The 127,924-nt window shown below is 42.0% G+C and overlaps 1 protein-coding gene and 2 long non-coding RNA genes across 3 annotated transcripts; 1 reads left to right on the forward strand and 2 right to left on the reverse strand.

Moving 5' to 3' along the window:
- The first annotated feature begins 204 nt into the window (after positions 1 to 204).
- On the forward strand, positions 205 to 106,616 carry lamc3 (laminin, gamma 3). The gene is made up of 28 exons (XM_061077365.1): positions 205 to 592; positions 9,161 to 9,465; positions 24,219 to 24,349; positions 26,168 to 26,334; positions 38,367 to 38,555; positions 39,503 to 39,620; positions 43,941 to 44,039; positions 44,840 to 44,976; positions 45,893 to 46,012; positions 55,620 to 55,818; positions 65,024 to 65,127; positions 67,814 to 68,041; positions 79,459 to 79,647; positions 79,908 to 80,153; positions 81,365 to 81,518; positions 81,611 to 81,753; positions 81,919 to 82,097; positions 90,485 to 90,665; positions 97,756 to 97,988; positions 99,454 to 99,530; positions 99,822 to 99,956; positions 102,503 to 102,722; positions 103,195 to 103,341; positions 104,007 to 104,109; positions 104,589 to 104,791; positions 105,480 to 105,620; positions 105,720 to 105,819; positions 106,354 to 106,616. Exons 1-28 carry the CDS (start codon positions 205 to 207, stop codon positions 106,614 to 106,616), a joined length of 4,899 nt encoding a protein of 1,632 aa, XP_060933348.1.
- On the reverse strand, positions 85,401 to 85,950 carry LOC133007802 (uncharacterized). The gene is made up of 2 exons (XR_009680179.1): positions 85,806 to 85,950; positions 85,401 to 85,607 (listed from the first exon to the last, which is right to left on the reverse strand). It is a non-coding gene; the product is annotated as an uncharacterized LOC133007802 (long non-coding RNA).
- Positions 85,945 to 88,241, reverse strand: LOC133007813 (uncharacterized). Its single transcript, XR_009680181.1, has 3 exons — positions 87,634 to 88,241; positions 87,030 to 87,212; positions 85,945 to 85,964 (listed from the first exon to the last, which is right to left on the reverse strand). It is a non-coding gene; the product is annotated as an uncharacterized LOC133007813 (long non-coding RNA).
- Positions 106,617 to 127,924: the final 21,308 nt, after the last annotated feature.

Consider the following 127,924-nt stretch of genomic DNA (forward strand, 5'->3'; position numbering starts at 1 on the left):
AGGGAGAACACATGTTGGACACTTAACAAGAGGCAGGACATGCAGGCAGAGTAGAGGAACAAAGCTCTGTGCAGACTGGACCGATTTTCTCTGTCGTTGGAGTATTTCTATCAAATCTGGGCCTGCATGTCTTCACATCTCTGTGTCAAAGTACATGAGAGTGTCTGTGTGAAGTGTGAATGGGATTTTTAAGTGTTCACAGACATGGATACATCCTCTGCTGCAAGACCCCTACTCCCGGCCCTCCTGCTCTCTCTTCACCTCCACTGCCACCTCCTTGTCTGGGCGGCGATGGACTCCTGCTACGATGAGGACGGCCTGCCCAGCCGCTGCCTGCCCAAGTTCGAGAACGTGGCCTTCAATCACAGCGTGGAGGCGTCCAACGCGTGCGGCTCCCCCCCTGAGGACTACTGCATGCAGACCGGCTCCACGCGCTCCTGCCACCGCTGCGACGCATTGGACCCGGAGCTGAGCCACAACTCCAGCCTCCTGACGGACTTCTACAGGAACGAGGAGCCGACGTGGTGGCAGAGCCAGTCCATGTTCTATGGGATCCAGCACCCGAATTCTGTCAACCTCACCCTCCACCTGGGTAAGAGCATCCCACGCTTGGTCTGACCCCACCCCCCTCGACCCCAGAACACCTCAACTTGCACTGTAGATCGATGTGTATCTCACACTTATATGTTTTTAGCTCAGGGTTCCATGGTGGTTTCTTTATACAATATAACATATAATGTCCTGCTTTATTTCAAAGTGCCTGGGAGCGTTTGATTTGCACATCATTTCCTGTGTCTAGGAATAGAATATTAATGTCTTCTCAAAGCAAACGGTTTCCAAGGTAGCTGCATTTGAGTGTCATTAGTTTGTTATTTTGGAATTCATTGTTTCATGCATTGCAAGAGTATTGATGGGGAAACCTTTAATACAAAGCAGATGTCCTTAACAACACATTATGGGTATTATTCACTCGCAGCTCTGAGCTGTCTTCATAAAAGAAAAAAGAAAGCTCCTCGGCCCAGACAAGGATTATGTGTGCGTGCATAGCCACAAGGGCATGTCTGAGAATGTATATAGATTTAAAGTGGATAAAGAAGAAACACTGAGTGAAGGCCCACGTTTAATTTCATTCAGCCCAAATATTGATGATGAAACCATCCAAAACTGTCTGGAAAATACAATTTAATCTCAAGAGGCTTTTTTAAAAGGTATGATTTGGGCCCTAACGTGACTGGAATAAAGTCACTACACACAGAAACCTATCGCGAATCGGCCCCGGCCATAAATTCAACCTATACCTCATCATTTCAGCTTGAAATCAACATCATATCACAGTACAGATTCAACACTAATCTTTTACTACAAGCTCAATTCATTGTTCTCATTTCATGAATCATAAGGTTTTACTACATCTGGCTGAGAAAGAAACAGGAGGTGCTAAATATCTCCGGTCGTAAACAGGTGATCCTGCAGGAATTAGTCATTGTAAAGAGAAGAGAGGCTTGAAATGTTCGTCAGAAATTTGGAATACAAAAACTACAGTAGCTTTCCAGAGTGGTGAATTTAATTTTTGTCTTTGTTAAGCCAGGAACTGGTCAGCAGGTCGGCTGTCACTTGAAATCATGCCCATGATCCATTCACTTCAATGAAAGTTGTCAGAGAACTTTGAGACACATTATATTTCAAGCTGAATTCATTATTTGGAGCTTTTAAAATGTCGTCAAATATCTGTAGTTATTACAGCTAATGCCAAAGTCAATTCAACCAAAAGAGAAAAAAGTACAGCCACAGAGAAACAGCACTTGAAAAGCTTGAACAAGTCAAATATATGCAAGTTAAACATTTGCATCACTCTTTCATATTAAAGCTGTTAAGATCCGTCCATTTATCTATGCAGCTTATCCTTTAAGGGTTTCAAGGGAGGCAGTAGCCAATCGACGCTGCAGAAAAAACCTAATCAGACACAAGTAATACAGAATACCAATAATTTAGCCGATATGAGCTTTTTACAGATATGAGTATCAGCGTTTATGTTTGCTGATATGTGGCGATATCAAAACTTTTATTTTACTGAACAAACAATGCAGAAAAGACACATTTATTTTTATATTTTCTATGAATTTTTCTTAGGTTATATATATATATATATATATACCTATCATTGTTACTAGGTTCATGGTCAAACTGTAAAATATATAACCTTAATTACATGTGTCTTCCGAATTGTTGCAGTTTTTAATATATAAGCCAATATAACAAGACTCTTTTGTTATCCAATATCATTATCAGCATTAGCCCCCAAAAATCCAAGTGGGGCTCCCCCATGCCTCCAATTTCTTAAGATCACATAAGGTAAATGTTTGGATGTTTGGTTTATTTGTGGTAAAATGAGAAACCTACCAGCTGGAACACTTGAACTTCACTTGACAGCCAAAATATAACCGTGCATCCCTTTTCATAACACTGCATTATTTGGATGCCAGCGCAACAACCTTAAGGATTTCCTCCTTCACCCACTCTTTTCCTTTGAGGAAATGCATTCGCCTCACTTTTTGTGCACTGCACACATATTTGCATTTCAAGACGTTCCTCATTTTTTACAAATTTTTATGAGCGCAGCCAGAGCCATTAGCATCATTATCCCATTACCATGCTGCAGAAAACTGCTGAAATAAGTAACAGAGCACATTTGTCACTTTAACTAAATTAAATTGTGGCGATTAATGTTACAAAGAAATTAATACAAATCTTTCTATGAAATTACCTTTCCCACTTCCATTTATTTTGCCAGCTGCGTTTTGGTGCATATGTTTCAATAAGTGAGTGTGCGTGTGTGTGTGTGTGTGTGTGTGTGTGTGTGTGTGTGTGTGTGTGTGTGTGTGTGTGTGTGTGTGTGTGTGTGTGTGTGTGTGTGTTTGTAACAGAGGGTTATATATCGGCGAGGCTATTCACACCAATTTGCGACCCCGTTATAAAACAATTGCTCTGGCCCCTCCTTTATTATCGAACTGAATTTAATTAATAGTTTTTGGGAAAAGTACATTTTGATAAATTGAATTTGTTCTCGGCCTGTATACAGAGGCCTGAGAAAGCAATCCCCTTGCTGTTTACCCTGTCTTGTCTTTGCTTATATTCACAGAGCTCCGATCTGGTTCTGCAAGCAACCATAGGAGAATGTATGCAAACCAAGTGTGTGTGTGTGTGTGTTTGAGTGTCTGAGGCAGAATGTTTCCAATCAAGCAAACTAACAAACACATGAACCTACATAGGCAACAAGTGCTGCTCGACTTAATCTTTTTTAAACATTTAAATACAGTGATCATGTTAACGTGTGAACATCTACTTGTTAGAGCAGAGCTAATCCATAACAGCTGATCAGGTGATAGTGGTCTAGTCATCCCCGATCACGAATGCATTGATAAATTGATCTTCTTTTCTCAAACCTCCAGTGCACACGTGCCACATCACCCGTAGATCAAACTGTTTTCCATCTTGTTTATAAGTTGGATAATAATTCAGGTGAATTGTTAAAAGAGTTGGTGTTATAACCTGCAGTAGCTGTTTTTAGCCGCTAGGGGGCCAGCGCGAACGAGCTGTAAACACCCCACCTGAACATTTTATCAACACGGAGAACTTGTTAGCAAAGACTCACCTGTGATCACCGGTGTTACGAACTACGTCACTATTTGTATCTTCTGACGGAAGTAAGTCAGAGCTGCGTGTTGCTCTGTTCAGTCTCTACCAGCTCCTGAAGGGGGACAGCTGTGTTTATGCTACTAAACAATGCTACATGCTAAAAGCAGTGTTATTGTGAAAACTTGACACAAAGTGCAGCAAACCAAATAAATCCTCTGAGAACTTGCCACGGTTCCTGTTTTCATTGCTCCTCTCTGTGTGGTGCATTCACGCTCTACTCTTTTTTGGTTTTGTTTTGTTTAGTTTTTTAAGTCACTTTTATTTATAAAATGCAAATTTAACAAATAACAATACACAGGGAACAAAACAGACAATCACCAAATACACAGCGCCAGGGGTCCAGATTGGTCCAGCAAATTTGACACAGAATGCAAAGCATTCAGCAAAAAACAAACAAAAGTATTTATACGTACGCAAAGCTCAACTCAAAGAATTTGGAACCTTTTTGGAACCTGGCTAACAATAAAATCGGTAAAATTCGTTTTTCTTGTTCTTTCTCATATGTCGTAAATCCAAATAGTACATCTTTCAGACAAAGCACAAACTTGTCATGTCCGGAGAATTCACAGAGAGCGAGGGGGAGTGTCATATAGATACAAGTATCTCAGTATGAAAGAGAAGTGCCATACACGCAGGAGATCAACTTGGAAAGACGACGAGATTCAAGAGCTCTGGGGCCAACATTGGTGTTGATGTGCTTTAAACAAACATCGAGATGATGCAGCAGAGTTCAATTTTTTGCCTTCTTCATGCTCTGTGGCCACCCCTCCCCTGAATGCTCCAGACATTGTCCTGTTGTTGTTAACACGTCTGACTCGGATGATCTCCTGAAAGGCAAAGTCAGGAGGATATTCCGACCCAATTGTCCGGAGTTCACATCTGAAAACGAATTTACGACTCTGGTTTTGTTTTCTGGTTTGTTGTTGTCATGCCACAGAATGAATCTGTGGTGATCAGGTTTGTTTCCTTTTAACCGACTCCAGGTGTTTGTAAATGGTGAAAATTCTTGCTCGATCTAAGCCTTACTCTTCAAAGCACATTCACATAATGTGCACTATGAGTCGCAGTATCATTAAACTGAACTGAATCTCCTAATGGTGGTGCAACCATTTCATCAGCTTTAGTACCTAAAACCTTTGCTCAGTACTGTACCTGTGTGTGTGTGTGTGTGTGTGTGTGTGTGTGTGTGTGTGTGTGTGTGTGTGTGTGTGTGTGTGTGTGTGTGTGTGTGTGTGTGTGTGTGTGTGTGTGTGTGTGTAGGGCAGCTCTTGCTCAAAACTAGAAATCTTCTTGACAGGTCAGATCTCCTCCCTCCCCCTCTCAGTAGGTGGAGAGTGGGCGCTCCCCATCAAAAAGCTCTGCTTCAAAGCAACCAGAGACAGGGACAAAATGACGACAGAAGTTGGAAATGTCAGAGCTTTGAACGTTGACGGACTGTTATGTCACGTGCTCTGGAAAGCAGGAAGTGCTGCTGTCAAACGCAGGATATCGATTTCCAATAGTGATGTGATGTCTGGCAGTGTTTCTGAGGCTTTGTTGTTCATAATCTTTGGCTACAGCCTTTTTTTTATCCAGGAGAACGTTGCGAGTGGAACCGCTGCAGAGGATTTTTTTTCTTCTTTTTCTTGCATTGTCTGGATGGTTTGTTGTTCTTCAGAAATACCAAACTCCCACAAGTCGGTCTCACTCAGACTGAATTGACCTTTGCCCTTTCGCTCACTTCTCCCCAGACATGTTTTTCTATTCCTCTGGATTATCCTACCTGTGCTCGGCATTCTTAAAATAAGGATGATTATGTTTTCATAACCCGGAATTTTATGTAACAGAAAACCCCTAAATGTTGTATGTGTGCTGTCTTTGTGGTCCACTCCAAAGCTCTGGGATCCATCTGGGTTGCCGGTGTTTTCCTTTGCCTCTCCAAACACAACAAAAGTCCCTGTGAAGGGGGAGACGGGCAAATCCTGGGATGATAAACACAGCACTAGGATGTGGGGACACATATTGCAGCCAGGTCAGCGTGAGTCTGTGGAAGAGGAGGAAGAAGACGGGGGGGGCGGGCTGCTTCGAGGGGAGTAAACAAAACATAATGAGGAAGAAGGAGCGAAGGGAGAGGTGGGGGGGAAAAAGAAAGAAATGCAGGGTGGTTTGCTGGTGGTGAGGAATCGGGGTCAGGGTTTTCCCACAAAGACTTGGTGAGAGATAACACACACACACACACACACACTAACACATTCAACCAGCGCACATTGATGTCTACAGCTGGTTCTCATTGAGCGCCGTCAAAGAGAAGCAACATCCTGTCGCCGAATGTAAAACAATGATAAAAGTCCTGCCACAGTCGGCGTGCCGCGCTCACAGTCCGATCACTGGATCACACGGCTCTTTGTAGGAGAATTCATCTTTTAAAACCTTTGAGACGTAGCGAGATTAGAGAGTATAAATCCACTCGTCTGTGTATTTGCTGATCATGAAAACAAAACACAATTCCCAGCTGGAAGTAAACACATTGTAAATATTGAGTCTACAGTACTCGCAGCACGTTTAGTGTAAGCCTGCCTGGGAATGGGCAGACGAGAGCAGCTGTGTCAAGCTGACATGAGTGACTCAGGAACAGGTCAGACGCTGTTCTCCTGCTGACCCCCCCAGCCCCCAACTCTTAAAGTGTTCTACGTCTAAACAGTCCTTCAATTACTGTGCCTGGGCACTAACCAACGGCTTTGGATCGACTTGTGAGGTCAAACTATTCTGGCTCAGCCCTGTAAAGTCACACGAGGCTGTGTTTTTACTGGTTTTCCTAACTTTTCTTACATTTTTCAGTCCTCCGAGAACTCAAGCTTGGTCTCTGGGTCAAAGGGAGATGTCGTAACTGAAGGGAGAGTAGTTTGCACAGCCTGTTCTCAACCTGCCTGTTAGTCACGGGCCGTTTGCTTGGCCCGTGGAAATGCTGGTTGCAGCAGTTTGATTTCCGAAACTGTATAAGTGACCTGCAGTAAAGGCCGACTGATGCAAGCAGAGCTATTCACCGGCTTCTTCTAAATTCACTGAAGCTTCAATCAGGATGCAGAATCCTGAACTGGAGAATCAGTTGTTGAATTCATGGAATATTAGTCTTTTTCCATGATTATCTAGACTGCCATATTCTGATTTGTCCCGTCAGTTTCACAATGAACCAAACGTTTTTTTACACTTCTCATAATAACACAAGTTGGAGGTTTCAGCGCTATTGGCTGCATTATTTGTCAAATGCTCTCTCGCGTTGTTGCGCTATAGCTAGCTGCTGCGTGTTAGCACATTTGCCCATAAAGTCTGTACCATCCACACAGACAGTCAGACCTCATATTCTTAGCTGCAGATATGGCATGCAATGCAGTTGTGAACTTACCTTTAACTCTTTAGTTTGTGTACATTGACTGGAATTTAACAAATTCTGTGAGAATTACTGAATAGTGAACGGAGCACATGTCCAAATGGCACCAAATTCAATACTGCTCTTCCTTGGGGCCCTACCAATACATGCGCCAATTGTGAAGTTGATGGGATGAACGGTTGTGGAGATATCCGAGCCACAAACAGACAGACAGAGAGCGATTTCTGCAATCGGTTACTTTTGCTTTGTTAAAATCTAACAGCTAAGAAACCTTTCTGCTGTGCCCCTGTAATCCTGATCACTCCTGAAAGACACTGGATCACGGTTCTTTTAATATTGTGCATAAAAAAAACATACAAATATCCTTTGCAATTAGTCTGCAGCTCATCACAGGGGGATATTCAACAAATGTTTCATCTTCTGCCTCTTTTATGTTTCTTTTGCTTCCGCCTCAGCGGGGCTGAGCTCACCTCACGCAGGGAGTAAATGAAAGCTAAATGATCTCTGGGCTCCTATAAGGGAGGATACCATTAGAGTTTGCTGCAGAGACGAGAGAGAGAGTCGACCGTTTCTGACTTGGCAGGGGAAAGCAACAGATGTCATTACGGCTGTACCCGAGGATGTCATCCCTGCATGGAAATGCACAGTGACTGAGACTTAGTATCTAATGATGTAGAGAGAAATCCCCAAGAGTGCAACGAAGAAGATGCCTGTTAGGAGAATTTCTGCATACTTCTGACTCTGGTCTCAATACGGCTTCAGTTCGTGTCTGCTCACTTAATCCCCTCCTCGAGTTGCACAACACTTGGCAAATTCCGAATACGTGTTTGCGCTCGGGAAGTGTAACTGCGAGTGCGGGGGAATAATAAGTCAATGTTCTTTCAAAACCCACATATGGACTCTCACATTTGGAAGCATTTTAAAGACCAAAAAACAAAAAAACATCCATTTAATTGAAGTGTTCTGACTGTGAAATATGCAAAATGCATTTCCCTCTGCTTTAATTTAAAATGTACGTGGACAATCCTGTCTGAAAGTACAATTACATTAGAACTCAGCAAAGGCATTTTAATGTAATGACTGGGTTACTATTCACTTAGATTGCCAATTCCCTTTATGTGGTTGTTAATAAATCTATTAATTCATTCAAAAAATACATAATCCAGCCAATAATGACAATTCCTGCAAAATATAGTTGTTGAACTTAAGTTGTACAGAAATATAATTTTCAAGACACAGGATCGACCTGAGAGACACATGCCTCCACCTTAAAAAAGTACTTTGCAGACATTTCTTCTATTACAATGCAACACCAATTACAGGGCAGTCTGATCTGCTGAATCCCTTATCGCAGGCCCAAATGGAAATCCGGGTATATCTCCTCATTTGGTCGAGGTCCCTCCAAACGAACAGACCCATTTTGAAAGTGAAACCAATTTTCCCTTTTTCACAGATTGAAGTCAAATCGCTGTTTTTAAGGTGGAAATGCAGATATATGAAAAGGTCTGGCTTCTCTTCTTCTAAGATTCTCCTTGTGCCTGTGAACTGCCAAAATCGGAGTTCTAACATTCAGTCAGGGACATATTCAATCCTCCCGGCTGTCCGCATTTTGCATTTTTGAATAACCAATTTTCTGTTGATCAAATCGGCCGCTCTCATATCACACCTCAAATGTTGCATCAGACTTTTTCCCTTTGGTATTTCGCACTCATTGGCCTTTTATATGTTCCCGCTAATATAAGACAAAGTACTTTTTTTTCCTTTCCCTTTGACCTATGTTTCACTTCCGTGATTCATTATGATCTGGATAATAAGAAAATAATCCTGGGGATTCTGCAACTCCTACAGGAATGACATTCTTTTACCCTGCTCCGAGGCATGGGAAATTAAGCCTGTCCCCCATTGTTTTCCTTGCTTCTATAATGCAATTATGTCTGTTTTTTCCCCTGTTTGCTCCAGGGCCTTAAACTATCACCCTACAGAATGAGTCTCTTACATAACCAGCCTTTCATCTAACTGTAGACTGCAATGAATGTGTTTTATACAGTAATCCTTTCGGCGATACAATTCAAATCTTATCGTGTGTGTTCTCCACAGGCAAGGCCTTTGAGATAACCTACTTGCGATTGAAATTCTACACCAGTCGGCCGGAGAGCTTCGCCATCTACAAGCGCACGGAAGAGAGCGGGCCCTGGTTGCCTTACCAATACTACAGCGGATCCTGTGCGAAGACCTACCGGAAGGACGCCAAGGGCTTCATTCGCCCGGGAGACGACGAGAGGACGGCTTTGTGCACGGACGAGTTCAGCGACATCTCCCCTCTCAGTGGAGGAAACGTGGCTTTCTCCACCCTGGAGGGACGACCCAGCTCCTACAACTTTGACCAAAGCGTGGTGTTACAGGTGAGGCAGCATTTTCATATGCATATGAGTCATCACCCCTCCACCCCCTGATTCTGCAGCAAGAACTAACTAACAATCAGTCGTACAAATAGAAAATACAATTTCTTCATTGATCCTGGGGGAAAAAAAAAGTAGTTACTTATTTTGTGTGTGTTACTTTTCAAATTCTCTCTGTGTTTTCCATCAACTTGTGGGTGAATGTGTCTCAGTTTGTGACAGTGTGAAGTTGTATCTAAAGGAATAGTTATTATTAATCACTAGACTTAGGGGCTGATCTCATCGCAAACATTCATTGCACATTATTTCACTGCTGCACAACATACAACAGCCTATGCTCCTGGTCAAAAACCTAAAGTTTGGCTCACGGAACCCCCTCCTCTCCTCTCCCCAGCATTTTTACACAAACAAACATAAGGTTGCAGCACAGATATGCATGCCTCTGAGCCTTTTTTCAAGGCGGCTGAATCTAATGTTATGTTTAGCTCTGATTAACATTGATGAAGTCTTGAGAGGGCTGTGCCGAATTAATGGCAGCCTCTCGAGGGCAAGTCTGGGAGGGACGGGCGCAGTAGAGCAAGACTAAAAATGTAAATAAAGCCCTTAATGCAGCCACCTCCTTTTCCTTTGACAGGGCTCTGAGTGCGCACGCATGCATTTGTCCAAGGATGTGCTCCTCATCTTCTGAAAAATCTTCGCCAACTTCTTATTAATTACTGAGCACTGCACTGCCCTGTGTTTGTGTGTGTGTGTATATATATACAGTATCTGCCATGAGGGAAAAGGATGTATTTCCAGGTTGCATCATTGCTTGCAGCGACTTGTAATGGACCAAATGTACAGTAAATGGAATCTTGTCATGACAAATTAAATAAGTGAGGTTATTAGAGCAGGGATCCCACAGATCCATCCGCTGCAGGAAGATACATCATGATGCTGAATGAATTAATCATAAGAAATATTCAGATGAAACATGTGCATATGCTTCCAGAATAAGCAGATCAGGATATAAATGTATGATCGTGCAAAGGATGTCTCGTTTCCTCTGGTTTTCAGTCTCAGACCAAAATCTATACCGATCATTTGTCCATTGCTGATGTCGCATTTTCTTAGGTTCTGCCAAAGTTGTAGGAGAATGATTGTTTGTTAATTGTACTAATTTGTTTTGCCAAGTATAATGAGCGGAAAATGGAGTTGCAATCAGGGCTATGTTTGGAGTTTGTGTACCACACAAACCCTGTAGTGGTTAGAGTACTATTTAATGTCAGCATGTTATCTAACAGGGCTGTAACACAAGAGATTATATAATATATAGGTACAACATAATCAATCAAAAACGCTGTCAATCATAGATGAGCTAAAGGCAATAATAATACAAGTCTAAGAAATCCCACATAAATGACCCCAGCATGGAGTGACATGATGAACAAACCTCATTCAGAATTGTATCCATCATTTCATAGTCACACATCTTCCCCTCCACCACAGGATGTGGGCAACCAGCAACAACAAAAACTCCTACCTTCATCTGTTACAGTAATCTCCCATTAGTTCAGTGGGAGGTTTGTGTTGTGTTGATCTATCTATATATACATACTATGGTTGATCCTTCTAAAGTCATGCCCCAGTCCTGCCATGAGCTAAACGCTCTTTAAGACAATAATAATGATATCACCTTCCTCTATCTGACCTTTCTCCTCACATGTAGTATAGAGGTATGTCTGGGAAATGCATGAGCGCCACCTCCATAAGGGAAGCTGTCCTCCTCCACATCATTAAATACGAAGAGTAAGGATGTCTTTGGAGGATGTGTGGAGGATTTGCAGTGCAAGCCTGCATAACCGTAACCAGCTCCCAGCCCTATAGGAAAAAAATACATCTTTCTTCACTCTAAGAATGAGGGAATTTTTTTGAGAATGTTCATCGCTCAGCCTCCCAGTGTATTTCCTGTTTATTGAATAAGACTGTTATAAATCAATTTAAAGACAATTTGTCTATAGAAAAGTCAAAACACCGATATTTCTCCCCAGCTCTCTCCGGAAACTGCTCTGCGAAACGCGTCGTGTCTCAAATCTCTGAAAACGGAAACTGCTGAAGCCTGACTCTAGCAGAGAATTGGCGTTTTGTTCCCCAATGCTGCTGCTTCCCAGTAATGTCTCATCCATTCCCCCCATATAAATATATAAAATTTGTAAATAAAAGCAGCTATATTTAGGTAAGATTAAAAACATGAAGTTATATCATGTTAAATCTTCAAACAGTTACTTTATATTTGTAGGCATAAAGCCTATGTCAGCTGATTCTAACTGCTTGTTAAAGATGAGTATATATATGTTGTGACACCCTCATCGTGTTAATCACACTATTAAAGCTCCTTTTAATTATTGTTTTAAAGGGTAAACAGTGTGATGCAGCTGACAAGTCGTTGACGCTACATATGGTATCTCAGTCTGCACAAATGCCTTAACCCCCCCCCCCCCCCCCCCCACACCTCTCACTCACCAGGCACGGCACTGAGAGTGGGTGACATATCTTCAACCTCCGACAGAGTAGAACGAGGCAGCCTTCCTCGAGAGCGGTCCCATTTTTAAACAGGGGAAGGATGGAGGGAAGACAGAAGTGGTGAAGCCACATCAGCTCTCAAGCATATGCTAAGCTGCGCTGAGCAGCAGGATAAAGACATTTCCTCCTCGGCTCTGCTATATGCGAGGTCCCCGTGCATCTGCAGCGTGTGAAAATAGAAATAAAGTGCACTATTGGATTAGCTTCGGCGCCGCTATGGGCTGGGCACATTGTGTGGCAGGCTGCTGTCAGTAAGACGACATGCAGCCGCGTGAAAGAGGAATCTGCACGCTGGACTGGATTTGCCTCCTGAGCTTCAAGTCCAGAGATTCAGCTCTATCTGTCTTGCAAGGACAACAAAGGGAGTGAATTAAAATAAGTGTGAATTAAAGGAAAAAAATATATTTCTGTGGCTTAGCAATAGCCACTCACACACACACACAGACTCTCTGAAAGTTTCCACTTGGATCTTCTCTCATCCACCCCATTATTCCCTGATTCATCCCTTTTCTTCCCGCTCAGTGTGTATTACTTTGCTTCACCTCCTGCTCTGCTAGTTCTACATTTTACTTTTTGCTGGAGAGCAGTTTTAAAGTGCTTACAGGAAAAGTTCGAGCCGCGGAGCTTTCCTCCCATTTAGAGATTATTAAACTGTTCCTTTCTGATTAATCCCTTCACACTCGCCCTCTGCCACTGTGCCACTCCGTCCCCTGTATCTCTCTGTTATATAAATGTGGAATCTGGCAGGCTGGGACAATGGCAAGCAGAAGTCTTGGTTTGTCACAACGTATCGGATCGACCTGAGTTCTGCTGGAAATTTTGAGAAGTGAGCAGTGTTTTGTAGTCGGTAACACATACTCCCTGGGTTTACAGAGCAGTTTTTTCTCACCACAGAAAGATTATGTGGGATTAAGGAATTAAGAAAATTTTGTTAGGGAGGCATGGCGAGAAGAAGGTTGAGTCAATAGTGTGATAAGAAGAAGAGCATTGAGTCCGGGGTGGACACTTGCCTTAATCTCTAATGACATGGATCCTGTTGCAAATCATGGAAGGAAAAAAAATGAAAAAGGTATTGTTTGAGATCAACCTTAACATGAGTTAAACCCGAAGTTATCTCACTGCTTATGTTCACTTGTTTGTTCATGTGAGTTTTATGCGTCTTGATCTGTTAATTAAACGGACGGTGTTAACTAAAGATCTATTCCTTGTTAAGTGAATTCGTATATAGAAAAGCACCTTGTTAATGTGTGAACATGCCATGAACGATCATGACACTGATATAGTGTCTATTTTTAAATACACAGTCGTTCTGCAGATGGCAAATGCCGTCACACTGTTGCCACCACTTTGGAATACGTCATCAACTTTTGGAGAGACATCCAATCATGGTTCACACAGGGTGCAGACAAAGACTTTTAGTAATCACTCGACATTTTTTATTTAAAATATATAAATATCAATAAATAGAGCTCTGTTTAAAATGAAAAATGGGCCTTGGAGGACTACATTTTAATCCGTTACATAAACCCCTTATTGAATCACATTTGAATTTACTAGACCCGGGTTTTTATTTGGATCAATATCAAGTAGTACACACACATCAGTCCGTTAAATATGCCAGATTTTTTTGTTTAAGATAGTGATCAATAGCTTTATATAGCTGCACCAACATTTAATAGGTTCTTCCTCGACCCATGTCCCATCCGCCCAGTTCTAAGGAAATAGATTTAGTAGTTTCTTTCTGAGTGAAAGGGCAATTAAAACATATCCTCCTTGGTGGAAGTAAAAGAAAAAGGTTTTAAATGAACGCCTTCAATCATTTATGTGCAAAGCGGCCTCATAATGCCGAATGTCCAGATATCGTCCAGATCAATTGGCAGATCTTTCGATTTTAAACATGCCTAAATTCCCAGGAATATTGTACCGTCTCATTTAATTGTCACGGTGAGGCCAAGTAAAGACACAAAGTCTGTGCATGGACGTGTGACTGGCCTTAGTTACATTAAAAGCAGGCTACTAATGGCGCTCCTGGCTGTATTTCAGTATGCTTTGGATGTCATCGACCCACTGATTATAAAGCTGCGGGGGATCAATATAAGCCAAGAATACATAGATTGGGTGGCAAATCTCTCAACAGACCTGCCAAACACCCTCTCTCCCTCACTCTACTGCTCCCTCCCAGCCTTCCTCTTAAACAACAAGATGAGAAGGCCCATAATTGACTGTGATCTGTTCTCCCATTAGAATAAAAAGGTGGATCAATTTCACCATTTCTTTCATTAAATCTCTCATCCCCCTTCTATTTTTAAGGGTGATGGGGCGGCTGGGTATCGCGCACAAAGACAAACACACATGAGCCATTCTCTTGATGCACAAGCAGTGCGAGTAGAACGCAAAAGAACATTATTCTTTTTTCTTTTTTTTTCTCCCACATAGTGAATCATAAAAATAATGTTGAGGCATAGTCCTGCTTGAGCTACAAATACTCCAGAAAACAAGAGGAAAACAGGAAACTCAATACAAAGGGTCGGGGATGGGAGTAGTCAAAAATATCATTCCCACAACAGCACTACTTATTGAGTATAAGATGAAGGTGTAAAGCAGATGGAGGAGAGGGGGAAAGGGAGGGAAGAACATGGTGAGCTATTTGTTTTAGACAGTAAACAACACAAATCATGGCACTTTCCCGTTTTACTGTAAATGCTGAATAGTTTTACTTTGTTTTACCAGGAGAACCCATAGAAATGCTGCTTTTCAGGGAATCCTCCCGGGTAAATACTATATATGCCAAATAATAATAATCTTTTTAATGATTAACATTGATGATATACATGTTCTGTTTTAATTCCTAAGGGAAAGCCTGGTGACTAGGGTATCATTTGGAGTTTTGTTCCGATTCCAGTACTAGATCGATACTTAATAAATGGTGCTTTCCAGACCTTCTTTGCGGACGTGTGACCATTATTGCTGGTGGTAGAAGCCCCCCCCCCCCCTGCAGGCTTTCATCTGTCCAGGTGTGGGAGGCAGCCTGATGCAGGGATCTGTAAAGGCCACTGTCTGTGAACTTTGTCAGGGTTTGCACACTGCGGCTTATCTTCAGACGAGAATCTCTGTTGATCACTCACTGAACCTGGTCTCACTCTATCCTGAGGAAGGTGGAGGAGATTGTATACAGTGAGGATGCTGGTGTGGAGGAGGACTTTCTTGTGAACCTTTGCTGCATTGCATCCAAACCTGCAACTAAATGTTTAATGACCATGGTTTTATCTAGCTTCCACTGTTGGCAAGGATCCGACCTGAGCATGTAAACAAGAAGCCCACAGATGTTAATCCCATGACGAATTGTCAAGGCTTCTCTGGTGCTTCAAAGTTCCTAAAAAGTTAAAAGAGCATATATAAAGTCGGGTTTCTGAGGTTTAGACATTTCATTAACTACAAACCTGCAGTGTCCACATCCTGCGCTTGCACTTGCTGACATCTGTCTGTCATTTTTGCTGAGTAGTGGAGAACGGTATCAGCAGCATACATATGGATTCTGTACTCTGTCAGCTGTGTTGGAGGGTCACTTAATGTAAAGTATATGCAGATCTGGAAGGGTTCAAGCACAAGTCCCTGTGGCATGTTGTGGCTGCAGTGGCGCAAGGTAAAACTGAACATACTGACTTATTTCCTGTGAAAAGAATTCAAAACCTTTCAATGTAAGACACGGGCAAAGCTGAGCTATTGTAGCTTCCTGATTTTGTGCTCTATCCTATGGCAGGTAAGGATGCAGAAGCGAAATCCTTTCTCTTTGAGGCTGATTTAATATCTTAAAAGCACCAAAAGCCTTTGTGTGAAATGTGGTTTCTGAATAACATAACTCCAAGAAAAGACATCATGATACTTTAATCATGTCTCAGTCTCAAAAGAGTTTTCTGAATCTCATTCTGTTCGTCCACATATCAAATGCACATCTGCTGTCATCTCTAGATGGGTCTGGCAATTTAGCTAAATAGCACTTTGGCAGCACTCACACTCCCTGAAGAAGTCAGTCATCTTCACATACCTCTTCATTAAGCCAAACCTCGTCTGTATGAATATGATTATATCGCAATATGCATTTGATATTGTCTGACTGGGAGGTTTTTGTATGGCTTATATGGGATGAGGGTAATAAATGGAGCCTGCATGTCACATTTTAGCATCTTTATGACTCTTCTACTTTCAGTGCGCCACATGCCTCACGCTTGCCACATGACACGTGCTCATACATTGCCATTGTTACGAGCTGACCTTTCCTCATGTGGAACTGAGGTAAAGGAGCTGGAGAACACTAATACCCTGCAGTGAGAGGACTTGGATTGAACTCTTTTCATTCCTCAAAGAAGCAAACCGATACGAGAGCTCTCGCACAATGGTGGAGAAGCCGAAACATGTTCAGTGTAGTAACAGTGATCGTGGGATGCTCCTCTATGAAAACACATCAATAAAACATGCTTTAATCTCTGAATTTGTGGAAAAAGCATTGCTCGGTCGGAATGTGTTTTTCATAAAGTTGATGTAATCAGAGTAAACACCCCAAGCTCTGTCTCCTGCTTATTTATTTTTTTCAATTGCCTGTAATAATATTACATTTCTATGAGCACTGATCCAGCTAATGCAGTAATACCAAGCCTGGAGGTACATACCAGGCTGTAGCCGAACATATTCAGACTATCTGACTGTCAGTGTGGGATTTATTTTGACCCGTCTAGATGACCATAGACAACGAAAGCATTTTAGAGTCAACATAGCACCAATGGACAGTTTTGATGTCTAGTTGCACATGCAGTACATTATATAAAAAAAAAAAATGCCCCCGCTCTAAGAAACACATGTTTTCAAATTGCTTTGGTGACAGATAATAATGCGAACGGATCACAGAAGGAATATTTTATCCTCTGAATTCACATTTCAGTTTGGCTTTCCTTGCTGGGAGGCAACGATTGGGCATTTGTGTCAGGGGTTAAAAGCCTACTTTTACATACAGATTGTTAACAGAGCATAACATGATCCCTGTTCCCTCTCTGTGGCATGTCAGTGTGCCATTTCCTCTGCAAATGGCTCATACAGAGCTATGCATATTTCATGAGGCTTAAAACAGGAATTGCATCCTGCCTGTTTTATTAGCATTTTAATCCCTTTGCAGATTTGCCGCTTGTGCCTCAGTCGGAGGAGTGCGTCGTTTCAATATAGAGACTTCACACGCTTCATCCGCTGCTTTTAAAATATATCTCCTTGTCATATTTGAGAGGTCAAAGCAAAATTGCGCTGAAAAAAAAGAAAAAAGACAACGGGTGACACTTAAATCTGCAGGTGCCTCTGTCTGTCATGTGTGCTGTAAATCACTTGCACAAAGTGGTCTGTGTTACACTAGTAATCTTATGTGTCGTTTTTTCATTGGTAAATGATTTGATTTGTGAATAAACAACCGCCACCTCGTAAGGTGGCATTTTGATGTTCTCACCGCAGTAATGGCTTACTTCAAAGGGAGGTCTGTTGTCGAGTTTGTAAAGCTTTCTCTCTTTTTTTTCAATAATCAGGAAGGAGATGAAAGCTGCTGTATGAATTCGAATTTAATTTGTTCAGCCATCCATTAAAGCAGTTTGTCTGTCTCCCCTGCCAGCAGTCCATCCTCTCCCTCCCTCCCTCTCTTTCTCTCTTTCACACACACTCCCTCTCTAGAAATCTGTGTGGCAAATTGGAGCTCCAGCATTGAATGACAATGAGTAAAAGGGGGGAAAATATATATTGAGGGCACAGTGAACTTAAGCAATTATATTAAAAAGTTATTAACTTTGGAATGAGGCACATGGCTCTCTTTCCTGTCACCGCCCGCAGCCAGAGGCTTCAGAGTTCAGGAAAACACAGTGAGACGGAGAGGGGAGAGGGGAAGGAGCCACGCGGGGGGAGAGAGAGAGACAAGATAGATTTGAAAGGTGAGGGTGAAGGTTTATAACGGCCCGGAGCAGAGGTGACCTCTAAAACACCGCTTGATTCCTCAGGAACGTTGCTGTTCGCGAGGTGACGTACACGTGTGAAGCTGCCAATTTGCTCCTGAGACCGTGGTTGTCTTCGGGCGAAGGACTGGCTCGTTGCCACCCTCAACGCCTCAGCCGATACCTAAGTCAGCATCATTGTAGCATTGTGAGTCCAAATTCCAAGGGAGCGTGAATCAAAGTTAATTAAGCTTTTGCTGCGGTTTGCACAAATAATAAGCAATGGGCTGACTACTAATTAACCCTAAGAAACTGCTTCCTTTCAGTGGAGTAAGTGATATTTGGAACTATGTCTGCTTTTCCTTACACAATTAGCACTGTTCTCCCAAGCATAACTAATAACTCTTCCATACGATAATGGTCTCATACTCTTATGATAAATGGAAGAGAGTATTTCCTTTAATGGCGTGGAAGAATCCTGAAATGCTAACAATGCATTTAAATCATTTCATCATCTATGAGTGTGTTAAAGCATGAAAGCCGAGCGGTTGGAAACAATAGCGATGCACCGCCAGTGTCCAGAATGTCCCCTCATTAGTACAGAGGCGTGAGACTCTTGCATTTACACTCTGATCATCAGTATATGCTAATCATTTATTTAATAATTTAACAAAAGGGCAGGTCATGTCCACTATGCCCTTTACTTGTTATAAATTGGTGCAATAACTTGAGGCTTGATCACATTCCGAAGTGGAATAAAGGAAGTTTGTCTAGCTAAGCAAAATACCTAAGAGTGCACAAAAGCGACAATTAATAAAGAAGAGGAGCGGTAAACAGATTAATTATTACGCAAATGAATAATTTGTCATTAAAGGAGATCTAATCCAATCCAACACTAATAAATATGACCTTAAACGAGTAGAGACACAGTTCTCTTGTTGTAAATTGTTTGTCCCAGAATCTATCTGTGATCAAAACCAAAAAGACACCTTTGTGAATACCAACGCTTTGCATAAAGCCATTCCACTTGGACAGGCCCAAAATCAACAGTGTTGACTTTTGGCATATTCAACTCACTTCTTTATTTATTTTTTCAAAGGCTATGTCTGCTTGTATTTCTTAACCATGAGCTAGCAGCGAGGCTCTAGAGACATCAATGTCATTCTGTCAACCCATTATTTTGGCCCAGACTAAAATCTCCCTACAACTTTTGGGTCAATTACTCTGAAATGTATTCAGACAAGAGTCTTATTGATCTTTGTGACCACTTGACTTTTGGTTTTGGCTCAAGGTGAAATGTCTCAACATCTACTCAATTGGTTGCCAAGAATCTTGTTGTAGTCTTTTGTCCCCCACTTACACCAAGGACCAAGGTGATTGTGAGATTTCATCGAGTGCTGTCATCATCTGGTCATGATTTAGGACCGACTCAGATGGCAACAACAGGTTTTACAATGGGTAACGTCGCTGTACATTGAATCCAAATTATTTCAGTTTAATTCGATTTCATTTTATAAAGCACCAAACCGCTACATACATTCATCTTAAGGCACTTTACATAGGACGGTTGAAACCAACAGTTTTCGTAATCAGCAAGTGTTTAGTGACAGTAGAGAAAAGAAACAGGAACTTCCTCTTTAACAGGAAGAAACCTCAAACAGAACGAGACTCAGGGTGGGCAGCCATCTGCCTCTGGTTGGGTTAGAACAGAAATAGGGGATAGAAGGGGGGTGGGGGGTCAGGATGTTTGAATTTAGCCCAAAGCGCTGCTCTGCAAGTACAACCTCAAAGAGATTGGCTGTTTAACTAAACAGAAATTCCAGCATCAATTATGTCTTGTTAACATTCAATGTGTTGTCGGTCTCCCCTCTATTCACACAGGAGTCGTACCTCATCATACTTTCACCACAGCGTTTTAGTCTTTAGTTAGCTAGTCTTTGTGCTTTAGGGGCAAACTTCAGTCATGAATAATATCTATTACTTTACATAGAAAAAAGGTCGACCTGCTGTGAACTGGGTGTTGCACAATTTATACTGTATAAAACCAGTCCACATCACTGGCCTCTTCTCCATTGTCTTCCACAACATGGATGTGGCAGAGGTTAACAATTTAGCAAGCTAGCATTTGAGTAAGGTGATGTAAGAAATATAAAGGACCTAATGTCAGAAAGAAAATGATGAGGCTTTTGGGAATATTATACTTTTTCTCATATGTACTACTGAGTAACAAAGACAAAGTCTCAAGCAAACACGTCACACACGTTTTTAGACAATTCAGAGATGCGAGGTTGTGAATACTGCACATAGAGGGCATCCATATGGACTCCATTTGTGAACACAATAAACAAGACCCCTTTGAAGGCAGCGATTATTCTCATCTCACTGAATTTCAGGAGAGATTTGTTAGATGTAGAAATGTCGAAGTGAAGCATGGATAGTGAGCATTTAGCTGTTGAGTAATCTATTCTGCTTTCTCTTTCTTTGTTCGGACCACTTTTCCTCACCAGGAGGCTAAAGCATAATTTGTTTTTCAACTTTGTCAAACTTGCTGCCCCTCAATTTACTTTGCTTCACATCTCAAACTGCACAGCTCCTCTCATAAACCACGGGAGAAACTCTTGTCATGTCCAGGTAGTGTAACACAAAATGAAGAATGAGCATCTGTTTTCCCTGGCAACAGCAGTGCATCAGGGTCCTTCACCGTGGTCCAAACCCCATTAGCCATTGGAGCCATGTCAAGCAGGGGCAAAGTCGATTAGCAAGAGCCGGAACAACAGCGCACCAGCCAACTGCTCTCGATTCTGCAACTCTGTAGTTACGGTTACTACGAAATAGCAGCTCTATGGGTTTGAATGGGCTGCCAAGGCACACGACTGTGTGGAAATCCTGAAGTGCACTTCAGCCGGAGGGAGAGTGTAAGGCTGGCAAAGGGAGAGAGAAGAAAGTACATATGAGGTAAAGTGAAGGGGCAATTTCAAAAGAAAAAAAAAGGTGGGATGACTTACAGCAGCAAAACTGGCAAGGTTTGTGTTGAAAGATAGACACGAGTTTACCTTGTAAAAGAAAAAAAGGGTTAGAAAAAAATCTTCTCTCCATAAAAAGACCTAGGACATGTCTTGTACCATTTTGCGACAGGTTCAATAACACTGCTTGCTTCCTCGCAACAGTGTCCAACAGCCTCCAAGGTCCGTTTTCTTTCATTCAGTGAATATGATCCATTCAGCTGCGACATAAGTGGGGACTTATTTAAAAGACAGCGAACACAATGGATTCCAATGCTCTGTACACGTGTGGCCGCAACTGCTTGGAAGTTATTTAATTTGATAAACTAATAGTTATCTAATCTTATTTTATATATTTCAATATATATATTATTTGAAGCATTTCCACATACTAATGCAGGCCTTGTCTATATAATTACCATGTTTTGTGTATTAAACACTTATTTAAATGCATATCATCTACCAACCTTGCATATCAGAATCCTCAAACAGCTGTTTACATCTAAATTTCCACATTTTCGTATATATTTTCCATTTTTTTAAATTCTTCTTATAACCTCTAAGGAAAAACATAACCTGTAGATGGCACCGAATTCCAGTAGCCATTCTGCCACCGTCCATGTAAGGGTTAAACTAATCATGAAGACATGCGTAGCAGATTGACACCAGATGTTCCAATAAGGGGCTGTGACCTCTTGATGCCACAGCAGTATGTCTCTCGCAGGCACAGACCACACAGGTGGTCGGAATCCCAAGAACCTCTCCTTGAAAAAGGGAAAGGAAAAAAGACCCCAAGAAGCACCTCCTTTCAAGATAACTCCGTTCTAAACTTTTACTGCACTGCTGCTAAAGCTATTTTAAGCAGTGAGAGATCATGGTGTGTACCTGAGAAGAGAGCCTCAGAGGGCTCAGCGGTGTCATCCTCTTCTTGTTATCGACCAATTAAGCCATATGCCTTACTTGCCGAATAAAGGGTAAAACAGAATTATTTTACACGGTTGTCGTTGTGACACAAATTAATGCGAATGTCATTACATTTGATCCGTGGTCACCAGGGACCATACAGATTATGATAGGGCATTTGAGTATATCAGTTATTTCTGTGCTTATTGGTCTATTAACAATAAATACTGTGAATTCAACTGTTTTTTGATCAACTTCATATTTTCTGGACAGCCACAGTTTTCTGTTCCATTCTCTGCTGTATAGAAATAAATGTACAGAAATCTATGAAATTGTTTTAGTGTTTTTTAACTACATAAGCATTAATAAATGCCATAAGAAAGCATAGCTACCTAGCAGATAATGGAAGCCTATCCCTCCATGCACTATTTCATTGTCAAAATGGTTCCTGCTTAACAGCCATAACCTTTGCAAAAACTTACAAAAAACTATGTGTTTGCTGTCCCAAGCAAGGTGGCTGCCTGATTCAAATCAGCCTAAAATAGCATCAAGAGTTTCTCAGCTCTTTTAGGTGATATTTTAATTTTAATTTAAATTGATTATTTACAGTTCTTTGAAATAATTGCCAACTTTGTTATTCAACATGCGTACAATGGCTGATACCATATATAGCATTCCAACAATTGCTAATTAACACTCAACCAAAATTACAGCTGAGGCTGACAATAGAGTTTTACAATTCACAATCCAAACCACCATGACACTAAGTTGAGCACGTACCTCTGCCAAGGTTCAACAGTCTCCTTATAAACCACATTTAAAATGGTTAAATCTGGATTTTTATATGGATCCAAACCCCATTTAACACCCCCATAGATACATCTTTTTCAATCAATATCATTGCATTATTCCCTGGCAAATCTCACAAATTTAAGGAAATATAAATTTTAATAAAAGAAAAAATAATAAAGTGTCCTAGATTTGCCTCCCCACGCTGACATGTCATGGGGTCTTCCTTTGCCCATGTTCTATCCTTTCATCAAGTCTTTCCATTCAGTAGTTTCTGCAGAGTCTTGCTGACAAGCAAACAATAGGACAGGAGTGAAAACATAACCTCCTTGGTCGAGGTAAATATTGGACAAATTCCAAGTTGTACTTGTTTGCTAGATAAAAAGTTACAGGATCACGTAAGTTATTAGCATTTATCACGAATGGATCATCTAAATCAGTTGGATGCATCATCTCTAGGTAACGGATTCCATTGTCTATACTATAGCTAAGGCTGTATATGGTGTGCTGGTGTAACACTTTCCGAGAGATGACAATATTTATATATGGATTGGCTAATATAGACAAAAGCCAGTCCTACCTGACAGGTCTTATTTGATAGGCTTAAGCTCTACCGCAGACAAAGTGTGGCTCCTGAGAAAATTATGAATGAATGAACTCATCACACATGTTTTTAGTCTGAGGCCCGTCCGCTTAGATCGCCTTCTCCCATTGCCGCACTTCAAAGGCTCCTCTGGGAGAAGCTTCAAAAACGTACGGCATTACAAGCTTCTTTCAGGCCTGCCTCAGAGTCCCAAGCCCGCCAAGAATCTGACAGAAAGTTTCTCTCCAGCTATTTGTTTTAAAATTGCTTCACAGGTAAGAGATTCCTCATGTCATTTTCTCCCTTTACCTGGCCTCACTTTTATCTTCCACCCACTACTGCACTTCCCGTTTGCTTTTCCTCCGTTTGCGTTATCCCTCTTTACTTTCTTCTCCCACTCTTCATCCAGTCTTTACCCTTGCGGTGGGTTCAAACAGGAGCTTGAATCATCTCGGGCAAGGGAGCTTTGCCAAGTGATATCCATTATACTGAATCAATGCTGTGGTGTTGTCTTTTTTCTAATCTTCTTCTTTCATATTTTGTTTTTTTGTCGCCATTTATCCCTTCTTTTTTCTGCCGTTTTCCTGACATCCACTCTACTTACCACACCACACTCATTATCACACCATTACACCTGCTCGCTCTCCTGCCATTACACCATAACCCCTGTCTCCTTTCCTTGATCCACCAACTCTCCATTCCAAATTATTATGTCCTTCCCTCAGCTGACGTCTCACAAACCCTTTGGATCTCTGGTCTCTCTTCTCTAACGCCCAGCTTCTGTTCTTCTTGTTCCTTCTTACCGTCTGCGTCCTTTAGTCTCCAAGAGTGGCACTAGCCGATACACTGCCCCCCTCTGGTTCGCTTTCATTCCATATTTTTTTTTAAGTGGACAACATCAAAAGGTGCTTCTAACAGCCTGCTCACTCTCTTGGTCCTTTCTCTTTTATTTTTTTCCAGGAATGGGTGACCGCCACTGACCTGCTCATCTCTTTGGACAGGATTAACACCTTTGGAGACGAGTTCTTCAAGGACGCTAAAGTGTTACGCTCATACTTCTATGCCATCTCCGATGTCTCTGTGGGGGGCAGGTAAGAGACACTTAAAAATGTGCTTAAGAGGAAACACAAATGCTGTCCCGCATTTCGTGTTTTACATTTAGCTAAACTAAACCCCAAATCCTAAACTAAAGATTGGGGACATTTTTATCTGGGACTTTTTCCATTCAGTTTTATACCTGTCTTTTCCAGATACATTCAGGATGTTGTTGTCCTTTTGACGTTGATAAATGTCATTCTCAGGAAAAATTGCAATTCCTTCAAAAAATATTTGATAGTGTAAATTAGCTGTCACCATAATCTTTAGAAGGACAGCTGTTTTCAAAAAAGATCAAAAAACGCCTTTCCCCCTGTCAGGTTGCCAAGAGGAAGGGTAAACCAAGATAGCTCTCCAACCTCCTTCCAGTTCTTTTAGTTTATAACTCATAGTAATGCGAGAGGACGTGGTGCCAAGGACCCGGCTGCACCTCCGTACTGCAGAAAGAAGTGGAAGATTAAATAGTTGAGATGAAGCCTTCAGAAAGACTATAAACGTGATCTGACACCTGTCATAAACAGTTAGGATCACGGCAGCAGCATGACAAATTACCCATCAATGTCACAACACCTGGGGGAGAGACCCTCATGACAACATGTTAGCTTTGTGCCACTGCTCTCTGTACGTGGACACACGCCTTTACACCTCAGTGCTACACCTCAGCGATTCGACCTGTCCTACACACAGATGATGTGATTTTCACAGAACTTCAATGGAAGGACAACCAAAGTTGAACTTCAATAAAAAAATATTGTTGTGGTGACCATGCACATACATGGAAAAGATGCAGTATGTGCATCTTTTTCTTCTGGTGCATTAGAGGACCTAGCATATTGCTCATCGCTGTTTTGCACAGCACATATGTTGCCCGTACAGTTCAGGTCACCTCCCTCATAACAAATTCAGTTAGAATTATGACTGAGCAGCTCAAGTCTGCTCCGGCAGAGAGATGTGATCTGTGGATCCTGAGCTACAAGGCTGTTGTCATCTCGACGAGCACAGAAATAAGTGGGTCTGAGCCTCAGGCGAGCGTACGTCTGGATCCCGGACAGCTTGCTAAATTTGACGTAACCTGCCACTCAGCGTCCCCGTCCCCTTTCACAGGCACTCGTCAACAACAGCTCTGCAAGGAAACGCTACACACACAGTGCGGCATAGCTGCCCCCGTGGCTCAGGGGACAATATGGGCTTTCTATTAGCGGATACTCTGTATCTTGTATGTATACAATCGAAAGTATAAAAACATACATTAATGGTGTGGCAGCTCTACCAGGTGAGCTTCATGCCGTCCCATGAGGCTGTACACATCTGCAGCGGCACGGTTAGATTCCAGCCTCTATCCCCTTTGCTCCATGTCATCACCCATTCTCTTTGCCCCCCTTTCCCCACCCAAACTCTGTGTCCTATCAAATAAAGCCAATAAAAACTACTTAAAATGGATTGTACACAAAACATATGTTTATGTAAATATGATATATTTAATGCCCACACAGATAGTCATAGAGCTGCTTTAAATAGATATGGCCGTTGTGGTATTTTATTGCACTGGCTGCACAAATGAATAGTGCAGTGGTCAAAGAGGAGTGAAAACCCCACCTCATCTCAGGCCATGTTTGTGCCCATGAAGGATAATAGAAAGTGACAACTCCTTACAGTGGAAATACCTTTTTACGTCATCCTCTCCTCAGCCATCTACTCCATTCTCTGTGTGTATACGTTGAATCAGCAAAGGGAGAGGGAGAAATATGTGTGTGTGTGTGTGTGGGAAACAACTCGCAGCCTTTACATAACTCTCTGTCTACTTTTTCCTTAAGATGTAAGTGTAACGGTCACGCCAGCGAGTGCGTTGATGGGGAACACGGTGGCCTGGTCTGTTCCTGCCAGCATCACACAGTGGGAGCCGACTGCCAGAGATGTCACCCCTTCTACCAGGACAGACCCTGGGCCAGGGCCACTGGGGACTCCGCCAACGAGTGTCTGAGTGAGTAGCCTGTTTCTGGGCCGCTGTCACAAACCCCATCGGGTGCAGCCGTCTGCAAAATCCTCAGGGCAGTGTTAAATTCAAGTGTCAGGCTCTAGTCAGGCTTTCAAAGGTCCACAAATAAAAAAAATCTGTTCACCACCTTCCATCAGTCTCCAGTATATGTAGAAATGTTGATTTCCTCACGTGCAGCTTTTATAATTGCTGCATGAGTGAGGAGATACTGCCTCACCAAAGTGATGGAGTGCAGTCTGTTTGGCAGCCAATTGTTTATTAAAGCTGAACCTTATTGATTTGCATTTTTCTGCGAATTGAATTGTGTTTTATTATGTTGAACTCAGCATCACACAGCATTTAACTATTTTTCTGCCATCAAACCGTAAATATTGCTTTATTGTAAAGCCTATATGAATGTGCAGGCAAGTATTGGTAATGACGGCTCCTTGGAAGATATGTGTTAATTTAAATGTTTGTATAAATAAGCTTTATCTGGTCTGCCTCATCATGCTGCACTTGCATGCTGTCGAGGAGTGATTGTAATTGGCTGAGGGATAAAAACTATAAAAGGAGAGTGGCTCACTCCTTTTTTTCATGAATTCTGTTAAGTAGCAAGCTTGTTTTAATTACTCTTACTCTTGGTTCCAAGCAGATGGCATCTTAAATAGAGTACAGCACCCAACTCAATTAAAAGAGTATATTAATAAATAAACATACGCCCGTATTGAAGAGAGACAGAATGTGAAAGCATAAAAATGAATGCGCAGTGTTATTGCAAATCTCTATCCGGTTATTTGGCACAAAATTATTTTTGCCTCCACCAAACTGTCATATTTCTGTGCTAGGCACCAGAAGAGCAATTACAATATTCCCTTTGTGTTCAGCCAGAACAAAGACATTTTGAATGTAATCAGTAAAAATCTGCATTAGGGAAATTAATTACATTAAATATATCACAATGGTAATGTATACAGTAAAATAAATGAAAACCCTGTATGTGTGTGTAAATATAAAACATAAAAACACAGACAGCGCACACCTCCCCCAAACCAAATACCCTATCTCACCATGTCAAAGCAGTGTTTCTCATTAATTATCTAGATTGTGGATGCCCACAATATTGTAATTTGTCCATCCACAGTTTCATAACTAACCAAGACATGTTTGAACTTCTCATAATAACAAAAGAGAGAGTCTTTGTCCATAATTAATTCATGTCCTGTCAGTTATGGCTGGTTAGACAACACAAAGGTGAGAAGGGTGTTGATTAGTTTTACTCTAACACTAGGATCTCCTCCATCTGTTAATATAAAAGACCCGAAAGTAACTTGCCTTATATGTAACAGAATAAAGATTACAAATAAGTTCAGCATTACAAAACATAATGAGGAAAAATGGGTTTATGTGTTGCAATACAGTTTCTAAATATTACAAATATGCTTTGTTTTGTTGTCTTAAACCTTGGTTCATAATTTTGCACACGCAATTACTTGTTCCCACCTCAAGTTTTTTGCTGCTATGTTTCTGTACCATAGAAAACACGTACACACAGTTATTTTGTTACTTAAATGTGAAACAAGGTCAAGATGGTCTCGCTCCTCTACTTGCTAGTTATGGGAGCGATGTCTTCATACTAACGAATACAGGCCGAGCTGTCAGAGGTCTTTGCTTTGAAACATCTGTGGGCTTGAGGGGGATGAGACATTAGTTGCACCAGAAATCTAAGATGGTCGAGCAGCAGCAGCAGCAGCAGCAGCATATCCAGTGTGAGACGTCTGCTTCGGCCGTGTTAAAACTTTAGATTCCCCTGTAATAAGGTGATGTGGATAAGTTGCATTTTCAGAACACATAAATAAGCCCTAATGGAATAAAAAGAATATGATCTCTGGCTCTGCAGGAACTGAGGATTTTATATTTAGTGCAGCCATTTAATGATTTCACGTTTTTTTTAATTGCTGATGCATTTAGACTGGGGACACTACACTTCTGGATACCATATAGATTTCATTCAGATACAGCACCTGGCTCAGCAGCCAGTTTTGACCTGTAAAAATCCAGGAGCCACAGGAAATAAACAGGGAACCAAGCCGGTCTCATGTTTCACATATTTTGTGTGTTTAATTATTCTGGCCCGTTACCCAGTGGTTAAAGAAAATACTGTAGTTGTATTTGCTATATGGATATGTTAATCTTCTTTCTCATGTTCACACTCTGCTGTCAGTTTGTGCTAGATTAACAATGCACAAATTAAAATAAATCAAACAAAGAAATACATTGTTACACAGTGAGCACACACCTTTACATGATTTTTTTTAGTTCAGGCAATTAAAGTTGTTCACGCCAGCCACGTTACACCATGTGGGTGAGCAGACTTATTTTTCCTGTTGTGCCTGCGTTCACTGTGGAACTTTTCTATTGTAGCAAGTCATTTGCATTAATTTAGTCGCACATTGTTAACAAGTTAACACCTCCTACTCATTTCTCCTTGACATGCAGGGCTCCATCTAATCTCAAACATCAAGAGGTTTGTGATTAGTATTTGTCTAACAAGACTGTTAAGGTACAACATATGTCTGTTTCTTTTCTTGTAACATGACCTTTTGGTATTTGTGTAGCTTTGTAAGAACACTATTATTAACACAGTGTTGAAGGGAAAATGAGTTTCACTGTGGTGTTACTTAGTGTCATGTTATTTCAAGGTACATGGTCAGGACCTGACAGACTTTCAAATTGACCTAGGAATGGCTGTGTAAAACTGAGACTTCACTTGGCTGCAACACATAACATTGTGTTGTATTCATTAATTCCACTAAGTCTGTGAAATCTTCCCTGTCTGTGTGTTGCTTTGTTGGTTGCTTTGTTTTTTTCTGTCAGCAAGATTACACTTAAACAAGTGAATTGATTACCACGGATGCCGTAGGGGTCAGGGAAGAACCCATTCCATTTTGGTGCGCATCCAGGATTTTTTTTTCACTTTCTTTAACATTGTGAGATTTTTCCACATTTCCATCATTCCCTCAGGGGATAATTCATGAAACTTGATGGAAAAATATTGGATATCTATGAAGAAACTGTTAAGGGGAGTGTTGGGCCTTGGCAGAGGTACACACTCTACTGAGTACCAGTACACACAGTTTGAGCTCACATACTTTTCTGTTTGGCCTTCGTCAGGTATACTGCATATATTTAGACATCGTTTAAAACAGTTAAAAATCAATAGTGTCTATTGGGTTTACAGTGTCCTTTATAAATATTTTTTCAGTGAAGATTAGTACATATTTCCCATATCTGCCCTCTCCCTTCTCTTTTCAACCTCCTTCATCCCTATCTCTGTTCGATGTTGAGCTTAAATCTCTTAATGGCCAAACAAATTCTAAAAGGTCCTGCTGCTGTGTCTCTCACTGTCCAGCGTAGCACTGCTCTCTGTATCCATCGCCCCTCTCCACTTGCATCACAGTCAGTTTTAGTAACAAGACTTTCATTGTGAATTATACAACCTGCCAAACTGTTAGTCCAGCTTTGATCTGTGCACTGTGAGGCAGCTGAAACACAGTGGTTTGAGTGAAAAATTCAGTCTTTGGACAATGTCAGGTTTGCTGTGTCCGCCTGTTTCCACTCTTTCTTTTAAACCATTATAACCAGGTGCTGACAGAAAGCTATATAATTAGCTGACAGATATGAGAGGGATATCATTATTTTCAACTAACCTCCTGCAAGAAGCGTTTTATCCATAACGCGGAACTTCTCCCTGACTAAATGGGCATGTCAAGTTAATTGCATACATTTACATCCTCAAGTATCTGTGTGTGGGTGTGCGTATAACATATTATTCTTTCACATAAAGAAAAACAGAAATAATCGAAATTGTAAATGCATGCATTAAAGAAGGTTATATGATATTTATGTACAATATTGTTGTGAGATTCTTTTACTCTATCAGAGTACAGAAACGACGATTGACGACACTCCGACAGCAGAAGCTGACAGAGACATTAAAGTTATGTATATGTGCACTCAGGCAAATAAGCGGCAGTAATTCAATCCACTAATTCACAAACAGATCGACGCCAATTATTGAAGCACAAAGGAGACATTTTGAAAGGTGCAGGTAAGACAAACCACATGCAGTGCAATTATACGGGCTATTTATGATGACTGCTGTCAGTGCTGATAGAAGCCGACAACTTCCAACAAATCTGCCAAGAATGTCAAGTGTCTCTCTCTCAAGCAAACACAGTTATCCTTTAGTGGGGAGAATAAACCGCAACAGACTCGTGGCCTTTGGAGGATTACGAAACCATGAAACCCAACAATTAGAAAATAATTAAGATAAAGCCTGAACTTTAGAAAATATAAACAAAGTGGTATACCCTCAATAAATAACGTATTATCGAGGCTACTCTGGCTCAGGAGGTAGGTGTGTGTGTGTGTGTGTGTGTGTGTGTGTGTGTGTGTGTGTGTGTGTGTGTGTGTGTGTGTGTGTGTGTGTGTGTGTGTGTGTGTGTGTGTGTGTGTGTGTGTGTGTGTGTGTGTGTGTGTGTGTGTGTGTCTGTGTGTGTGTGTGTGTGTGTGTGTGTGTGTGTGTGTGTGTGTGTGTTTGTTGGAGAAATACTCCATATGTACAACAAGTACTGAATGTGACCAGTAGTAGTGCAAAACCCTTTGTGTGATTATTAAGATTGCAGAAGCACTATAGATAAATCTGGTCCGTTTACCACTTATATTCTTGCATTGGTGTCTTTATATTTTTATCCGTGAGTCTTTTTTTATCAGGCTCTGCTCTAACTGCAAGGATTTTGAAAGTTACTGCTCAAATTTTCTCTTTCACAAAATAAACTTGCAGGCAGCACCACGCTACAACTGCTCAGCCTACAAAAGACTAATTTCAGTCCTCTGTTTGTGGCATTGGTTTTTTATCTCCATCTCTGCAGTATATATTTAGTAATTTATATCCGTCTGCAACCGATATGAATCAAGCATCCATGTTCTCTACGAGGGGAGAAATAATAGTGTGGTTTTATAGGTGAAAGACAACATATATCAACCAGAGCGTCCGAATCGGCAGTGAACGATCACAGCAGCTCACACATGTTGAAGTAACCCCACCGGTGTGACCCGTGATGGAGTGTGTCAGTTTAATGTGTCCTGTCCTTCCATATGCTGTGACTCAGTACCGACCTACTTTAAAGATACAGCAAGGTTCCATCATATTATATTACTAAACGCCATCTGACAGCCACTCTGACAGACGGCGCTCCTTCCTTCCCCGTTTTTTTCTTTCCCCAGATTATAAAGAAACATCACGTCTAAATGTTCTGACCTTTCAAAACAGGCACGGGTTTGATTGCTATGAGCGTAATTGAAGAAGTAAATACTAAGCAGACTGTTTCAAAAGCAAAACGCGGAGAAGCTGTGACAATCATGTGTGATTATCCCAACTACCTTACGCTATTATTAATGTCTGAACAGCAGTGACAGGTGGTAAATAGAAGCCTCAGGGGGCCTTTTACTTGAGGTCACTAAATGTTTCAGTGTTTTCATTTCTAATTTCACTATCATTTGAAGTTGTTTGTCTAAATTTGAGCTTGGACTGCTGATTTCTTTTAATTTTTTCTTGCTTTCTGGTTCTTAAATAGTTGTGGTGATATATATGCAAAGGTTTGTGCAGTTTTGCTTGGTGTGTGTGTTCATGTGGTTGTAATGGGATGTCATTCTCCTCAAGATTCTCCCCCCTCCGAGACTGAAATCATTTACAGCCTGAGCAGGTCCCCGCAGGTCTTCGTGATTTCCGTTGTTTGTTTGACGCTGTCGTCGGCTTAGCCCGAGGCTTTTCCAGTGGGTAGACACTTTAAACCTTTTTTTGCCTCTGTTTCAAGTTTGAAGGCTGCAGCTGTCAGTGGGAGACTGTGATCATTTTCTCAGATAGGAATATGATACTGTAGATAAATCCCAATATTTATAATCTAAGCCTCCTGAAAGAAGATATAGAAGTACAGTTTTTTTTTGTGTGTGTTTGCTCTGTGGACTCTACTGTATTAAGCGATTTAGGACAATGCAAAAACATACCGTCCTCTGAACCCAAAGATTTCATCGGGCAAAAGTGCACTCACAATTAACTGTAATACATTTGTATTTTATACATCATCTGAACCGTATTATACTTTATACTTGTGTACTTGTCATATATGGTGGCAGAAACTAATCGCAGCTGACATTGGAGAGACAGACTCCAGCCTGGACACGTCACCAGCTGATCACAACAGAGACAAATAACCATTCACTGTCACATACACACCTCTCTTCAATTTAGAGTCACCACTGTGTGCATCCTATTTAACACAGGATTAATTGTTCATTTGTTATTATTTATTAAACGGGAAAACTCAAGTATTTCAGTCAAATAATTCTGAAAATTATTTAAAGAATGTAAAGAAATAACGGTTTTGACGTTATGTGAAAGTCGTGAGTAGATATGGAACACATTCACCTATTTATTGTGTTTAGCGATATCTCCTGAAGTCAGAATGCTAATAACCTAGCACGGCCCCATCATTGAGAAACAGGCCCTATCTACATGTACAGGATAAATTCAAATTAAATTGATCTTTTTCTTTATCTTTAATCCTCGTTTTAAGTTGCTAAAATCTGAGCTTAACCAAAACTCTGTTCAGGGTAAACATTTTCATAAACAGTTTATATTGTTTTTGTGTTGATAGGAACAACTTTTGAGTTTTTGACTTGTAATGTCATTGTAGTCAGTCTGCCCAAATCGCTAATTACTTTCTTTCAGGGTTATTTTTTGGCCATCAAAAAAAAAATCACTTTAAAATGCTCCACATAGACGTTCTTCTTCCACTTTGATTATGTAAACACACTGGATGAGTAAATTACTTTGATACTCCCACAAACCTGTAAAATGGCAGAGACTGTATTTGTAAATATGTAATGCTGCCAATATGGAAAAGCTTAAAACATTAAAGAGTAGAAAAATATGTAAAATTGCATGCCCCAGTTTTTATATATCACTGTAGACATGTTTCTTTGAGATATCATAACATGAATAATGAGAATTTTACAAAATAAAAAAAATGTAACTTTGCAAATGCTGTTTTTGCAAGTCTTCTTAACAACAGTGATATTTTAACCAAAATATCTGATAAATCTGTGAGGTAGGTAGAGAATTGTCTTTAGCTCTACACTAAAGGCCGTGCAGGTTTATGTGCAGCATAGTCTCTTACCGAATGGTTCTTATCACTGCTGACGTTCTATCCTCCTGGCTGCTGTGACATCTCATTCATCTGGCAAATTAGATGTAAAAGTGAGAAATCATTGGGCCTGCAGGGGTTGCATTTTCTGTTTGCAGTGTGTTTCCGCAACAGCACTGAGACACTTTTCATGTGAAGGGCAAAAGACAACAAGAAGATTGGGTTGCATCACCTCTAACGGGCACTCGTAGGTTTTGTACTGAGGTCTGCTTGCTTCCTTGTGGAAACTAGTTCAGCTTAAGTGGAAACTACTGATGCTACGCTGAGGTCTGGCTGCCAAGGACAGTGCCAACTTTATGGATTCTCTGAGGGTCCACCAGCTCACTGACCTTAAATCAACCTTATTTTCATTTATTTCGATTTAAATTCTCATGACATTGGGTTGTCTATTCTGGCCTCCAAGTTGTGTGCTATTGTGTCGATATATAGTTGTATAGTAAAGACAAAGGAGGAGGAGGAGGAGTGGAAGAATACGAGTAAGACAGTCTCTGAAGGCATGCAAAGTATTCCCACACTTGAGAAAGATTTTCCTCCGCTTGGTCGAGAGCGATGTGTGTCTCTGCCTTATTTCAAATGTTTACTCCAGAGAGGAGATGCCGTCCTGACATGAGCTAAACAAGGCACGGGATTGGCTGGCTTCCTGACCCCAACTCAGAAGATGTTGCCTAAGATAGAATATAATTGATTTAATCGATTAGTTGTTGCAGCCCTAGTGTCAATACACATGCGCCCTGGGCTACAAAGGACAGCTGACTCAGCTGAGGACTCCTAACCTACCACAGTGTTATAATGAACCAAAATATTACCACACTTCCCAGTGTTCCCTACCTTGATTTATTTGTGTCGGCCTGGTGCAAATTAACATTGACAGCCATGTATATATTTCAAATGGGTAGAATCCTGTTTCATTGTATAGCTGTGAACAGCGCGTCCTTTTGCTCAGCTCCTCATTGCCCCTCTCTCCCTCCCTCTCTCTGTTTCTCACACAACCATACACATTGTCAGTTGGATGTGGTCGGGGACTCATCTCTAATGCCAGCTGTGGACTGACGTTAGTAGAGCTGTCGACTTGTGGTCACATCACTCTGATACACGTTAATACCAAGTATGAACAGAGCTTGTCTGACGAAGCCTCGAGCAGCAATGTGAGGGTAACGTTCGCACCTAAATGGACACGATAATGAAATGAAATGTCCTTAGAAGCCCTCCGCAAAAGTCTTAAGTACTACAGGATCGACCTCTAGAGAGAGGTCCGTGCCACTTGCTGAGAGTCCATCCCTTTTCCTGCTGGAAGTTTTTCTCTAGCGGACTTATACACTTAAAGTTAGGTTGGTCAGAATCTGTAGTGAAGGTTGATTTAAATATTTTAAGACGGATCCTGACCTTGATCTTCTCTCTTGTCTGACACAAGATAATTCATTTTTGACTATTCAGATGATAGTGCTGTGACAGGTTATCATCCTTAACACCTACCCTGCCTCCTACATTATGAATTACCTCCATCAAAGAGGTTATATTTTGATTATTCATTTGTTTGTGTGTTTGTATGCGGAGATTATTCAAAAACAATGAATTCGATTTCTATGAAACCCGGTGTGAGGATGCAGTGTGGGTCAGCCATTCAATTTTGCTCCAGATCTAAATAAGGAGGTGTTTCCTGGGTTATTATTTTTTTTAACTTTCTTTAACATTGCAAGACACAGTGTTTCTTCAACATGTATGTATAATGCATGTATCTTAATGAGGCCCAATTAGGGAATTGATATCTCTTGAGTGTGTGTGAAACGGTGCAGCTAATGAATTTAAGGAGACTGTTGGGCTTTGGTGGAGCTTTACCCAATGTTTTTCTAGTTGATTTGCTTAATACTTGATAAACAGCAGCATCGTTTTTGAGAGGAGGAAGTGTCGCCTGATTGAAATACACAGAAGGTCAGAGGAATGTGTTTGGAGTGGATAGAGGACATAAAGTGCAAAAACAAACCTGAAAACCTCAGTTCATCACCAACATAACATTCGGAGGTATTTGTATTATATACCTTTATATATCTTTGTGCTTCAGGCTTTAAATTACGTTTTTTCAACTACTTCTGAGATCCTTTTAAAGAAGACAGTTTTCTGCTCCTTGAAACAGAAAACCTTCAATGCATTATTCTGGCGATGACGTTAGCTATACAGATGTGCTCCTGGGGTAACAATTGGAATGGCTGATTTCGCAGTGGGAGATGAGAGGGTATAGGCTTATTAATCTGATTTGTCCAGCTCCAGACTGACGTCACTGTGTCGCCCTGTAAAGATCCTGCGTCAGTCGTCCTATAGTCTGAAGCTAAGTCTGCCTCCTTAATTGCACGGAGCTCTCCACAGTGGCAGTGACGCACATGCTGTGTGGTCTCCAGAACAGGATTGATGGAAGCAGCATGTGGAAGTTATGGTTGTGTGTGGGCAGACCAATAAATGTGGGGAAGATGGCCAAGCACGGGCGACCTAAAGCTGTGCAGCGTAGTGGTCTTTGTGTTAAACCTGTTCAGAACAACTTCAAGTGATTAGCTGTTTCTCTTTTCCACCTTTAAACTGTTCTCCTACATTTCTTAGCACTGAAACATGCTTATGATAATGTGTGTAAGGATATAGTGTATTTTTGTTGAAGTAAGGAGGTTGATATGGCTAATTGGACATATGGATTAAAAGCTGGTAATGTAATTTCCAATATTTTAATAAAATACACACATAAAACATTTTTTAGATTGTTTTTTTTTGTTACACAAAATCAAATCAAATACAAATAGTGAAAATAAGAATAAAAGCTTAGAGTGATCAGAGCCAGGTTTTTAGTTTGTCTGACAGCTAATAATAATAAATAATCGGTAAATCTATAGCTACATAGTTACATACAAGGTGCTTCAAGGTGGTATAGGATGATAAACCACAATACAAAACTAAACAACATTTCTCCACTTTAATTCTTAAACCGATTACATAAAACATAATTGTTGAGCACCAGACTCTCATACATTTCCCCAGAATCTCTAGCAACGTACCTCCAGAATCACATTTTCAGAGATGTTGGCAGAGTCAACATGAATTTCTACCACTAAAGTGAATTCAACAGAGGCTCCAGCACTTGTTGGCAGTGCTGATACCGGGCTAACAGCTAGCCTGACCGTCAGTGGCAGCACAACCATAGCATCTCTGATAAAGATATGAGCGGACGGGAGCTGGAAAGCAGAGTGGGCTGGTGGTATTTGTGCACTAGTTGCCTGCCAGTGCCAATCAGACCTGAGTCGTGCGGCGGCGCCTTTCTATGTGGGGTGTCAGGTTTGTCAGATTCTGTTGCCCCATGGGCAGAGGGATTGCAGATGCGATAACACGGGATTCAGCATTTGTCAAATGATGCGTGGTGTGTTCCAAGGACGACCCAGAGCAGAGCAGAGCAGAGCAGAGCAGAGCAGAGGCTGGCTTCTACAGCTTATTCTCACTTTATTCATCAGACCTACAATTTCAGGACGTATGCTTTTAGCTGCACCGATCCATATTTTATACTAACAATAGGATGTAATGGTGTGTAATGTGTCAGGAGTTGCCTGAAACCACACAAATCTGCTGCTCTCCTCATCTCTACTTAGCTGTTTTGCATCTTTTAGCTCATGGTTTTAGAGCTTTTATCAGTGAAAAGGGCTCTGAAAAGACAAATTGCTTGAAAAAAAGAATTCTAATTCGTTTTCACCTGTTGAAAAATTAAGTCGATTATGTTGCGGGAAAAGTTTTATTACACAATTTGCTACACTTCTTTCTTTAATCACACCTAAAATCCAAATGAAACATGAGCCAAATCTGTCACATTCTCTATTTAGCACAAAGAGTAACAAACAATCCGCTCATGGGTTGGAGAGGGTTGATGGTTCGATCCCCAGCTCTTGTAAACAGCGTGTCCTTTGGTAAAATACTGAATCCTAATTTGCAGGCAGTGAGTAATAGATTGGAAATAGATTTCTAATGACTGGGTGAGTGTGGCTTCTGAACTAAAGCACTTTGAGTGGTCTATAAGATTGGTTGGCATATAAGTAGGCACGTGTTTGCTAACACGCTGGCCATAAAGGGTGTCCAATTATAATGGAGGCATGTTTTAGACTTTGTCAACTCGTGTTTAATTAGAATTCCAATCTGAGCAAAATTGGTCAAAGTCAAGTGAAACTCAGAACTCGTGTTTGATCTCTTTCAAGTTCTTCACTAATCCCAAATTTGTAGATTTAGTTTTTTAAGCAACTAGCTTAGTCATCGTTCAAATCGGGTGTACCTGCTCAGACTCCTTATTAAAAGGGAAGAAATAATAATTTACCGATGCCAGCTTGATTCATAATAAAATGGGCAATTTACACCTAAATCCCCCCTCAGGGTAACGGGTAAACTGAGGAGGGATTTGATGTGAGGGGCATGAGAGCTGGGACGGTGTGTTATCAGCTGAGTAATTTGCTCTTGTATAAACATGAATTACTGTTATCTAAGTGCCCCCTGACAGCCGATTGGCTCCTCATTAGGCCTGTGCGAAATGAGGTTAGCAACGAGCCTCTAAATTATGATCCAATCCCAGAACACATAATCTCTCACACATGTATCCCCCCTCCCCTTGTCTCTCCCCTTTTGTCTATTTCGATCTTTCTCTCTTTCAACCTTGCTGCCTCCTCGCTGCTGGCTTCTTCCCCCTGTGGATGCTCTCTCCACGTCCTTCGCGTCTCTCCCTCTTCTTGCTTCTTGTCCTTTCCCGCTCGCACGCAGAGTGCAACTGCAGCGGGAGAACAGTCCGGTGTGTGTTTGACATGGAGCAGTACCGCAGCACCGGCAGTGGGGGGCGCTGTGCGAGCTGCAGAGACAACACCGACGGGCCCCACTGCGAGCGCTGCAGAGAGCACCACCACAGGGAGTCCTCTGAAGAGCCCTGCCTTCCCTGCAGCTGTGATGTCGACGGTAAGCTGCAGGAACAAAAGACGGGATTGTTTCAAAGAACAATGAAAGAAACCCCAATTATAATCCACGCCAACATCATTACTCACGACTGTTTTTTTTCCTGGGATGAGTATAATAATTATGGTTAAACTGGGATGCTGTGTGGGCACAATAAGGCCGCCATAAGTGAGATTTAGCTACAGGCAAAAAAGGACGGAAAAGGATTAATTGTTGCAGCTTTTGAAGTCAAATGCTCATTAAAAACATTACTTTAATATTTAGCCCAACTCGTGGACAACTCAACCACCAAACCTTCCCTCAGAGTAGAATCCTTTCTAATTCATAATTTATACAATCTCCTCTCATGTCTGGCTCATCCCATCAGATTTATCTCTTTAGCTTCCCCCAAAAAGGACCATTAAAGAAATCCATGACTCGCCTCGGCCCCGCTGTTGTAAATTGATCCAGTCGAGTCACAGAGCGTTATCGGCGGAGAGGCCCGGTGTTCGTTAAACACAGTCTAATTTTAGGCGAGAGGGACATTAGATGTTTGTGCCCCTAATTACACCGTCCTCAGGGTGAAGAGGGGAGAACCAGCGGGAGAGACAAACAAATGTATTTGTTCTGGTTCCCTCTGTGTTTCCTGAATAGTATAAGGTGTTTGCCCAGTGCTGTTGGAGTCCTTTATATTGCAACCGTACGACCGTACGACTGTACGGTTGCAAGGTTGTATTCAGATCTACCAAGCTCCCCTCTGTGGTTTCTGGAAAAGGAATCCAGTAACAGGTTTTCAGTTTTCCCTGCCATGACAAATTATTAATGAATGTATTGATCCATTTTTATGTGAGATGGATTCTGAAGTTTAAAAATTGTCTTCATTGCCATCTTTTCCCCTTTGACCCCTTTCAATTCTCTTTTTTTTTTTTTTTTTATTTCTTCGTGCACTATTCATCGGCTGTCCCCTTCAGGCTCAGTGAGTCTGCAGTGTGATGTAGGAGGAAGGTGTGCGTGTCGAGTCGGCGTGGCAGGGGAGAAGTGTGACACGTGTCGAGCCGGCTTTCACTCGCTGGGTCCCGGTGGCTGCAGGTGAGCAACACACATAGTCCTAAACACAGACGCACGCACATATCGACACACATGATGCCTTTAAAAAAAGGCAAATGCAATGAGAGGGAACTGAAGATGTTGCAAAGAACTTCCAGACTTTGTTCAATAAATCTCCCCTGTTTTGCAGGAGGACTCTCATTTCTCTAAGTGACACCACTGTGAATTAGCGACCCTCTTATCATTGTGTACCAGGATGTGCAAAATACTGTATCAAACTATTCCCACTGCCCACACTGGTCTATTTTTTACACACGTCAACATGAACTAAGGGGGAAGTAACATTTTCAAATTGAAGATTTAAGATAACATTTAAGTCGAACTCAGAACACATTTTATTCATTCAGTCTTTTAATCTGTAAAATGCTGATATATAATTGTATTCTGCCTCTTCTGGTCTGTGTGCAAATATATAAAACTCCTCACTACAGTATTGCTGCTTACAGACACGCACTGAGTTCGAGAATAAATACATTTCTCTTGAGGGGCTGTATAGGAAAATGCCAATGTCCAAGTCAGTTGCTGTGGATATTCTGGAGTTTTTTCTGCCTGCTCCCTGGTAAATATATGGATAATGTCCCAATGGTTCCATATGAGAAAACAGCAGGAGATTATTGGGAAGCTTCACCGAGAGCGAGACGGCGTGTTGATGACGTTTCCAACAAGCAACAGAAAGAAATGAAATCGAAAAAAGTGATATACTAATATCTAAGGATGAAAAGGTGGTACGATGCACGGAGAAGACACTGTAGAAGATGTCAACTGGGAAAGACTATTAGATCCCATCGCTTTCAGTGATAAGAGCTGATTCTGTTGATGTGATGTAAACAAAAACACGTGATCCCTCCGCAGAATGAACACGGTCTGTCCTGCCTCTGGCACGCTGTGTTATATTTATTTTTCTTTCATCCAGATGGTATGATGAGACTGTTACATAAATACCTAGTCTGAATTTCATGAGAAAAACTTGATATATGTGATTATTTCTCAGATTTAATTAGCTATCTACAAATAAACAAACATGTTCATTCTATACAAATATTATTAAGTATAAAGCTTAATATACAAATTTCCCACCATGGATCCATGTCTATGTGTAATATGAGAGGTTTGGCTTGTAGTGTTAAACCCACAGAGATTTAACATCTGACTCTGCAGTCCCCCTTCAAACAGCCTGAGCTTTTCACTGTCTTTCATCTGATTGTGTTGTTTTTATGGCCCCGCAGCTTTATTGTGTTGGTTCGCTCTCCCTGCTCTCATTACACCCTACAGGTTAGAGGCAGGCTGATGAAAGTCAGCTGCTAGCTGGCAAACATTGTGGAGCCCTCAGCGTGGAGGAGCCAGATACTTGCCTCAGGAGTTGGTTGAAAACAAAACAGAGCTACAGAGAGGATAGATATTGTCGCCAAAACTTTGGTTTTGCCATTTATTTATATATATATTTACAAAAAAAATTATATAGTGATTATATAACCAAAAACTGGTTATCTGAGCTTCAAGAAATAATACCTAAATATCTTATCCAATGTCCAAAACAAATACATTTATACATCAAACCAATGTTCTCTATATGCATGTGTTTTGCATTGTTGAGATTTAGTAAACCAGCTGGACCAACAGGAGAGGAAGATCTGGCGTTTGAAGATCCCTTAGAAGCAAACCAGAGACCGATGAGGTTTACTCCATCTGTTGTCATGGTGACTGGATACCGCCTCGGCGACTTCAGAAACTTAACGGAACAGCTTTAAAGGGATAGTTCACTGAAAAATAAAATTCCCTCATTATCCACTCACCCCTATGCCGATGGATTACATCTGAAGAAACGTCGCAATTGTCTTCAATTGCATTCGATGCGACCTCAACGCTTTTATGCCCTGAGACTCCAGTGTTTTGTGGACACAAACACTTCACCTACCCCTCCATCGGCATTGTGGCGAGTGGATAATGAGCGAATTTTCATTTCATGGTTACAGCAGGCAATCAAACATAGCACGGAATATGCATGTGAGGTGAGGTGGTCAGAATAAATCAAAGTTAAAAGCCAGAAACAACAAATGGTAATCACAGAGGCATGAAACACACTCGAGTGGGGCCTTAGACGAGAGACAAGGGCGACTGACAGCAGAATCAAACAGGAAATATCACACAAATGGAAAACAGGACATAGCAGTGTGTTGTCAATAAATGCTAATTATTCACGGAAAGTAGTTTTTTTTCTCTCGCAGAGACAAACTAATCACTAACACCAAGTGACCAGATTGATGGCTGATTGTAAATGTTCTCCATTCGGCGAGCTGGCACCCTGGATAAGAACAAAACAGTGCATTGTTTGGAATGCAGTTTTTTCTGTATCTGTGCTTCGCTCTGATTTTAATCGTTTCATTACGCTAAGCTCAGGCGGTTCAATTCCTTGCAAGATAAGCAAAGTCGCTTTCATTCCTAAAATATGAGAGCGTTTTACACACAAACACTCAGTCTGGTTATTTTTCTACGTCCATTGTGGCAGTTTGTATATGCAGTGACCTGCCGCATCCATTTTGAGGATGAAAAGCACATTCTAACTTTCTGACCTGAGGGCTCTTTCGCTAAGTATGTGCACATACAAGCCTGCAGTTATATGCCCATTATAGTGCATATATGTGTGTCTGAGTGTGTGTGTGAGAAGTATGATGCAGTATTTGTATTCATATACCATCCCAGCTCTCCCTGACCCCCTGCACCCGCTGAGGGAATACTAAGTAGAGATGGTGTTGAATCGCATATCAATGACTGTTTGGTGATAATATTATTTCTACCACCACCTAACTGTGGACACGGTGACAACAGGCAGTGGGACTGACAGACAAACAGACGTTAAGCTTTCGCTTTGAAAACCAGTGATAAACTGTCCTGATATTTATTCTCATGACTTTAGACCCACTGCAATAAATATTTATACATGAATCTAATCACGAGGTTGAACGTGAAAGGGGTCGCTCAATGTGATGAACCGCAGACGATTACCAGTCTCTGCCGCTTCCCTCAGCTCAGCTTTTTTAGCATCTCTCTAATTGTTCAGATTTTACAGCTCCTGAGGTTCACTCTCACGGCTTTCATCAATGTTGTTCCGGCTGCAACAGGGTCCCTCTTTTAGCTCTAAAATCGTATTGTACACTTCCTATCAAGCCCCAACAAACTGATAATGCGAGTGACCTGCTTGTCAACACAGTGGAGCATTAAGATAAAGAGCCAGATACGTTTCTAAGGAGCTGGTGGAGACCAAATCCGATCTAAAATGAGAGTAAACATTTGACTTGAATTTGCCGAGTTGCCAAAAACACATGCGTGGCGACGCTGCTCCGTATCTGATGGATGTGTGAGGAAACGTTAGCTAACATGTCGGCATAGGAGGTGAGAATATGTCGGTGTTTTGTTTACACTTCATTTCCGCTCTTCACACATGGCCGAAAACATCAATAATGCAATCCTCAGTGAGGCTCAAGAAAAATGCAGCTTTATTGAAAATCTTTACGGAATAGCATCCTACTTTTAGCCCTTTTTTAAATATCACAAGGTTGGCAATAACAAGATTATTAATACATAGTTTAATTTTAGATTTGAGCCTTGCATTTAATTATAATTATTCTGGCAATATTATGTATGCATGCACACATGCAACACACATGCACACACCTTTCTTTCATTCATGCAGCAACATCAGGCTGTTGAGTTGTGAATTACTCAGACCAGTGGAGCAGAAACAAGCAGAGACAGCTTGCCCTGGGATAATTGAATTATTTGTAATAGCGCCTCATTAAAAACAGATCCTGTGTTACATTTCCAAACAAAAGTAATCAATCAATGAAGGTGATCAAACCCAGTTTGACACACGATCCAAGACACAGCTGACCCGCACACCTACTCACTTGCTTTTATCAAGGTTGTTGGCACAGCCTTTAAATTTGGTGTGATGGATTGTGCCCTACCAAGCATTTCAGCGTTGATGATTTGTTACATGAACACTTGTTGTGCTTTATGAATGAGCGCAGCCACGGCAACAAGCATGTCTACAGGGTCAGCAAGTCACCGGGGTCGGCCCGGGTTTCAGCCTCAGGACAAGTATCCTTGTTGTTGAAGTGTTCTTGAGCAAGACACCCTACTGGTTGCAGAGAAATATTTTGTAGTAAGCAAATTGAGAATATACTCATGGAAATCAGTGAAGGCGACACATCACAATGTACTTGTCTTCAAAATTCTTGTTTCCTGTTTGTCAACAGCCCATATACAAATGTCTGCCATCTTCACATCACCTTCTGTCTGCAGGCCTTGTGAGTGTAACCCCACTGGGACTGTGGACGTCTGCTCTCCTCTGGATGGACGTTGTCACTGCAAGTCCAACGTGGAGGGGCAGAGCTGTGACAGGTGTGTTAGAAGCTTTTTGCTTGCATGACGCATGACTCGGGGTTACCTAGGCAAATGTTGAATTCCTGCAGCACAGAAGAATGTTAGTCATTCACTGGTTTATGAACGTATAAAGTGATGTTAATATTAATTGCTGTTCAAAATATTGATTTAATAAATATAACATTTACATAACATTACAATTCAATAGTAATGTAATTGTATAAATAAACTCAAATACAGCACATCAGATCTGCAGGGGAGAATACTTTACAAAAAAGCTTGTGGTTTAAGGGCTATCTGTCATTTTGAATTCTTGAATAAGACGGTTACAATATGTCAGCAGCCGGGTCTCTGCTTCTCCCTGTGTGTTTCTATCTTGCTCCTCTGGGATACAAGATAAACTCACTGGGACATTAGCAATGCACACAGCCCCAGGTCTCCAGCTATTGAATAATTCTGTGCTCCCTGTTTGTTGACTTTCTTTTCCTGATTTCATGGCTCGTTGGGCAGGCCCTCTCCTGTGTAACATGACTTGTGTATTTCCTGATTTTTAGCAGTGTTCCTCTCCCACCCATGTACCAGTTAGCAACTGTGGGTCAGAGGTCAGGGTCTCTGCAGCAGAGCTCCATTTTGCTCTTTATTACTGCTCTGGGGACCAGCCTCCACTGCTGCTGCAGTGAGAACAACTTAAAGAGATTAGTAAGAATAACATTACACTGAAGGTGTGGTTTATAGCCGCACCGAGGAGAGTGTGCAGCATTAGCGTGTTAATAACATTTTATGCATTAGTGTTTATATGTGTGTGTGTGTGTCCACAGATGCAAGCCAGGCTTTTTCAACCTTCAACAAGAAAACCCAGCGGGCTGCCAGCCTTGTTTCTGCTTTGGCCACTCGCTGGCCTGCACGTCGTCCAGTCACTTTGCTGCTGTCAACATCACTTCTGACTTTATGGAAGGTATTCTCTCAAGCTGCAGCCATTAATAAGGATCTCTAATTAACAAGATTCTCCATGGAAGTCAATCAGACCAGTAAAAGTGTCTCTGAATCCTCATCCTCTTTATTTACCTTGACTGAAATGTATTTTGCTGCGCTAAATCTGTGATAATTACAACATATAACTAAACTACCAGGACATTTGGAGAGCACATATCTCAGTTAACGGTAATTCCCTATCTCACCATAACAAAAAATGGTCTAAACTGTGGCAGCCCACCATTTTTTTATCTGCCGTGCCAGAGTTTCGTAATGAACCAACCAAAATAATGTTTTGCACTTCTTATAACAACATAAGAGAACTCTTACTTGGTGGTTTGCTCCAATTGCTGAATAGACTAGCTGTGTGCAATACTATTGCCCAGAAGTTGTTACCATCCATGTGGACAGTCAGACAGCATAGTTTCAGCTGCAGTTGTGTCATACAATACAGTTCTCTCTCAGTCGAGAATTTGTCTTTCACCCTTTAGTCTGTTTATCTCCCATCTGTAATCGTTTTACATGAAAGGGTCGTTAATGTGCTTGCTTCCCCTCTATTGCCACTGGTTGAAGGAATCTGTGGGAAACGCTGCAGAGAAATTGAGACTAAATTCTTGGATCTGCCTAGATCCACTTCAAAATGTAATGGGTTCTTTCGTGATTTATACTGCATCCTTCCACAAAGGTCATTGCTTATCCATCCAATAGTTATTCTTATTAACTAGCAAAAGGAAAACATAAAAAAACCAGGACATAGCTCTTACAAGAGCAAGATGGCTGCATTGTATGGCTGTTGTTTAAACATTAGTATTCTGTTAGTACTGTATACATCCTGATCTTCTCTGAGGCAGAGGAGAATAGCATGTTCATGTTTTGAAATGTCTACTTTGACTCTCCAGATCAAGATGGCTGGTTGGGAGAGTTCTCTCTGGTACAAGAGTACCCCCTGCTGTGGAAGGAGGGAGAAGTCTACCTGCTGCCTCTTAGCGAGGAAGACATCGGTTTCTACAAAGCTCCTGGTGAGTCACAACGGAGAATACAAGACATTTAAATTCATTCACGAGGACAGATCGTTACCTCAGGTTGGGTCAACTGAGGTGAGGGTGTGTGAGTGAGTGTGTGTTTTCCAGGGTTAGTTAATAATAAATCTCTCTGTTGTTGCACCCATGGCAAATGTGGGAATTATATTAGTGTTAGCGGAGCATCTGTAATACCCATAGCTTGTTCCTGTTGTTCCTTATTGAGATTAATCAGGTTCTTTGGCAGTGGGTCATACGGCGGTTATTCTGACACCATTCGTTCCAAGCCCTTATCAGAGCCATTAGAAGATAAGGGAATATGTTGGCCCAGCTACAGGACTTAGGGCTCATTTCTATCAGCTGCCCCAGCAGCTAAGGCCTGATGGAATTGGATGTCTCGGCCATGCTGGAGAGGCAACAAAGGGAAAATTGGCTTGGTCTCTTCTTGTCTCTGCTAAGTCGGTTCTAGACATCAACTCACAGCCCCTCCAGGCCTGGAGTTGTCCATAGCCCGAAGCGAAAGAGGAGCAATCCCATTAACTCCACATCTTGGAGGTTTAATGCCCAAAACGCACAATCAAAGGAGAACGACTCCATTTGGAGACATCTTCTTTTTTCTGTCTCTCTTTTTTAGAACGATGAAATGCACAGAGCTGAAAGATGTGACAAACCCTGGTGGTCCGGCATAAATTATAAAAACATCTTTCTAAATGCATCCGCTGTGAATGTGCGAGTGTGACTGTTTTATTTTTGTGCGGTGTTTGTATACACGAGGCACAAGTAAGTCCGTAATGAGAACTTGCATCCTCCCCCATATATATGTGTAATTAGAAATGCACATAGCTAATAGTGTTTTTTGAAGTCGCTTTCTTCTTCACTCAGTCCACAGTGACGTCTCTGTAGGCCACACAGATTAGTGGCCCAACTGGCCAAGAACAGCTTTGTGGCAGCCTGCTTATCTACTTCACCCAGTGCTTGTTTATGTTGTTTTCTCCACGTAATAAAAGCACAAATCTATTGCCTTGCCATCCCTATTAATGATCTCATTTTCTCTCGCCTTTTTTTCTCCGTAGCGGTTCATGTGTATAGTTACTTTAAAGATTAGACCAGAGCGGCACAGGCTTTGGAAGTAGCTCTGGAATTCTCTCTCTCACTCAGCCGCTGCCTCTGCTCTTTTTCACTTTTGATTTGCGCTGAAATCCCTTCACTGTGTGTCTTCAACAAAGTGAGCGATAATTCTGAGTGACAACTCAATGTCAAACATCATACAAACTGCATTTTTTGTGATTCCTGTGAACGTACAGTATTTGTCACCATCGTTTTTCTTTGGCTTAAGCTGCCACATAGGAGACAGGATTCAATCGGGATGATTTTTTTCTTTTTTTTATTGAACTGATGAGGCATTAGAGAGCAGGGTTTGGGATCTGAGTGGCTCACCTGGCTTCAGAGATATTAGTCGGCCCTTGGAAAAGGACAAGAAATCACAGATTCTTAACTGTGTTTGACAAGGAGTTGATGGACCAGTCAGAGAGAGGGCCAGACAGCATGGGGAAAAGAGAGGGACAAAGAATTCAACTCAAGAACACCGTGCCAACAAACATATTTGTTTCAGGACATCAGATTGTGCCCTCTTTTTCGTTACCTGAAGTAATTCATTCAATCTACTTATTCCTGAAATCCCACCGGATAATGGATCATTTGATTATTTTATCACATTCATTGAATCCTTTCCTATCTAACAATTTTTATAGAAAAAATAAAATCACATGTTGATTTTTTGGCTGAAAAGCTTTATACCAAGTGGAATTATTGAGCTTTTAGTTTAGAGAGTTGTGAAGATTACGTCAGTTGCTTAACATACTTTTTAGATAGCCGACAAGCAATGTATGAAAAAATAACACCTGTTAAGAAAATAATTTATAAACTTTAATGTAAACCACGTATGTGAACAGTTATAAAGCAAATTTAGATTCATTTTATGACAAACATTGACTTTAAAGTCTGTGCCAAAAACACAATCTGATTGATCATAGGTCACTTTAACAATTTCAGAGAGAACAACAACTGCAACTAGCATCACCACAGGCCAGGCAGGTTTAGAACATGCACTGCACAAGGTACTTTTCATTTTTAGTAATCCTTCCCTCTATTTTCCCTGCAACACTACTGATGGTACATATCTGGCGGTAGTTGTGACGCTTGAGTTGACTCTTAACTCCATGTTGACCCATGAGTCGGACTGGGTTCACGTCATAAGTGATTTATAATGAGCCTGTCTTGCCCTGGCTCATCAGTTACTCTATCATCAATTAGCAGTTGTGGTCCGATGTAGATTTTCGAATAGATGTTTGGTGTAATGTCACTTGATTGCATTTAGCTGCCGTGGTTACATCATTCAAGGTCATGTAATTTAAAATGGCCCCCGCTTGCAGGCCCGTGTATTGTGAGGACCATTACTTTAATGTACAGCCATACAAAGATAACAGGGAGAGAGAGGGAAGACGGAAACTAAACTGGATAAAATATAATTGTAGAATTAGAAATGTCATAATTATAGTCAAAGCGTCTTGCAGCGGGGGTGTAGTCTGTTGGGTTGAGGCTCTAGATTAAGGGATCTTTATGCAGGTCAGGCGGTGTGGGCTGGCTCTCATAATGGATGAGGTGGTTGGGGGTCATAAAAAACATTTAGCTTCTTATCGCTAGTACATAGTTCTGTGTGTGTGTATGTGTGTGTGTGTGTGTGTGTGTGTGTGTGCGCACTTAGGAACACTCCTCCTCTGAAACATGTGCATCACCACTTGTCTCCTTCCTGATCCTGGACATCTGCTTGATAGTTGACACTGGCTGAGTTCAAGCCCCTCCAGTGCCTCAACAGGCTGAACACTTGAGCGCAGCTGCCAGGAACTATCATAGACAAACATGAAGTACCTCCCTAAACAGTTGCTTTGACCTGCCTCCAGCAACTGTGGTCACCCCTTGAATCTGCTGGACAGTAACCGAGGCTCTCTTGGCCGAGCAGCGCTTCATGCTGAAGGGGACATCATCTAACATAAGTCCTTGCAGCCATCTGGTGAGAAGCTTGCAGCATTGATCCTTTTTCATATCTGCAGCACAGGCCAACTTGCCTTGCCTGGAGCAGCAGGGAGGCTGAATTTAAAAAAAAAAAAGAAAAAGAGGTTAGAAGAGAAAAGGAGGGAAAGATAGACAGAATTTTAATGAGATCACTCTCTAGTAGAAGGAAAGAGAGCAGCATATGGCTGCTCTTGTGTTCAGTTCAGGAGTGGAAGGGAGAAAGAAGAGCAAAGATCCATGAGAGCAGCTCCAGGCGACCTGTCACTCCGATTCAAGCGGCAATTGCAGCTTCACACAACCTGAACGCTACCTGCACCCGGGTCTGCGTGTAATCCAGTCTGGAGGCCTTGTCGTCTGGAAGAATAAGCAAAACAGAAAGGCGCTGCGGCAAAGCAAAATCAAAGAACTGAGCCGAGACATAGAAATAGCGAGGTAGGGAAGAGAATAAAATTAGGAAATGTGGAATACAAAGCGTCACCCGACTGGAAAATTACTTCTTTAATAATATGAATTGGTCCCTTTACACCCACTGCATTGATAGTATTGTCATTATAAGATTTAATCCGACAGTGCTGTGCTGCTACGTACAACTCCTCTCTGCTTCTCCCCTTTCTCCACTATTTATTGTCCTCTTATCCCAACTGGTAAAAGCACATAACCCTAAGTATGGGTCTATCGGAGGTTGTAGAGAGTTTTATTTTCTCTCCTCTGTCACTGTTGGGTTTCCCTCTATTATACTGTAAGGTCTCAACCTGCTCTGGAAACTACCTTGAGATAATATGTGATTTTACTTTGAAAAAATGGAACTGAATTGAGTTGCAAATGAAGATTGATTTGAATGGAGTGCTTGAGTGCAGCTCAAGTGGGAGAGAAAGGAGTTCGGTATGAGTGAGGCGACGTGTCATCCCACCACATTTAAATAAAAAATGTTGCTACCCATTCCGAATGGCCGCACTCACTGGTGAACAGCCTGCGACACTACCTCCCCAGCGTATCTCCAAGACCTTTACTGTCTTCTACGTTTTTTTTGCCTGACGGTATCCAATAAATCATTTGGGCAAAGTCCAACTGCAATCCTCATTCAACTGTAACTTCACCTTAACACATCTGACCAATCGCTGCATTGATGTGATGGTTAGATTGTCTGTTTTGGAAAGTCAATAACAACAAGAATGTTGGATATTGTCAGAAAAATGATATCTTGTTTTTTTAAAAACAAGAAGAAACCTCAAGACCCCGTTTTTATGTCCATTTCTACACACAGTCTATGGTTCAGACCAACAAATGGCTTTCTTTTTAAATTTCAGAACACAGGATTAGCACCTTGTATTCTAATGCAGTTCTATTTTCGATCTAAAGACTTAAATGAAAATAACACTACGACTACTTCATTTACATTTGTGCCGAGCCTCTTTCGTGCTTGTTGGATAAGAACCCTCAGAGCCGAGACGAGTCTGCTGTGTCGTTCTCTGCTTCCACTCGACCCCGGGTTCACTCTTCTCCGCACTCCAATTTGTTCCCTGTTACTTCAACTAAAGAACGGAAATATGTAATCGCCGGTTTCACAGCTATATTGAATGTGCATGTGTGTCAGGCTGCAATAGCGAGTCCCTTGAATATAAATAAAAACAATCTTCCTTCTATGTAATCATGTTTTGGGTCACCCATAATGCGACTGCAGGCAGTGTAGTTGAGTATTGGACTCTGTGTCTGACAGTACCGATCCTGTTTAAAAGTTTGTCCGTCCAGCCTTTGCCTCCATATTGTCTGCATGGTGGTCAATGTCAGAGCCTCAGTGGGACTCAGTGTTTGTGCAAGGCGGCAGTGATTTAATTGAAACCGAGTTGATTTAATTTGTTTGGAGGAATGTCTAAGCCCCCTGATTGATCGTGAGCTCCTCCGCAATTCCCCAAAAGTTATTCGGGCATCTATCACTTGTTGTGATGGTGGCTCTATGTGTTCCTGGCAGAGTGTCAACGGCAGCACAGTCAGTGGACTTCACATCATTCTGACAGACTCATATAGACAAAATGGAAAAAGAGTGGCGCAGACTGAACTCGTGCTTTATTTCCATTCTGTTTTTTTCAAATACCAGACTGAAATATATGCAGCTTTTATTTGGAGGAACACACGGCTGTAATACTTAACTTATATTGTTGATAAAACTGCTGTTAATGTCTTTAGATCCCATGCCTATGTTGAAATCTTAAAACAGCTTGTTTTGTCCCCAAAGATATAACACTGACAACCAACGACAAATCCTCATGCTGAACCCAGACAATGTTTTCTGTTTTGACAAAAAATATAACTTTAACATATTTGAAAATATGAATCTCAAATGAGGTTGATGAGCACTGCAAGCTTGGTTCTCTTAAAAGCTATTAAATCCACCTACTAGCACCTCCAAAGCTAACAAATATATATCCTGTTGGGAACTTAACCTGTATGAAAACCAAAGTATAGAAATTATGCCAAACCCACAACTTTTGATTATGCAATTTTCCTATTTCTGATATCCCTCCTCCTAACATGCACCTCCTAGTACATACATTTTTCCGTAGCCAACTCATGTAGCATTATTGGCTTACTTTACTGATGAGTCAAGAGGGCATGCCTATATGTAGGCATGTACAGCATAGGTTAAGGCGTAGATGACGGCGTAGACTCTCCGTTGATCCCACTCAGAAGTAAATTTCAAATTATTCAAATTTTTGCTAGAAAATATGCGTATTGTAGTGAATGTATATGATAGTTCACATATTACAATTATGCTAGCTCAATTAGTTGACAAATGGTCCAGCAGTGCTCTGAATGGTACAAAGTGGAATTGAATCTCTGCATTATGATAGGAGAAAAAATATACAGTGTTCTCACATGTACAGAGCTTGTACTCTGTGGTATTTAGAGAAGGCCAAACTTTTTAATTTCCTCCTATTTGTCATGTGAGATAAAATAATGAAAATAAATCCGTTGCAATAAACAGACATTTGATCACTTACACATGAATAATCCTTTCATTGTGTTTTCATAGTGATTCATTGGTTTGGAGAGGCGCCCGCCAGTGGGGCCGTTCTTGGATGGTCTATTAAGGTTGTGAGTAATTATTGCGTTGGTGCCTCTATCATCAGAGGCAGAGGGAGAACACCCAGGATGCCACACTGACCCCCCCAGAGTAATGGCTGGCAGGGTACCTGAAACATAACCACTCACAACTGTAAGGGGGCACTTTATGGTAGAGTATTAGCTTAGTCACACAATAGCATTACTGGGCTCATTACCCACCTTTATGCAAGGAATGTGCGGTGTATATTTCCTATTAATCATTTCAAAAGTAATATTGGTTGACTTTTATTTTCTGTGAACATGAGTTCTTACATTACTCACTATTACAGTGCGTTACCATATAGGTAATTGCTCACAAAAAAAAAATGGTGGCTCCGCTGAGACTGCTCTCATTTATAAACGTAATGCAACAATGATCATCTAGGGGCAGATGCTGTTCTACTGAGTGCATTTTAAGGGGTGTGTGTGGGGTGTGTGTGTGCGTGGGCGAATGACTGACTGGAATGGCCACATTTTATTTAATGGCAAATAAACAGCAGAGGGACGAGAGTACGAGATGATGTCCAGGTTTTACAAAAAGGTTGCAAAAAACTGCATGGAGCTTGGAAACTGATAAAAGGGCAATTAGATCAGATGCGTTAAAAATATAAGCAATAAAAAAATATTCATCTTAATGTCTCCTTTTTATCGAGCTTTGTTTATGTTATTTCTATCAAATAAATAAAACCCTATTTCACCATGTAATTAATCTATTTGTTTTTCCCTTGCTCAACTGTCTGTTTATTAGTTTTTCTATTTTTTAAGATTTGGTGGAAGTTAACACAATTAACAATTTTTCATTTAATTTCTTGAACACACTGAACTCTTGCCACTATCCAGAAATTAAGAAAAAACATCCAGGATATAAACACTGCCATCTTGCACATTTCAAGCCATTGATACATGCCTTCGACCAATTGTGAGCCAGTCAATTATGACATTTCTCCCTATTTTTATAGCATCAAAGAACAAAGTTAAACCAAACTAACCACTTGGATATACATCACTGTGAGAAGGCCTGCCCTAAAAGACAGAAACCATCCTTTAGAAAATTGTGTATGATGTGTGCTTTGACTTTTTAGTTTTGGTCCATGTCCCATCCACTGACATGGAGGAGGCAGGATTTATAACCTATACTACAGCCATCCACAAGGTGGTGATTGATATGCTTTTGCTTCACTTTTCAAGTCATCCATTGTAACGTACAGTCTGTGGTTAAGCTAGTTATCCAGCTGCAACTTTCTTTATATAACAACATCACCCAGCAATCAATGCTAATCATTTTCTTTACCTGATGCTTATTTGCACTGGAGAATCTTCTCAGACCGAAAATAGTAGACAGTTTGTAACAGTCCGTCAGAAAATATTTTATGGAAGCAGTCAAATAAACACATTGTTTATCTCCAATCACCACATCCTATTGAGTCATTTATGTCTGGGTGTAAATTGGTCCTGGTTAGAGTGGTGGTGTCAGACTCAGCAGAGAACGTATTGATCACTCATTTCATTTTGAACTCTGGAAAACAGTGGAAAAACAATTGGTTGCCTTTCCACTGCTGAAGATGTTCAGATATGAAATGACTCATTTAAAGCGTTCCTGTCTTTGAGTGAATTGAATCCGTGTTTCTCTTCCTGATTATTTTTTTTATTTTATTCCTTGTCATCATTATGTATCGATTGTGAAATGTCACTGAGAAACTGTTTCGTCTTCACCCGTGATGATTGGTTGCTGATAAACCACTTCCCTGCCTCTGATTGGCTGTAGTTATCTATTTCTATTGATTCTAAAGTCACTTCGACATGAATGATGTCTTATTGAACTAAGAACAGAAAGTGCTATTGATTAGAGGTGTAATTGAAGCATTTCCCCTTTCAGCTCAAATACTGATCCTGCAGCACGATGATAAATAACTTTTTCGCTCTTCAATCATGTGTGTTTCCCCACAGTGAAATTGAAATGGTTTGAAAGCAGAATGTGTCGTTTCATGCTGTAAAAATGAAGCTGAAACAGCTCGGTTTGACTCGCAGCTTAATAGAAAGGAAATGGACAAAGTATGTGTCACTTCACATTTAGAAAAAAGCTTTTAAGTCACTGCAGCTGCGAAAGCAGATGAATGATACAGTTGGGGACACTAATTCAACAATATAATGTATATATAATGTATAATGAAGCACATTAAGTGATTGGTGGAGAAAATGGGATTATGTACTGGACTGTGAAATGCATGCAATGATGAAAGAAAGACTTCATTGAAATACTAATTTAATTGCATTTTAATTTGAAAAGTAACAACTCATAACTTGAACACATCACTGAGTAATACATTACCGAGAGCAGCCAACAAGCTCAATTCAGTTTCATAACCCTGGGTAGTCACAACAGCGGTGCAGGTCAAATAAACAGAGCAGAGAGGATAAGAGGGGGCTGTTGGTTGAGCAGATATTAGACGATCAGATGACAGTTTGAATTGCTCCAGGAGGCCGTTCCTGTAGCAAGAATCACCCCCCCCCCCCCCCCCCCCGGCCCCCAGAGGAGCTCAGGATGAACTTCACAAGCGATTACACTCAAAAACAAGGTGGCAACCAAGCATGCACCCTGTCAGTTTCGGCACACTCACTCACTCACCCAGAGCCGACCGCCAGCGAAGTCGTTATAGTTCTAATCTGTTCCCTTTTTTCAGAGCACAATTGATGCCCTCTGCAGTAATGTCGTCCCATGTTTTCACACTGAGGGCGGCTGAGACTTGTGTGTCTTTTTCTTTCTTTTTTTTAAAAAGTACAACTTGTGATTTTCCTTTTCGGGGGGCTGGGAACAGGAAGCATGGGTTGATTGGGGGGGGGGGATCTTTGAAGTCCTGTTAATGTGCTGTAATGAGGCAGAGATGAGTGGGTGGGTAATTACACTTCCACTCTTGCAGTGCTCCGTGTGGATTCAAGAAACGCATACAGAGAAAGGAGCAGGGAGAATATTTCTAAATTCTAATTTCTGAATAAATACTAATTCAGCCTCAACCACAACACACTTGCATACATACAGTTCCGTTGGGCTGTTATCAGGCCATTAAAAAGGCGTTATATCACGTATCTGTCCAGTACATAGGAGCTAGAAGGAGCCAAACTTTCTTTATTTCATCGAGCCAAAGTTGTTGGAGCACAGCCTGTAAATGTGACTGCCAGCAACTAGAAATTGTATCTACGAGAGAAGCTAACAATATTGTTTTGAGGAACGTATAACGGGAAATCACAACACAATATTAGGGCCATATTGACAAAAAAAGAAATCTGTACAATTTTTATTTGAATTATAAAAAAGGTCACAATATCACAAGAAGGAAGTCGTAATTTCATTTTTTTTTATTTGGCTGATGTTGAGTTGGTTCAGACTGGTTCAGACTTGGTTCGATAATCTGACCCCAACCCTTCTCCCCATTAGAGAAATTCCTGGGTCGCCATGATCACAGCTACGGTCAGCTCCTCTCCATCACCTTCACCTCCGAGACCCCCGAGCTGCTCCCCGACCACGTCGCCCTCTACCTCCAAGGCTCGGGAATCGACCTGTCCGCCGACCTCTCGCCCCAACCAGTGCTCCACCACAACCCCGGCCTCTCCCCGTGGCACTCCTTCGTCGTCAGGTACGAGGATGCAGGCATGCGGCTGTCAGTTTGTGAGTCTGTGCACATGTTTTTCTTTCTTTCTTTTTCTTCCTTCTATCTTAGGTTTTTTTTTTCCACCGTTGAACTTGAGTCTCCATGGAAAATACCAAAGTCTTCGCCTGAATCCGTGCATATCAATAGATGTTGTGATGTTTGTTTTTTCCCTGCCTGTGACTCTCCCCTCTGCCTGACTCGCTCCTTCGCTATAATATATATCGAGCCTCGCAGAGTAAGACTGTCCTGGATACCCACGTAGCGACTGCGGCTCACCCACACCGACTGAGCTGTCATGGTTCCTGCACGGTGTCAGGACATGAATGTAGTGATGAGCCAGCTCCCCCGTGCGCTGGCTGTCATGTAGGTCTGGCAGGTACAGAGCTGCAGCATTACATTTCCATTTTTACACTTTATACCTTTAGCAGATCGTCTCACCCCGGAGTGACGTGAAGTGTGTGCTGCTGTGGAAAGTCGCAAGTCGTGAGAGTAAAGGGGAGCAACAATCAAATTTGCACTCATCAGAGAAATTCGAAGTGGACCTAAATGATCATGGTAAAACAAAAATTGGTCGACAGATAAAGTGAGTGCAGAGAGGAGGATATCGGGTCCTGCTGCTGCAAAAGAAGTTCATTACAGTCTGATATTCTGACTGAAGTGGGGATGTTGATCCACTGTGAGGCTCCAGGGGGCAGAAGAGGGGGGGTCCTGCTGGAACGGAGATCATGTCGGAACAGGGAAAGGAGAGCTAAGTGGATTAAGGAAACAGCACGCAGAGCACATAGATGCTGTGAATATGTGGAGGCCATGGCCGGAAGGTACAGCATGTGGGTAGTGGGTGCTAATATGCCAAAACCAGGGTTTCTTACTGGAAACAAGCAGCTCCAGCCAGTCAAATTGAAAATATGGAAATCAATGAGAAAACTGGGCTGCTGAGGGAGGCAAACGAATACAAATGCATTCTTTTGACATGGATTTTTATGCTGCTGCATCGGAGACAGCCAGCAGGGGGAGGAATTATATTTCCGGGTTGTCTGTCCGCTCGTCCCATTCTTGTGAACACAATATCTCAAGGAAACCTCCAGGGAATGTCTTCAAATTTGAAACAAATGTTCAGTTTGACTCAAAGATGAACTGAGTTTAATTTGGTCGTCAAAGGTCAAAGGCCAAGGTCACTTTGACCAAACAACGCACATTTGTTGCCTTGTGAATGCAATATTTCTTAAACAAATTAGTACAAATGTTCACTTAGATTAAATGATGAAGTGATTAGATCTTGCACGGCACAGTTCAAGTTCACTGGGAACTTGCAAAAGCATATTTTTGCCTCGTGAACAGTTTATCTTCAGAACGTCCAGAGAAAATATATCCAATTTGGCACCAGTTGAGTCCAGTTGTCTCTTGGGTTGAGAAGTAACTGATTAGTGACTTCATATGTGTCTAGAGAAACAAATATGGTGGACAGAGGCAAACAACCTCAGGGCAAGTAGTTCTAGTTTGGCTTTAAATGTATGTTGTTATGTAAAGCACTTTGTAACATGGGTTTTGAAAATTTGTTCTAGAACCAAAGAATATGTTTAATCATATTACTATTCATATGCAGAGCAGACAAATTTGAAATTGAATGTGCACATAAATGTAGAGACAAGTGCGAAATCACAGTACTGTTGTTATCATTAGAGGATTCAAAGTTGAAGAGGTTTGTCAGTGATGTATTCCACACGAGAATGTGTGTGTGTGTGTGTGTGTGTGTGTGTTTGTGTGTGTGTGTGTGTGTGTGTGTGTGTGTGCGTGTGATGTACCCCGCATGCATATGGCTTGGACCACTGAAGCCTGCCAGTTTTGGCTCAGCGATTTTTTTACTTAATGGCACAGTTAAGTTTGAATTAAAATTTTGTTCATATTTTTTTTTTCATCCACAAATTTATGAGTTGAAACATCTTTGACCTCCAGCAGCACTTTGCTGTTAAGAGCTGTAGCTTTCAAATGTCAAAGTGGGCATAATGGATTCTATAGCCTCCCACACCTGCTATAGAAGCACACTCACATTCATACACCTCCAAATATACACACAAATATAAACTCATCTGATTGCAGATTTTGTATTTTTTCACCCCTACTCTATCTAAAATACATATTATTGTTTACACTTTGCAGGTAGGTATGCTGCAGTTATTAAATATAATTTAAGGATAAGTGCAGCTCTGTGAATACTGCGGCAATCAGAGACTGGATATTGTAATAAAGATAGCAGCACTCAAACTCAGGCTGCGGCACAGTTCCTGTCACACAGAGCTGATGGTGTTTGCTTTAGCCTCCGCTGGCAGTCTGCTCCTTGTTTTCTCCCTGTCTGCTGTTAGATTGTATTCAATTGTACACGTGTCAGTTGTAATAGTATGTTTGTGTTGTAGATGGTTAATTAGCGACTCTATTTGGAAAATGAAACAAAAGCACTTATGGTCTTGAGACTCCCAGGATTAAATTTTCTTACTGCACAATGTCCCTGAGTTTACTCATGCTACTTTCTAAACAAGAGTATTTTTCTTTTATCCGAGCTAATGCAAGATTCAGTTGAGTTAAAAAATAGATGTTTTATTTCATACTTTCTCTTTGAGGAATACTGACGTGTACTAATGTACTTTATACTGAAAAGGCCTGTAATTTCCCTCCTGTCCTTACTGATAATGAATTCCACAGTCCTCTTTTCGTTTAATAATTCATTCCAATAGTTAAAGTACATATAAATCACATAATGAGGCCTCAGCTGTATGCATTTGACACATTCATTTAAGTGGGTTTAGTGCAAAACTCCCTCCTTCTGAGCCAGTCTGAGTTATAGTCATAATAACACAAGAAAATTTCAAACAAAAAACTATGTAACTTTTAAAGACACCTGCTTGATTCCTCTGTCTGAGACTGTTAAAGCCTCATATGAGCTTTAGTCTGACTTTAAATATACATTTCTCACAGAGTATAAGGGTAACAGACCCAGAAAAGATGTGCGTGTATCCTTCAGCTGTTGTGTCAGGCTTAGTGACAACATCAGCCTTATCCTTCCTGAAAGCAGCGCTACCTTCAGGCCCATGCTAAGGTCATGTAGATAGCTAGATTCCCTTTATTGTCATTGCACGTACGACAAGATTAAAGCTCGGCAAAGAAAAAGAGAATCGACTTAGCGAGGAGGGGAGAGACATCCACTGACAGAAAAATTACAAAGTCCTGTGAATATATCATCATAGTAACGTCCTGAAAATAAAAAAGACATAGGCAGTTAACTTATCACTAAAAATACAATTTATATATATTTGAAAACGTCTTGCCATTACATTTTAACTAATCTAATTCCCCACACCCCTGCTGCATTTTTCAAGTCAGGTGTACCAAGCACGTGCCGGAAGCAGGGTAAGTAGAAACACAGAGTCACCAACAATCAGGAGCTCAAAGTTAAGTAAAGAGAATGAGATGGGAATGTGAGCACAGAGGTGATGGTCCAAGTTCTGGCCATAAGGTGAGGAGATGACGGGTAACATGGCAAAAGGCCACAGTCTCCTCTGACCGGATCATTCTGTGTTCTCAGGCCAGTCCAATTTATTGTTAATAATTCGTAGGATTGTGCCACCGCCACCTTTCATCTCGCATCAGACCTCCAGTGGTTTCACCTGAAAGACTCCTGCAGACATTCCTTTTTTTCTCCCCTCCTTGGTTAAGTGGTCAATCCGGAGGCGTGACTCGCTGGAGGAGGCAGTCTGAGTTTGAAGAGGTGAACCCCGGTGTGACAGTCTGTGGAGAAGCAGCAGTGTAATCAGTCACTTCGTTTTAGAGAGATCTCAATAAGCTTGTCAACCTTGGGGAGTGGGAGCAGCTGGCCCGGTCGCCACATTGAATCTGTTGGGGGAATAAAAAGCTTAAGTCATTCGCTATGTTCTTGTTCTCTTCTCCTGGTTGGCCTGGCGTCTTGTAGCCGATAATCCGTCTCATCCCACTCAGCACCTCCTTCATACTGTTTTGTTGTAATTTTTCTATAATTTATTTCTATCTAAAATTCTCCTTTCCAGCGCCGACTGAAGAACTTAACTTTGTCCCTGTAGCCAGCCCTGGAAGCCCTCTTCTTTCCTAAGAAGGGATTTCATTTTTCTTTGTTTTTCCAGGGTTTGTCAAGGGAAAGAGCAAATGGTTTAATGTAATTTAAGGCCTCACGTGGAAATTGACATGTTGCGCACAGAGAACATCTCAATTGTCTTCTCTGTGTGCTGCACAAAGTATGTTCCAGTCCATTAGCTGAAAACGTAACCATAGAGCCTCCAGACAATTCTGGGATCACACTCTTTTACTGAGTGATAACAACGCGCAGCAGGCTGTTGACTGGTGCTGAAAGGGATCTATAAAGGCAGAGATATGACAAGAAAATGATAAGTTGAAGAAAATGTTGGTTTTTAGCATTGTAAGTAGATTGTAGTCTGCGATGAAAGGAGCAGCACTTATCCAGATGAAGCAGAATCCTCAGCGAGGAAATGTCTGATTTGATAAATGTTGTAAAGAAGAAACCTACAGGATCGGCTTGTGAATGCATCGAAGGCTCGAGAGAACAGTCGCTTGTCTTTAATCATTCTATGATTGTTGGCAGGTGTCGATATACTCGTGCTGTTTTCTGTGGTCGTTGAAAATGAACTTGGCAAAGGACAGTTCAGTCTTGTAGAAACTTGGTATTCCCCAACGTCAGGTGTTAGGAAAGAGAGACAGAGATGTGTCTCTGATTGAGTTTTCCATAAGATCTAGGTGCTGTCCGGACAGCCAGCTGAATACTTTGTTACTCTTTTAACTCACCATCCCTTTTAAAAACCTTATAGTCTTTTACTGGATGAATGATTTTAGTCATCGGTCTTCTAGATCAAACAACCAGTCCTCATCCTTTTTCCACCCAAGCTCTCTGTAAAAACCTCATGAATCATGATCACTGAAGAAGTCCGGACCTAAAACAAGCTGAGCTAACGGTAGCAGCAGTTCGGCCAAGCAGCCGAATGGCATCAGAGAAACATTGGTTTTTAGAGTTAAACTTTTTCAACTACTATTAGTAATAGTAAAATCAATAATAATTGTATAATAATAATATATTACCAGTAATAATAATATTGTATGATTTATTGATGATAATGGTTTCTTGGATACACCATTAGCTTGATTCTGTGCGTCAGGCTCTTGCTAACTTGAGTTATTTTTGACTCCAGAAGAGGGCACCCTCTTAACCCCAAGACCTGACCTTGAACCGAAAAAGTGGGACACAGCTTGTCTCTTTCTGTCCCCTCTAATACTTCCATGGAGCACTCTGGTGTCTGCGCTCCTGTAATGATTCCCCCCCCTTCAGCACAAAGAGCACAGGCTAAAGGTGCTCTGTGGTTCCCTCTGACAATCTCAGTGGAGCTTGTGGGGGAGACAGAAACTGTCATGAAGTGTTCCTCTCTGGAAAAGTTCTCCACAGATCTCATTAAAGTCCTCAAGTGCATGTACATATGCTCCGTGTCTTTCTCTCGTACTCCTTCTGTCTCCTCCTGCTTTTTTTTTTTATCACATACACACATTTGTGCAAGTTTAAGCTGATCTGGCAGTGCGATTTCCAACAGTCAGGTGCAACATGTGCTTCAAATATAATCCTGTTTAGGAAAAGGGAATAAGTGTTTCATTAACGGCATTTGAAAGCACGATTAAACATAGACACGCAGACACCCCAGAGTTGCCTTTAAAAGCATCCATAGCTGGTAAATATGGAGCATTGCAAAATCTGATGAGGAAGAAAATATGTTATAGCGTGGGGATTCATGCAGCAGGGATTGATGAGAGGAGGAGGTGAACGGCTTTTGTAAGGAAGCATCCATTCTCCGATGTTCCCTCAGTTCGCTGTGTGTTTCCTTGGAACCCGTAGGCGGGGAGGTTTTATTGCCCTTCTCCCCGCTGCTTGTGCACGTCTCCGGCTCGGAAGCTGTAATATTTATGCCACCAGGCGCCCCTCAGATGCTCAGCCACTTTGTACAATCGACTGATAAATGTTCTACATGCAGTGATTCACCGGCGATCAGCTGTCCACTTTTCAAACGGCCAAAAGAAAGTGTTTCAGAAAACTGCTCAAATGAAATGGGAGCGGGCCAATTCGCAGCAGCCAGGAGAGCAGTAGTATTGTAGAGCAGCATTTTCTCCATTTGGCACTGAGCTCATTTCTGTCATCTTTCAAAAATTCTATGACTTTGATCGTAGATCAGGGCCGGTTAAATATATTGAACAGAAAACAGACGTCGCTGCCAAAATGAAATGCTTTCTATAGGTGACAGAGTCAGGAGAAACATCAAATTACCATCTGCTTTATTATAGGATTTATTTCTAATGTTGTAACCCTTCCAGACCCAGACCAAAAACTCAGTCCTTGCGTTCTGTTCCATGTGAATAACAGCTCCTGCTTTCCATAATTTGGGATTATATACAATATAAGCAGACGTTAAAGGGATAGTTCACAAAAACATTTAAATGCTCTCAGAGTCCAGGTATCTCTTCCAGTATTTGTTTTGAAGCCTGGAGCTTCTACCCTGAAGGAGGCAGCTCGTATTCTGAGTACCGGATATACAACCAGTGGAGGAGGAAGTACTCCAACATTTTACTTGGGTAAAAGTACAAATAAATAGACAGAAATTTAGTCAAGAAAGGAACTGTTAAAGGACCACATCAACTTTTCTAAAAGTACAGAATGTATCCTGCTACCGATTGCAACCATGTCAACCATCATTGGCTTCTGTATATCTGGTTCAACCTAAAAATAGTAAAGACGTAGTCATATTAATAAAGAAAAAAATGCATATTATGAACATGTCAAATTAAAATAATAATGATTGAGTAGAGATACATAAAAAGACATCAAAAATACATAAAAAATGCACTTTTTAAGTATAGTATCAAAGTAAATGCACTTTTTTGCTGAACTGTCTTTTGACTCGAAACGCCTTAATAAGCTTATTTGACTCATAAAGAACAGGGCTTTTGAGAGTTTTTGTTTATTTTTATTTAGTCAAGCCTTGTCCACACTCTGAATATAAAGTGTTTCTTAAAGGCAGACAATTAGACTATAACAATGCCACTATATATGTTTTATTTTCTGTAACGTATATTGTATTTATTTTATTATCTTTCAAATCCCTGGCATGCTTTACTTACCATCCCAGTACCTTATCATTTCTTTGTTTCTGTTTCCCTCATACACTGTTTATGTCTTGCTTTCTTGCTCACCTTGCATCTTCATCTGTTCTTTCCTCTAAGGACACACACACACACACACACACACACACACCCACTCTCTCTCTGTAAACTGTGTGTGTACGAGTGTGTGTCCAGTATTCTTTTGGGCTTTTCTCTCTTGATGATCTCTACTCATCCTCCGCGGAGCAGGCTTAATTACAGTGTGGCTCTCTGCGCTCTGCTCAGTGCTGATTAAAAGGGACAGTGACGCTCCACAGGGAAAGCACGACATGGAGTTTGTTCACTTTCATGCACACTCTGCTTATCGCCGTCTGACCAGCTCCATTACCATGGCTTTCAGGCCCAGTTTGTAATTGCCTCTCTTTATTACCGTGCCTACATGTTAGGCCAGGGAACAAGGACCCGGCGCATCAATGGAGAGTCTGCAGGGCATGCCAGGAATGTGCATGCACACACGCACGTGCTCACACACATACACATGCACATTCTCATACAAGCTGTGTAAATGTGAATCTGAGACAGAGGCCATTTGCAAATGAAAGCATGAAAACAAGTGTTAGTGGCCGAAAACAATCGACCTAATAAAATGGCGGCGATAAACCAGAGGTTTTGTATTTTATTCTTTCAGCCTATAATTGCAACACTCATGCAAAATGGTTTACAGTTTACAAAAGCCAAATGGGTTCATCCCTTGCATGTTTGCACAAACCTTTATGGCTGTTATTACCATAGTTTCAGTTTCAGTCCAAACCAATCTGGTTGACCAGTATGGCTTTCCATGGAGCCACACAGGTTGTGAATCTAGAAGTTATTCACTATGTGTTATTGATGGGGGTAACAATGGAGCCTGTTAATATATAATATGTAGCCATTATTTATTAAAATGTATATAACCGACTACATCTATGTTATATATTGTGATGACTTGTGTACTTGCATTATCCAAAGTGTTTCCAACAATGTTCAAACCCAGTGGAATTTTATTTAAGGAACAACAACGTTTAATGTTGGTCCATCTGCTTTGCCCGTGGCTTTGTCTGTCTTTGTTATCACGTCTGTGGCAAATGACATACGATGAAGAAAAAACACGCTTCTTTATTTATTTTTCACGATTTGTATTGTAGCGGGAATGACCCAAGAGGATAATGGGAGTAGAAATGGTGCTGATGACAACAGCCGTATGGCCGGGTCTAAAGTGGATTGCAAGAACCTCCCCCTCCACTGTGAATCAGAATTTCTCTTGTGGTTCAGGTGCATTAGGAGCACAGTATTTTTTGTATGTATCTATGCTGTTCTTTTCACTTTGTGTTTGAGTGTCTTGAGTAGAAATTGTAGAGTTTATAATAATTTGATAATGGTTACCCACTTTTTCCCCCCCCTGTTTGAAAGTGTCTCCCATAATTGTGTTCTCTATATTCAGATTATATGAATATATTGTTTGCTCCTCCACCTTGGGACCTTCAAACGATAGTGAGGGGGGGAACTGTAACACAACATCAGCTGTGTGGAGCTGACACAGCACCTGTCATCAAGATGGAAAGAGTGCATGACACCCGGAGTAAAACGGGCAGATGTCCGCTGCACAGTCTGGCTTTGCAGAACATCCTTCAGCAGACGGCAGAGCTCAGTGATCAAGACCTTGAATATGTGTTGAAGTCAGCACATTCATTTTTTTTTTCTCCCACTATATGGTAGTGCTTTATATAGCCTACCATAAAAAATCAACCCCATGTGTACCAGGGCATTTTTATATCCTCCTAGTTAGTTATAGAGAGTAATTAAATAGCTCCAAAAGCCACTCCAGTTGTACATAAATCTGCCTCACAAACAAATTTACTCTGTTGAGGTTTTTAACATTTGGCGCCTCTGCTGTTTAATCATAGTTAAGTTGTGTTTGAACGCACAGAACAAACACACTGTAAATCCTCTGTTTTTTTCTTTTCTCATTTCCCAGGCTCCACGAGTCCAGATTCAAACCTGCGTTGTCGGCCTTTCAGTTCCAGCATCTCCTGCACAACCTGACTGCCATCAGCATCAGCAACGCCGGAGGAAGCAATTGTAAGTGTGTGTTTGTGTGTACTAGTGTGTGCACAGTCGTTGCGATCGTATATAAAGATGGACGACATGGCAGCTCGCACAAAGTAAAGCCAAAGTGTCTTAATCGCTCCCTGGTGGCTGGCTGCAGCAAAGGTCATACATCCTGCCTCCTCCATGCCGGTGGATGGGGCAGTGCCCAGAATAAAAACTCAAAGTACACAAATGTTTTTTCAAGGGCTCATGTTTCAGGCAAGTTCAGTTTCAACTAGTTATTTTATTCAAGAAAGACCAGGTGAAATGTCATGATTGACAGCTGAGACTGACTCAAGTTGGTAGAATTTTTATCTGGGATATTTTCTCTTCCTTCCGGATTGAGAGAGGAAATGGAGATGTGCCGTCCATCTTTATGTACAGTCTATGGTGTGGGCTCTATGCATTATTAATGCTGTTCAGGGTGACTATCACAACATTACTGTGTATGCACTGAGAGTATACCTTATGTGCTGTTGTGGTTCACTGTCGCATACCTAGGCGCATGGCTATTGTCAAATAACAACTGTGCCACCGAAAATTTCAAATTCTTCACATGGCTATGAATGGGAAAAAAATATATATTTTCATCTCCTAGCGGCACGACTTGTTAAATTTGTACCAAACACACTTTCTTAAACAAAGTCAGTGTTTGTGTTCAGGGACGAGTTTGACTGTTCCAAATCTGGCTTAGCAGAAAGCAGGACATTTATTCCCAGATGTTTGTAACTCCTCCTTGGAAATCCTGCTCTTATTCTTATCTTGTTCCGCCTCCCTCTCCATCTGATAGTCTGCATTGTAAAGCGCGGGCCAGGATCTGAGCGGCCTTATGGCGGATTAAGGCACCGGCAAGACAGAACAGCTGGCCAAAAATTCACCAGCTCTCTCTCGCTTACTTACACCCGTTTTAATTAGTTGCAGGCAGTGCAGGCAGTGCAGGCAGTGCAGGCAGTGCAGGCAGTGTGACACTCGCTGGCGTGGAGCTAGCTACGTGCACTTGGGCGTGCAAAAAAAAAGACAGACGCAGAAGTTGGTCGAGGCACAGAAGCACAGTCATGCATATTCCATTAAACTGTTTTCCTGTAACCACCCAACCACCCACATGAAAGTGCAAACAAAGTCAAGCACACAGTTCGAACTGCATCCATTGCACATCACGGGGGGATATTAAAAAACTTTTAATATCAGATTCCCTTAAAGTTGTCATCTCCTCTTTTCTCCTGTTTCCATCTCTTGTTCTCCGTGACTTTTTAAATGTCTCTCTTTACCGCAGTGTGACTCGTATAACAGAAATGTGTTATTTAAAATGAGAGTTAATTTTAGTCTATAAAGACAGGCTTGTACGGGTGTCACGGTGAGCCATTCATTTTCTCTACCAGAATAAATTACATTTTGACCAGAGAGTGGCCATATTGGGCGTCTAAGAGAAATCGGTGACTTATAGACTTAATTTTCAGGTACCTGAAGAGGCCGAAAGTGTACTAATGGGCGGGGGTTGCAGTCAAGGGAACTTAAAGTCAACTTGTCTGACAAGGTTCCTGGGAGGAAGGATTGATTGGTCGAACTTGCACAGTGTGACTTAAAATGAAAAGTGTTTAATTAACTGAAATCACAAATTTATCCCCCTTTTAAATGAGCTAATAGGATTCAGAGGGGTGGAGGAGAAGGGTTGTGAAAAGGGAAGAGGGCAGACTCGCCCACTCATTATCTGTCAGAGCTGCACACGGACCGGGTTTCATCAGCACCGAAGGAATGGCTGGATCCCGACTTGTTAGAAGTCAAGGTCCATCCTCTCCTCTGGTTCTTCCACCCTCTCACTCCTCACTGTTTCTTTGATTTTCCTTGTTATGCAGCTGCTCATTCACACTCTCTCCTTCTGCGTCCATCCATCCATCAGCGTCCATCCATCCATCAGTCTATCTATCCATCTGTCCATCTGTCCATCTGTCTGTCTGTCCGTCTCCCGCATTCTCTGGGGACAAATATAAATTTGTGTTCAGTGGCTGTGGTTTAGAGAGAACAGGGTGAGAGTGATTCGGTTCAGGATGTCCTGCCCCATCACTATTCATGAGAGGAGAGAGGGATCTTGAAAACCCCGCAGGAGCTGCACGTCTGACAGACCACCACCGAATCTCCTCTGTCTCCTTTTTTCTTCTCGCCTTGCTTGGCTGCAGCGATTTATTCATTTGTTATATCAAAGATTACCTGGTTGGTGTGCATGGGTGTGTGTGTGCCTGTGTGTGCATGGGTGTGTGGATGCCTACATGTGCATGTGTGAGTGAGCGTTAAGCGTGCCATTTCCCTGCATGTGGGTGGATGAACCTATTATTGTGTGTTTATGTGTGCGAGTGTGTGTGTGTGTCAGACTGCAAACTGTAAACAAAGGCCAGAACCTGTAATGAGACAGGGAGAAAGGGACAGCACTGCAACAAATGCTAATAACCGACTGTTTAATGAGATACAGACACACACACACACACACACACACACACACACACACACACACACACACACACACACACATTTATATACATACCCCTCATTCCAGAGAAAAGGTGCCCAAACACTTCAACAATTCTCTGAGGTGACAATTATTAGTTGACTACTGACTTCTTTAAGTGTCCGATTTATGACTAAGCACTCTTCTCACGTTTTTCCTTTCTTCCTTCCTCTCCAGACACATCACAGCTTTGCGGTGTATCCCTGACCTCGGCTTTAATCTCCCCTGGTCCGGCCAGCCCTCCTGCTCCATGGGTGGAATCTTGCTCCTGCCCCCCAGGTTTCGCAGGGCAGTTCTGCGAGGGGTGCGCCCCGGGATTCACGTGGGAAATCCCTGCAAGGGAGTCCTTCTCAACATGCGTGCCGTGCAGCTGCCACCAGCACGGAACCTGCCATCCAGAGACAGGTAATAAATTCAACATTTACAGTATATTTGGCTCTTTAACACAAGTGTGTTCAAATAGCAAATCTGGAAAATGTCAGCAGGCATGATGACTTTGGTATCACTTCACTGACACAACAATCAGCAGTGTTTCTGTTTCAATGACTGCTGCTGAGGTAGAGAAGCCTGAAAAGGTGAAATAATAAATCAATTGCAGAATATTCAGTAGTCATGGGCTTTGTTTCAAAGAGTGTGAAAACAGCCGGATCGTGTCTGCTCTTGCTTTATCGCTGAGTGTATCGGCTGAAACTTGACACATAAGGGAAAGCTACGTTTGCAGTTTCCAATCAGGAATGATTGAATGTGTTTGTGTTTCCCAGTTTCCATCTTGTAGCATTTAAGTCTCGTTGCAACTGACACATCATTAGCAGAAAGATTTATCTTCTAACAACATGTATCTGGTGAGTCACCAGCGGTGACCAAATAAACACAGAGGTCTGATCTTCGACAAAGTGTGTTGATCGAGGTGTTTAACCCCATCTTTCCCATTTCATAACAATCACGTCATTATGTAACCAGTGCATTATGAGAGAAGGGAAGTGTGCGGTCCAGCATCTTTTGGCCCGATACTCTGACCTTTCTTTTTGGAATCCATCTCTTGCATGTCACCAACCTCATGGAAGTATATCACTGAAGTGCTGCAGGAATCATTTAAGAATAAAAGTAAATCAGTTGCATCCCTTTATGACCCAAGTTGTTCAAGAAAATAAATAGAAAAAACATTGGGTGCAAAGAATACCCTGTACGCTGTATATGCCCAAATCAGACTTCTTTATATTGCAGTAATGATATTTCATAATGATGTCATCAAGACATCATTAAGATACAATGACGAATGATTGTTGTTTTTTCAAAACTGTGTCCCATATCTTATTAGTTGATGCATTATTACACTCAATTATACATCTTTCTTTTTCTTTTAATAAGCTTTAGGTTGTGTTTAAAGTCCCTTAAGATACTGAGAGGCTTCTCAAAAATGGCATTTTTGAACTGTGTATAACTGTATTGTCATCCTGGCTTCTTTTTAAAATATATCATATGATTTGCGATCATTTTCTGATCAATATAAGTTTCAGATACTCTCTCTCTTGCTTTATTATTTGCAAAAAAATCTTGGAAAATGTGTTTTTCGGACCATGACCTTTGACTGATCAGCTCTAAAAACTGAATCATCTGGAGATTCGCTCCCAAGTAATAATTCCACCAAGTTTAATGAAAATCCATCCATCCGTACGTTGTTGAGTTGTTTTGTACATATACACACACACACACACATACACAAACACATATACACACACACACACACACACAAGGGAGAAAACAATACCCCGCTTCCAGCTAAGCCGGCGCACAGGGTAAAAATCATAACTTCCCATTTTACACTAAATCCCCAAATAACATACTGTAGCTCGAGTAACTTTAGAGAGTTTCCACAAAGTGATTTAAAAGGCCGACCACTTCACAAGTCACTGCTCACTGCTGCTGCTCTCGGGACTGGATATGACATCATTTTCTTATTGGTAACAGAACAATTTGGAGTCGCAACAATGGTATCGTACGACATAAAAGCGATCCAAGTTGCTAGTTGGACAATAAAGCCATTCCTCTGAAGCATCCAGCCAGAGTAACATGAGATGAGGGATCATCAGAGGTTGTTGAGACAATATTTTCTGTCACTGCGCCTGTGAGAGAGCAGAGGGAAACAGAGAAGAGATGCAGGCTGTTCGACTGAAGCATTTTTCTGTTTTTCCAGAGCTGACATTCAGTCATCATCGCATCAAGGGGAACATAACTCAGTCATCCCTCTAGGGCACTGGCAAGCTATCACTCAAAATGAGAACTGGATGGCTGTACTAATACAGCAATACCCTCATCTCACACAGCTAATCTTTGTAATAACAGGTGAACTAGAGGAGTGAATTTAATGCACCTGACATTTCTTACGGGAGATAACAACGGCAGTCTTTCAGGTTCACATCCTAAACGCAACGTCAAGTAAATGACAGAAGTAAAACAACAGCTGTTGGGTGTGTAAACAACCTGGATGCAGTTATTTATATATGTGTGTATCTGTTGGTGTGTACTAAATGCAGTCTCTCTGAGTTTTCCTTTTTTCTTTTCTCTCTCCACACTATCTCACTCTCACAGCTTTAAACAAGTCTCTCCATCGCACCGAGAGCAGACAACTATCCCCTCCAAGGTCTCACCCTCCGTCTTTTATCTTTCCTCAATCTCTCTCTTCCTCTCGATCTCCCTCTCCCACCCTCCAACTTAAAGTCTCAGAGATCTGACCTAGTTAGGAGACGCCTGAAGCTTTGGCTGTGTGTGTGTGTGTTATGTTTGTGACTACGTGTGTTTATATGACTGTGTGTGTGTGTCTGTGTGTGCAAGTGTGTGTGTGAGTCTGAGGTCCGGAAGCGAGTCTGGTATCACTGCCTGCCTGCCTCCCCCCTAATTAGACTTGTTAACCGCCTCTCGGCTAATGATGTCTAATTTGCTTGCAGATTTCCTGTGTCTCTTATGTCTCTTCTCAATCTGGTTGTCTCGCTCGCTCACACACACACACACGTCTGTCAGACTCCTCTCGTCTCCCCAGACTCCGCAGTCAGCCTCTCTTCTCCTCACTCTTTCCTCAGCTATAGGATTGCAACTGCTCCCTTCAGTCACCTTCCTTTAAGTTTACAGCGTCCTTGGCTCCCTTCTGTGCCTGCTCCTCTCAAGTTTACTCTTCTTTGGATTTTCTTCCTGAGCATCGCAGGTGTCCTTTGTTTGTGTTACTTAATACTCAACATCCTCACAGGTGGATCCATGCGTTTTTTTCCCCATGCAATGTATGATTTTAATTGTTTTACTGTAGAAAAGGATTTAGTTACTAACCTGAACTTGTGAGAGCAGATATGAGAGGAAAACACTGGATAAAAAACAAGATTGAAAGTGTCGGAAGAGGAGTCACAGTTCCCGGTAGATCTGAACAAACTGTGATTGCGTTCTGAGCTGTTGGAAGAAAAGCTGCAGTATTTATTAATGAGCCTGTTTAACACCAAAGTGTCTTTGGTTTGCACTGAGCAGGTTGAGCTCAGCAGCGTGCGGCTTCTTGACGGGGGTTCGCACCTGACACGTCTCCGTAAACGAAAGATTATTTCTCTGACAAGCTTTTCAGGATGTTTTTCAAAAATATTTATAGCGCCACACAAATGATGAATGAGCGTGAAAGATGGAACACGATGAGTCACGGATCAAGAATCCCTTGTGTGCTGCGTCCTTTGGCATGAGGCTCCTGGGTTGAATAGCATTAGCTGATAATCAGCAAACGGAAGCTAGTTAAAATTAGCCTTTCCTTTTGAAATGGATGATGGCATGTCATTTTCCGAAAGGCCCGCTGGCTCCTCTTTAATAAAGAATGAAGCAAACAAGCCGGCCATAAATCTATAAGTTCAGGTCAAGGGGAGCTATCAAAGTAAGCCAACGAGAGACACCCTGTTCATCGGCTGTCACCGGGAGGGCGGACGAACCTGCTGTTTCTCCTATCAGAATCTTAATTGCTGTATAATTACCAAGCGACTTGCATCATCATGCAGGGTGTGCCCGCCGACAGGAACCGGGATGGAGTTTATCCGCTGGCTGCCGGGGGAAGCCGCAGCCAATGGTGCTTCATAATCATGATTTATTAACACTCCCTGAGTCGTGTCGGTTCTATTTGCTTGTAGAGCAACACAACAGATTGGAAATGTTAATATTTGTGGTGGAACGAGCATGTCGCGACTTCTGCTGAGCGCCGGTGCTGCTGGGATGATGAAGTCAAACATATGTCCTTTCGATACTAAACCATGTGTGTGTTGCCCGGTGTTGAGCATAACTTTGGTTTCAGTTTACCAGTGTAGTGCATATGCATCCATAAAGTCTGGACACTGTGTTAATTGCATACACACCATCCATAAAATTGGGCACAGGCCATGATTTAGAAGGCTCCAGGGAGAGTGTTGAGGAAGAAGAGAGATGATTGTAATGTATAGATAAAATGGAGACACTCAATTTTCTCTGCAGGCCATGCTGTGGGGAAAGGATCATTAATCACTGAAACAAATGAAACACATGATGCTCTCGACGCTGTTCTCTCTCCTGGACATTAGGCGCTCGGGCGCTGTATTAGAGCTCCTCTGTTAGCCCGTTCGCCTAATGGACCCGTGTTAGTCCTCCACACTCATATCCTCGGGGGAACAAGTCCAACTGGTGCATGCCTGCGAGTCCACAATGAATTTACCGGGAAACTCTTCAAAGTCAAATCAGACAAATCCTCAACCTGTGAAAATGTTATGTGAATATAGAGGGAAGCACGTTCTTAAGTCTGAGAAATTTACTCAAGTGTTATTGTTGAAGGGGCTGCACTTTGTAACAGACGTGTGCAGCACCTCTGTGCCCAATTACAGCCTCACAGAGCAGCTGTATCGGCTGTGGACTCTTTGTCTTCTTCAATCAGTCCATGTCTCCACACTACCAGGAAGTGCAGAGCTAAATTGCAGTAGTATCTTTACTGGAATAATATCTAAAACTCCTCTTTTTTTGACTTTATTATTGTAATATTACGACTTTATTGTCATAAAATCCTTCTCAAAATGTCAAGTTTTCTTTCCTTTGATAATACACAGATACAGTGCTTATATACATTCACGGTTTTTCTTATTGGCTATTTTTAGACACAGGAAACTTGTTCTTTTGAACAGCACCAGCTTAGTTCTGCAAAATATTTTTTTGCCCAAACTCACAGAGGGAAAAATCTGAAACCTCTTCAAATCAGCGATCTCATACTGTGTGCCTAGAAACCAAGGCAGGCAGACAGGCAGAGTGTGCACATTGTCTATCTTCCTGTTTATTTTTGTGTTGAAACGAATATGCTGGTTGTGCGCAGATAAGTAAAGCGTACTGAATAGGATCAGCAGAAGAAATTACATGGTAAGATTCATTCAAGCTGACTACATCCATCTTTCTCTTTTTTTTTTTGCTCCTTCTCACTTCCTTTTCCCTCCGCTGTCGCTGCTTGTATCCCATCAGGCTGATACAGGCCCGGCATCTCGGGGCTTAGCCTGCAACAAACACAACCCACCAGAGAGATTAGCGGGTTGAATAAGCCAGCGCAGGCGCCAGCTTCACTCCGCATCAGTTTGTCTGCCTCAACTTTCTCCCATAGATTTTTGTAACTAATGACCTCTGAGGGCTGAAGATGGCATTTAAGCAGGCATGTGGGAAATGCAAGCCCTGGCTTCCTCTCTCTCATTGTAAAGCGGCCCTTTGTTGACTCACAGTATCCACCGTTTTACCCATGCTTTCTAATGAGTATTGTAACAAGCAGCATTTTTGGTCATTTCTTTATCCGCACCTTAAGTGATACAATGAGACTTCTGTATTCTGCGTGATGGCCTTTATTAGGCTGACTTCGATGCAGTGTGGTGCAGGAGCCCCTGGTGGTCCGTTCCCCTCTGCAGACAGAGCCCAAATAAGCCTCAATTTCTCATCCTCTTCCACCAGACTGCAGTGGGCGTGACATTTAGCTATACAAAACCACTGTGCATTATTCAGGAAATTTGGCCCCACACAAATGTCAAAGCCAGAAACCAGCATATGCTGTTATGAAACAGAACAAGGAACACAAAGTCCTTATTTATGCTAGGATTTGTGGAGCGGATGCACATGCAGCATCCATGTACTTGTGGTCAGCAAAATATTGCTAACCATAGATGAACTTCTTCATAACTGCATGATATGGGGTGAAAACATGTGGTTTCATTCAAAGTCAATCATACAAACCTCATAAATCTACAGAAACGGAGTTTGAGAAGGAGAAATTATGAAAAAAACAGATTTTGTTCAATCACTTTCAGCCCAACTGATGTTTCTCTTTAATAATGTCATTGATGAAAGGAAGTTAATCATATGATTCCGTCTGTTTGGTTCAATAAAAAACAAAAGCTGTACTGTAGCCCTGTCTTGAAATCAATAAACATAAAATTGTAGTTTTGTCCCAAATTAGCATAGTATTGTGTATGTTAATGATACTATGGTGTATTATGTAGCCGTGCTTTCTGTTGAAGACAATGGAGAAAGTCACTGAGCCTCAAAGAAGAGGCTAATTTAGATTTATTTCTTTTGTCCTTTGACCTAGTTGCTTACATGCTTGCAGGAATGCTGAAGTTGAATGTTAACATTCAGGTGTAGCGAATAACAATGTGATCTAATTTTGACGTGTTTCTATGGTTACAGCTTGATAAATTGAGGTGAAATTTTAATAATTAAAAAATTAAAATTTTACTTGCTGTTTGCAGTAGATGAAAAGTTAGGTTATCAAAAAAATTATATAGGACATCTTTAGGCCACCATGAATCCAACATGGCTGACTTATAATGCAAGTAGAAAGTCACAAGTGCAATCAAAAGTTTTTTGGGAAAGTCTCACCCTAGTTGTTAAATGAAATGAATAAAGGTGTGATTATTCAAACACAATTAATCCATGATAATTATCTGCTTCCATTAGTTCCATAAATGCATTGATATATGTGTACAGTACACAGGAACAGGTTTGCATAACTCCTCTATAGGTGACCCAGAACTTTGAGACAACATGAGCTACAGCCCCTGTGGTTCGTGTTCCCGTCCCCGACACCCGAGGGCCTTGGCCATAACAATTTGGCTGACAGCCTCTGTACACAAAACAGGAATTGATGCATTTATTTCCCACAGTCGCAGTGTGACAAAACATATTTCCCCAGTCATCCGTATTGTGCAGATTATGCACGGGGGTGGACAGAATATACGGCCCCTCCTCGTTTCTTTCGACATCCTCCCTCTCTCCTCTGCAGCAGTCCACTCGTTCAGGCCCCACTGACAAGCCACATCTGCAGCTGCCGGCACTGGCAGCATATCTGTGTTGAATTAGAGAGCAACATCGCCCTCAAACAGTCCTGCAACAGATTTTCTACCCTGGAGGCTTTACAGCGGCAGACACAAAGTTTCTCTCTCTCTTTCTGTCTTGCTTCCTTCTCCCCTTCATTAGAACAGGGTGTTCACATGCATTAGTAAATAGAATCCCTCGGCCCCGGAGCTTTTTAATGTTCCAGCCGGCTAAGGAGACTAGCCTCCTGGAAAATATGGAGGTCTTGAAAAGCTCCTGTTTTTGACATACATCTTGTGATTTTTCTTACATAACCCAAATTTCAGGCATAGTCTTGAATAATTATTATTATTTATTTATTTTCGAGAAGTCACTTCATGGCCATTTGTGCTGCAGAGCAAAGAACAACATGGTCTGAGCAGTCACAGAAATGAGCAGTCACGTGTTGCTTTGAACTTGTGTGACTTTGTTTGTGTATCTGGGCTTTACACACACATCAGAGACCTCACATGTTGCCCCTCTCCTGCACAGAGACCTCCCAAGATGGTGCCGAATGACACGCGGTGATCTTAAGCAACTCACCTCGGTTCGAAAATAAATCTGGAGAGCTTGAGGGCGAGGACAGAAGATGGTGTGCTCTGATCCTCTCCTGAACATAAAACATACTTATTTAAAAATCCATTTCTCCTTGGACTTTCTTTCTATCACCATCTTGTGATAAGGCTATTACAGGCTTCTGCAAACAAAAGATAACCACTATCTTTGGAAGAGGTACTCAACGCGCTTGTTTGAGAGGAACACGGAATGATGGAGTACTATTATCCCCAAATGAAGAAGAAATGTGGAAAAAAAGTCTTTTATTCATTCTGTAGTGCCTGTCCGCACCTCTGAGGCTTTCATGGAGTGATGTATCCAATGTATTCACAGCCTCCACAAGTGGCTACCTCAATGCAGTGCATTAGCCCTGAACATGTGTGTATTGTGGAGAGCAATAAGGGGGCACGGAGGAGGAATGAAAAGAAGATAACATTTAAAAAACTCCGACGCTGGTTCCGTCACAGAACGCACACGCTGAGGCTGAGAGCAGCGAGCTGAAGTGCCGAGCTCTGAAAGAGCCGGGAGTACAAGAGAGCGAGAGCAGAACAGTGGGATTGTGCGGATTTGTCAGAGAATTCAAAGCGTGCGGCGCAGCGGGGGAGTTTCACAGAAATCCCAGTTCATTAAATCCGAATGAACGGTCATTGATTCATTGATAAAAAATTATTCCACGCGGATGTTATGGAGTGTAATGTGAGAATTAGCATGACAATGAGGAATAGGGTCGATCCCGCCCTCGCCCGGCAGTTTGTGGTGCGTGCCGTTAGCTTTTCCGAGGAGCCGGCGGAATGATAATAGTGTCAAGGAGGCCCTCGGTGGCTCCGCTGCCTCGTATCATGCTCAGTCATCTTCACACCCAGTAAAGTCAGCACATTTCTGCTGCCATTAAATTTACTATGGCTCATTGGGGATTGACACTCCACACCATCAGTGTCATTGTAATGCCTTGTGAAATTCAAGTAGGATTCACTTCTTTATGCTCGGAACAATAATTATTACTAGGCATTGATACTCTCCGCTATAGACTTGCATTACATGCTTGGAAGTAATGTATTTTTCACACCATCTCAACTGAATATCTAATGATTTTTTTACCCAGACGTCTATACTTCATCAGGCAATAGGATAATTGTTCCCCAAATGGCCATGTGATCAATTGATCATTGCCGCTGTTATTCTATCTCATACATTTGAATTACAGGTCAGAAGTTAACAGGGCTTTTGTTAGCGATGGGAAACTTTGGTTGGAGTGACCCCCCCCCCCCCCCCCCCATAACGACAGGCGAGAATTCCTTTACTCTAATATTCAGCGGTGTGAGCTGATTTTAAAATGCAGCGAAGAGCTTCTCTATGAATAACACCGTAGGCTATAAGGGAGTGTTGGGACATTTTAATGAGAAGTCAAAAGAAAAAAATTGCACGCCTGCAATTAATTGCATTGAGATCTTATTGGTGTGCTCTAGAAAATCGGCGAAATTATTGTTATCAAAACATGCTGGGGTCATTTGAGAAACTTAGAAATGTTTGAAATGTTTCAAATTGGGGTTGGCTCTCTGACATCCAGACGCTCAGTGAATACTGAAAGCAACAAAAAAAAAAAACATGCAGTGCAGCAGGAATGCTAAATATCTCCTTGCAGTTACACTCTGCAGCACAACAGCACCTATTGTTTTGTTGCAGATTAAAGTGGTGATTAATCTGTGATGAAACTGCTCATTGTGATCTTATGAGGGATTTAACTTTTTAAGAGACAGAGCAACTGCTTTTGTCTTGCGGTTTTCCAAGAATGTTTACACGTATTACTTTGTGATGCTGTGTAAACTTTAGTCCTTCAGTCATTAGATTAAAAATCCACATTACATCATGTCAGTTTTTCACTCTCGCATCAACAACCACTAAAATTAAAGTTTTGAGGGTTTATATGGCTCAAATTATCTCGGATCGGGACGTCGGAGCCAATGCAGGTCACTGAACTGCAGCAGGAGTCGGGGGTTGTTTTACTCCCAATAAGTTTTAGCTATTTTACAGTCATGCTACCACTTCACTTCACTGCTGTGGGTATTTTCTCTGATTATCATGTTCTACCATTCAGCACTGCCTGTGGCTTACTGGATTTGATATATGCCATACTGAGGACTGAAAATCTGCTCAATAAACTGAGCTGAATTCATTGGAGATTTGGTGTATGTGTGTACGTGCGCTGTGTATCAACACACGTTGTACACGAACAAATCCTTAAAAGATTGAAAATCCAGTTTTTAACCTTGTTAACTTGCACACATGCCCTCATATTATGAGCAAAACTAGAATGGATCTCAGTGAAGCTCATACTGTCCCCAACAGTCCCCTTATGAAACCAAATGTAAAATCAATAGATCCAGACTTTTTATTTGGATCTGCACCGAATTGTCCCCTCATAAACATCAGTCCCCTTAAAATGTCAGTTTTTTTTTATCAAGACCAGGGAAGTCCTTGAGAAATTCTTGAAATGAAAAAGTTTTCAAAATCTTGCAATGTTAAAGAAAGTAAAAAGAAATCCCTCGATCTGCAATCCTGAAATGCACCAAAATTGTATGGATCCCTCCTTGGGTCTTTTTTAATCAATCATATTAATTTACAAACAAAGGAAGATGAAAATGTACCATTTCATTTCATCATAGCATACCTCTAATAGCCCTTGATTTGTCCCGGCACCTAGGTGGGGCTAGTAGCAAGCTAAGCCTTTTAGCTTTAGCTTAAGCTATTGGCGACAATCAGGGCCAAGGTTAATCTCCCAATAATAACACAATATTAAGTCAATCAAGAAGGAGTAGGGAGTACAGGACGGGTTGCCACAAAACCACAAAAGGATCAGAATGGATCTGGATCTTCTTTAACATAGCATATTTTGATATTTTGGTTTATTTCTCAGTGAATAATTCATGGATCTTGGCGAAAAAAGGGATTGTGATATCTATGAGTTTGTTCAATTTGTTGCAACTTGATAACATTTGAGGGGACTGTATGTGCTCTACTGAGTGACATTCGGTTTAGCTGTATTGAAAATGTTACCAAGCCAAAGACTCATGTTAGATAATACTTTTCTAACATTGCAGAGATATAATTAATTCTGATACATTGACTTGAAGGCGAGCCCTCACCACTCCTTATCTTTTGGAGGTTTTTTTTCAGTATGAACATGTATGTTTGAATTTCTCCTACATTACTGTTTGGAGTAGTCACGAGCTATCAAAGCATAAAACAGCCGGAGGTTTGTGTGCGATGAACAGACTCGGCGCTGCAGGCGAGCAGTCGAGGGGTGGGAGGAGATTGGCAGGGCTAATAAATAAAAACTCATAAATATGTAATGTTGCAGAACAGAGAGTTTGTAGGGGTTTAATCAATGCCAAGAGAAGAACTTTAAAGTCGCTCAAAAAACCCTGACTTGTTTTTCTTTGCCATTGGAAACAACAGTTCCTTTTTTAGGACATCATAGAATTGGTAATCTCTCCTGCTCGGTGGGGGAATTGCTTTACTTCTTGAAGGTCTTTCGGACTGCATTTGGCTCTTATATTTCCCAAAGCAATTATAGCCAGGGTGAATTCAGTTTGTCTTCTGTTCTCAATGGTGGGTTTGTGTGGAATGTTTTCCTACCGGGCTGGGCTGTGGATGGAAGGATATGTTGTGGAGGAGCTGCAGTTGTTGATCAGAGACACAGCACCCTCTGCTGGAGATGAGGGAAACGCCACCCACTGCAGTGTGTGTGTGACAGAGAGACAATGAAGTACATTGTGTGAACCATAGACTGTATATGTGTGAACAGGTGAGTGTGTGTGTGTGTGTGTGTGTTTTGCGTGTGTGTGTGCGTATATGTGTTCATAGTGGGAGCAGGTCATTGTTACACTCCTCTCTCTCTGTTTCAGGTCTGTGCGATTGCTCAGACGCCACCACCGGGACGGCCTGTGAGCGCTGCCTGGACGGTTACTATGGTAACGCTTTGATTGGCACGCCTGGTGATTGTCAGCCTTGTCCATGCCCGGACCGTACCAGCTGTGCCCAGATCGCGGAGACGGGACAGGTGGTCTGTACCAACTGTCCACCGGGACAGACAGGTGAGATGAGAAGGCCGATTGGTGTCAAATCAAACTCACTTGTAAATAATGAGCTTGGTTTGGAGAACAAATTGAGATGAGCATTTCCACGTGAGATCTTGATGCTGAAAAGTTTGCTGCTCATTCGCGGGGACAGTCGTGTCACGGCGCCACCTGAGATCCAGGCACACACACTCCTGCTGTGACATGAGACTGACCTCCAGCAGCGCTGCGGCTCAGTCATCCATCTAATCCCTGCCCATCTCTTTCCCCTTGTGTAGGAATGCGCTGTCAGATGTGTGAAGACGGTTACTATGGTGATCCGCTGGGACAATCTGGGGCAGTTCGGCCATGTGTGAGATGCGACTGCAACGGCAACGCAGACTTCAACGCAGTGGGAATATGTGACCGTGTCACCGGGAGATGTCTGAAATGCCTGGGACACACAGAGGGCGAGCACTGCCAGCGCTGCCAGCGGGGTTTCTACGGCGATGCCCTGAGCCAGGCAGCTGGTCCGAAGTGCACTGGTGAGTACATGAGGAGGATCAGGGGTCAGGTTGTTTGATATAATATTTATAGTTTATTGACAGAAATGTGGAGAAAGGAAGAGTTTATTTCTGTAAAACAATGTTTAAGTCTGCCTCCACTTGAAAAATGTATTTTGCTTTTCTGTTACCTGAATGTTATTCACCTGAAGAGTGAAAACATTTTCCTCTTTGCTGAAGATGTGTGCATATGAGCTTGGTATTGTAACTAATTTGTTGCTAATTCTGTTATGGTGTTGAACTTGAACATGTATAATGTCTCAACTCGAGGAGCACAGACACTGAGAATTTACTTTTAAGTGAAGTAGGAGACATTTTGTGTCCAGTGGTTTGACTTAATTTCCATAGATTCTGGTTTTTACTATTGCAGAGGAAAAGCACTTTTGTACTGGGAAATGCATTTGCTGCTGGAAATGCAGCGTGAATGCTGAGTCAATTGATGTCAGAGGAGTTGTTGGTAATCAAAAGTGGCTGGAGAAGAAAAATGATAATAAAGAAGAGGAAAACGATTATATATTATAAGCAAGCTATGAAAAGCATTGTGCATTTTTTTCTATGCATTAATACGTGTATATAAAGGGGATCTTTGCTTACTCAACATGATGACAAGCCACCAGGAATCCTGTTAGAGCTCAGATTGCTTCCACTGAGGCCTACATGGCCTCAGGTTTTAGCTTTTGAAGGGACGTAGAGTGCGGTGCATTGAAATGGACTTGACTCATCAACTGAGGAGTTCAGATTCAACAGGTGTTGCAGTCTTGAGTCATGAAAGGTTAAAGCTGAAAACCGGGCAGGCAAATGGCTGCGAGTCACAAAGATACCGACAACAAAGGAAAAGGAAGAAGTTGAAGTCATTGAGGGAGATTTTTTTGAAATGAGTAAAAAGTAATATTATGTTACAAAAGGCAGACAGAACCAAAGAGTAATAGCAATTATCTGTTCAATCTCTTCATTATAATAATAATTAAGTTATGTCTGTTCCAGTAACTGTTGAATACAGAATAATCTCAAGGTGGGATCAACAAGTCTATTTGGTACTGTCTTTCTTTTTCCTCCCATTTGGCCTCAAGCTCTATGGGATCAAATCAATAAAAACCCTCAGGGCGACAAGTGGATTCATGGGTCAAATTTAAGATGAATAATTTAATATATGTGTGTTTTAATTTTCAAATCACCACATTTGTTTGCTCTAGCCTGCAGATGCAACCCTGCTGGAACCTCAGGGCATGTAGATGAGTGTCACCCGCAGACAGGAGGTTGCCCGTGCCTTGCTCACGTGACCGGTCGGGATTGTAGTTATTGTGAAGTTGGCTTCTTCCATCTCCAAGCCGGCGTAGGATGTGAAAGGTAAAAACATTCATGGTGCATTATATGCAAATATATAACACGAAAACTAAATCTGTCACTAAAAAAAAACAATTTTCTTGCCACTCCCTCAGGTGCAAGTGTAATCCAATTGGCTCGTCGTCCGTCGCGTGTCATCCAATCACAGGGCAGTGTATGTGTCGCACAGGAGTGGAGGGGAGATTGTGCGATTTTTGCCGCGTGGGCTTCTTCGGATTCTCGTCGCAAGGTTGCCGAGGTACAGGACTTAACTAGAGGCACCAAAACTGAACTTTGCACCATCCTCTGATCCCCTTAATACAGATCACAAATGGAGGCAGTTTTAACTCTTTAAATGTTTGTCTCTGCTCCCCCATCTCCTTTTGGTCCCATCCTCCCTTCCTGTCCTTTGTCCTCCCCCCAGCCTGTAACTGTGACCCTATGGGCTCCATCTCCATGCAGTGTCACAGTAACGGCACCTGCCACTGTCGCCAGGGCTTTGTGGGCTACAAATGTGACCAATGTGAGTTGAACTATTTCCACAACCGATCCACGCACCAGTGTGAGGAGTGCCCAGTGTGCTATGGCCTCGTCAAGAAACAGGTGAGTTCATAGGTGCTTGTGAATATTTTTGGATGCATATTTGTTTGAGGGGCATTACTCAGGGATCAGGAATTTTAAAATAACACAGAATTATCGGACACCTACAGAAACAATATGTAATTGCAACCTTAACATATTATTACCTTTAAAGATAATATAGCAAACTTTAAAAGCAAAATATTGCCCTCCAGCAGATATGGACATTATTGGAAAAGGTACTTTAGATATGTTATCAATTACATAGTTATTACATATTAGTAGTTAATCATAATTATTACTCAACTTAATTCTTCAACAGCAAATTAGCTTTTTAGCCAATTATTTGCATGGCTCGTCTTCACTTTGCCCAATGTCTTTAAACCAGGGGTTCTTACAGTGGGGTCCGGGACTCCTAAGGTTCCTTGAGGGTCTTGGGGGGTCTCTGACGGTTAAGGGGTCCCTGAAGCATGAAAGAAAACGATGTTTAAGTCATGAAGTCATGTTTAATCACGCGAGTGTTCCACACTCCAGTTCAGAAGGTGTAATGTACCTAAAAGCTGTATGCCAACCTCCATAAAAATAACTGAAGAAGAAGAAGAAGACATTTCCGTGAGATTTCAAGTTTGCAATTATTTCTGTGGATGTTTTTAAAAGCGGTAAAGAGTTGAAAATCCTCCAGTGTGTAGCCAACCCAGTCTCATCAGGAAACGTTCAGTGGGAACGTTGGTCCACTTGGACAAACGTTTCCATCTCACAATCTGGCCTATCAGATTGTGAGATGGAAACGTTTGGTCCGCCCATTGTTTTGCATTGACGTGTTTTCACGTCACGTGACTCCCGAGTTCCCGTCTCCGGAAAGGAAAACATGGCGGACAGTCCTTGTTTTTTCAGATAAAAACATGATTTTGTAACTTAGTCTGGGCATAAAAATACATTCTGACACCATTTCTAGCGAGAAATGTGGTCTTTGCTTCCACAGTCTTCAGCCAGTTTGTGCTTATGATATATATTTTAATAGTTATCACGAATGTTTTTATCGTTGCTATGGTGGTTGCTATGACGCTGCCATGCACACAACGTCGTAGCGTGCTGTTTAAATCACCGTCCCTGCGTGGTGTCGTTCAGTGATTGTGTATGTTATTCATGTTAAATAATATTAATATTTGAGGCTAGATTACACCTCTAATGCGGAGGATCTTGCGAGTCTGTTCAGAGGCGGACATGAGTGTGACACCGGACCGAGATCGCGAACGGACCGGAACTGACGTGTGGCTGGCGTAAAAAAAGGTTTTGTAAACATTCTGTCCATTTAACTTAGCGCTGTCATAAACACGGACCATTTGGAAGACAACGATGTCATCTTCCTTCTGTCAGGTAAGTAGTTTATTGTTTTTAAAGATCTATTACGATCTAGGTTTACAGTCTGAGTGCTGAGACAGCGGATGCGGAGTCCGTCGATAAACACAATGGATGCATTTCTTCAGCTAATATGCCATTGTTAGCCACATGCTTCAGCCCTAGGTAGCATGTGGTTACCTGGGAGGTGAAAACATGGTTTTTGAAACCAGTTCAAGACGCTTAGCTCATCATTAAGGGACGCTACAATATAAATATAAACATGAATTTGATTTATGAATGCTTTAGATTAATAAGGAGTGTATTTCTCGACCATTACTCCTCAATAACAGATCAATTTGGTTTAATGTATAGTATGCAATATGACAATAATGTTTTCATGTTATGGAGTTGCGATTCATTTTCTAAAACAATTGCTATGTTCTGTTTTTTAATCAAGGAGGATCCAAGTGAAGCTACAGGAGTTTCATTAACGTCAATAACTTGGACCGAACAGTTTGTTTTGCTTGATGAAGAGGAGGAAGGGCAGCCTGGAGAGAAAGAGAAGCCGGGTTGAGCCCACTTCCATCATCCACGTACCACAAGGAAGATGAGGGGGAGAAATTATCCTACCATTAAAGAGGTACTTTTAAGTTACATACCAGAAACACCATTTTATATAATGTGCCAAATATAAATTTGTATTAAATCCCCAAAGTACGCTGGCTGAAATACAAGTTAATATCACACTGAAAGAGTTTTGATCAATCATGCTTCCCTGCTGTGGTTGTTCAACTGGGAAAACAACTTTTTCCAAAGGAAGACAAGTAAATTTAAGGAATGCATCTGCAAAGTTTTCCTCTGTTATGTATAATGATGACCCCCATCAAACATTATGTTATTAATAATATTTACACCTTTTCATTTATACTGTTTATTTCTGTCTACATGTTTGAATTTGCCTTCATTAGTTTCAGAAAAGAGCGATGATGTATCGGTCAGTGGGCGGCAGCACGAGACTCCGCAAACTAGTCTCTAAGCAAAGTAGACGAAGGCATTGAGGTTGCGGCCTGCCATCATTATTATTTTGCTTAAGGGACTGAATACGTTTCATGCAGAAATATTAGCATTTCCCTTATATCTACCAAAACTGCTTGTTTCACAGACTGCAGTTTTGTTTTGATCCGATGTGGTGTGCAAATACTAACCGTATATCTGCAATGGGTTGTTGTGCATTAACATTTGTAACTCTAATTTTGTTTTGACAGACTGTGCAAAGAATGTTGAGAACATCACTAACCAGTGCAGTGTCCGTCTACATATTTCTACATATTTTCTCTCATATAAATGTCACTGTAACCTCTTGACAACTGAAACCATAACATGAGGTCAGTGTGGCCTTTTAATAATTTGCTTATACTGGAGATCTTTTAAATTAATGTCCCAGAAATGATTTCTGATAGCAAACCCCTGCCTCATTCATTGTAGTATTAATGTGTTTGAATAAGTCAGTCTGCCGATTACCAGCTACTGATTTAAAGTGAAACATCTATTGCTATCCTCTGTGTTCATTTCTTTAATGTTAAGAATGTTTCTCATACGACCTTATCAGATTGCATTGTGAAACATCTGGGTCACCTACTTTTAGTGTTAACAAGAGGGTGAACTTACTTATGACTGGATGTATTTAGCACTGATACACAAGCTTGATGTTACACATCTTAAACAATATGATATGATTGCCACTTAGACAACAAGACCTGTGTGCTTTGCTGTTACTATTACTGACTGAACCTCAGATAAAGAAAGTAATTTTCTGACTTCCGTTACTGAGGTACTCTCTACAGAATGTAACGTGCCCATTCTACTTCAAATCCATTGGATCATTGTGTGTTTATGTTGCTTAAAGCAGAGCATTCACTGCTTTAATGTAATCAACATCTTATCTACCAATATCATGGTGTATGACTGCAAGGAAATACCAATATGTTATGATCAATGTCATTTATTGTGCACAAACATTACATTAAGGCATCTGCTGGAAATTATATGATCAACAATTCTCAGACGGCAGCTCTGGACAAAGTTCTGTGACTCCAGGTCTGCCCGGATGGTGTGATGTAAACAGGGGGTTAGCATCAGGAGTGGAAGCTGCAGGAGGGACCGTGGAGCTGAGGCAGCTTCTCTTGAGAATAACTGAAGAACACAAACAAAACATAGTGTTAAATTATGAAGATGGTTCCCTCTGATTTTTTTTTAAAAACATAAACGTCAGACAGGTCCCTAAAAAATAAATATGCTAAAGCTAACAGCTACCAAACACCAAGCTAATAGCAGGGCCCACCAGTAGCAACAGTAGCATGGCAGCAGATTTTATTTAATCACAGCGCTCACATTTCTTCATCAGTGGAGAAGTACTTCGCCATGTTTCCTCTTCAGAGGAGGATTCCTCCAAACCTGCTGCAGCCTGCTCAGCTTGAACTCTGTGGAATCTTCTCTTGAGCACGCAGACAAGGCCCTCATGTCCCATCTTCATAAATGCGTCAGTACTACCTGAGAATATATGATAAAAAACAAAACGTTTTAAAAGTGCGTTTGTATGTATATATACACACATACAAGGCTTTCTTTTCTGCAGAAATCCATTTCCTGAGTTGATGTCTCTGCTTATGCCATCTAAAATGTGAAACCAAATATATTTTTTGTATACCAATACAAGATGTCCAATGTAACACCAATAAAATCCAGTCTACTACACTAACATTTTAATGCCTCTGCAATAGCGAGTCGCCGCTATTCAGTCATTACTGCATGTTTTCGGGTTGTCTAACTGTGTATTTGTCTTAAAGTCAAAAGGTCAAGGCCACACTGACCTCATGTTATGGTTTCAGTTGTCAAGAGGTTACAGTGACATTTATATGAGAGAAAATATGTAGAAATATGTAGACGGACACTGCACTGGTTAGTGATGTTCTCAACATTCTTTGCACAGTCTGTCAAAACAAAATTAGAGTTACAAATGTTAATGCACAACAACCCATTGCAGATATACGGTTAGTATTTGCACACCACATCGGATCAAAACAAAACTGCAGTCTGTGAAACAAGCAGTTTTGGTAGATATAAGGGAAATGCTAATATTTCTGCATGAAACGTATTCAGTCCCTTAAGCAAAATAATAATGATGGCAGGCCGCAACCTCAATGCCTTCGTCTACTTTGCTTAGAGACTAGTTTGCGGAGTCTCGTGCTGCCGCCCACTGACCGATACATCATCGCTCTTTTCTGAAACTAATGAAGGCAAATTCAAACATGTAGACAGAAATAAACAGTATAAATGAAAAGGTGTAAATATTATTAATAACATAATGTTTGATGGGGGTCATCATTATACATAACAGAGGAAAACTTTGCAGATGCATTCCTTAAATTTACTTGCCTTCCTTTGGAAAAAGTTGTTTTCCCAGTTGAACAACCACAGCAGGGAAGCATGATTGATCAAAACTCTTTCAGTGTGATATTAACTTGTATTTCAGCCAGCGTACTTTGGGGATTTAATACAAATTTATATTTGGCACATTATATAAAATGGTGTTTCTGGTATGTAACTTAAAAGTACCTCTTTAATGGTAGGATAATTTCTCCCCCTCATCTTCCTTGTGGTACGTGGATGATGGAAGTGGGCTCAACCCGGCTTCTCTTTCTCTCCAGGCTGCCCTTCCTCCTCTTCATCAAGCAAAACAAACTGTTCGGTCCAAGTTATTGACGTTAATGAAACTCCTGTAGCTTCACTTGGATCCTCCTTGATTAAAAAACAGAACATAGCAATTGTTTTAGAAAATGAATCGCAACTCCATAACATGAAAACATTATTGTCATATTGCATACTATACATTAAACCAAATTGATCTGTTATTGAGGAGTAATGGTCGAGAAATACACTCCTTATTAATCTAAAGCATTCATAAATCAAATTCATGTTTATATTTATATTGTAGCGTCCCTTAATGATGAGCTAAGCGTCTTGAACTGGTTTCAAAAACCATGTTTTCACCTCCCAGGTAACCACATGCTACCTAGGGCTGAAGCATGTGGCTAACAATGGCATATTAGCTGAAGAAATGCATCCATTGTGTTTATCGACGGACTCCGCATCCGCTGTCTCAGCACTCAGACTGTAAACCTAGATCGTAATAGATCTTTAAAAACAATAAACTACTTACCTGACAGAAGGAAGATGACATCGTTGTCTTCCAAATGGTCCGTGTTTATGACAGCGCTAAGTTAAATGGACAGAATGTTTACAAAACCTTTTTTTACGCCAGCCACACGTCAGTTCCGGTCCGTTCGCGATCTCGGTCCGGTGTCACACTCATGTCCGCCTCTGAACAGACTCGCAAGATCCTTCGCATTAGAGGTGTAATCTAGCCTCAAATATTAATATTATTTAACATGAATAACATACACAATCACTGAACGACACCACGCAGGGACGGTGATTTAAACAGCACGCTACGACGTTGTGTGCATGGCAGCGTCATAGCAACCACCATAGCAACGATAAAAACATTCGTGATAACTATTAAAATATATATCATAAGCACAAACTGGCTGAAGACTGTGGAAGCAAAGACCACATTTCTCGCTAGAAATGGTGTCAGAATGTATTTTTATGCCCAGACTAAGTTACAAAATCATGTTTTTATCTGAAAAAACAAGGACTGTCCGCCATGTTTTCCTTTCCGGAGACGGGAACTCGGGAGTCACGTGACGTGAAAACACGTCAATGCAAAACAATGGGCGGACCAAACGTTTCCATCTCACAATCTGATAGGCCAGATTGTGAGATGGAAACGTTTGTCCAAGTGGACCAACGTTCCCACTGAACATTTCCTGATGAGACTGGGTTGGTGTAGCAGCCATAATCATGTAGTTACCAGGAGTCACATTTCTACTTCTTTTGTTACATTTTATTCATTTAACTCCCATTTCTATCTGCCCTAATGAATATAGATCCAAATCTCACTTGCCTTTTAGCTCTGTATTTGATCTCCACCAACTCATGCGGGGAACAATTGTCTTTATAGTCACAAAATGTGGCTTTCTCCCACACAGGCTTTCTGGGTTGTGTTTTTTCTCTGGCCAGAAACACAGCTATTAGAGCACAGAGTGAAACAAAACCTTTATGTTGCTGGCAAGAGAACTACAAAAGTGAGTTGAAAGAAAAAAAAATGCTCTGTAGAGCTACCTCACAAGTGGTCATGTTAATATAACACAAAACTGATCAAATAAAAATGTTTTTTCCCGTCTTTATTTTGAATGCAAACAAAACACTGAAAAATGCCTTTTACTTTATTTGATGTGTCAAAAAAATACTTTTCCTTGATATTTGACCTTCAGTAACAAAGATGTTGCTTAATTACCTGTAGATCATTAAATCCTGATCAGTTTACTTGTTAAATGTTCTCATGCAAAGCCATATGAAAACACAGCTGTCAGATCAAATCTGTGCAAAGTGTCATCATAGCCTCTGAAATGAAGTAGGGAAAATAAGAGTAATTTTAAATAATACATTCCAAGTAAGTGTTGGTGTAGAAATTGCAAGCATACTTGAGTAAATGGGCAAATGTCTCTGCTTGGAATCTTTATCTTCTTCATCTTTCCCTGTGTTTATTCAGGTTTATTCATGTGCTTTTGCTTCATTTACAGTGGCACATCTTCATATGGATGGTTTGCAAACCTGTTTTAAGTACAGACTGTGTCTCGGTTCTCTCTATGATGAGGTGCAATGCGCTCTTGAAAAAGTACATTCCCTCAGCACATCCTGCCTTTGTAGACTCTCGCAGCAGCCATATGGCTCTTTTGTATTCGTAGATTGCACGTAAACAGTGGATGTGCAGTGAAACAGAAAGAGACATTTGCCCTAATGATCTCCTGTGCAGCGTCTTTCTGTCCCTTTATGTTTGCTGGAGCCCACGTCCCATGGCTAAGGTGCTGCTTCTCTGGATGTGCCCTATGAGGCCATTCCAATTCCACCAGCACGTCCTGTCTTCCCTCTGTACATATTCTTGTTCGGGGTAAAGTGGCCGTGTGTTCTCTCTGGACAAGCTTGTACCTGTGTGAATGCATGCTGTGATTTCCACAGTGTTAGCAATTCAGTGAACATCCCGAGCCTTGTCTGCTTCCAACACCTGCAATTACTCTCTCTGTCCTCGGTCTCCCCCCAGCTCTCCCTCGCTGCCTCTCCCACTGTCTATCTTTCCGCTCACATTTTCCTCTGGCTTACGCTCAGGGAGGGGAAAGAAAAGACTAACAAGCACTAAAAGAACAAGGTTGGAAGCGACAAGAGATGTGAGATCGATGATCAAGAAAGAGATTTAAAAAAAAACTGGATAGAAAATAATGAAACAGATACCATACTTGTTCAAAGGCAAAAATAAATCACTGCAAAGGAAAGGATGTGATTCGTTATCAACCATATGTTGTAGCTGGTGTTAGATTGACATTTAAAGATGTGAGCTCATTAACACCTCGATGCTTAGATCGCTTAGCATCCTCTTGTGCGACGTGACTTGAAGAAAGATTCATGTTCACAGCCACATTGACAGACTATTTATATACTTCTGGACCACTTGAGTGCCCGGGTCAAAAAATTGGGGCCAATCCCAACACCTCCGTTCCCTTTCGAGACCAGCACTTCCATTCTCACAGAAGTCTAATCTAGTTATCTCCTAAAATGCCTTCCTCGGGCCGTGTTGGATGCAGGGAACAGTGTGAGTGGGTGCGGGTATGAAAACCGTATTCTATCCTTATCCCGTTGTTGGTATTCATTTATTCATTGCTTTTGTTGAAATACTACATTTTGATGTTATAGTGTAGCAAGAATCAGAGTCCTATCTCAATCCTTGTGTCTGAATAAATAAATACAGATCTGGATGGATAGAAGTTTTTCTGTGGTATGTGTTGTAGCAGCCCCTGTGTGTGGGGTTGTGGTTGATTTTTCTTCTCTTTCGGGTTTCACAAAATGTGTGTTCTCATTGACACCGTCAGTGATAAATGTCGGTGCTATTACAGGCAGAGAAGCTGAAGACTCGCCTGCAGGATTTGGAGAAGCTCCTGGCTCACTTTGATTGCCGTGGCAGATCTGGGAAGCAGCACCACCTGCTGAACTATCACCTAGCCAGGCTTTCTGAGCATGAGCACCAGCGGGAGGACTCTCTACCCAACGCTCTGGAGGACTTCCTGGCGTTCCAAGGTAACAGCAGCCACGAGCCAAGATAGTTCCGCTCCCCATGTCCCTCCTTTTAATGTTTCCGATATGGTCGTGACATCTGAAGAGATGCTGTTGCATTGTGAAAGATGAAGCTCTCTCTCCCTCTCTCTCCCTCTCCCTCTAATGTGCCATTGTAACTATTGTGTCTCATTTTGGCTGTGAGATGATAACATGCCATATCAGTACATACAAGACCAGCAAGCATGGCTCAGGAAAATGACATGAAACCGCCCCCGGCGTTCTGCAGATGGGCCGCTGCTCTGTCTGTGCCTCCTCAGTGTGACGCCGTAACGGATACACCACAACAAAGCAATTAAATCAGGAGGCAGGCAACAATGCAAACCTCTCCCAATTACTTTAACACAATGCTGATGTATCGTCATTATCTATCTAGAGAGGAAGGGGCTTACAGGCTCAGCTGCACAGGCCAAATGGAGACAAATCATAACAATATAGAACAAGGCGCCATGTGACCAGTTTAATCCCTATTTATATGACAGGCAGCACATCTCTAATCTCTGGTTTATTATGATTACAGTTGCAATCACAGTAACCTTTTCCCTGAGAATACCCCTCCCACATACTTATACACACACACACACACACAGTTACCAGCCATGCTTTTTCTGGCCCTGGGTGGCCCACTAATGTTTTAATGAGTATGTGGGTGTCACAGTCTGCTCATCTCCTGTCTGCTGGTATTTTTCCACTCCTCTGTCTCTGCTCCACTCTACCTGTTAGCCACGCCCCCTCATCAGGCCAACTCTCCACACCTGTGACAGCCCTGGCTGCATATAAGCCTGCTCCTGTCTCTGCTTCAGTGCCAGATTGTCTTGCGTAAATGCCTGACCTCCAGCATTTCTCTCTCCGGCCTGCTACCTGTTATCTGCCTGCTACCTGCTCCGGCCTGCTACCTGCTACCTGCCTGCTACCTGCCTGCTACCTGCTCCGGCCTGCTACCTGCTACCTGCCTGCTACCTGCTCCGGCCTGCTACCTGCTACCTGCCTGCTACCTGCCTGCTACCTGCTCCGGCCTGCTACCTGCTATCTGCCTGCTACCTGCCTGCTACCTGCTCCGGCCTGCTACCTGCTATCTGCCTGCTATCTGCCTGCTATCTGCCTGCTACCTGCCTGCCACCTGCTTGCTACCTGCTTGCTACCTGCTCCGGCCTGCTACACAGCTCACCACTGAACCTGTCTGCATCTAGGTAATCCTCCTGCTGTGGACCTTGCCTCCACTCAGCAACACCAGACTCACTCCTTGCCGGATCTCGCTGAAGATCACTGGGAACAAAGACTTTTCACCCTGCCACTGTTAAGAACTGTTTTAGACTGCAGTGAAAAATAAAGTTCATTACCAATTAAGATCTCGTCTGCCTGTGCTGCATTTGGGTCCTCACCATACCCGTGACAGTACAATCTGGCCAGACATGGACCCAGCGCACACGCCGATGGATCGCCTGGAGAAGGTAGAGGCGATGCTCCAGCACCACGAGGCGCTGCTGCTTTCGAACTCAGCAGATGTTCGACTGGCGGTGACTAAGCAGGAGCAGGCGTTTACCTTGCTAGCCTCGCAGGTCCAACAACTCGCCGCAGCTTTTGCTCAAGCTGTCCCTCTGCCTCCAGAACCAGTCCAGCCTCTACCAGTCCCGGCTGCCTCTGCTTCCGCCTCGGAGCCTCGTGTGGGGGTTCCTGAACGCTACGCCGGAGACGCGGAGGGCTGCCGCCCGTTCCTCACGAACTGTTCCATCCTGTTTGCCCTCCAGCCCCACACCTTCGCTTCGGAAGACGCCAGGGTGGCGTTCACCGTGAATCATCTGACGGGGCGCGCTCGGCTGTGGGGAACAGCCGAGTGGGAGCGTCGCACTCCAGCGTGCTCCACTTTCCAAGCCTTCGCCGCTGAGCTCCGCAAAGTGTTCGGAGAAGCTTCCCGAGGTCCGGACGCTTCTGGAGGGCTTCTGGGTCTGAAGCAAGGGTCTCATTCAGTGGCCGATTACTCCATCCACTTCCGCACCCAGGCTAGCTCCAGTGAGTGGAACCAGGCTGCCCAGTGCGACGCATTCCTGATGGGGCTCGCTGACTACATTAAAGACGAACTGATTTCATACGACCTTCCCACCACTGTCGACGGCATCATTGAGCTGGCGTCCCGCATCGACCGTCGCATTCAAGCGAGACAGCGGGAGAAACATCAGGGGCTCGCAGGACGACGCCAGCCCGCCCCTTCACCAGCGGCTTCCGACGTATCGATGCTTTCTGGCTGCCGGTATTCAGGGGAGCCTGAACCCATGCAGGTGGGTCGGGCCAGTCTAACTCCAGAAGAGAGGAGGAGACGCCGCGAGGGGAGCCTCTGCCTGTATTGTGGCCAAGCGGGACACTTTATTTCCAGGTGCCCGCTAAAAGGTCGGGCTCATCAGGAAGGAAGGAGTTCCTGGTGAGTCATACATCTAGCTCCTCCTCCAGCCCACGATCCCTGTGCCAGGTCCGCCTGCTACTGCCTGAGGGATCCCAGACCCTCGCCACCCTCATTGACTCTGGCTCTGATGCCAACATTATGGACTCTAACCTAGCTCTGCAGCTGGGTGTCGGTCAGATTCCCCTGCCAGCTCCAGTTTCCACCAACGCTCTGGATGGCCGACTTCTGGGAACTGTGACCCACCTGACAGTGCCTATACGGATGTTAATTTCCGGGAACCACCATGAAACACTCCAGTTTCACATCCTGCACTCTCCTCGTCATCCTCTCCTTCTGGGGTTCCCATGGCTCCGACGTCACAATCCACACCTTGATTGGACCACAGGGGCGATCCTGGGGTGGAGTTCATCGTGTCACCAGGTCTGCCTCAAGCAAGCCGCCACACCACGACCTTCTGCCACGACCAGTTCTTCTACCGATGTGCTGGGGGTCCCGGCTGAGTATCTGGACTTCAGGGAGGTCTTCAGTAAGGCCAAGGCAACCTCCCTGCCCCCACATCGGCCCTATGACTGTGCCATCAACCTCCAGCCCGGTGCCACGCCACCCAGAGGACGCCTGTATTCCCTGTCCGTTCCTGAGAGGGGGGCGATGGAGACATATATCAATGACGGTCTAGCGGCAGGCATCATCCGCCCTTCCTCGTCTCCGGCTGGAGCAGGTTTCTTCTTCGTGGAGAAGAAAGACAAGACACTCCGCCCCTGCATTGATTATCGTGGATTGAATGACATTACCATCAAGAACCGGTACCCCCTGCCTCTCATCTCCTCAGCTTTCGAGCTCCTAGAGGGGGCCACCATATTCACCAAGCTTGACCTGCGCAACGCCTACCACCTGGTCCGGATCCGCGAGGGGGACGAGTGGAAGACGGCGTTCAATACCCCCACTGGTCACTACGAGTACCTGGTGATGCCCTTCGGCCTCACCAACGCTCCTGCTGTCTTCCAGGCTCTGGTCAACGACGTGCTCAGGGACATGCTCAACAAGGTCGTCTTCGTGTACCTTGATGACATTCTGATCTTCTCCCGCTCCAGAGAGGAACATGTACATCACGTCCAGAAGGTCCTCCAACGTCTGCTGGAAAACTCCCTGTTCATCAAGGCCGAGAAGTGTGAGTTTCACGTCTCGTCTGTCTCCTTCCTGGGGTACGTTGTAGGGAGAGGGACCGTGGAGATGGACTCAGCCAAGGTTTCTGCCGTCACCACTTGGCCCGCCCCTGATTCCCGCAAGCAGCTGCAACGTTTCCTGGGCTTCGCCAACTTCTACCGGAAGTTCATCAGGGGCTACAGTTCGGTGGCGGCCCCCCTCACAGCTCTTACCTCCTCCAAGGTTCCGTTTCTCTGGTCCACGGCCGCCAATGACTCTTTTCTGGCCCTGAAGACACGATTCACCTCGGCCCCCATCCTCCAAATACCGGACCCTGAACGGCAGTTCGTGGTCGAGGTGGACGCTTCCGACTCGGGAGTGGGGGCTGTCTTGTCCCAGAGAGCAGCCTCCGACCAGAGGTTGCACCCCTGCGCATTCTATTCCCGACGTTTGACCCCGGCAGAGAGGAATTATGACATTGGAAACCGAGAGCTCCTCGCCGTCAAGTTGGCTTTAGAAGAGTGGCGACACTGGCTCGAGGGGACTAAACTGCCGTTTCTGGTATGGACTGACCATAAAAACCTTGAGTACCTCCAGTCCGCCAAAAGACTGAACTCCCGCCAGGCTCGATGGGCACTCTTCCTGACCCGCTTCAACTTTTCCCTCTCCTATCGACCGGGGTCCCGCAACGTCAAGCCCGATGCCCTGTCCCGTCAGTTCTCGGAAAAGGAGGGGGACAGGACCGACCCAGACACTATCCTGCCTTCTTCCCGTCTGGTGGCCACACTCACCTGGGAGATAGAGGAGAAGGTCAGGGTCGCCGCCCAAGACCAGCCCGGACCAAGTGCTTGCCCTCCCAACTGTCTGTTCGTCCCGCCTGACCTCCGGTCCGAGGTTCTACAATGGGCCCACAGCTCTCAACTTACCTGTCATCCAGGGATCCAACGGACCAAGGACGTGGTGCGGCGCCGGTTCTGGTGGACGTCACTGGATGAGGACATTCGGGGGTTCGTCAATGCCTGTCCCACCTGCAACCAGCACAAGCCGGCTCATCATGCCCCTGCCGGTCTTCTACATCCTCTGCCTGTGCCTCATCGTCCCTGGTCGCACATTTCTTTGGACTTTGTCACCGGTCTACCACCATCCAGCGGCAACACTACTATCCTGACGGTGGTAGATAGGTTCAGCAAGATGGCACATTTCGTGCCCCTGCCCAAACTCCCATCTGCCAAAGAGACGGCTAAACTACTCCTCCTCCACGTCATCCGTCTCCATGGCATCCCAGTGGACGTGGTCTCTGATCGGGGTCCCCAGTTCGCCTCAGTATTCTGGAGGGAGTTCTGCTCGCTCCTGGGAGCCACCGTCAGCCTGTCCTCGGGGTACCACCCCCAGTCCAACGGCCAGACCGAACGCAAGAATCAGGAGATGGAAACGGCACTACGCTGCATGACGTCTCAAGACCCTACTTCTTGGTCCGAACAGCTTCTATGGGTAGAATACGCCCACAACACCTTGACCAGCTCCGCCACCGGTCTCTCCCCCTTTGAGTGCACCTATGGGTTCCAACCACCGCTTTTTCCGGCACTTGAGAAAGAAACATCCTGCCCCTCTGTCCAGGACTTCATCCGCCGTTGTCGCAGGACTTGGACCCGAGCCAGGGCGGCTCTACTCCGGGCCGCTGACCGCTACACCGCGGCCGCCAATCGCCACCGCTCCAAGGCCCCAGACTACCAGCCGGGTCAGAAAGTTTGGCTTTCCACCCGTGATCTTCCCCTCCGGGTGGAATCCAAGAAACTGGCTCCTCGCTTCATCGGCCCGTTCGAGATCCAGGAGATTGTCAACCCAGTGGCAGTGAGGCTCAAACTCCCTAGATCCATGCGGGTTCATCCCACGTTTCATGTCTCCAAGGTTAAACCGGTCCAAGAGAGCGCCCTGGTTCCTGCCACACCACCTCCACCGCCTCCTCGCCTCATTGATGGAGGTCCCGCCTACACTGTCCGTCGTATCCTGCAGTCTCGCCGGCGTGGGAGGGGATTCCAGTACTTGGTGGACTGGGAGGGTTACGGCCCTGAAGAAAGGTTCTGGGTTCCTGGGAGGAACATCTTGGACCGCACCATCATCAGGGATTTCCATCGACGCAACCCCACCCAGACGTCCAGAACCAGGCCATCTCCCAGACCACATCCTCCGTCGGAGTCCCCAAACGACAGCGACGACAGTCTCCCCGGGACCAGGATCTTGGAGATGGACACTGGGCTCTCGGACGAGTATTAGCCCTCCTCCAGGCCCCCGCCTACCACCCGGTTTGGTCCATTCGTCTTGGGACGTCGAGAGCCGTCCCTTGAGGGGGGGGTTCTGTCACAGTCTGCTCATCTCCTGTCTGCTGGTATTTTTCCACTCCTCTGTCTCTGCTCCACTCTACCTGTTAGCCACGCCCCCTCATCAGGCCAACTCTCCACACCTGTGACAGCCCTGGCTGCATATAAGCCTGCTCCTGTCTCTGCTTCAGTGCCAGATTGTCTTGCGTAAATGCCTGACCTCCAGCATTTCTCTCTCCGGCCTGCTACCTGTTATCTGCCTGCTACCTGCTCCGGCCTGCTACCTGCTACCTGCCTGCTACCTGCTCCGGCCTGCTACCTGCTACCTGCCTGCTACCTGCCTGCTACCTGCTCCGGCCTGCTACCTGCTATCTGCCTGCTATCTGCCTGCTATCTGCCTGCTACCTGCCTGCCACCTGCTTGCTACCTGCTTGCTACCTGCTCCGGCCTGCTACACAGCTCACCACTGAACCTGTCTGCATCTAGGTAATCCTCCTGCTGTGGACCTTGCCTCCACTCAGCAACACCAGACTCACTCCTTGCCGGATCTCGCTGAAGATCACTGGGAACAAAGACTTTTCACCCTGCCACTGTTAAGAACTGTTTTAGACTGCAGTGAAAAATAAAGTTCATTACCAATTAAGATCTCGTCTGCCTGTGCTGCATTTGGGTCCTCACCATACCCGTGACAGTGGGAGCAACAGGCTCACACTGTGGACACACTCACAGCCGCACACATTTATCTCTCCTTCTTCAAAACGAGTGCAGTGCCTGTTTTAAACCTGCTTGTCTAGAAGTGACGTGCAGTAATCGTTTATTCAAACATTATCAATACTCCACATACAGATATTTCTGGAATTATTAGATCAATACAAAGTCAGAGAGATGCAACAAGCATCAACACATGTACTTATTGTCCTGATAATACTGCTGGTAAGAAACAGCTCAGAATACAAAGTGAGACTGTGACAAATTGTCAACATCTGGACAGAAATTCATTATAGATTGGATTTTTTCTTTTTTATGTCTGCAAGCAGAGATATGGACAAGAGTCTGATAACATACATCAGCTCAGAGAGATGTGTTAAAATACAGTTTACCAGCTACAAAGAGTTGGAGGGAGAATATTCTCGGTGAAATAATGTGCCAAGGTCTGAATATGGTTTTATTTGCTTTGTGCTCTTTGTTCTCGCAGAAGCTCGAGAGGCCTTCGTAAAGCAATTTTCCTCGCTGGAAGGTTCTACGGGCGCACTCTTAGCCCAGCTGCATGGCATTACAACCACTTTGAACTGCAGCATCAGCATGACAGAGGAAGCGGGGAAGGATGAAGGGAGCAGCGCTGTGTGTCAGACCTTCACAGACACTGTGCTCACGATCACAATATCTCAGAAACAGCTAAAGCAGGCAATAGTGGACCTGGACAGCATGGTAGGCGAATCAAACACACCTCATCCTCAGCCTTGTGTTCATTGTGCACATAGGTACCAGGTATTCTGGGTAATATCACAGAATGCTCAAGGGTGGCTATGATGTAATTGTTCCCCTGTTCTAAAAGCATGCGGTTATTGTGTGTAACGTGATCGATGTCTTGTCTGTATTATGAGAAGCTGCGGTTTACTACCCATGGTGAAACTCCTTCGTATGGATCCATAAAGATCCCCCAAAGCAACACAATATCTCCTCCCTCGCACCACCTCCCTCCCTCCCTCCCTCCCTCCTCGTGAGTGGCAAACTCAAACCGATGCGTTTGACGGACGCTAAAATTAACAACTTGTTCCTCACCCACCGTGAGGCTTTTCACAGTCTCCCCTCGACGCTCGCAGGAATCTATAATGGTTACCGCTGCCGTGTTATTTAGCATTGGGGAGATGAGAGGACTTGTTCTCCCAGTATATACTGAAGCTCTCTCTTTCTGATTTCGTGTGTGTGTGTGTGTGGGCAGGAATACCTCTGTAGCCCTTATCACTCGGGTAGGCCTGAAGCAGCTGCAATTTAATTCCATATTATTTAGCAGGGGAAAAAATGCCACTGTGTCAATTGTTGATTTAGTTTTCCCATTTGTATTTGCATTTTCTCAAATTAAATGTCACTCGAGGGAGGATTCTGCATTCGACTGTGCACACATTACATTTATCAGGACAGAAACTTCAGGGGATTTATTTTGCGGGAGGGTTTTTCCCCATATACCCCTCCTTTGAACCTTCCTGATTACATATATTTAAGTGGAGAGGCTCATTGTTTGTGGAGAGGTTTATTGTTTGTTAGCAAACCTCCACATTAACAGTCTGAGGCAGACGCCATGACTGCTTCTTTGGACTGCCCCCAGATTCTTCTGACAGCTTTCACATGGATGCAAAATTCTACAACAGTGTATTGGGACCAATTACATGGAAAAGAAATCGAGATTTTGGGGAAAAACTTGTAAATTCACGAGGATAAAGTCATCATTTTAAGCTACGTGTCATTTTAGAAAGAACAACCACAGGCTTGGAGGAAAGGAAATAAATAGGAGGAAATGTTTTGTTAGTGCTCGACTGTGAGATAATCGTTGGTTACATCTGGGTGATATTAAAAGGAGTTTCATAGTTTCTCAAGAATCAATGAGATTGGTTCAAGATTTTGGAGTGGAATGCTGGAAAGAACCAGTTCTCCTTAGTTCTTTCACATTCCTATAATATATAAATACAGATTATTTAACATTACGACTTTATTCTCATAATATTATGACATTATTCTTGAAATAAAAAAATGTTGATACCTGATAGTTCACATGATATAATTAAACATGTCAGAACAGTTTGACTTTTGACTCTTCAAGGCCAGACCTTTGTTTTGTTTGTTTCTTCATCCCTGAGACCTACTCACGATGTCGCTGTCTCCGTCATTCTCACAGATCATTCCTTTTGACTTTGCGTCGGGACCTAACAAATGGAACATAATGGTCAATGACTCACAGGTCCTAATGAAAAGGTGAGTTCAGAGAATGGACTTTCAGTGGCCGATTATCAGCAGAGACCACCGGAAGCAATCTGTGGAACTTTCTCCCCCCCCGCTTCTCTCCGTCCTTTAGCCTGTCACTTACATTGTGGTTAGGCCACTGTGAATCGATGCCCTCAGCTGCTCAGAGTATGCAAGGCTATTATGTGGTAGTTACAGAAATCTGAACTGTGGAGCCAGCGATGGGAAGTCATTGATGCCGAAATCCATTTCATCTCTCCAATGGCATTTATTTTTGTCCTCCTCTTTTCCTGTGCCGTGAAGGCACAAAGAAACAGCTGACCACATCGAAGCGGTTGCCCGTGGGGTGGTAGGAGCCTCACAGCAAACCCTAGCCTTCCTGATGGATCTACTGCAGGACAACTCCACCGAGGAGTACATCAGAAACCTAACAGAGCGGTGAGCACAACACACAGCCAACCCAAACACACGCCCACGCGGCTAACACAAGCAGAAAGAATGTCTCCTGTTCTCATAAAGCATCCCTCATTGACAAATCCCAACAAGTCGCATGAATCCCCGGATTATTGTGCTTTTTGCGGTATATTTCAAACAAAGTGCACCTATCCCTGTATTACAGCTCAAGGTCTCCTCAGCAGCCTTTTTAAAGCGGAGTTTAGGAGTAAGACATTTAGCCACAGGGGGACGGCGCCTCTCCACTGTAAGCCTATTGCTTTCTTGGATTTTCCGCGCGCTCGCTGCATCTCCTAGCGTGTGATTGCTCTGAGGATTATCCTGAATGCTAGACAGAATGATGCAAAAAGCCCTGCGGTGGCCATGATGAGAGCAAGAGGCGAGGAACTCAAAATTGATTACCCACTTCTAACAGTCGTCAGCCGGGGCGCGGGACAGTTCTGTTAATCTCCGGAGCACTGCTGTACCACGGCGCACGCATGTGTCTGTGTCACTTTGTGGGATGTGAACTGAGCACTTTATGCACAGATAGGCAGCGTAAAATTGCATTTCCCACACTTATGTACCCGTGTTGCAGATCAAATGGGTTTTACAGACAGGACGGCCATCCAATCAGGGAAAATGAATACCATATTCAAAAGTCACCAACAATAGAGTTTTTTTTCAAAGCCTCAAATAAGACCAATAACAGGACTTGAGACTTATTTGTTATAACACTAACTTAGAATAACCAATTTTTTTTTATTATATATCTTTTATTTACAGTCAATCTCTATGCTTATATATAAAGTACGAGCAGAAGCAGTATGACATCATACCACAATGAAAGTGTGTGACTTTAAGACAGTTCAGTGATGGAAACTAATCAAGCGTATTTACTTTTCTTTTGAGACCCACAACTTGAGTATTTCCAGTTTCTGCTACTTTATACATCTACACCAATCACATACACAACAAATCATTATCTAGATCCCACTCCCCTACATTTATTTTGCAGTGATAATTACAAGCTACTTTTTCAGATTTTACATAAAAATCTAATGATAAGCTTGAAATCAAATCAATTCTTAAAGAATGACAGTTTTACCATCGTCTCTCTTCCGCATGTTGTATAAAGTACTTCAGGAGTCCACAGGGACTTTTACTTGCAATGAATTAGTTTTACTTTTTTGCTTGCACTGTTATTAAAGCCTCTTCTACAGTTTGCCTACCGTTTCTCACATGTAGTCAGCTTGGTTTCCTTTCATCCCTGGGCACTCTTTACCTGACCATAACAAGTACTTATAGTTGTCTTTACTTAACCAGACCTCTACCGTGTGGTTCAGTTTGAAAGATAATCAGAATATCCAGGTGTAATAGATAAAATGCCTGTTATACAGTATATGTGTGGGTAAAGTTTCCAGCACAATAAAACCAAGTATGTTTAGTGGCCCTTGAGAAATGTATGATGCTGAAATGAAATGTATACTGTCATTTCTGGAGATCTGCTCTGCTGAGGGAAAATAATATATTGTTTATAAATACACCTGAAGATGTGATAAAGATGACACTTGTACTGCACTTTGCCTCACACCTTTCATGAGTTCTTAAACGGTGTGAGGCTGAATCAAAGTATCTCAATCTTACTTTCCAAAATTATTAAATATCAAACGATCAGAGGATATCATGGTATAAATACAAACATATATATATATATCACAACAAGTGGCCATTACATTATATGTTTGTGTACTCTGACGCTTATTTTTCGTAATCTGCTTTATGTTGGTTTATTAAAAGTAAAACATTGATCGGCTGCACTTTTTAAACTTAGTTAAAATTCAGCAAGAAGAATCTTAACCAAAAACAAAAAGATAATACTGGAGTATTAGCCTTGCTTCACTGGCTGAGAATAGTTTTTTTTAACAATTTTCCATGGTATTAAAGCCAAAAATTGTCTGGCACTATGTTTTCGCTCAGGCACTGTTCAGAGTCAGACCCGCTGTGAACCTGTGTGTGGAAAGATTTGATCTCTTAAATATCCGTCTCCACACGTCTCCAGTGAACACCTATGATCAGATCTCAAAGACCAAATTGTGTAAGAGAGAGAGACACAAAGAGAGAGAGACAATGAAATAATTAGGGGGGGAAAGAGTAATATGTGTAACATCCTCCAATCACACATTAGAAAAGCAACCTCTGTAAGTGCATTTGAAAAAAGCTGGTATAAACTTTCATTTATGGTCTTGATTTTAATTAATTCCAACCCTATCTGTTCTTTTTATTGTAATCGTAACAGTGCTGTTAATTCCACCACCTGTGTTATTGCCTGTGTCCTCTTCTATTTTCAGCTGTATGAGATTTTATTGTTTAATTATCCTTCATTGTCTAAATATGTTCTGCCTTTAAGCATCTGTTCTTCTGGTTTTAACTACCTAAGGAGCTAAGAGCTTTCTATGAAAGGAGCTAAATGAATAAAGGTAAATAACATTATTATTACTACTGTATATAACTTCATTTTCTTTGCTTTCTCTCATCATCTTTAACCTCAGAATAACACAAATGCAGCTGCAGAAGGAGAATCTGACAGCGCAGGTGAACGCTACTGTTGCCAAACAGCTGTCCCTGGAGAAGGAAGCTGCCGGTGTAAACCTTGCCCTGGGTAACATCACATCATCCTTACATCAGCTGGCTCTGACAGACGCCAGCCCATCACCAGAGCCTGACCAAACACCGCTCAACCAAACGCATGCCACCAACCACACAACACAGGTCAGTGTGGAAAGCACCTGCAGTGCGCAAATGAGATTAGAAGCATTATCCTGTCACATTATCCATCGATGAGTGAATCATTTAGTCCAATTGAAGCCGCACGTGTTATATAAGAAACCGCTTCCCTCTCATTTAACGAGACTCACGCAGGGATAAAAGCGTCTTTTGATTTTTGAAGAGTGGGCAGTTAACTCTGCCTAATTTTTTTCTTGATTTAACATTTGGCAAGCGAGTCTTCAGAGGGGGACATTGAGTAGGCACACGAGAAGGTTCTGGCAGGATCCGCTGCTCATGTGGTACATACTGTTCCTACGAGTCCGATTAACCACCGTGGCATCTCTGAGCAGACAAAACACGGAAGCTAATGCGCCTGTTGTGAATGTCAATGTAAATGTTTTTTTCAGATGTGAGGGAGGAAGCAAAATGAGGCTGTGTTTGAACCAAAGCATTATATCTGTACATCCCTTTATAGTGGGGTGAGGACTTGATTAACAAGACGAAAGAGCTGGAGCAGCAAATTCAGACAAAAGATGATCTCATCAGTAAAATCCAAGACCGGCTGCAGCCTTTGAAAGAGGCGGTCAGAGTGAACCTGGAGAGCGTGGATGACATCAGTGAGGTGAGTACAGCAAGATATGTTTGCTTTGCGTTAAAGAATATTTGAAATGCTCATTGGAAAGGGTTTAATAATGTATGGATTGCTGTGAAAGTTTGTACAATTATTTTTGGTCGACTTCCATGACCAAGTATGGAATGTCCATACAGAGACAGAGCATCTTTGTGGGTGAAGAGTGGCATCCCCCCCACCTTTTTCACAAATAAATTAAAATTTTCTGAAACAAGGTTCACGTTGTTTAAATTTGATTTGGTTAGTTTTTTTACCCTACTAGGAAAAAATAAATAATCTATCTACCTATCTATATATATTGTAAAGTATCTTTATGTATTGAGTATGGGACTGATTTGTTTTGGATGTTCATGTTCCTCTGGAAATAAATTGTAAAAGCTTGGATGATCCCTTAACCTCTGCAAAACATGATCGGGTCAAAATTTTATTTGGACAGTCACAGCTGACTTGAGTCTCTAGGTAGCATTGAGAGCATGTCAGCAAGCTAACCTTTAGCTCAAACTACTGCTATGCCCAAGTACCCTTCAGCTTCATTGAGCTACTAGCATGACGCCTTAAGTTTTGATCATTTGCTATCCTCCCTTCAGTTTACACCAAAGTAGGAATGTGGTAATAAGCTTTGAATACAGTTGCCTCATATTTGTCTATTTCTGAAGCTTCGAGCTCGCGCTCAAGGTGCCAAGGTCTTGGCTTTGTCGTCCGTGGTGGCCGGGAAGGAGGTGGAATCAGAAGCCATTTCCCTTCACAGAGAACTAGAAAGTAAGTCTCTATCTAGCTCATCTGTCCTTCTCACTATTGCTTTTGTTGTGCGTCCAAATGTAAATGTCAAGTACTGAGACTGAAAACAAACAGGGCCGCAGAATCAAGTATCACTATAATGAATGTGTCATTCCCACTGGGATGTTTTGACCCGCTCGACATGAATGCAGCTGCAGTTTATGTGAAGAATGTAATGGAGTGACAGGGAATTCAAGCAGAAACTTGAGTTAAACGTTGGCTGTTTATGACACATGAAGAAGATCTGAAGTAGTCTGCTCCGCTTTCATTGAAATAACACTAGAGATCATTCAATAGAAGAAGTACATGTTAGATAATGAAAATATTTTTAAAAATTAAGCATTAAAATTCAGCAAGTCGACTTAACAATGGTCCATCAATCTATTAAATGTGTTTTTATCTAATACATCTCTGAATCTATATTATTTCCACCATTTGCTTTCTTCTAAATCTCAACTCAGACATGGTGAGGGAGTGGCCCCATCGGCAGGCCCAGACCAAGGCTGCAATGAAGAAGGAGAAACCCCTGGAGGAAAAAGTCCTGGCTGATGTCAGGAAAAGGGTCTCGCAGATCAAGGAGATGATAAAACCAGCTCTGGAAAACTCCAGCCTCTCCAGCAACATCACAAAGGAGGCAGAACAAACAGCACAGGATGTAGCAAAGGCACGGGAGTTTGTTTTTATTTAGTCACTTTGGTTCAGGCTGAAATACCTCACCAATTATTGGAATTGTGGCAATTTTTTTCTGGCATTCATGGTTTCCAGAGGAAGGACCCATAGTTGCCATAGTCGATAAAAAACCTACTGACTTTCCTAGTAGCACCACTGTGAGGTTTATGTTGATTCAAGTTTTTCGTGAGTTGTTTTCACATCTGTTGGACTGGTTGACATGAAACTTTAGCATTTATGGTCCCCAGAAGATGAATCCAAATAATTTGATCTTTGCATGCAACCCCACTTGCAGGTCCAATTTATACACATATTCAATTAAGTCATCAATGTCCCTGTAGGATTCATTATTTGAGTTCGACATTGGTAATTCCTTCATTTTTAATCTAATGACATCATCAGGTCAATCATGTCCCTCTTAACTACACTTATTGGTTAGTGCTTAATAGCAAATATTGGCACTAAAACAAAGTATATATTATAAATATTAGCCTTCTGCCACACTAAATATGAAAATGAACATGCTTAATACTAAACTTGATAAACAGTATCATTGTAGAATTACCATTTAACTAAAATTGTGCAGCCTGTCAGAGCTGCTAGCATCAGAATAGACTATTTTCCCCTTAAGTAGGTTTATTGTCAATAGTCACCTAAATTATTCATTTTTTCTTTCTGTTCAGGAATCCAAGGCTGTGTTGACCAAGGCCAAACACACCAGGACTGCATCCGCTCACCTTAGCTCCCACATTGACTCTGCTTTACAACAGCTGGCTGAACAGGAGATGCTAACTGGCATAGTGAAGTCCCAAATCTCCTCAGAGGTACTGAACACAGAAACATGATTCATCTTCAAGTATTGATCTATACTTCCTCTGTGTGGTTTAATGCACAGTGTCTATGTTATGTCTTCTTCCTCCTAGTCCGATGTGTCCCTGACCAACATGAGGGACGACATGGAAGCAGCCAAGCTCAAGTTGGAGGCCTACTCTGACACACTAACTGACCTCATCAGTAAAATTGGTGAGTCACTCTCTCATAGATGATTTCCACTGTGGCTACCTTTTGGTTCTTGTGTGTCTATAAACCCATTAATCTTCATTATACCTTAAATGTCAGATCACTAAAGAGCTCTGTTCTTTTTAATGCCTCATTTAACATGGAAACATTTTCCAGATTTTGTATCCCCATGGTATAGCAATAATAACTGCAGTTCATGGCGCCCAACAGCATTCTCTTTGTGGGTAAATTTAAGTGTAATAAAATAATTTAGCCGTGTATTCAGCTAATTATTATTTGACCTCTTCAATCAGACACATTTCTTGTAGGCTATAATATATTATACAGTTTGTAGAATTAACTGGCGAGACCAGGTTCTGGCACAGATTTATGGTCAATATGTTATTATCAGACACCAAGAATAATGATAAATCATTTTAATCAGGCAGAATGATCCACTGGTTGTATCCTTGATGCAGGATTGCCAATTACAATCTGAAAAACAAACTCTTGAAGCCCGCGTCTTCCATCTGTCCTCTCTCTTGCTTGACGGAGCAGATGCGAACGTGCCACTGGAACGCTTCGACCGGATCCTGAATGAGACGGCGCGTCGCCTGAGCACGCTCCGAGGAAGCGTAGAGAGCCCGACGCTGGGCTCTAAGATCCAGAAGCTGCAGTCGGCTGCTAAGGAGCAGCAGAGCCGGCTGTCCCTCATTGAACAGGACTTACAGGAGATCAGGGAGGAGAGAGACAGTCTCAGGGATATTACTTTAAACTTGCCTCAGTCCTGCCCCCAGGCCTCAGGAGCAGGCGAAGGGTAGGTGCTGAGGATGATGGGGGGGATTTAGTTATTGATAAGACGGCTGAACATCAGAAAAGTCTGGAAGGATTTTGTTAATAAAAGGATCTGTGGTCATTTTTTTATACAGCTTCAAATAAGTCGATGATATCTTTTTATATTCTTCCTTCTTTCCACCTTTTGCCCAAAGGTACAATTACTATCAATGCATCCACAGACACAGACACACACTTAAACCAAAAGCTACAGACATCTACACGGCCTCTTGTGATTTATACCGAGTGTTCCTTCTCCCTTTTCTCTCACTCTTTGCACAAACAACATCCAAACTTTAATTTCACCATCAATAATAACCCGCCGCTCCAAACTGCTGGAGTGCACTGTCAAGTTTAAAATAATGCTGATTTTCCTTTGCGGGGGTAAAAGGTGTGTCTGAGTGCTCCTCCAGACTGACACATTCATTTACACTTGAGCTCTTTTTCATCAGCGTGGTTTAATTAACAATTAGTCCCATTGGCCTCTGTGGGGTTCGGGTCAGGCTTCAACAGCACACTACCCGTGTTCAGGAGTCGTACTTACTTACTTACAGTGCCTACCTCTCGGTTTTTATAGTTCCTCCATGTTTCTTACCTCTGTCAAAAGCTCAACCATCCCCTGTCTGTGGGTCATGTTTGGTCACGATGACGAGACTTGTGAAATGGTAATAGACTGAAATTATGTAGGAGAGATTTTCCGGGTCTTACAAAAGCTGAATTACTGATAAGGAATCAGAATAGAGACTACCAGTTACACATCGACATCTAATTGTAATCATTATAAACCTGTTCAAAGTAAAGTGTACCTGAGAGGGCTACTTGCATAACAAACTGTAATTTGTCATGGAAAGTGTTGTACGATGGTGTGGGAACATTTAGCTGATAAAAAAGCATTGAATTGTAGATCTTGGGTCAAGGAATTCTCAGAAAACAAACAATAAAAGAAGTTTTCAATGCTTGGAACACCTGCCTGTTGTTTGTGAATTTTGCTTTAGTGAAGCTGAAGTTGGGATTTACATATATTAGCATGCATCATACAGAATGGTAGAGAACATTGATGTACTATGTGCTATTCAAATAGTTAATGTAGGTTTACACAAATGCAACACTGAAGTAGCCAGGATTTCTTAAAGGATAGCTGACACCATTTGAAGCCATTTTTGAGAAATTATATACTACATTTCTGACCTTTTAAAGGCGCTGGTAGGTGAAAGTTTTTAGCTTTGGTTAACTTTAACACACAACTGTGAGAGTGTTATTGATCTTCTCATTCTACTGTTGGCAAGAAAGCAAAGAAGTGCATTTGCCAAAATGTCAAACTGTTCCTGTAACACCACTGAGCAGTTAAAACATTAAGTCAATATGCTCTTTCAGTAATGTGCTGTGTTTACTATTGAGTAAATTGCAATGGAACAAGGTTTAAGTACTTTAAAGGCAACAGAACGTTGTACCAGATATTGGCTCACCCACTGATTGTCAAGCTTTACTCAAATTTAACATTTTACAAAACAATGTTACCTTTGAAACACCAGCAATTCAATACAATCTGCTCGTCCCGTGATGTGAGGACTTCATGCAGATGAACCTGATGTCGTACCAGGTCAAAGAGACAGATGTGGCTCTGTTGAACCCTCCGCTGAGATAATCAATGTAATTCTGATTCCAGCAAAAGCCGCAATTACAAATGTCCGCTAGTATTCTGGCAGCGATGGCGTAGGGGCGGACACCCGTGGAAATCCATGTGGAAAAAAGCAGCTGGAGGTTTTATAGGATTTACCGAGACATCATTTTCTGTCAGTTTAGCGGCAGCGTAGAGACGAGTTTCATTACCGTAAGAAAATGAAATCAGAATTCATGACTGAGAGCAGAAGGATGAGCAGAAGAGAGCTTCACATTGGAGTGAATATAGCAGTGTTATTTGTGAAGTTGTAATTCTTATTTCTGAATCAATACCGAACAATAAGAGAGCATAATATGTGGAGTAATGTATTGTTTAACATCAGGTGTGATATTACCTAGATTTGTGATAATTTGTTACCCAGTGCAGCAAAACCACAGCACAAGCTCACAACAGGAGTAATAATGGAGTCGTCACCTGCTCTTATCCACATTAAAAGCAGCCGGGGGGGCTAATTACAATGTTGTCTGCATGGAATAATGGGCACCAACAGTTTAATGTAGACTAACAGTGGGTATTTACTAGGGATGGGGGAAAATATCGATTCAGTTACGAATCGCGATTCTTGTGAATGACGATTTTAAATCGATATGCTGCCTCCCAAATCGATTTTTTTTTTTTTTAAAACATATTTATTGGTTTATACCGGGGGGGGATATATTGGGGGAGCAACATCACCCCAGAGCATGTTGACCAGCTCTTGTTTTTGCACAAGAATCTAAACATACCCAAGCACTAGCTTTGCAACGGCTACATGCAAACAACAATAGCCTACTTTTTGTTTATTTCAAAGTTTATATTTTAAGTAAACTTTTATTCATTCTGTTTAATTTACCTTTTATTTATTGTTTAAAAGTAGCCTAAGTGGCATACATTTCTTAATCTGTCAGTTTGTGTGCAGTTGACAGGGGCTATACAATAATAGGGCACATTTTTATTTATTTTCTCTATTGGCTGCCCGGCAGTCATTAAGTTAATGTTAATATTTGAAATAAAACTGGTAAAGCTCTAAGTGAATTTGACTGTGTTGTATTTGAAGGAATAATTCAACATTTTTCCATGGTCCAGTATTTAAAAAAAAAAAAATAACCAAAAGAAATCCCAGGAAATCGCAATATCGAATCGCAATACTTACAGAATCGCAATACCCACAGAAATCGCAATACATATCGTATCGCCACCTAAGTATCGTGATAGTATCGTATCGCTAGGTCCCTGCCGATTCCCGTCCCTAGTATTTACTGAGGATGGGTGTCATTTCACAGTTTTCCCCTTTACTCAGACATCAGCGTTGAGTTGATGCAACATCTGCTCGAATGCAAACGATATTTGTTTTAGATTTTTAGGCCGCATCATCAACAGCATCAACAAAAGAGTGTTTCTGGAGGTTTTAATAATCTATAATGTTATAATCTGAATTCTAGGGTTGGAATAATTTTAATACTTTTCAAATTTTAAATGTAAGGGTTAATTGGTTCCATCAAAATAAAAGGAATCCTCCGGGTCTTCAAATTCCTCAGATGTCGATAGATTATAGAGACTTCAGTTTTCGTTTGTGCAGCCAACAACATAAAGAGCATCGGGTGAGCTTTTCCCGTACTTTTGACATCTCTGTTTACCGGAGCTGGTGAAATTAATTAAGGCGGCTGCAACGTAGATTTACTCGGATTTAGTGGGTGCAACTCGACACACGACCTGGAGCATTGCAGACGTCACACAGGGCGAGACATCTGAATGGCTTGTTTGAGAATCTATTTTCTGAAAGGTGAAGAAAGCAAAAGAGAGAGTGCTCTTTGAATTTTCTGGGGGGTCTGTAGAAAAATGTTTACGTCAGAAAACCACACAAAGTGGATTTCGCACAACATTGTACCTTAATATTAGGTTAGGCTTTAATTATGTTCACGTTCATTTAACACTACTTCCGTCACGTTAAAATGATTTTTTTCTTTATGAGAAATGTTTTTGTGGTAGTTTATGATGTCGTTGTGTGTTGTAGTTAATTCTCAGTGATACAGATACAAGCTCACTGTAATAAAACTACAAACAAGACCAATTTGGAACTGACAATCAGAATTTATCGCAGCAAATTATATTTATTGTGTCTGTAGTTTGTGTCATGGGATATTCTTTACAAATGGTGCTTCACTCATCTTTAATTTATGGTAAAGTATTAAGTGTCACTCAGTGGTCTAAAAAGTTTCAAATTAAACTTGAAACACACAACTCTGCATTTATTAATTTTAGCATAATAATTTAAGCCGTGCTGTTGTCGTACATGGGAATTTCAGTTGGATTTTTTTTTGTTAGACACATTGTATTCACATCTGCTATGTGCAGCTCTCACTCAGTAATAAAGGTGTGGGGTGGCGGGGGGGCAGGCAACCAAGAACTCTCTAAAGCAAATATTTTTCACAGAGAATCACTGTGATTGGAGAAGAAAGATGGCAGCGTGAGAGGAGAACTCACTTCTCTGTGATCATACCGTTTTTTCCCGATTAGCTTGACACCCTCGACCCGTCTTGCACCAGCAATGTGTTGTTTTCCGCTTGACTCGCTGCTAATTCCAAAACCGTTCAGCTTTTCTTCTTTAATGAGCACAGTTTCATTGTAAACCGCAGCGATTGTACTGTCACTGCTGAAGATGTGATTTGTGAATGTGCCAAGAGTAAGCAAACTGCAGGGGCTGGGGATTCGGTTGCCAAAAAGTGAAACAACGAGTAAAAAACTTTTTTCTAGGCAAATGGGTAATGTTTCATTCATGGGAAAGGGTTATAGCAGTTGGGTGCGCCCCCAGGAGGTAAGATGTCACAGAGCAGCAGAGGTGGAACCACCAGAGGAGTAGGGGACCCACCTGATGACCCTGATGACGGATTACCCCACCACCAACCCAGACATCAAGTGAGTGCTGATAAAATCAAGCGATGGAGATTAACTTATCTTTAACCTTTCCTCCTAAATAAGCACTTTGCTATTAGATTGTTCTAAACACCAGAAAATCTGTTTTAGTGTCAGTGGAGAAGATGTGAAATTCAGATATTTACATGACGCAAGATTTTAGTTTGTGACATTGATGTTTTGTTTTGTCAAATTTCAATATCCCTGAAAACTAATTCTATGTTGAAATGAGTGAAGGTTAAGAACGGAAAGCTCCTTGTGAAATTAATTGTGTACCTTTACATATATGTGAAGGATAAGGTTTTTCTTTGTCACTATTCGTTTTATACATTGTAAAAGTTACTGACAATGTACATTTATACAATATCTAAAAAGCGTATTTCCCATGTCTAATTTTTTTTCTTGGACAAAGGCTTCTGTTTGGTTTTTGATTATTGACTTGAATGACCCCTCACCACCCTTCATTGGTTTCATCCATCATACTCCTGTTTAACTAGTTTCGGACAGAGGACATTTTCTGATAATAGATGTATAATTTACAATAATTTATTTTGCAACCGATAGTTTGCTGCGCCCATTTAGAAGTGAAGACAAAACCAATATTTGAGTTGGTCCATAATTTTACATTTTAGAGAATCTCCTGCTGTGTTGTTAATTTGTGAGAGACAACTCCGAGGAAAGTTCAATAAGCTTCTCTTTTAGCTTTACAAACAAAAAAGCCTTTTAGGATGAGGACCAACTTGGCAAACACAGCTCTGTCCACCAACCTCCCACCTTTCAAATAACTATTATATCCGCTTTAACATCTACCATCACATTCACCTCCTGGAATGTACTGGACACACATTCCTATAAGAAAAACACATCAATGTCAAATTAGCTGCTTGAAAACCCACGAAAGGCCAATAACACCCGCCCCCCCCTCTATAAAAAGCAGCACGCAGCGCAGATGGCTGACATGGTCAGAGCAGGCAACACGAGTGCAAATCCTGAACATCAAAGATAGTTACTGACACCCTCCCTACTGCGCCTCTCACCCCACTTCCCAGCCAGTCGTCAAATGAGTTCAGGAAAAGGAAACCCCCCCACCCCCCTCCTTACACCACCCCTGAAAAAAAAAACATTCTCACTTTTTCCAGCTCAAACCCTTTCTTTGCCCCCACGCGCTGTCAGAAAAAATACAATCCGAGAGCTGCCGTCTTCCTCATCTCTTCTGTTTGCTTTTGGTATCGAGCAAGGGGGCCAGGGCGCGCTGTGAGTACGGCGTGCAGACGAAAAGGGCTCGTGACGGGGGGGAGGGGGATAAATGTCAGTTGACTCCTAAATATGTCAGAGGCCACCGATTCAAACGAACCCTGTGCAGACGACTGCAAAGGGATATGTTAATATTCACTTTTCATTCATCATTACGGTGTAGTTATGGTGTTTTTGATTCCCGCAGAACCCATTTCCTGTTTGTGAGTCTGTTCTGTCTCATTACTGAAAAAGCTACAATCTCACACACACAATCACACACCTACGTTATTATCAGCTTCTGTCAAAATGATTCCATACAAGTAACTGTGTCTGCACAAGTTTATAGATTCTTTAAGGCTAAAATAACTTTGGTACAGAGTGGTTTCTTTCTATGTTTGTTTTACAGTAGAAGCATTTAAAGACAAATTGAATGTTGTCTTCGATAATAAGGCTGAACAATCCTACACATGATTGTTTGGTTCCTATAGTAGAAGAGTAGTAGAAGTCCTAACACACTGCCTGAAACCACATTTAAAATCACTAGAATCCAGTTAGTGTAATATGTGTTATCTTATAGCTCTGGTATTCCTATTTGTAACATTGACACTGAAAAATAAGGTGTACATCTACACTGCTTAATATATCCAGATATCTAGCCCTCGCCTCGGTGACTATGAATATGTATAATTCAGTTTATATAAGTTGTCACAGAGAAGTCAGAGTGAGGATAGACTGATAATCTGCCGTCAGTATTGCAACAGGTGGAGTCATTCGACGTAAACCTATAGAGAAAGAGGGTTTTATTGCATGATGAAATAATTGTAACCTCATTTATAATCACACCTCACGCCTCAGGTCCTGCTGCATTTCCCACTGAGGAAGATAAACCCTGGGTCCCGTTGGGAAATCTTAAGCTCCGACAGAAAACAAATTAACTATGAAATCTGTGGTTTTGCTGAATGCTGATGTGTCTCTTCACTGCAGCGAATATGCTAAAATTAGCTGGTGAATGAATCACAATATTAAAGACGGTTGATGGATTGGAAAGATGACTAATGATTTGCCTTGTGTGACACAGTTGATGCACTTCAGCCTGTTGCTAAATTATATCTTGTGCACTTGCAGGCAAGAAAGTAAACCCACAACTCTGAAGGCTCCATTATGCTTCTACGTATCCGTGTCGCGGAGAGGGACGCACGGATACCACGGACTCTTTTTGATTTATGCTTTTCCGACGACCGTCCGTCTGAAAACAATTCACCGCCAAACAGTAGGTGGCGCAACGGAAGACGACCTCAGAGAAGCCTACCCCATTTCTGGGAAGAAGAAGTCCACGTGTGTTTATTTACTTCTGTCCCACACACTGAACCATGGCAACAAACAGACAGAGGCCACTAGCGATCTTCAATGTTGCTATCCATATTCGTATCGTAGTTGTGTTTGGATTTTAACGTGGCCGTCTTATGATATACGGAAGAAAACCGGAAGTTTGAGGTCCGTAAATGTGAAATCTGGAAATGACGTCGTACGGAAATGACGTAGTACGGAAATTATGTCGTTAGCGGACAAATTACAGCCAAGGGCTGTCCGTAGGCTATCTGAAATATCCACGGATAGTGAGAAAAATCAGAGGTGCACGAAAAGCTCTCCGAGGCGCTCGGAGAGAGCGTTCCACGGCGGAGAGGGCGGTCCTATCTGTCCGTATCCGTAAAAACGGAGTAGCATAAATTGGCCTTGACTCAACATTAACCTGAGAAATCCACATAGCAGTAGTCATAACTTATAGTTATTATTTATATCCAGCAGACACATTAATATTAATGTGTTGCCCCAATATTGACTTTTCTTATCTTAGAGACTAATAAACACAATTAATTGAAAAAACTGCTTCATTTAAGTGGCTGTTTTTCATTTTAATTCCTGCTAATAAAACTCCCCAGATAAGTTATATCATTGTGGGCTTACTTTTTACTCTACTAATTTTCTTACAGTAAGGACATTTTAATGTACATGTGTACACTGGTGCCAAACCATGTAGTGATTACCAAGTAGGAAGTTGTGCTCTCTTTGCTATTTGACTGGAGGATCACGCAAAAACTGATTTTGTTGAAACTTTGTGGAAAGGTGGATCAAAGATGACCCCAGCGGATTCGGGTAAGGTTGTAGATGCAAGTATATTTTCGCCTTCTTTAACATTGTAAAGTTGTTTTTGACATTATTGTTAACAGAATTGCTGGAACAGAAAATTATCTGAAAACTACCCCGCATTTCCATGTGTTAAAATTGGCAAGAACAGTCAGACACAATGAAGTGGCCCAATAACCAGAATCCACAGACATCAGCGAGTCATGAGATGCCGTGGGGAGGGGGTATGACTCAGTGCTGCACTTCAGGCCCAAATCTTTTCCAAATAAAGCCTATAGGTCTCTCCAGAGCCGTGCAGATCATTTTGGCTCTGACTTAAAAAAGAGAGAGAAGTAGAGATGAAAGACTGGAACTTTTGAGGAAACGGTGTGATTTTAGTTTTCTTCTCCTTTAAGCTCTTTGATATTTTTCTGGGTCATAAAGTTCCCGCCACCTTAGGACTATCTCAGCGAGCCATCCCGAGGACAGGTGTGCAATTCGAAATATGATGGAGCGACATTCGGTTCCCGAGTCCCCAAATAATATCTCCATCACGCTTCGCAAATTGGCGATGATAGAGTCGGCTCATACACGCAACTTCTGGAGGTTCCTGCTGAAAGAGAGAGAGAGAGAGAGAGAGAGAGAGAGAGAGAGAGAGAGAGAGAGAGAGAGAGAGGCCTGAGAGGGAGACGGGAGGAATGAAAACTGAAGCCAGGTTATTTTTCTCCCAGACAGGTAAGTGCAGTTTACATTATCTAGCGCTTATTGCCACCAGGGGAACTTGTACAGCCTCAATAACTCGACTTTGAGAAAAAACAGCCCGCGTGGCACACAGCCAATATATATGTTTGTAGCAGTGCTTCATTGTGATGGAGGACGCTTTGCACGCTGCCTTCTTTATTTGATTCTGGAAATACTTTTATCATCTACTACGTGAAGGGAGAAATAGAAATAATCTTCCATCACCTGTATTTATGTTATTCAGCAGGCTGCAAAGTAATGTAATCATTCAATTTAAGCGATTTTGTGTAGCGGAACGTTGCTTTGAGTTATGAGTTAAGTTTTTCGCTCAGTTATACGTGATCCAGCTGCTGAATGTACCCTACCTCCATCCTTTTAGTTGCAATGGTCAGGCTGGCCTCCTCAGTGTGTTCAGTTAGAGGGGGGGCAGTCGTTTTTCAGACGTGACCTGTGGTTAAAATCCGGAGAATTGGCTCCAGAGTTGACACATGCATAACACAGCGGGAGGTTTTTCTCTGCACAGACGCGTTCACAACAGAATCAGATCTTTTGTGTTATTCAGGCGAGAGGTGGAGCAGCCGGGTGCAGCCGACAGAGGCAGAAAGCCACATATCAACTCCGAGATAACGTGATCGCGATTACAGCACCATGACATGGTCGTCGGCTCTTATCACCACGAACTCTCCTGACATCTTGTTCAGTGTCTTCTACGTGGGTGTGTGTAATCGCTTTTTGAGTCTGGGAGATATTTGTTTTCTTTTTGTTTTTATTTCTGCGTACATTTCCAACATTTGGGTTCAAACATGCGCCTCCTTCAGAGAGACGGCATATCTGAAAAAATGCATGTCGTCTGGAATACCCTGGTGGACTACATCAGCTGACCAAGCTTGAATAAGTGGTAGGCATGGATGGATACCTTGGGGTTACACTCTTTAAGGTGGGCCTCACATGTTCGTATGTGGTCTTTCTATGTGGAGTTTGCATGCTGTCAATGTGGAAAACTTTTACTTCCTTGTATCAACCATGCAGACACTTCGGCCCTGTGGTCCCCTGGCAACCTGTCTAGCTGAGATTGGCTCCAGCCTCCCCACCCAACCCTCACAGTGTTACAGGTAATGGACGGATGGATGGATGGATGGATGGATGGATGGATGGAACCATAAGGTTCACACTATGTGAGTTCTGCTTATCATTATATTTTCGGTCACAGCAGGAAGCTTAGTTTACAGAAAAAGCTCTAAAAACCTTTAAAAAAGCTCCAAACTACAAACAGGCATTATAATTAACTCAGTGGAGCTGAAGACCCAGAGCTGGTGGAAACCAAAGTTAATGAAAATGAGAGAAAATATTGGACTGGATGCACAATTTCAATAATAATCAGTGTTACATTCGCTGCTGCTTATAAATCCAGGTTTAAAATTGTAACATTTTATTAAATTAAGTTAGTCTCAGTGTAAATACAGTTCTCTAGAAGGTCTATAAAATAATGAATAGCAAGGAATGTACCTGCACTATGTGAGCAGAATTATTTGTGTCTTTCATTACACAGTTGAAATAAGGTCCTCTAATACTTTGAATTGGGAATAATCTCAGCGCCCCGCCGTGAACCCGACACGCCTCTGTCTCCAGCTGCTCGAGGACGCCAGGGAAACTGAGGAAAAAGATACACAGGAGGTGAACAGAGATACTAACACCCACTTCAAACTACACTTCTCGCTAATCCCCTCCCTGCTCTCAGCCTTCTCACGGTGAGAGTGCACCGCTGACACCTGGACACCGACACTACACCGGCTCATCCAGGCTTTCCCGGATACAGACTGAGGAGGAGCAAGAGACTGCAGAGGGAGACGATCATTTACTCAGAGGAAATAAAAAAGGAGACAAGTCGCTGTTTCCATCAGTATGAGAGCTTAACAGGACCTACTGTCCGCTGCTGGCTGTCATCACCTTTTCAATATCTCCCACTAAATATCCAGCCTCGCTCATCACCTTCTTTAAATGGTCTATTCGAAAGCACTATCATGGGGGATGATGCAAATGCCGCAACTGTAATTTCTCCATTTCTCTGTTGTCAAGATAAAACCTTTGATTCTTCTTCTTTTTTTCAATTCTTATTAAGGTTTGCGAGACAAGACACTGACAGAACAACACAAGGGGGACAAGAGCAGAGTATACAGGCCAGATAACAGAATCACAAAGCTGTGTGTGTGTGTGTGTGTGTGTGTGTGTGTGTGCGTGTGCGTGTGCGTGTGTGTGGTTGTTGCTTTCTATGTTAAAAGCACAAATAAAATGTTGATGATGAAGATGATTACTTTTAAAGTTAATCATAATCTAACCACTATGATAATAATGTTTACAATAACCACATCAGTACAACAATAATCTTACAAAATAATGATAATGTGGGAAGGACGGAAGGTGCATTAATACTTACTTCAATTCTTCTAAATGTGTTAGGTTATAGCCTGGACTGAACATGGAGGCATTGGGTATTCTTAATTGATGATTACAGAAAAAACTAATGTAATGAGCAAAGAGAAGTATCAGAAAATGTTGTTATTGCATTGTAACCTTTTAAATAAATAGCAATAGCATTAGATGGTGAAACCCAAGTGAATGTGCAGGCACTTCTAACACTACGCTACATTAAATATTTATCCGGCCAGTGTTTGATGCTCACGACCACTGACATGCTTGATCTGGAGCTGAGATTTTGCTTCTAAAAAAAAACCCTGCCTTCCCAGATACCCCCCTCTATGAATCCCTGGAAAATATATTTACTTTTAAATGAACAGAGGTCTGTGTCTCCTCCGCTCTAGAGAATCTATTACCACACATCCTCAAAAGATCTCCTCAGGTCACCTGCAGAACAACGGAGGAAGATCCTTGCTGCGTTGAAGTAACTGTTGGATGCTTAGAGCTGCTGCTGCTGCTTCATCCTTAGGTCAAAGTCCATATTTACTGTAATCCGCTGACTATTATCAAGTGAAACGGTTGAATAGATAAAAGGTATTTCTGAGGAATGCTGGTGTTTGACATTGGAGCTCAGTGTTTCTTTGGACGAGAGCACAATTACCTCCCTACTGTTTCTGCTCCTGTCAAAACTGTAGGGAGGTACCTCTCAAATGTTTCATGATTTTTGAACAGTGGGTGATGTGAGTTAAAACAGAGGTGGACAATGTTTTTCATCTCTATCAGTGACTATCAGTCCTGCCAACGTGATGCCCGACGTTGGTAGATTCTTTCACCTGCATCCTGCCTTTGCTCCGTGAGTTGATTAATGTTTCAGGCCTGTCGACTTGTTTTTAAATAAGACTAAGGCTAAAAAAGGGTCAATAAACATGAACTGGATGGCTACCTACATGATTAAATGCTGAAACACATAGGCAAAAGCTACATGTTGCATGTAAAGCATGGACTGCATGTAAAGATGGACAAGTCTCCACTTCCTCCTTCTATCCAGATGAGAAGAAGAAAATGTTCTGGATCCTCGAGTTCCCTCAAAGGTTCAGATTATTATCTTTCTTTAGGCTGTTTTAAGAGTTTGATAATAAGTGAATATCCGGATCCGGGTAGAACAGGAGGACAACGTCACTGAGGCTAAAAAGGTTCATAAAGAATTTAAGAGTGATGATAGAACTCAGCCTTTGCTTTGTGATCTTGGTATGGTGACATTTTAAAGTGCACACACATGTACACAGACATAATCCTCCGAAGAACTGCAATAAAAAAACTGCATTCAAGGTTTGACTGCCATTGTCAACGTTCCCTTTTTAATGCATTTTTCAGTCAGTGTCAAACTGCACCTCTCTCTCCTGAGACTTGATGAATAAACTCAGACGAGGTAGGCGGGGCTGTTACTCACGCAGGTGACAGCTCACTCAGGACCGGCACATTACAATGGCAACATTAGCGAAGAGTGAAAAATCAAGGTCACAAATTCTACAAATGCTCGGATCTGAGCATGAATCAAAGATAATGTGTCAACAGTGGTGACAATATGTCCAATCAGTGGTGTTGTGCAGAGTATCCGCGGGTTTATGGTGTTTACTTATTTTTCACAGGTAGCGTACACTTGCAAATCACCTCCGAAGCAAATCTCTGAGTGTTGATTGGCTAGTACTCATTGCCTTTGTAGTCCTCGTTTAGGCTTGAGGAGTGTTGATTGGTCCGTTACGACAGTTAGAATATCAGAGTAAGCCAATCAGAGGCAGAGAAGGGCAGTTCTGACCTCTTTGTCTTCCTGAGAAATGATTATCACCTGCCCTTCACTTGACCTCCTGGTTGACGGAAATATAGTTATATATGATATATTTGCAAACTGTATTATTTATAAAGCAATTTTTGCAAACTGTCACTTGACAAATAATGACCATTATATAATGATGGCACACTCTGGCTTCAGTGGCTTGTACTATTTCTTACAAATCAGTGGTTCCAGGTGACAGTTAACAAAGGAAACTACTGGCCGGCAGACTACTTGCCAGATGAGACAATAATCGTTCAATTTATATATGTGGAAGGACTAAGATACACATTTTATTCAATGTCTATTATCATGTAGTTTGTCATCATGAGTCGTCCGACATGTCCCTGTTTATAACACGTGATGTTTATGCTCTGCTGGACGGGCTCCTTAAAAAAAAAATGTGTGGCATAGATTCAAAGCAAATCCATTTCTCCAGGCACCACTACACTGCTGTGTCCGATCACGCCACAGGGGTCACCAGCCTCAGTAAGAGCACCCGCTCCAGAAATGGCCCCTGGTGTGTTTATTCTGGGCACAGTCCTCTTAAATAACTCCTTATCTGATACCGGTTCACCTAAGGTGTCCCTAACAGGAGCTCCCGTTCTCGAAAACACTGCTCCCAGGGTCACCACAATGAGGTTGCAATTCAAGAACCGTCTGAACAACTACAAAAACAACAGTTTATTCACCAGCGATGGAGAAGGGGACCACAACACTGACCTCGGTTTAAGGCATCGGCCGCAGTAAAACAAACTTTGCAGGAGATCGTGGGGGATGCGCAGGGGGCCAAGGCACAAAGTCAAACTCTCCCGTCTGCAGGTTAATCTTCAGGTCTGACAATCACCTCCAGTCACAGGCTCTCCGAAGCCACAGAGAGATTGTGCACGTAAGCAGATAAAAGGGAAGAATCTTCCAGGAGGCGGTTGTTATCACTCTGCTGGATTGGTTCCGCGTACAAAAGGACGGTGTGTCCAGCTGCTGCCTTATCACACCACTCCTCATCCGTCCATATGTTCATCAAAGTGTCCGATAAGCTAGTAGTCACCTTGTAATGATCAAATATTCAGTGATGGTTTCCGTCAGACGTGTGTGTGGAAGCATTTGGGAAATCCTGGTCTCTGAGGCGTCGATGGAGACGTCATAAATGATGTTGAACCAGATTAGCAGTTGGGATTTTGCTGCTGACATATTGAGGTTTTCAGGACCGTCCTGCTTTTTGCTTTTACTGCCTTTACCTGGACGAACATTATGAAAATGTATATGATGGATCGAGAGGTTAATTAATAACGGCACATTTGCAGGCTCAGTTTAATAAGTGATAAAAACATCATTAGTACTATTTTCATTATTTCCATGCTTTGATTATGCAAATTGAGTATATGATGATGAGGAATATAAAATGATCGTTCTATTATTGTTAACACTAATAACCTTTTAAGCAGTGCATCAGTCATTGTTTCATAGTTAATTTTGACAAAATTAAGTGAATTTCCTGTGTTATTTCATGTCATCAAGTCCATTATAATTGTAATTATTTAACATGATATTAAGTTAATTAGCCTTGTTATCTGCTTTGGGTAATTGAAGTTAATCAAACCAGTCAGTTTTGATAGCACGGCTTAATATGAGAGTGTTACCTGAAGTTTAACAGGCAATTAGGAAGTAGTGTTAATAATTTAAAGGTCCGGTGTGTAGCATTTTTTGACACCTAGAGGTAAAGTTGTAGAGTGCATCTGATTCTTTACATAAGAAATGGGAAACGTCACCTGTAGAGACAGTATTTGGTTTGTTCCTTCCGGGCCACTGTAGAAACATGGATGTGCAACATAGAGGACGGAAAGCTGTGTGTTAAATTGAAGGGCTCAGTTTAAGGTAATGAAAACAAAACATCTCTCATTTCCGTGTGATTAAACATTAATAAAAACATACATATGAATTTTATATTAAATTTCTGCCAATGAATCCCTCTAATTGTTACACACTGGACCTTTAAGTACAAACATGCAAAGTTTCCACATCTTACTTCAACACTAAGTCCTCCAGCAGATGAGCTGTGAAACATAAACACAGCCAGATTATCTCAGAGAACCTTAAAGTTCAGTCGACACCGTTGAAGCTGGGAGGGAGATTATTATCTCAGAGGGCTTTTTTTGCCACAGTGTCATAGGCTCCATGTGGATTTCCGTGTCTATGATTTAGGCCGGAATTTAAAGTGTATCCCCTGACATTCATCTCAGCAGCTCAGCATGAAACTTAGCAAACTAAGTCGCTCACTCCATGAAGTAAATGTGCTTAGCTGACGACTCGCTGACTCCCGCAGATTTAGCTGGCCTTTACGCTCCTTATGAATAACTCGGGATGCTAATTCCACTGTCTCTTCACCTCCCCCTGTATTCAGCGTCCAGCATATGTAAGTGCACATTCATCTACCGGGCTGCCACTGTAGACCTGTGTGATAGATAAGGGACTGGAGCTTGGATGTTTAAGTTTGCATCAATATGGTTATTTCCGCATAGAAGCAGGTTTGAATTGCTCATCTTTATTCCTCTGTGTTATCATGATGCCTATTTTACCGTGATGTCGGCGTCTATTGCAATATTTTTGGTGTCTCATTTCCTTTACATTTGAAACAAGTCACTGCAGGGGAGTGTGAACACGACCCCTCTTTTACACGGGCAGCAGCGGTGTGAATCAATGCTGCCCTCATGTGGTGTGTTTGAGCATTGATATACCAGCAGTCCCCTTATGAAACCAATTTTATATTCGCTACACTCAGATTTTTCCCACGATCTACAGCAAACTGCAAACACTCACAAATATCAGTCCCCTAAACTTGAAAGATCCCCTAAAAGATCCATGAGTTATTATTCTCTTGGAAATCCAAGAAAAATGTGGTAAAAACAACTGAGAAAATTGTTTTCACCCTACTGAAGTAGAAGTTATAACAATAGTAATAATAACACTATTTTGTATTTATATAGCACTTCTCTGTTTCCTTTTTTTTGTGTCATGCACGTGTTGGACACTGTCCTCATTCTGCTCTCTGCCGGCCCGGCTAATGTCTCCCCTCATCACAACTCAGTGAAACACACGCTATCCCTCCCTCCTGTTCCTCCTGTCCGCTTTCTCCAGCACATTCCCTCTAGATTCACACTAAAACCTTTTCCTCACCTCAGCTCCCCGAAGCCATTCATCCCTCTTCACTGTCTTCGACTCCGAGTGGAGGTGTGACACCCTCCGAGGATGCAATTACCCTTTGACCCTTGACCCAATTCACGGGCGGCCTAAATTTCTCCATCCGTGGAATACCGCATTAACATTTCTGTCGCATGAGAGCTCATTTCCTTCTTCATCGTACCTGCCGCCTGCCCTCCTCACCCTCCCCCCATCCACCTTGCGGTCAGATCGTCCTGATTATCAACTTTTTTCTTTTTTCACCTTGTACTTCTTTTCGAACATTCTAAGACGCAGCGACACTTTTACTCATTCCTCCTCGTGCTAACGCCTGTCGGAGCCAGTACCTCCGATCCTTCTCTCCTCACTGCTTGAGCTCTTTGATTCTCCACAGCTCTCGCTCTCACTCACCTTTGACTCCTTCAACCACCAGATGTTCGCCGTTGACCCGGGGATCTCAGGGGACTTTCAACATAAACAACAACCGGGGCCATGTGAACTGAAAGTCCCTAATGATGGAGCACGTCTCACTCTGTGAAGTCCTAATAAGTCCTCCAGCGAGGAGAATATGTCCCCTCCCCTGTTAGTCTGTTAGTTCGCAGGTTTATGAAAAAAACAACTGGACGGATTAGAACCAAACTTCTTGGAAGGATGTGGCATAGAACACAGAAGAACTCAGATCATTTGGATGCAGATCTGGATCAGAGGACGGATCTAGGGATTTTTTTTTATCGCTCTATTTACATTGCGAGATTATGTTCGTGTTGGTTTTTTTTAACATTATCGCTAATTTCTCATGATCCATCAATCCAGGTTCAATATTCAACTCCTTGTATTCCCTTGTTGGATTCTGGAGTTTGAATTAATCTGCACGGGTCTTGTTTTCAGATGTTACAGCAACTGTTTTATGTTTCATGGATCTTGACGAAAAAATCGAGCACACATACTGGACCGATATCTATGAGCGTGTGCAGTTTGGCGCAGCTTGATAGAATTAAAGGGGACAGTTGGGGGTGTGTGCTCTACTCTACTTCTGTGTTTTCTTATAGTCAACAAATCTCGTCCAAAAACAACAAAGCACTTTTTCTCTTGGTATTTACTAAGCTGCGCTGTTGGAGGCACTCCCTCAACTGAGAATGTAAATCTTTAAAATGTGGTTACATATATACTGTTAGATTTAAATCCAAATGTAAACATACAAAACTATAATGTTGAACATGGAAAATACTACTGTAATTATACAAAACATTAGCATTTTAAACAGTGTTTCTGTAAACATGTCCCAATTGACTCTTCCTTTTAAATTCTACATAGAAAGCACAAGACTAATCTCCATAATGCACCGATATAGCCGTTATACATGAAATCAGCATTGGAATTGCAGTTCCTATTGAGCGTAACAATGAGAAAATAAAATGTCTTCAACCTGAATTTCTTTGAGCTCTATTCTTTTCTCGGACCTCTCTGAAGTTGTCACAGCAGCAGCAGCAAATTGTTGGAAATGTTTCCAGCTGTGAGCAGCTCCTGCGTTTTCCTTTGTGAACTGAATTGTGGGAAATTATTGTCCATCAACAACGCACTCAGAAAATAGGTCGCATGTAGCCTCTGTACTGGCTGCACTTATTTTGTCACTTTTCCGGTGACGTACAAAATCTGATTAGTGTTGTTTCAATATAGGACCAAGAGATGGACAACAATGGACGTCACTAGACAGAGGAGTGAGCTGTGTGTTTAAAGGCTTCGTCGACACACTAAGTGATTTTTAGTAACATCCATATATTGTCGGTAAAAAGAAAAATAAGCAACACAGACTGAGATGTTTCCTCTTTTTCAGTTATTTACCTCTTGAATCTTTTTACAGACTGGAACAGGATGTTTATGAAGCTTAGGTTTATTGTAATGATGATAAAGTTTGACAGTAGTTGTGCTTTACTTTGTATTATGAAGCTATTGAACCAGATTTACAAAAACGTGATGAGAATTAACATTAGTGTAACATCCTATCACCTGCTTTTGTGATTTTAAATATTTGAACATTTATTTGAATCTATTTGTTGACTAACAATGCAAAAAAATGTAAATATCAGAGCAGCTCAGTTGTTTTAGAGGCGGCCATACGTCTGCGAGCTGGTGGACTTAGACATTGCATTATTGCCGTCACCTCAAGATTGACTTGGTGACTGGTTGGTTTACTTGTAGATCTCAAACAGCCTTAAATACCCTGAAATATTACATTGAATTTTGCCTTTATTTTCTTATCTGAGTTGGAAAGTTCCATAAAAATATTTTGATGTTTAAAGGATTTTAATTACTCTTGGTTTTACAAAACCTGCTAATTCACCTCATTTGGTGACACTTCATTCTTAACATTATCCCGTGCTACCCATTGTAACCTGGAACTGGAACTTACTTAAAGGAGACGTGATGCTTTTTCACTATTTCCCTTGGGTTATGTATGTTTTTTGTGAAGTTAATCAGCAAATAACTCAGACACATGTGTTGGGTCTCAATTAGGTCAATATTCTTCTTTACAGAGAGCAAAGGATGAGCAGGATACCATGGAGATGCTTGCGTGACAAATCCGCGTGCCGGCAACATGTACTATAAAATATTTAAATACATCCGCGGGCCACGCATTTCTCATCATCAACAGAAACATGACATAAGAGGAAAACGACTGGGCGGGCCACATATTTTAATTTGAAAGTGCTTCGCTGTCTGCTTTATTTCATATCAGTGTCGACTAAGCAGGTCATAATTTATTTAAAGCCGAGCAACCCAATGATCTGACACTGAATTAAAAAATGTAAAAAAAAATCCCAGAGTAGAGTTGCATGATATAATATGATGCAGTCGGGTGTAGCTGTTCTACTTTAGCTTTGACCTGACAGTCAGTGAGATGAAATGACAGTTTACGTTTTCACTCCTGTTTGTTGGTTGTTGTTTTATTTAGATTATGTATTGTTTGATTTCCTGCTCCCGTGGTTGTCTGCCCCTGTTCTAATGTGTCACAGTTCGATTTTGTGCTTCACTTTCTTTTATTACCACTTGTACTTCTGGTTGGATTTTTCCCTTTATTTCTTTGAGGCTTGGTTTTGCTGCTTTGCACATTTTTTTTTGTTTTTCGGACTTTGACTTAGCTTTTTATAATAATTCCCCAATGATCTGCCTTGCCGTGTGGCCTCTACATTCTGGTCCTCACCTTACTCTAGATGTAACACCAGGATACAGCATTTTTCATAATTTTCCTTGATCTTTCAGAGAATAGTTTATGTATCTGGTGTGAAATTTTACGCAGATCTTAATAAATAGCAGGTTCTTATGAATTTAAATGTGGGCCTTGACAGAGGTATGTGCTCTACTGAGTGTCATTCAGAATTTTTGAATGGGATATTGGCAAGCTTTGGACTTGAATAACACAGTAAAACAAAAACCAACATGTCAAGCTGAATTCATTTAATTTTATAATTGAAAATATCTTTTAAATAGTGAATCAAAACACTATATTGATTTGGCTTGACCTCCTCATGCAGGTCATTTCCAACCTGAAGAGTCCTGATGGCAAAGACACAGTCTATAGAGATCTGAACCTGAGGCTGCACATGACTGGTGACTGTTTGGTTTCTGTAGCTGAACCAGACCTTGATCCCTGGATTTGTATGAGAACAAATGTGCTGCGGAAGTTACAAAAACTAACTGATTAGAATCGATGTGATGAAAATGTGTGTGAATTGAAAAATAGAGCAGTGAAACATGTGTAATGGAAGAAAATGGAGTGATGAATTATGGAGTATTATGACTCATTTGAAGCTGATTTGATCAAAACACCCGTGGTATGAAGAGAAAGCCGTGTTTCATCATTTTCTCCATCTTACATTTATTGTTCATAATTCATAAAGAGGAAATTGTCATTTATCATCTCGGGAAATGGGCCTCCAGGCTGAGGGCAACAAAAAAAGAAAATTTGAAACAAGTAAAGTGAGGAAACGCATGAGAAACGAAGAGTAAATCAATAAAATGTCAGTTGATTTGATAAACCTGATTGACAATTGATGATCTGATAATCATCTACCCTGTGACACTTTCTATTCTGTCCAAAATTCAACATTCTCAATCAATACCCCACTGATATTTATCATTAAGAGCAGCCAATTCCACATCCACCCAAGATGTCGATAAAAAAAAGAATCAAAAACTCTGTGAGTCATCGAAATCCGTCCCTATGGTGACAGCTCGGAGCCCCTGCAGCCCCTGTGTGTCACCCCCTCCGTTCTTCATCATGACTGTTTTCAGACAGGAAATGATTTCATACAATCCACCTCAGTCTTCCTCTAAGGTGGTGAACTTTCCGTCAGCAGACCAACGAGAAGGGGGATGGAGAGCAAGCAAGGCTGAGATACAAATGTATGCCTCACAAGAAAAAGATTAAAAAATAGAGTAAAATACAAACAACCTAAACAGCCTTCAGGTTCTTGTCTGAGAACTTGAGACTACACACATTGTCAGTGAGAGGAAGTAAACTCTGGAGCCTGGTCATGAATAAACATGGACCTCTTATGAAAAACTCTTCAAAGTAATTGGAGCAAACTTCAAATCTATACTAATATAACACAGTGAAATCAAATCATGCTTAAATGTAGAGTGTGTGGAATCGAGTAACATCTAGTGGTGAAGTTGCACATTGCAGCCTCACCGTCGCCTGCTGCTTTGAATTACTGTGGCTAAAACTCTATACAATGTTTTTCAACGTTAACATAATGCACAATTGGTACAAGAGTCATCTAAACGGTTTAATAAATAAAATATAGATTAATGGATAAATCCACGCTTTAAAGACCTTTACTGTTCTGTTGTTTTCATTCAAGCTTGAAATATTTTGAGAGTTCAGGACATTAGTGATTCAATAAAAGGAGAATGTATACTGGCTCTAAAAAGGGACTGCCATGTGTCCAGGGCAGTGGATGGTGGACATTAAAGACCTGATAACCCCATTCTAATCCCCAGAAACACAGTACTGGATATTATTTATTTCTGTGTATGGTTCTGTATGTGTTTCATGTTAAGTTACAGTTGAATAGACATAAAACTACAATCTTGAAAATGTGTTATTGATAATATTTTATTGAGTTTAACTTCAAGTAACTGTAATCGTTTCTTTCATTGATACTTATATACTATTTACTTATTCACCAGTGTGA

The sequence above is a fragment of the Limanda limanda genome, chromosome 1, assembly GCF_963576545.1.
Source record: "Limanda limanda chromosome 1, fLimLim1.1, whole genome shotgun sequence".
Taxonomy (NCBI): domain Eukaryota; kingdom Metazoa; phylum Chordata; class Actinopteri; order Pleuronectiformes; family Pleuronectidae; genus Limanda; species Limanda limanda.

Excerpts from the sequence above, each read along its gene's own strand:
- lamc3 (XM_061077365.1), top strand. The coding sequence starts at position 205 with ATGGATACATCCTCTGCTGCAAGACCCCTACTCCCGGCCCTCCTGCTC. Across the intron at positions 55,819-65,023 it reads TGGCACTCCTTCGTCGTCAG|GCTCCACGAGTCCAGATTCA; the intron begins GTACGAGGATGC and ends CTCATTTCCCAG. Across the intron at positions 68,042-79,458 it reads AACCTGCCATCCAGAGACAG|GTCTGTGCGATTGCTCAGAC; the intron begins GTAATAAATTCA and ends TCTCTGTTTCAG.